The 123,236-nt window shown below is 56.4% G+C and overlaps 9 protein-coding genes across 24 annotated transcripts; 6 read left to right on the plus strand and 3 right to left on the minus strand.

Moving 5' to 3' along the window:
- Positions 1–1,412: 1,412 nt before the first annotated feature.
- Positions 1,413–10,465, minus strand: LOC128814489 (chloride intracellular channel protein 2-like). The gene is made up of 7 exons (XM_053990364.1): positions 10,136–10,465; positions 9,941–10,061; positions 5,387–5,496; positions 4,838–4,963; positions 3,706–3,812; positions 3,139–3,320; positions 1,413–2,996 (listed from the first exon to the last, which is right to left on the minus strand). Exons 2-7 carry the CDS (start codon positions 9,995–9,997, stop codon positions 2,835–2,837), a joined length of 744 nt encoding a protein of 247 aa, XP_053846339.1. The 5' UTR covers positions 9,998–10,061; positions 10,136–10,465; the 3' UTR covers positions 1,413–2,834.
- Positions 10,466–12,197: 1,732 nt separating this feature from the next.
- Positions 12,198–21,715, plus strand: LOC128814487 (protein eva-1 homolog C-like). Of its 4 annotated transcripts, none has more exons than XM_053990355.1 (8): positions 12,198–12,425; positions 15,390–15,589; positions 18,437–18,560; positions 18,741–18,893; positions 19,059–19,199; positions 19,362–19,433; positions 19,781–19,870; positions 20,566–21,715. In XM_053990355.1, exons 1-8 carry the CDS (start codon positions 12,344–12,346, stop codon positions 20,949–20,951), a joined length of 1,248 nt encoding a protein of 415 aa, XP_053846330.1. In that variant the 5' UTR covers positions 12,198–12,343; the 3' UTR covers positions 20,952–21,715. The 4 variants fall into 4 exon arrangements, with proteins under 4 accessions (XP_053846330.1, XP_053846329.1, XP_053846332.1 ...); XM_053990354.1 differs by having other exon boundaries at positions 12,201–12,425; positions 19,059–19,202; XM_053990357.1 differs by lacking the exon at positions 19,781–19,870 and having other exon boundaries at positions 12,202–12,425.
- Positions 21,716–21,806: 91 nt separating this feature from the next.
- Positions 21,807–31,883, plus strand: CCNB3 (cyclin B3). 4 transcript variants are annotated; one of them, XM_053990361.1, is made up of 13 exons: positions 22,016–23,966; positions 24,614–24,768; positions 25,491–25,609; positions 25,691–25,774; positions 25,937–26,055; positions 26,531–26,633; positions 26,942–27,043; positions 27,201–27,293; positions 27,551–27,688; positions 28,126–28,281; positions 28,568–28,717; positions 28,877–29,007; positions 31,799–31,883. In XM_053990361.1, the coding sequence occupies exons 1-13, from the start codon at positions 23,908–23,910 to the stop codon at positions 31,812–31,814; spliced, it is 1,425 nt and encodes a 474-aa protein (XP_053846336.1). In that variant the 5' UTR covers positions 22,016–23,907; the 3' UTR covers positions 31,815–31,883. The 4 variants fall into 4 exon arrangements, with proteins under 4 accessions (XP_053846337.1, XP_053846336.1, XP_053846335.1 ...); XM_053990360.1 differs by lacking the exon at positions 31,799–31,883 and adding an exon at positions 29,141–29,363 and having other exon boundaries at positions 26,945–27,043; XM_053990359.1 differs by lacking the exon at positions 31,799–31,883 and adding an exon at positions 29,141–29,363 and having other exon boundaries at positions 22,018–23,966.
- DGKK (diacylglycerol kinase kappa) lies at positions 29,543–50,394 on the minus strand. Of its 5 annotated transcripts, none has more exons than XM_053990351.1 (30): positions 50,244–50,394; positions 49,124–49,269; positions 40,120–40,230; positions 39,925–40,005; positions 39,593–39,697; positions 39,252–39,384; positions 38,959–39,065; positions 38,411–38,536; positions 38,165–38,267; positions 36,518–36,680; positions 36,313–36,421; positions 36,015–36,154; positions 35,798–35,879; positions 35,218–35,309; positions 34,871–34,970; positions 34,384–34,624; positions 34,055–34,153; positions 33,845–33,944; positions 33,308–33,415; positions 32,760–32,856; positions 32,574–32,681; positions 32,321–32,434; positions 32,055–32,189; positions 31,805–31,971; positions 31,584–31,701; positions 31,411–31,497; positions 31,203–31,319; positions 31,021–31,123; positions 30,375–30,505; positions 29,543–29,969 (listed from the first exon to the last, which is right to left on the minus strand). In XM_053990351.1, exons 2-30 carry the CDS (start codon positions 49,220–49,222, stop codon positions 29,895–29,897), a joined length of 3,351 nt encoding a protein of 1,116 aa, XP_053846326.1. In that variant the 5' UTR covers positions 49,223–49,269; positions 50,244–50,394; the 3' UTR covers positions 29,543–29,894. The 5 variants fall into 5 exon arrangements, with proteins under 5 accessions (XP_053846326.1, XP_053846325.1, XP_053846323.1 ...); XM_053990350.1 differs by having other exon boundaries at positions 30,375–30,502; positions 49,025–49,269; XM_053990348.1 differs by having other exon boundaries at positions 49,025–49,269.
- Positions 50,395–53,641: 3,247 nt separating this feature from the next.
- On the minus strand, positions 53,642–65,972 carry SHROOM4 (shroom family member 4). Of its 2 annotated transcripts, XM_053990346.1 has the most exons (10): positions 65,535–65,971; positions 62,046–62,197; positions 60,825–60,956; positions 58,359–60,303; positions 58,099–58,160; positions 57,100–57,699; positions 56,437–56,859; positions 56,168–56,354; positions 55,335–55,607; positions 53,642–55,253 (listed from the first exon to the last, which is right to left on the minus strand). In XM_053990346.1, the coding sequence occupies exons 1-10, from the start codon at positions 65,658–65,660 to the stop codon at positions 54,984–54,986; spliced, it is 4,170 nt and encodes a 1,389-aa protein (XP_053846321.1). In that variant the 5' UTR covers positions 65,661–65,971; the 3' UTR covers positions 53,642–54,983. The 2 variants fall into 2 exon arrangements, with proteins under 2 accessions (XP_053846321.1, XP_053846322.1); XM_053990347.1 differs by lacking the exon at positions 57,100–57,699 and having other exon boundaries at positions 65,535–65,972.
- Positions 65,973–68,472: 2,500 nt separating this feature from the next.
- BMP15 (bone morphogenetic protein 15) lies at positions 68,473–71,147 on the plus strand. The gene is made up of 2 exons (XM_053990316.1): positions 68,473–68,982; positions 69,434–71,147. Exons 1-2 carry the CDS (start codon positions 68,661–68,663, stop codon positions 70,207–70,209), a joined length of 1,098 nt encoding a protein of 365 aa, XP_053846291.1. The 5' UTR covers positions 68,473–68,660; the 3' UTR covers positions 70,210–71,147.
- Positions 71,148–74,158: 3,011 nt separating this feature from the next.
- Positions 74,159–95,348, plus strand: PHKA1 (phosphorylase kinase regulatory subunit alpha 1). Of its 4 annotated transcripts, XM_053990662.1 has the most exons (33): positions 74,160–74,674; positions 74,778–74,936; positions 75,411–75,458; positions 76,008–76,176; positions 76,541–76,623; positions 76,794–76,874; positions 77,270–77,368; positions 77,482–77,628; positions 77,950–78,003; positions 79,544–79,666; positions 79,777–79,872; positions 80,631–80,738; positions 80,932–81,010; positions 81,455–81,589; positions 82,632–82,741; positions 83,396–83,540; positions 84,478–84,556; positions 84,978–85,057; positions 86,862–87,038; positions 87,432–87,526; positions 87,692–87,831; positions 87,958–88,114; positions 88,275–88,354; positions 88,554–88,632; positions 88,719–88,848; positions 89,225–89,326; positions 89,723–89,838; positions 90,151–90,189; positions 90,982–91,026; positions 91,278–91,448; positions 91,957–92,010; positions 92,147–92,347; positions 92,598–95,348. In XM_053990662.1, the coding sequence occupies exons 1-33, from the start codon at positions 74,597–74,599 to the stop codon at positions 92,769–92,771; spliced, it is 3,633 nt and encodes a 1,210-aa protein (XP_053846637.1). In that variant the 5' UTR covers positions 74,160–74,596; the 3' UTR covers positions 92,772–95,348. The 4 variants fall into 4 exon arrangements, with proteins under 4 accessions (XP_053846639.1, XP_053846637.1, XP_053846638.1 ...); XM_053990664.1 differs by lacking the exon at positions 75,411–75,458 and having other exon boundaries at positions 74,159–74,674; XM_053990663.1 differs by lacking the exon at positions 90,151–90,189.
- A 691-nt stretch (positions 95,349–96,039) lies between these two features.
- On the plus strand, positions 96,040–112,546 carry HDAC8 (histone deacetylase 8). Of its 2 annotated transcripts, none has more exons than XM_053990666.1 (11): positions 96,040–96,189; positions 96,586–96,638; positions 97,992–98,122; positions 99,711–99,852; positions 102,649–102,761; positions 103,750–103,827; positions 104,218–104,326; positions 105,889–106,061; positions 107,684–107,778; positions 109,907–110,012; positions 112,024–112,546. In XM_053990666.1, exons 1-11 carry the CDS (start codon positions 96,106–96,108, stop codon positions 112,044–112,046), a joined length of 1,107 nt encoding a protein of 368 aa, XP_053846641.1. In that variant the 5' UTR covers positions 96,040–96,105; the 3' UTR covers positions 112,047–112,546. The 2 variants fall into 2 exon arrangements, with proteins under 2 accessions (XP_053846641.1, XP_053846642.1); XM_053990667.1 differs by having other exon boundaries at positions 96,148–96,230.
- Positions 112,547–116,275: 3,729 nt separating this feature from the next.
- On the plus strand, positions 116,276–120,388 carry RPS4X (ribosomal protein S4 X-linked). Its single transcript, XM_053990314.1, has 7 exons — positions 116,276–116,356; positions 116,570–116,647; positions 117,174–117,354; positions 117,788–117,885; positions 118,901–119,072; positions 119,467–119,624; positions 120,217–120,388. Exons 1-7 carry the CDS (start codon positions 116,354–116,356, stop codon positions 120,316–120,318), a joined length of 792 nt encoding a protein of 263 aa, XP_053846289.1. The 5' UTR covers positions 116,276–116,353; the 3' UTR covers positions 120,319–120,388.
- The last annotated feature ends 2,848 nt before the right edge of the window (positions 120,389–123,236 follow it).

A 123,236-nucleotide genomic window follows, 5' to 3' on the forward strand; every position in this document is an offset into this window, starting at 1 on the left:
TCCTCTCCTCCATGAATAAGACCTCAGGATTTTAAGCTCTTGAAAGTTTAAAATCTTCTTGTGCCTGTCAGTCACTTCCCCACCACCCTCAGGAAACCTCAGTGAGGTAGGGCATGAGCTGCAGTCACAAGAAGGACCTGGTTGAGGTCACCAGAGGGACCCATTCGAAGGACCTGGTTGAGGTCACCAGAGGGACCCATTCTAGCTGGATTTCTCTGAATTAAAGCCTTCCAGGGGAAGAGAAGTAATTAGAAGCATTTCTAGTTGGCTGATAGCATGGTAATTGGAAACTGAAGTCAGGGGGAAAAAACAAGATCTCCAATGGGAACTGGAAAAACCTCAACACAGAGAGCTGGGCCAGGTCCCAGCTGACACAGCCAGTGGCTGGGGGCTGCCTCTGTACCTGCAGCTTTGGGAAGAGTGTGCACCACCTCAGTGCTGTTCTCTCAGAAAAGCCATCTTTCATGACCCTGTCTCATGGATGGTGTTTTGGGACACTGGTGGACCGGTCTCCATCACTGCCTACCTTTTTTCCAGAGAGTGAGGAGGAGTATTTCCCTCTCCAAAACTCCCCAGACCCCAGCAGTTGCCCTCAATTGTGCTATTTTCCTGTTGCTGTGAAGCCCAGACTGATCTCTCCAGTCTGCAGGGGCATTCACCCCAGGAGTGTCCCCTGATGACCCCAGCCAAGGAGTCCAGGATTACATGAGCCACCTGCAGCTCACAGACACAGCCTCCAGAAGGAGGAACTGCATGGCCAGGTTCTGGGATGAAGGGGAGAGGCTCCTCCAAATGCCAGCAAGGTCAAATACTGCTCCAGCAAGGAAGCTCTCAGCAGCAGAGGATAAGCCTTGTCACTGGCTGAGTCCTGTCTCCAGGGACCAGAGCATGCACTGAGAATCAGCTTGGGATGCCTAGATGCCCAAAGGCTTTGTCACTGCCCTCTTGCTGCCATGAAATGTGAAAGGAGCAGAAGACACGTGGTAGCCCTCAGGTAGGAAGATCATGCAAAAAAAAAAGCATGGATCCACGTGTTTTGTCCAAATCTTGGCCTCATGTTTTCTTCTGATCAATTTCCAAACCCAACCGGATCCAGGGTTAACCTGCCCAGCCTTCCACAGCACTTCCCACTGGCACAGCACACCACAGTGAACAGCAGAGCTTCTGAAAAGCCAGACCTTGTGCTGGTCAGCAAGGAGAAGTGCCAAGTCCTGCCTCCAGGGAGGAACAGCCCCGGGCACCCAGGACACATTGGGCTGACTATGAGCCAGTGATCCAGGCCAGCAGAGACTGCAGCTACAGCTTCAATTCTGCTAAATCTCAGAGGAGTTTCCACTGCAGGAAAGCCCCCGCCACTCCACAGCACCCTCCATGCCAGCAGCCTTCGTGCCTGGCTGACAGCACAGCAGAAAGGCATATTAAAATATAGTTTATTGCTATTCTTAGTTTATAAAAAACAACAAACCAAAACCAATTAGTAACAAACCTAGTCCCCAACCCCAGCACTATCTGAGGCAGGCTTGCGAGGACACACCTTTAGTGCAAAGAGGAAAGTGGCAGTGAGGGCTGAGGGGGCTCTGCTCGCTTCAGGTCCCACAGAACCCACCATGCCCACTGTACAGTATTGATTTGCCCTGGCACTGGTTAGGGAGGGCTGGCCAAATTCTCAAGGTCTGGTGGGAGTCCTGGGGGAGCTGGAAGTGTCAGAGGGGGAACATGGGATGTCATGGCTGTGCAGAGCAGCTTTGACGCCTCATGTCAGCGACACAGGATGTGAAGGCATGCTGAGCCGAGGGGCACTGCCCACACCTTTCCACAGACACAGCACTTTGCCAAACAGCTGCTGTCTGTTCTCCTGGGCTTCCCAGTGTAGAAACTAAATGTGTGTCCTACCCTGTGGCTGCTCCCAGCCTCAGGTGCCAGAAGTGTTGGTGGGAACTAGGGGGTATGGAGCTAGAGCATGGCTGCACCCTCTGCAGGGCTCTGCAAGGCACAGAGGCTTCTGAGCTGGGAGGAGCCATGCGGGACCTTGCAGCCAGCAGCACGTGGCCCTGGGTGCTGGCAATCATGGGAGGGATGCCCTGATCCTCAGCCCTTCATCCTCAGGCCCTTTGCAGATCCCCCAACCCTTTGTTTCCTCCCATAGCTGCTCCTGGCACTCTTGCACCAGGCATCACCCCCAACACCCACCTTACCCCCATGTCCTTTGGGGAGTGAGACCCATGTCACAGCCCTCAACAGGGAGCACAGTTTTTCACTGTGATGAGCTGCCAAGGCAAAGCCTTTGCATATCTTCAGAGGGAGCTGATGTCTTGGAAGAGAGGGCTGCCCAAATGCCAGCCCCAGGTGCTGAGCAGGTTGGCAGCAGGCAAATACAAACAGCTCCAGCCGAGGGGAAGCACTGGGATCCCACGACAAGCACAGGATGGCTGGGACCACACAGGGCTGACAGATGGGGATGGGGAGGCTGGGCTGGCCTAGCCATTTGGGGATGTCATCTCTTGATGAGAAAGCGCTACTGCAGGAGGCTAGTGCTCAGCTTTTCCCATGACACACAGTCACAGGCTGTGAGAAACATTTTCGGGGAGTAGGGATGCGGCTACATCCAGATGGGAGCAGTGTATACATGTGGTCAGCACTCCTGGTGCCCAGGGGTTGCAGCCAGCAGTGCAGAAGGAGGAGGCAGTGGCAGGGGCTGTGAAGCAAGGTGCTGTTTCTGAAAGCGAATGTTGTAACCCTCTCCAGTCTCTCCATCGGCCGGTTTTGGTTGTGTCAGGACTGCAGAGTAGGAGGGCTCAGCCAGGGCAATGCTGCCAGCCCACCCCACCCTATGGTTAGGTCATCTTCCTGGCAACGCTGGCGTACGTGTGCTCGATCTCCTCGTCTGCAGGACAGGTGTGGTTGAATTCATCACAGGCGTAGGCGTTGTTGAGGTACCGCCAGACGCCCGTCATGTCCTCTGGGATCTCGAAGTCACGGTACTTTTTGGCTGCAATCTAGAGGAGAGTGAAGGAGGAGAGGCTGAAACTTCCAAGACCTGGAGGACACTCACTCTCTGGCTTTGGCAGGGGGACTCCCTGTCCACTCCCCTTGGAGCAGGTGCCCCCCTGCCCTGGCCCTGGGGGGCAGTGCCATTACCTTGATGATATGCAGCTTGGGCAGGAGGTTGCAATCAGCCAGAGTCAGATGGTCTCCATCCAGGAATTTCCTCTTGGAGATGGTGATGTGCTCCACACTGTCCTGGTCAATCTCCTCTGGGAGAGGAGTGTTCAGGTAAATATCCAGGCGCTGAAACTCCCGCAGCAGGGCCTTCTCAAAATCTGGGAGGATGGGAAAGCAAGAGTAGTGAGTGTGTACCCTGGACTCCCAGGCAAGCATTAGGCTGTGCTCGGCTGGCTGAGCCTCCCACAGGTTTTGCAGAGAGGGCAAAAGCCCTCAGGGCCACACCATAGGGACACAACATTGACCCTGGCCAGTCTCTGTTCCCAGGGGACTACAGCAGCACCACGCTATGCTCTGCTGTTATCCCTGTGGAGGGAGCAGAGAACTGCCTTTATCCTTCCCCTCTGCCCCTCTACTTCCCAAGGAGGCTTTGGTGAGGCAGGTAGCAGGAACCTTAACCCGATGGCAGGATTTGCCAGCAGACAAAAGCATTTGTCCTGCTGCAGCGTGGTTCACTAGAGTCCAGCAACCCGCAATCCTTACTGATATTTGCTTCTTTGCGCGGGTTCTTGATGTATGCCGAGAACTTGGCAAAGATGTCGCTGCCCACATCAAAGGACTCCTTGTACTTGGGGCTCAGGTGTGGATACCTTGAAAAAGACATTTATGTCAGTGCAGGCAGGGATGGAGCAGGGATGGAGCAGGGATGGAGCAGGGATACAGCGGTGTCAGTTCCCGGGCCATAGAGCCCAGGGCTGCTACTGGAGGATGCAGTGGATGTTCATCTGGCTGTGGGAGAGTCATGATGATGTAAATCACTGCAGCTGCCACCCTGTGAGCTGTGTCTTCTATCCTGGGTATTTGCCAGGAGACAATCTCAGGGCAGATACTCCACAGTTTGGGGACACTGGTGACAACAGAACCCCAGAGCAGAGCTCTTCCTTCAGGCAGTTCTGGCCCAGCCCAGAGAAAGCACATTGGCACAGAGGGGTGTCAGGAAGCCAGAAACTTCCATGACTTCCTCAGGAACTGTCTTCTGTTTGCTGACATGTTCCAGGGTGTGCTGCAAGGGCAGACACATTCAAGGAGGCAAGTGACAAATGCACTTGAGCTTCCTCTGCAGCAGTGGGGGGGGGGGAGGGGGGGGCGCTGCAGCCACACAGGGCATGGGAGAGGCTGGTTTGGGGAGCTCCCCAGTGAGCTCAGGGAAGACCACCCCCTAGCCACCCTATGGGCCACCTGCATTGCTACTGTCAAGCCAAGGGCATTTGCTTTCATTCAGCTGAGTGTACAGAATATAAACAAGCAATGGGGTCTCGCATTCCCCTCTACCTCAACACCAGCTGCCACAGCCAGTGGCAAACACACCAGTGCCAGAGTTCCTGCAGGGACCTCCCCATGGTCCCCCTCTGCCCCCAGAGTGGGGGTGCAAGGGCTGGTGCATTTCCTCCCACTCTTTTCCATTCCTGTTGTCCCCATGCCCTCCCCAGTGGACCCAGCCCCTCAGCATCAAAGGGCCTGCCCTGCAGAGCAGGCTCAGGGGCTGAGGGGGCATCCGCCTGCCTGGGCAGCCCTGGAGCACCTCCTGGCACCCTGCCTCGGTTCCCCAATCTGCCAAGCCCTGGACAACACTGTGACAGGCCCCAAAACAGGGAAGGAGTGAGTTTGCAGTTACGTGGGTGGACACAGGGTCTGCTCCAGGAACTCCTCAATCTTGATGAAGTCTGTTTTCAGCTCCTTGTTGAACAGCAAGAAGGGAGGGTTGGTGCCCGGTGCTAAATCTTTCAACTCTTCAGGTTTCCTGGAGCAGAGAGAACAAGCTGCCTCAGAGCCTGTAGCACATCTGCCTCCACCAGTCCCCGAGGAAAGTGGCCACAGCAGAGGTGGGGGCTAGGAGGGAGCACAGGACTAGGAACATTCCCAGCTCTGCTGACTTCAGGGAGCTGACAAGTGTTCCCCAGCCTCTGGATCTGCCCAGTGGTACCTTCAAGTCATCCACACATCCAGCAGGACAGGGAGTCCCTGGAACACGCACATTGGCAGGTGGCCCAAGTCCGTGCTAGCCCACACTTGCCCCCCAAGTGAGGAGGGCAGTTTGTGGGCAGCAATTGTTCCTGTGCAGTGACACACAGGCTACAGAGCAGGCAGGGGGAAGTGCTGATGGGGGAGCTGAGCAGGGCGTGTCTCACCCCATTGCTGGCCCAGGGCTTCAGTGCCACCTCACCTGGTCATGTCCACCGTGGTGACATTGAACTTGACCCCTTTGAGCCAGAGCACCATGAAGAGGCGCTGACAGAAGGGGCAGTTTCCAATGTTTTCTCCATCCAGACCAGCCTGCCAGGAAAGCAGAAAAATGAAGCTTTAACCCTTACACAGATCGGATGCCCGGAGCTGAAGAGCCACTGTGTACAGCACGCTGCAGGGAGCCCCTCCCAACTCCGGGGGGGCTCAGCTGTACGACCCACCCTGAGCCATGGCCCTGAGGGCCACCAAGAGCACACTCGGGATGCCAGGGGTCGGATCTTTCCCTGAAATGTGAGATAAAGCCAGGAAGAAGTGGAGAAGGAGGCAGGGAGAGAAAGTGATTGCTAATGGATGGGGAGGAAGGGAGGGTCCGCTTGGCCAGGAGGCCAGTCTGGAGACATGGGGGAAGGAAAATGAGCTCATGTTTGCCAGGAAAAGAGCAATTTGTTTTCCTGTGCTGGTCATGTCTGTCTCCGGTGCGTGTGTGTTTAACGACCCCAGGCACAATGTCCCCAGGCCAAGAACCACCCAGCAGCCTGCCCCAGGCTGGGCGCAGGAGGGCTGTGCCAAAGAGAATTTGTGCTGGCATCCCACATGGCACTGGGAGGAAACAGGGATGACTGTCAGCTGCTAAAGGAACCCCTTGCAGCCCCTCTGCATAAGCACAGCCACAGGCAGAGTGAAGCACATTTCCTTGCTATGTAGCAGCTGGAAATATCCTTTGCAAAAACCCTGAAACACCTTATGAGGAGTTTGGTAAGGGGATGTGGCAGGTTCTCCCGTTCACAAAAACTGGCTGCGATGCTGCTGAGAGACTGAGGTTGTGCTGTGGTAAGAGGTAAAATGGCTCACAGGAAACTCAGCCTCTTAAAGAGAATTACCAGGTTCCTAAGCTGCATGTGAACCGTGGTGCTTATGTGGCCACCCTGCCCTGGCAGGGAGGAGCAGCACAGCTCATGCCAGCCCCATCACAGAAGGATGCTGCTCCTCTGGAGCAGTGTGTGGTGGGACATAAGTCTTAGTGGGACAGCTCTATGCTAACCTTTGATATCTGACAGTGAGCTGAAATCCTGAGGCTAAGCAGAAGGTGATGAGATTTAAGAGGATCTGGCAGAGTCAAGTAGCAGCAACAACCTCCAGGGTGGGCAGTTGGACATGGCTCCAGAGCTCACACCTCTTTTGGGACCCAAAGACAGGATGGCTGAGGAGACAGAGACCTGTGCCTGGTTCTCCTGGGCTGGAGGTAGGTGCTACAATTCACCACAGACACCCAAAAAACTGTGGAATCTGGAGTGAAAAGCTTCTTTAGGAAGAGAAGACTGACATCAAACTCACCTTAAGGGGGACTGTAAAAGGATCAAAACAACCTTCCAATACTCGAGGTAGTAAGCTGGAGCAGGGGTTCTGTTTTTCCATCATGCTAAGAACATTTAGTCCTTCCAGAGGAACGAAAATTACTTTTAACAAGTATTTTTTATGCTCAACTGTCATGAAATTATGTCATGAAATCTGAGGAAGGAAATGGGAACTGAGAAATGTTGATTCCCTAGGACGTGCCCAACAGTAAAGCTGAATCTACACATGGGGCTGGTCAGTGTCTATTAATAACAAATACTCCCAGAGGGGCTACAGCTCAGGAACATCCTGTGTCATTAATAGCAAATAGGGCTTCTTTGGAAAGGGGTGAAACTGGGTCTCAGTCTTCCTTTGAAGGAGCTGGAGGGGAAAGTCAGAGAACAGTCTCGAGGCTGCCCATGGGCAAGAGCGCAGGGCATCTCTGCTCCCCCTCCCCAGCACCCCTGCCACCTATGACCCAAACTCTGGCCATGCTTTGGAGCATCTCCAGAATCAACAGCTCAGCAAATGCTTTTGTGGCTGCCTAGCAGGAGGACCAGTGCTTTCCTCCCTGCTCTCCCTGCCAGCTGCACCCTCGTCGACTTCCCTGGCCTGGCACAAGGCTGGGAATGAGAGGGTTTAATTTGTCCTGTTGTCCCCCAGGAGCTGCTGTGCTGAGCCATGGCAGCACAAAGCTCTGGTGGAGCCGCATCGGGACTGGGGTGGGGTGGGGGGTCAGGGGGTCGGTGAGGGGAGGAGTGCCTGTTGCTCGGGCTGCTCTGGGCACAGACTCTGATCACCTGCTTCAGGTGTTTCCATGCTTGTCTGGTAGCTCCAGTGCCTGAGCTGTTCAGGCTGGTCTTCCCCCTTATCTTTTAAATATAGAGAGGTGGGGAATTTTGGACTAGAGTGAAAAGAAAATCAAAATGGCTTCTGCAGGGAGAAAGAATCAAGCCCATACCAGGATGCTCAGAGCCAAAAGCTTTATCTGGAGGAATTAGAGGGGAGCTCCACCAGCACCCGGGCACTGCTGGGGGAGCATCAGGCTCTGTAAGGGCCTTGCTGGCAACCACTGGCCGTAGGGGGAGCCTCAGAAGAGACTTTCAGCCATCTGCCCTCCCTCCCTGGCAAACGTAGAGCAGCATGGAGTGGGGGGAGTCATTGCTCTTCACTTCCTTCCCCAAAGTGCCTCTGCTGCTCCTCCTGCTGCAGCAGGAACTGGGGTGGGGGCACAGACTGACATTCCTCAGTCTTTTGCCCTCAAATGATAGAGAAACCCAACGTGGACTTGCACAGAATCTTTAGGAGGGTTGCAGGCTTTTAGCCCCAACTTTCTGAGGCATCACTAGGCTGCACAGGGCATTGAAACCCCAAAGCTACTTTGCAGTTCCTGTGGTTTCCCCGTGGTGAAATAACCTTAAATGCAGTGGGAGGAGGGAACAGCTTTGCCTGCTTGGGACACTGCTAAATATTCAGCCCCCATGGGACCTGCCCCAACTCCTACAACCAACCTGAGAGCCAGGAAGCAGCTAAATGCCTGGTGGAGCTGCAGAGCAGAGCCTCCTTCCAGGCAGGGAGAGCCTCCCAGCCGACAAGACGATGCTCTTGCCAGGGACATGGCAGGGTGAGAAACTGCCAGCCCCTTGGGAACCACCCACCCCGACCTCAGGGTAAAGGGGGACTTGCTCTGCACCCTGTCCATCCTTACCATGGTAACTCCAGCATGTGCCAAAGTGAAAGGCAGGCAGCGTGCCCTGCCCTGCCCTGCCATGCCATGCCCTGCTGTACCAGTAGGTGCTTGTGGGACACCAGCTTTCCCCATGATTTTCTGCTGCCACTGGTCACAGCAGCAGCTGTGTCTGGGGCGTTCCCAGCCCAGGGAGGTGCTGAAGGCACAGGAAGGTGCCTGTCAGCAGCTAGAGCCACTGTGTCTTTGGTAAAGCTGGGTCCTGAGTGCTGGTACGGGCAGGCACAGCATCAACTTTTCTATGAACAGACAAGCCAGGACGGTTTTTTCACGCTAAATTACAGCACAGGGGAAGTCCTGATGCTGCTGCTGGTTTTCGGTTTCACTTCCCTCTGAAAACCCCCTAGAATGTGCTGCTGCCATTGCAGCCACCTCATGTACTGTTTTCCAGCCGTCCCAAGGAAAAATGTTAGGCAGAGAATTGAGGACAGATTACTTTTACCAAGAATACACTTGTCCAGATCCAGCTCAGCAAAGCTCAATGTCCATCAAGAAGTGCTGTGGCTACAATTTTGGCAAGGGAACGAGGGAGAACTCTCCTGTGAAGGCTCACATAATCCTTTCTAGCAAGTACGCCTAACTACTACCCAAGGAAGGCACCATTCAGTGCCTAGAACTGCTGGGTGCCTGTGCCAGGGAAGCCAGTGTCTCTGACCCAGTCCTTTTGGGCACCAAACTGCCCCAGGAGGAGAGCAATGAAGCCCATGGACCTGAGTGCCTATAGAGAAACCACCCTTAAAACCTCGATGAAGTGGCACAGAGAGGCATTGCCCCCTACTCATTGCCACTTGACAGTGTGTCCCGGGGCCCCCAGCATTGCTGTGGGCAGACACAGCTACCGGCCACAAGCTTTGGCTCCTCTCTTTGTGCACCGCCTGCAGCCGCTGCAGATATTTTGAACTTGAGTGTTAAAATATTCAAAGGAAAGGGTTCAGAAAATTGCCTAACAGGCTAAAAAACCAGAAACTGTTTCCAGCCAATACCCCTCGGTGATGCCGCCCCATCTCGCCCACATGTGGACTCCCACACCATTTCCCCAAGCCATCCATGCTTGTTTCGTAACTCTGCTCTCAGAAGAAGCTGAAGTGGCTGCTCCCAGCCCTCCTGCTTGCTGTCCCCAGGCTGGGGCTTGTCTTTTCTGGGTTTTGAGAGGCATGTGTGTTCCCACTCCTTCATCCTGCTGCTGCCAGCAGTGCCACTTCTCCGGGACACACAACCATCACAAGACCAGGGCATCTCTCAGACTGCTGAGTGTGACACCCCATAGTCCCCACACCACCGCGTGGTCCCCCCGTCTGCGCAACCGTTTAGCCAGCCCTTGTGGTGAGTGACACTGAAATTGGTACTCATCTCCAGTCTCACAGAACATGAAGACACCTGCACCCAGCTGGATCTTGGTGAGGGTGAGCCAAAGGGTCAGTGCCCCTCCCCCCCCCCCCCCCCGAGACCCACCTTCACGAACAGCTCGATCTCAGGCTCCTTGGTGGTGCTGTGCTGCCGACTGTCCATCCCAGCAGTGTGGGGAGGCACCACTGGCTGCACGCTGTTGTGGTGAGTCAGTCTCTGCAGAGCTCTGACAGGGGAAGGCTTTAAGAGGGCTGGTGCCTTGGGCCTCTTGGCTGGAGAGGCAAGGACTTACTTACTTACTCCGCAGAGGGCTGGAGCTCACACTTTCCTTCCCTTTGCAGAGAAGGGAGGAGCAATGGGGTGCGCCAGGACCCGTCAGCGATGGGAGGAAGCTACAGGGCCTCTCAGACGTGACTCAGCATGGCTCTATCTGGTCATATTCGGAGTCTATCGCACCCACCCAGGTGCTCCTCCAGTGCCTCCGAGCAGTAGGCTGGCATCCCCAGCACCTCTGGTGTCCACAGCACTGCTGCTATCTCTTCCCAGCTGGGAGCAGGGGTTTATAGAGGAAGTGTCTTGCCTGTTGCTCCTCCTGCTGCCCCAGTCTTGGCCCTTTGCCACTCTCCCATCCTCATGCTGGTGCCCTGTGCGCCAGGGCTTCTTTATCAATTTGGGGTGAACCTGGCTGACCTTTTCGCTGCCTCCTGCGGATGCATCATGACAGGCAGCCACCTGGAGGGAGGGTACAGCTCCTCTTCCAGCCCACCACCCTCGGGGGATCCCTGTGTGGGCTTGTCTGAGCACCCCTCACTGCAAGGAGCTGGGCTGCACACAGAGCAAGTGCTCAGGGAAGCTGAGTGGAGCAGTCTGGGCACATGTCCCTGACTTTCTGAAGCTGGAGCACAGCCCTTGGGTGGGAAGGATTGCAAAATCTTAAGCTAAGGCAGGAGACAGAAGATGCTGAAGCATGCCGGGGAGAAGCGGGGAACCCCAGAGTGCCCCTGGCAGCCGCCCAGCTATGTGGTGCTGGCAGGATGGTGGGATGGGATGTCTTCAGGGCTGACCTTCAGCAGGGCCCCATTCCTGGAACTGGGCTGTTTTGCAGGAAGGATGAACAGCTTGCTTTCCTCTCCAGGACGGGAGGGAACTTTTGCAGTCAGATCACCCTGGCTGCAGAGACAGCTTCCCAGCATACACGGGCTTAACTCTTAGGCAAGACCTGTCTCCCACCCCTAGACCACATAGCTGGTACCATTGCACAAAACAGGGATCCCCAATGCCTGACTCAGCTCGCCCCCCCCCAGCTTGGGTAAGCTCCACCTTTCCCCAGATAATCAAACCCTGATCAGACAGCAATCTCCCTCAAGGCAATTAGGATGGGAAATTATTTTGCAGACCCCTGGAGGAGACTCCCCAACAAAGATGTTTCCCCTGATCCTGCTACACAGCCCAGAGTGGTGCTAACAACTAGGGGTTGTGGGGGGGCGGGGCAATTTTTTTCTGCCCCATCAAAACTTCGGGAGAACTTGGAACACTACTTGATGGGACAGGACACTGACTAATACTCCCAAAATCAAGAGGTATGTATTGGTGGCACTGTGAGTGCCCCACAGGGCCGTGGCATTACCCTCATCACAAGCTCGATACCCAGCACGCAGCTCCCGCTGTGGACCCCAGGTGAGGTGTGCCAGTACTCACTGCTGCCACAGCCTCCCCAGCTACCCCTGCCTGGGCAATGCTGACCCCCTGGGAGCTGTGATGGCTCTTGGCACTGCCAGCTGCTGCTGTCTCTGCTGATCTCAGCCAGGTGCAGAGCCAGCAGCTGCAGTCCATGGCATTTCCCTCCAGCTGAAGCAGCAATCAGGCATTTAATCCTGCAGGTGGGAGGCACAGCATGGCACGGTGCCCTCACTCACAAAGTGCCAGTACCTGGCCCCACAGAGGCTGTGGGGCAGAAATGTGGCAGCAGAGAGGTCCTTTCCCACACTGTTGGGTGCAGGGTGTTTGTCTTTCCTGCAGGAACAGCCGCCTGGGAGGCAGTTCAGGGAGCCTTTCCCTTCCTCCTCACAGAGTGAATGGCCGGACATTTGCCGAGATTGAGATTACAGCACACATTTATCTGGATTTCTGTCTCACCGTGTCTGGGAGAAAGCTCGGGGCACTTTGGAAACCTTGTCAAGCCCTGTTCCTCTGCCCAGGGGGAACAGAGGTGGGAGGGAAGAGGCTGCCAGTTTCTCTGCCAGCTATGGGATGCCAAGGCACGGCTCACCTCTAACAGGGTGGCCTGGGGGAAGTGTTTCTGTGCTGAGAGTGACCCAGCTGTCCCGAGCAGCCTCTGGCCCTGGGCAGCAGGCTAAGAGTGAGGGCACATGTGCCCGCCGAGCCTCGGGACTTCGGCAGGGCAGAGAAGCGAGCCATTGTCCCGACGCAGGGTCAGCCCCGCGGGCACCACCCGCCGCCGAGGCCCCGGCTGGTGCCAGCTGCCGGGTGGGACACAGCGGCTGTGCCATGGCCAGGCTGCTCCGGCCGGCGGTAACCGTGGTGCTCCTCTGCTTTGCTGCGCGTCTGGAGGCCAGCCCGGAGCTGTCCGGTGAGTCAGGGTGAAGGCGGGGAGGAGGGGGATGCCGAGAACCGCGCTGGTATGATGGGAGGGCAAAGCGACAGCAGTTTGGTGGGGTAGGGACAATGAGGTATAAACCATGGCAGGCCAGAGTGAGTTTCCCCAGAATGCTGGGATTTCTTTATCTCCACATAGGGCTGCTCTCTGAAAACGCAGTGCACACATCCCACAGCCCTGGTGTGCATGAGAGTGGCTTCCCAGCTCTGCTGTGCTCTCTTGGATAGTTTGCAGGCAGAAATGCAAAGAAACAAATATCAAGCCAGCCCCTGAGCTTTGCTGAGCATCCCCTCAGCCACGATGCTCATGTCCTCGGTGCTGGGCAGTGTGTAGAGCTGAAGGAGCACCCAGGGCTGCCCTGCCAGCCTTCCCTGCTCTGAGAAGGGGAGGGGGAAGAGTTGGGTTGAAGCTGTACCTGGTCCCTAGACGGAGCTGGTGGCTGTGCCCCAGCTAGAGCCACTCGTGAGCCGGGGTGCTGCAGGGTCCCCTGCCACAAGATACAGCATGGGCCAGAAGCTCTCCCCAGGGCCATGCCGGTGATGCTTATAGATGTAGACAAGGCACAAATTTGGGATCCCTTCTGTCCCAGCTCTTTGAACAGTCAGGACAGGTGCAGGCGGGCTGGGCACCACGCATTCCCCAGGGATCATCTGGAAACAGCCAGGCACAGCTTCCATCTGCTCAGCCGAGCCCAGGTGGGTGACAGCCTGAGGCTGCAGGGTGCGCTGTAGTGAGGAGGATGTGGTTTCATCTGGGCAGAGCTAATGGCACAACCACCGCACCGGAGACTGAGTCAGCTGTACTGGCACGAATCACAGTCTGCCTACAGCCTCCTTGACATGGCTCCACCCAAAAAAACATCTTCACAACTGCTCACTGGCCAAAAAGAGTGTGATGGAGAAACCTCTGCACCCATGGCAATGTTTCAGCCTCAGTTTTAAAATACAAACCACTGGTGCCTACAGCCGGCATGACAGCAGAACAGGGTGGTTGCCTCAAGGCTGGATTTGGGGAAACCTATTTCTTCTCATATTTCTCCCCTGAGTTCCCTGCCATCCGTAGGATTTGTCTGAGCCCTCTGCATCCAAGGCTGCCCAGCAGCGGGGAGTTTAGGCAGCCCTACATCCAGCAGTGTTGGGTATAGGCAGGTGGGTTTGGAGTCAGTGCTAGGCAGAGGTCAAGGCCAGGGTGGCTCTGAAACCTTCAGGAGCATCTGACTGCTGCCAGGTGTGGGGTTGGCTGCACGTGTGGGACTGCTGCAGGGGATGCAGAGGAAGGGGATGGGGGCTGGCAGCCTGGACAGGGTCCTGTGCTGCTCACAGCCCCCAGAATCCAGTGATATGGGGCAACCAGAGGAGAGGTTTGTCCTGTCCCCTCTTCGTGAGCACTGCACTCCAAGGGTGTGATCCAGCTCTGTGCCATCCAAAGAGCATCTTTGCATCACACTGGAGCTTTGACCTGGCTAGAACACCTTGTCTACTACCATCTACCCTCCTGTACCTCTCCTTTTCTCTCTCCTCCAGCATGCAGAGAAGCAATCAAGGGCTTGCTTCTGGGATGCTGTGGCCACCCACTTGCTCATCCCAGCTTGTGAGCGATAATGCCAAGGGAGACATTAACTCCAGGCTGGAGGCAGCTCCCAGCTGCACCCGCTGACATCCCAGGGAGGGATGCTGACTGCAGATGCTGAGGGGTTAGTGGCAGCACTGAAGGTGAAAGGGGCCCTTTGTGTTGCTGAGCCTGGCACCAGTTTGCAGAGGGGGGTGGGGGAGCTAGTGCTCCCACCTTCTTGTCTTGATTTGGGGGAGTTTGACACACTGGGGTTTGGGGGAGAGGGTGCATGTCCTGCCCTGGGCCCCAGCACTGGCCTGGGGCTGAGGTGCAAGTTCCTCCATAGACCCCAGAGCTGGGGTCTGGGGTCTGTGATCTGCTCAGAAGCCCCACATTGCCCTGCTGCAATGTCCCAAGCCTCAAAATGATGCTTTCCCTTTGCTTTTGTTTTATTCAAAGATGTAAAGTGCTTCATTCAGGGCATTTTGTCAGCTTTTCTTGCTTCCTCAGCCTTCTCTAGCAGGTGGTACCTGCTCAGAGCACCTGGCAGCTTGAACAGCTCTTACTAAAACAGCTTCCATGCCCGCCCAGTACAGCCAATGCCAACTGGAGCCAATGCTGCATGTTAAGCCCTTAGAGAGACTGGACAGGACAGTCCCACTTTGTTGTCCCTTTTAGGGAAAACAACAGGGGCAGTAGTTTGGGACACGAACTAGGCAGGATTGAAAGAAAGAAGCATTCTGTGATGGGGATTCCAGGAGGGAAGGGCCAGTGCCCATTGAAAGGGTTGTGGGCCAGGAACAGTTTGCACCAACACACTGGGCTTCTTCAGCAGAGACCTGAGGCCAGCCGGGCTCAAGTGATGACTTTGTGGCTCACACTCATCCATACTGACCTAGCCAGCTGTGGGAGCTTGTAGCAGCCCCTGGACCCTTCTCTCATCCAACTCATGGCTCAACTTGTGACAGAGTGCATCCTCCTCACCCTGACTCCAGGGATCATCACCGGGGGACCATCTCTGGCTCACTCTTGTTCTCTTTTCACCATGACTCCATAACAAGCTTGATTTTTCCTAAACACTTGACAGCTTCTTACAGGATTTCCCCATCTTCTCTGGCTTGCTGTACTGCCTCCATCTTTCCTTTCCTGTTGCTAACCAGGTCAGGTATTCTGTGCTGCTTTCCAGGCTCCTGGCAGCAATGCTGTATGCAAGGTTTGCTACAGGCCCATCTTCTCTGCTGCTGTCCTGCTCTGATCTTGTTCACCCCATCAGTGCCTCATCTCAAGATATCCTCACTGCCACCAGCACTTGGGTGCCCAAGTGCCACCACTGCCGTGGCTCTGGTGTCTCCTCTGGACAATGCCACCCCTGCTTTCCCCTTCCAGGGTACCTGCGCAAGGTGCTGAGGAACCACACTGCCCACACCTGTGATGGAGAGCAGCTCCTCATCGTCTGCCCTCGCAAAACCACCATCAGCATCCTCGGGGCCTTCTATGGGCGTCGAGTGCCCAGCACCAACCTTTGCCCCAGCCCCGACAATGCCTCCCAGGAGAGCACCGAATGCACGTCTGCCACTGCCCACCTGGTAAGGGAGGGATCCCAGGGGCCAGGCTGCACAGCCCTCTGTCTCCACATCACTGAGCTGCCTGCTGGGGCTGGGGGGCTGCAGGCAATGAGGTTTCCATCAGCATAGGGATTACAGAATCATGGAATCAAAAAATCACAAACACTTCTTGAACTCTGTTAGGCTTGGTGTTGAGACCACTTCTCTGGGGAGCCTGTTCCAAACCACCCTCTGTGAGAGGAACCTTTTTCTAATAACCAGCCTAAACCTGCCCTGACACAACTTCAGCCCATTCCCTTGGGTCCTGTCACTGGTCACCACAGAGGAAAGATCAGTGCTTGCTCCTTTTCTTCCCTTCATGAGGAAATTGTAGACTGAAATGAGGACTCCCTCAGACTCCTCCAGGCTGAACAGGCCAAGTATCTTCAGCCAGTCCTCATAAGGCTTCCCCCCGAAGGCCCTTCACAGTATTTGTTGCCCTCCTTTGGACGCTAATAGTGTAATATCTTTCTTATATTACAGTGACCAAAACTACGCACAATATTCAAAGTGAGGCTGCCCCATGCAGAGCAGAGAGGTACAATCCCCTCCTTGACCTGGCTGAGCCTGATGCCCCCCCAGGACGAGGTTGGCTCTCCTGGCTGCCAGGGCACTGCTGACTAATATTCAGGTCGTTGTTGACGAGGACCCGCAGGTCCCTTGCTGCAGCACTGCTTTCAAACATCAAATTCCCCAGTTTGTCCATACACCCAGGGTTGCCCCTTCCCAGGTGCAGAATCCACCAGTTTCCCTTGCTGAATTTCCTATGGTTGGTGATTGCACAGTTCTCTAATTTCTTGAGGTCTCTCTGTGGGGCCTCTCTGCCTTCCACGGAGTCAACAATTCCTCACAGTTTTGTATCATCTGTGATTCACTGTGGGGCTCTTTTCCTAGACCGTTTTTGGAAGTTTTGGAAGGGTGGAAGAGATGTTCTGCCATGTGTTCCGGAGCAGAGCCTGGCAGGAGGCACTGCTGTGTCCTGAGATGGCTTTTGGAGCAATCCCACAGGAAGCAGCAGGCTCACAGAATGCCCTGGCATCTGGGGCTGGCTTCTGGGAGAGGGGCTCTGCCCAGGCTGTTGGGCCCATGAAGTGAGGCAGGACCCCCTGAGCTGCTGCACTCACCCCTGTGGCTGCATCCACTGGGGTTAGCACAGAGCTTGGCTCTTGCCCAGCCAGAAGCAGCAACCATCCGCGCTGGCAGCTCCCAGGGACTGGATCAGTGAAGTGGACCAGAGGGGCGCCTGTTTGATGGCAGCAGTTGGTGCAGGGGAAGGGTAGGAAAGCAGAGGCTGACATAAGAAAAGGGATGAAACCTCCTCAAAGCTGATGCCTAGGTCCCTCGATGGGAACATCGTTTCATATGCTGCTTTTCTAAGACCCTGTTCCAGCTCCTTGCTAGGGCCAGGGCAAACCTGCTGCAGAGCCAGTGGCTGCAACTGCCTACAAGAAAAGGGAATGAGCCAGTGCCCTGCTTAGGAGCTCACAGGGCTTTCCTGCCTGGTCCTGCTCCAACCATACATCCCCTTCTGGGATCCTGCATGTTCCAGGAGCTCTGCAAGCACCAAGCCAGACCATGCTGGCACAGCATGGTGGCTGGTCCCATGAGCCACCCTGCAAACGCAGGTCAGGGTCCCCCTCTCTGTAGGATGGAGAGTATGGCCTGGCACGGGTGCTTGGAAACTGAGGGGCAGGTCTGAGAGCAGGTCTGTATAACTCAGGTTCACACTAGGTAAACGGTGGGGTGGCCATGCTGGCACAGGGCTGGAATACCCGCTGCTGCTAAAGGAGCTGGGATTTCGGGAGGGCAGAGAGCGAAGCTGCTGCCAAGGCTCCACTCTAGGCAGCAACTGGGAGGAGAGATTGCTTGTGTTTCCTTAGTGAATTTCCCTTCTGGCAGCTAGTGAAGACCAAGTGGAGGCTCAGTCCTGAGCTGGGCGGGAGGGACAGGGACAGAGGAGGGGAAGAAGAGATAAGAAGGGGCTCCGTTTTGCGTGCTGGGATCCCCGGGCCTGGGTCACGAAGCGGTAACAAGGGAATAAACCTCTCCCTTCTGCCGGCAGCCTCTGCTCCGCTGCGGAGCTACTGCCGTGGGACTTGTGGGGGCAAAGAGGGGGACACAGGGGCAGGGAGTCCCACAGCCAGCCAAGGCCGGGCTACCCAGGGACTCCTGCCAGAGCCGAGGGCCCGGCGCGGCCACTCGCGGGCGGGCCGCGTGTGCAGGAGGGGAGAGGGGCCGCGGCCACTCGGCCACGGGCGGGGCCCGACCGGCCCGTGGGTGAGCCCTGCTCCCCACCTTGCGGCCGCGCGGGGACATTGCACGGACTGCGGGACGCGAGCTGGCGGCGTGTCAGTGGGATGGCACGGCATGGTACTGGGATGGGATGGGATGGGATGGTAGTGGGATGGCATGGTACTGGGATGGGATGGGATGGGATGGGATGGGATGGGATGGGATGGGATGGGATGGGATGGGATGGGATGGGATAGGATGGCATGGCATGGCATGGTACTGGGATGAGATGGGATGGGATGGCACGGCATGGTACTGGGATGGGATGGCACAGCATGGCATGGTACTGGGATGCCAGCACAGGTAGTAGCAGCTGTGTAGGGCACACAGCTCACTGTGGGTGCAGAGGGGAACTGGTTCAGGAACGGGCACTGGAATTGGGATGTCTGCATCAGGGGTGGCCAGGAGCAGCTATGGGACACTTGGGTGGGGTGAGAGGCCACTTCCCTGAGCATGGTGAAAGCACTGATGCACAGGAGGTGAGAACAGCCTCAGGACTTCTCACCCAACTCACACCTGTTGCACTCTCCCCTCCAGAAGCTGCTGGCTGAGTGCCAGGACCAGCAGTGGTGCCAGTTCTCAGTGCACAGCCAGGTCTTTGGGCCAGACCCATGCCCTGGGACACACAAGTATCTCATCGCTTCCTACAAGTGCCAGCCAGGTGAGGTGGAGCACGGTCTGGGCAATACTGCACGGGCTCTCCCTGACCTCAGCTGCTCAGAAAGGTGCAGGAAGGAGAGCATGGCTGCTCCTGCACCTCGCAGCCCTCTTTCAACCCTTCCCTTGGCCTAAGAGAGGTGATTCAGGATGCATTGGGGCACTCAGCAATGTCACTCCCTAGGGAACCATCGGGTCAAGACCGTGTGCGAGAATGACAAGCTCAGGCTGCAGTGTCGACCAAAGTCCATCCTGGCCATTTATTCTGCAAGTTATGGACGATTCCTGCGGGGCAAACCAGAATGTGATGCCTTGAACACTGGAGAACCCCATATAGGTATGCCAGAACGGTTTGAGACAGAAATGGGGCAGTAATCATGCACAGAGCATGGCACAAGTCTACCTCTGGGCTGTACCTGTGTCCCCTGGCCTCTGCTGGCTGATGCCCAGCAGGGAGGGGCAGGCAGCTCTGCCCATGGGTCCATGCCTCATGTCTCTGCAGAATGTGTGGCTCCAGACGCTCTGCGCAGGGTCTTCAAGAAGTGCCACCGCAAGGGGAACTGCACCGTGGCTGCTGACAAGGCCACCTTCGGGGACCCGTGCCTCCCCGGCATGAAGAAGCAGCTGCGAGTCTCTTACACCTGTGGTGAGAGCTCCCCACGGAGCCAGGGGCACAGGGGCCCCTGGTGGAGTGTCTGCTCTGCCTACCCCATGCCAGGCAGGCAGGGGCATGGGGCTCCCCAGGGAGGCAGGGGCTGCAGGGGAGGAGCAGGGGGGTGATGCTTGGTGTGTGCTCTCCTTGCAGTGCCCAAGCAGCTGCTGGAGGAGGTGGGCCCTGACACCTCGGACCCCTTCCTGCTCTCGGATTACATGCACGGTAATGTGGGGGGAGGAAGGTTACAGCACAAGCAGTGTGGCACCGTGTCTGTGCTCGGGTGAACCAGCCCTTCCATGGTTTGTCTGCATGCCTGGTACCAACTCCAGCCTAGCATCCCTGTCCCATGGTGGAAGCCATCCCTTGGTCAGTGCCCATTCTGAGGGGATGGAGATGGCATCTGCTGCGAGCAGGGGAGAGGAAGACACACAGGGTCATCCCTGTGGACAGCAGAGCACTTGTGCAGGAAGGATGGAGTGCAGTGTGGGGAAGGACAGGCAGGAGCAGGCAGCCGGGACACGGGGCAGAGAGCACCTCGTGCCTCAGCCTGCATCCCCTTGTCACTGCAGGTGGCTGGTACAAAGGGCCCAGGTTCTCCAGGCTCCGGGAAGACCGCATGATTTTTACTAGCTCTCTGGCAGCTTTTGCTCACCTTTGGGGTATGTGCCCTCCCTGGGTCTCATGCAGCACCTGGGGAAACAGGACAGGCTGGGGGGTGGCTGACATCCCGGATGGCCCCAGCTCAACCCAGGGCTCATCTCAGAGGCAGCCAGGCCCCAAACCTCTCCAGCAGGGCCAACAGGCACACAAAGGAGCAGGGCACCAAGCACCCATGCTGGGTTTGGGGTGGACAGGTAGGGCGGGAACTCAGAGGCGGAACGAGCCTCAAAGTCTCACAGCATCAAGAGTCACGGTGTGGCTACAGTCCTGCCTGTGGACCTTCCTTTTCCAACAGGCCAGATTATCCACTGAGGCTTTTCCTTCCTGCCCTATCTGCAGGCACTGATGGAGACCACCTCTCTGCAGGCAAAAATTTCCTTTGCCAGAGGAAATTACTCATTTAATTCCCCAAGGGATTATTCTTTCCCCTGCTCTGCCTACCCTGCATCCCAGTGGAGGTTTCCTTTGGGAAAAGGCCCATTTCAGGACTGGCGGGTGCTGATGAGGCTCTAAGTAATACTTCCATGATCACTGGGGCAGGATCTGTCCTGTCTCTGCAGCCTGAGTGGTGAGGGCATCCCTGCTCCCTTCCTCTTACTCCCATATGCCTGGCAGAGGGGCTTTGCAGGCACTGATACCCCACAGACTGCAGAGCAGTTTGTACCCTGGTGTCTTTCTTTCCTTCTCCCTTCAGGTGTCCCAGAGAAAGTTGCCCTCTACTTTCTTTGTGGAGTCTCAGGAGGCCTCATGCTGCTGCTGTGCATCATCAGCCCCAGAACAACCTTCCTCCAGGAGGTGGGGGAGGCTCTCAAAGACACAGAGCTGGGGAGCAGCTCAGAGCTGGGCAGGACCAAGCTGCGGGATGAGCAGGATGAAGATGTCCCTGATGACAGCTCCTCAGACTCCTCCTTCCGCCGCCTCACCCGCACCTACCGGGCCACTGACAGCATCTTCAGCCCTGAGCTGACGGCAGCTATGGAGGGAGCAATGGAGCACCAGGGCCACAGTGGGGAGGAGATCTGGATGCCCAAGGAGTCAAGCCCATATGCCATACACAAGATCAAATCGGCCACCAAATAAGAACTGGAAGAAAATGGCTGGAGGGCAGCAGAGGGGTGCAGGCTCAGTGGGATCCAACATCAGAGAGACGTAAGAGTTTGGGCTCCTTGGGGTGACTGGACATCCTGAGCAGCAGCAGGGTCTGGCAGCCCCAGTGTGTCCATCAGCCCACTGCTCCACCAGCATGGAAACCTCTAACCTGGGGGTGACATGCAGACCCTCGGTGTGATGAGGGGCTGTGTCATGGTTCTGTGGGCCATGGGCTCCTTTGCCACAGACGCCACTAACCCTAACCTAACCTCCCTGTTCTCAGCTTGCATTTTCTGGCTCTAGAGTTTAACCCTGATCAGCTGTGCCAAGCCCACCCTGAGCCCTTTGGGGCTGCTTGCTCCTATTCCTGCTTGGGTGCTAGCTTCCACTCCTGGTGCTGCAAACACACCCTGCACTCAGGCACTGTGTCAGCAGCAGAGAGGCAGGAATGGCCAGGACATAGGGAGAGGCAGGTGGAGTGGGTGTGCAAGCACAACAGGCATCACCAGCACAGCCCCACCATGGTGCATGCCATGCAGCCCTGCTGTGCCAAGGGAGCTACTCCCCAGGCTGGGGCCACTGGCAGTTCAGCACAACACAGGCTCTCACCTCCCTGCAAGCATTCAGGAGCTCTGTCACCCCGTGTTGCTCTATGCTTTCTTCTCTACTTTCCCCAGTGGCAGGAGAGCCCCAAGTTTTAACTTGCTGTGTTTTTTTTTTCCAGTCAATAAATGCAACAGCTCTTAGGCACAATATCTCTCCCTGACCCTGGTCATTAGTAATGAAAAGGGGGAAAAGGAAGAGGCAAAGCTCAGCCCTCCCTGTGCAGAGAAGTACCTTGCTTCTCACCAGCACTTCTGGCACTGGGCCATGGGAAGCAACAAGTTGGGCCTGTTTCACCACAGGAAAGAATAAGGGGAAGGGAAAGGGGAAAAACAGTCCATCTGGGTCCCAGGAATGATGCTTCCCTATCCTTGCTGCTCTTCTTCAGCCTGGGGCTTCCCATCTGGTAAGCAACCCTGGAGCAAAGGTTCCCAGATACCATGCAGAGGGGCTTCTCGGCAGTCCTGCGGTGCCAGGAAGCCAGGCTGGGGCTGGGGTCTGCTCCAACTCAAAAAGGCACTACAGGCTTTTTTAGTGCTGTGGGAAGAGGCTGGATGGAAACAGCAACCCAGCTCTCCTCGCAAAAGGGACATGCCAGGCACAAATGCTCTTGAGCCAGCACACAGCAGAGTCTAGTGGGAGGAGCCAAGGACCTGCATTCTACCTGATTTGGGGTGTTGCTGAGGGAATGTCAGAGCCCAAGGAGAGCTTGCAGAGGTCTCACCTCCAGCTGGCCCCCAGTATCCATAGATTGTGAGCAGGACTGAGACCACAGCCTTGCCTCGATGCTTGGACAGCTGCCACAGGTCCTGCTGCACACCCATGGCTTCACCTTGCAATTCTTGCTCTCCTCATTTTTTCTCCCACACGCCCCATGTCCAGGGGCAATTCCAGCTTGCGTGGTGGGAGTCACACCCCTGCAGCAGGGCTGGGATTCCCAAGAGCTTTGCCAGAAGCACCGGCATGGCAGTGCTTTGGAGACTGGAAAAGCCAGCTTCCCAGTGCCAAGCTTGGGCAGGATAGACAGACGTGAACCTATCCCAAAGCAGAGAGTTCCTCCCAGCCTCCACAGAGCTGTGGGCAGACTTGGATGGGAGTTTTGGCTGAGGATCTTATCCCACAGGATAACCACTGGCAGTGGGATGTGTTCTGGCTCTGCCTGGCTAGTATTCACCCAACTTGTACTTTTGGCCAGGCTATGCACTGCCTTAACATGCATAGGGAAAGGCAGGCACCTGGATCCCACAGGATCCCAAACCAACAGCAAGCAAGCCTCAGGAAGCCCCCAGGCCAAAGACAGAAGCAGTGACACTGAGGGAGTTGGGGCTGGAGAGGACAAGTGGCCAAGGAGGGAACAAGGTGGGCTGGAGCTGCAGCAACCCTGACCAGTTTTGGGGACTGAAGGGACCCAAGATCTGTGGGACCCAGGTTTAAACCTCCACTGAACCTGTGAGCAGAATTCTGCTCTTGGCTGTCCATGGTCCAGGTCTTTCTGCTGGAGATGTGGCAGAGTTGCCCGCATGTAGCAGGTGTGCAGCATGCATGCAAGCCATGTGCCTCATCCTGCCCACTAGCCCTTGGGCAGCAGGTTTAAATCTCAGATGCTGGCACTGCTGTGTTTCCCTAGTCAGGGTTCGTCAGCTCCACTCACAATAGCAGCACATGGGTGTGTGATTATCTGAAAGGATGTTCTTGGGTTAAACTTAGGAATTTGAAAGGTTTTTCTGGGCCAGGGGAAGCTCTCCTCTGCTGCAATGTTGAGCTCTGCTGAGTTTACCTCAGAGAGGGCTTCACTTATGCCAGAGATCAGCATAGTGCTAAAGCCCCCAAGAGCTGCTGAGGGCACAGGACCACTGCATGGTAGTGGCACAAGAGCAGAGAACTGTGCTGGAAACTCACAAAGGAGCAGAGTGATACAGCGAGCATCCAGTATACAAATATGGATCACGTGTTTCACACATGAAAAGTGGGTGGCTTTTCCAAGTCTAGTTTATCAAGGAACAAAGCAAGCTGTGGGTGTGAGGAGTCTCATGCATTCCTTTCCCGATACATGGAAATTGACTTCAAGCCAACTGACAGCCTGAGCGAGCCTTTTCCGAGCTCTCCCTGCCCAGCAGCCTGGCTGCATGGCAGGGGTCTCCCCAAGAACTGCAATGCCCTCAAGGCTGGTCCTTGATACACATGGAGTGCTCTTACCCTCAGCAGATGTTGGATAAGTGGCCGGTATCTCACACAACCCCATAGTACAGTGACTGTGACGTGTGCCTTGGTAGCTTTGACCCTGTCCTGGTCACTGTAGATGATGGGGCAGTCCCAGTGAGCCTCACCCTGAACTTGGTCACTCATGCCTGTAGGACACCACATGAACAGTGCTCCTGTGCTACCTCAGACAGTGAAAGTAAGGTTAGACTAGGTAAAAGAAAAATATCTTCGCCGTGAGGATGGGCAGGCCCTGGCATAGGTGCCCAGAGCAGCTGTGGCTGCCCCTGGCTCCCTGGCAGTGTCCAAGGCCAGGCTGGACACTGGGGCTGGGAGCAGCCTGGGACAGTGGAAGGTGTCTCCGCCCATGGCAGGGGGTGGAACGGCTTGAGCTTAAGGTCCCTCCCCACCCAAACCGTCCTGTGATTATCCAAACGATCCGAGCCCTCTGTTCCCGACACTGGGTCAGGGAAGGTGCACGGCCAGCACATCCCGTCCCCCAAACCAGAGTTCCCCAGCCCGGTGGGAAAGGACAGCCCCGAGGTCTGGGACGCACAGCCTCGGCTGCGGACGGAGGCAGTGGAGGCCGCTCCACCCGCCGCGAACGACAGCAAGGCCGCGGCCGCTCCCCCTGCGCCGCCACCCCGCGGCCCGGCCACCATGCCGGCCCCGCCGCCATGCCGGCCCCGCCGCCATGCCAGCCCCGCCGCGGCCGCAGAACAGATTTAAACGGCGCCCGCTCCCACCAATCACTGCCCGCCCGGCCCGGCGCTTGCCCCGCCCCCGCCGCATGCTCGCCTTTCCATTGGTCACTGGCGTTGAATTTTAAACCCTGCCGCCCTGCCCCTTAGCAACTGCATCCCTCTGCGCCCGCTGATTGGTCGCCGCCTGGCACCGCCTCGCTCTCTGATTGGGCGAGGCTCGGCCAGTGCTGGCCGGCCGCTACCGAACTGCTACTTTCAAAAGCGCCGGGGCCGCAGGTGCGGGCACAGCCGAGCGGGCATGGGTGAGTGAGTGGGGAGCGGGACACCCCGGGCATGGGTGAGTGGGGAGGAGACACTTTGGGACATGGGTAATTGGGGAGGGGACACCCGGGGCATGGGTGAGTGGGGAGAGCGCATCCCGGGCATGGGTGAGTGGGGAGGGGACACCTCGGGCATGACTGAGTGAGGGGGATTCCCCCCGGTTATGGGTGAGTGGGGCTTCCGAGGGCTGCGGGGGAGTGGGCAGCGCTGGGACTTGTAGTTGGTGGCAGGCGTGGGGACCCTGGAGGGTGCAAGGGAGTAAGGGCTTCCAAGATACCCAGCTCCCCTGGGAACTCCGGGGAATGCAGGAGAGAGGGGAATTTTGGGACTCCCGACTCCCCCAGGGGACCCTGAGGGTTGTGGGAGAGTGGGGATCTCCGAGGAAGTGCAAGCCCTTGCATCCTTCTCTGGGATGCAGGAATGTGGGAATTGCCTGTCCCCCCTACCACCTCACCCAGCAGAGTGCTTTTGGTGGTGGTCTTTGAGGTCTGTGTCCCTTCCTCCCTGGGAGCACCCAGCCAGATTTGTCCCTCACCTGGGCTTGTCTTGGGGCACCACCCACATGCCATGCTCAGGAAAGGCGTCAGTCCTGCTGTGCTAACCCGCAGGAGGGACAAACGTCCCGCTGTGCTGCCCCAAGCTGGGAGGCTGTCCCTGGAGGCAGGTGGGCAGCAGCCTCCATCACATCATGCTTTGCCCCCAGCTTGCTCACAGAGACCCAGGGAGAGGGTGCCCTTGCCACGCAATGCCAAGATGCTGACCACCAAGCAGCCCCGAGCAGGCAAGGTAGGCCCTGCTGCAGAGAATTTCGACCCTGAGAAGGTGAGCACCGAGCCAAGCAAGGGCTGTCGGGGGGCTCCTGTGGGGCAGCTGACCACCAGCTTCTAACAGCCTCTATTGCAGGAGGAGAGCTGTCATGCGAAGAGGTCTTCGTCCTCACCCCAGGGCGGGCCCAAGAAGAGATCAGCATTCGGAGACATCACCAATGTGAGTGCTTCTGTGAGGGTGGGGGCTCTGGTGTGCCCTGTAAGCTCCCCATGGTGGGGGGGGCATACCCCATGCCCATTAGGGAGAAGAGAGGTCTCCCTGCAGGGCATATCTTGCTTTCCACTGTGCAGCCCCTTTACACCCCTGTCCTGACCCAAACAGGCTCGCAAGAACCAGGTGGTGGCAGGGAAGAAGGAGGCTGTGAAGGTTGCCCCACCCAAGGTGCAGAAGGCACATAATGCCTTAGGGGTGGCCAAGAACAACGAAATCAACCTAAAAAAGTGAGTAGCTGGGGGCAGGGGTTTGCTGCAAACTTGTCCCATGAGGACAAGTAGTAGGGGCTTCCCTTGGGTGATGGAGGCTGAGCCAGATGCAGGAGGGAAATAGTATATCTACTATAAATGGCATCAGGTTGTGGCAGGGGAGAGTTAGGATGGGTATGAGGGGAAAAAAATCTTCCCCTGGCACAGGCTGCCCAGGACAGCTATAGAGTCACCTTCCATGGAAGGATTTAAAAGTCATGTGGATGTGGCCCTTGGGGACATGGTTTAGTGGTGGGCATAGCAGTGCTGGGGGAACTGTTGTCCTCAATATCTTTAAAGGTCTTTTCCAACCTAAATTGTTCTAGGAGTCTGTGGGGATATTTTAGGGGTGGTTTTGCCCCTTCCTGAAGCAGCAAGAGTGTCTGGAAGGCCCTTTTCAGCCAAGAAATTTGGTCTTCTTCCAGTAATGATTTTATGCTCTTGTCCTTCCCAGGTCAATGAAGAAAACTCCCCCAACAGCTCCTGTAGAGCCCAAAGTGGATCCTGTGCCAGAGAAGCCAGTGTCTGTACAGGAACTAAAGCCTCCTGAGCAGAAGGTAAGGACCCTGGGCTCGAGCATTGCCCCAGGCCCATCACAGCACCGGTCTGTGGCTGCCGCTGGTGGTACTTGGGCACCAGGCAGTGCTCTGGGCCTTGGAGAGACTTCAGCCAGGGTGATGGAAAGCTGGGGAGGGGGGCAAAGTGCACCACCATCTTCCTTCAAGAATCCTCCCCTGGGAAAGAGCGGGGCAGGGACTGCAGGGTGATGAGGGCAGGTAGGAAAAGGGAGGTGCAGAGGAGCCTTGCCCTGAGAAGGTGACTGGCACTCACAGCCTCCCCCTTACTGCTGCCTCTTCCATGCCAGCAGGTGCCAGCAGTGGAGGACATTGATAAGGAGCAGCTGGGTGACCCCTACGCCAATGCAGAGTATGCCAAGGAGATCTTTGAATACATGCGGGAGAGAGAGGTGGGTGATGCCTGTCCAGGCATGTGGAGTGACTGCAGGCAGGGCCACTGACTGCTCAGAGGCTCTGACCACCTGGAAGGGGACTGCACAGGGTGAGAAGGGGCTTCTTTGAGGATGGGGATGTTTGCCCTGTCCCTGACAGCCGGTTCTTTGTCAGGAAAAATTCCTGCTTCCTGACTACATGGAGAAGCAGACGGACATCAGTGGGGACATGCGTGCTATCCTTGTGGACTGGATGGTGGAGGTGCAGGTGAGAGGGCACAGCTTTCTGCAGAGCAGCCCCCATGCTGCCTTTGGCATGTGTGACCTCAGTGTGCTGGCAGAGGCTCCTGCAAACATTCCCAGTGCAGAGCTGATCCTCCCCCTGTGTGGGCTAGGGATGAGCCTACATCCTGCCCTCTGAGCCTGGCCCATAGGCACCCCTGGCCTCTGTGAGAGCTGGAAAGAGCTGGCCAGGCCTAACTTCTGTCTGACACTCTGTTCTCAGCCCCACTCTCATTCTTGCAGGAGAACTTTGAGCTGAACCATGAGACACTGTACCTGGCTGTGAAGCTAGTGGACCACTATCTGGTGGAGGTGGTGAGCATGAGGGAGAAGTTGCAGCTCATCGGCTCCACTGCCATCCTCATTGCCTCCAAATTTGAGGTGACTCTTTGTGTGCTCTCCTGGGGTGCAGGGGCAGAGGGGCTGTGCCTCTATGGTCCCTGGGGGGTTATAGAGAAGGCCAGGTTACTGCCCTGAGAGCTGCCAGGGTGGCATGTCTGTCATCTTCCTTCTTCCTGTCCCAAGGGCTGCAAACACAGTCATGATGGGCTGAAACCTGTGTCCTGCTGTCACTGGAGAGCCAGCTTCTCTCTGCTCTGCACAGACCAGCAGGATACCTTACTTTACTTAATGCAGGCATGGGGCTCAAGCCAAGGGCTGGGTGAGCATGGACATCACAAAAGTCCTACAGGGTGTTAAGAGTCCTTGCTGAGTCCAGCAGCACGTGAACACTTACAGGGCCTGCAGGATGGCCAGGATCTCCTGAGTGAGGCCAGGACGAGCCCCCAATGGGGTGCTGAGCGGTTGTGCCCCTACAGGAGCGGTGCCCTCCATGTGTGGATGACTTTCTCTATATCTGTGATGATGCCTACAAGCGGGAGGAGCTTATTGCTATGGAGATGAGCATCCTCAGCACCCTCAAGTTCGACATCAACATCCCCATCCCCTACCGCTTCCTGCGGCGCTTTGCCAAGGTGAGCGCTTTCGGAGGGTGGGCTGGGTGCCCCCAGGCACCCCTTCTGTTGGCTCCAGGGGACAGTGACTTGCATTGCTGGGGCTTCAGGCTTCCAGTTGGCAGCAAGGAAACTTCGTCCAGGTCCCCTCAAAAGGGTTCAGGGGTGTGAGGATGGTGGTCTGGGTTGGCTGAGTGTGTGGGATCTCTGTCCTGTGCCCCAGAGGCAGCATTCTAGATCCTAGAAAGGTTGGGAAGGGTAGCAGCATTGCTCAAAAGGCTGAGCCTTTCCCTGCCACCGGATGTAGTGTGCCCGTGCCACCATGGAGACACTGACGCTGGCCCGCTTCCTCTGCGAGATGACCCTGCAGGAGTACGACTATGCCTGCGAGAGCCCCTCGAAGCTGGCTGCCAGCTGCCTGCTGCTGGCCCTTACCATGAAGAACCTCGGGGGCTGGGTGAGTACTGTCCCTGCTGAGGCACCATGGGAGGCACTGCAGGGGGACCCAGTGGACTAGTGAGTGGGGTGATGTGATCAGATTTGGATGCTGGGCAGGGAAGATGATGGCTGTCCTGTCACTGAGGAGACACGGCTTAGCCCTGCTGTCCTCTTGCAGACTCCTACACTGGAGTACTACAGTGGGTACAGTGCCCAGGACCTGCACCCCCTGGTGAAGAGGCTGAATTTCCTGCTCACATACCAGCCCCGTGGCAAGCTGAACGCTGTGCGCAGCAAGTACTCACACAGGTGAGAGTCATGGGGCTCTGTCTCAGGGAGTGACACCACCAGCATGCACCCTGGGGCTCTGTAGGGATCTGGGAGCACTGGTGGATGGGTGTCAGGGCTGTGGTTGAGCTCTAAGCCAACGTGTTCCTTCCAGGGTCTTCTTTGAGGTTGCCAAAGTCACCCCCATGGACATGCTCAAGCTCGAGGAGACACTCACTAGCTCCTAGCCCTACTCTGTGAATAAGCTTGTAAATAATGGGGTACCCTCAAGCAGGGTGGTACCATGTACATAAGTAATAGTAATTTTAACTGAGGAAGGGGGGGGGGAGGGGGAAAAAAAAGTCATGTGTAACTGTTAATAAAATGTGTTTGTTGTACATGCTGGCACTGGAGACTGAGCTCCAGCACTCTACTCCCCTGTGTCGTGATGAGACAGAGGGTGAGAGCAGGGTGACTGGTGGGGAGCAGGGAGCTCAGGGGTGAAGGCTGGAAAGGTATTCTCAATTCCCTCCTCCCCACCTTCCCCTTAGTAATGACACTGTGCGAGCAGCAGCAATGAGCATCTTCTCTCCAAATATTTACACAGCATAAATACTCACATGGGGAAGGGGAAACTTTGCTTTGGCTCCAGCTTGAGCACACAGAGGGTGGCCCCAGCTCCTACAGTGACCCTGATGGGGTCAGACCACACACCTATCAGGGTAGACCTCTGCTTCAGTGTCTCCAGCCCCATAGGCTGGGGGAGAAGCAGTGGCTCCAGGGTCACTTGGGACAGAGTTAAAGCGAGGCAAGCAGGGTGAGCTCCATACATATGGGGCAGGGGCAGGGACCTGTTCCCCTACCCAACCCCTGTTCCCTGGGGCAGCACCCACCCAGCACCTGGGCTGGGCTGCTGCTCTGCTGTCAGCCTAGGGCGGGTTGCTGAGTTCCTTAATGGCCTGAAGGATCCTCTTCATATGGCCCACTTTGGTGATCCCCAGGTCCTGCAGGAAAGAGAAAGTGGAGGTGATGTATTTGCAGGGGTCCAGCTCTTGGCCCTTGCTGGTAGACAAGCCACAGGGTGGAGGATGAGGCACAGCCCAGCTCCCCACACTCTCCCTTGCTAGAGCAGAGCGCTTGCTTGAAGCCCGTTGTCCTCTTGAAAGCACATCCCCATGCCTGAATGGAGGTGAGGGTTGGATGCTGCTTTGCACAGGTGTATGGAGCCCTGCAAGCTGGAGGACCAAGGCCACCTTCCTCCCCTGATTCCCCGCCCCTGTGCACAAGCTTAACTCTGCAGACCCAGATGTAGGGCCAACCTGCCACCAGGAGGGATAGGGAGAGGAGGGGTGGAGGACACCATGCTCCCCAGGGCAGGGTGTCCCTCAGGAGGCACAAGGGGGCTGTACCTTAAGGTCTCTCCTCTCCAGCAGAATCAACTCTGAGCCCTGGATGTCATGCCGGACAAAAATGTCCCTGTATTCCCCTAAACCAAGCGCTTCCAGCCAAGCTGCCACCTCCTCGGAGCTCCACTTGTCTGCTAGCAGGGAGGAAAAGCACAGTGGTGGACTGCTGGGTCCCGTGGAGGCAGTGGGACGCAGCAGGGCAGACAGCAGTGATGGCAGCCTGTGCTCAGCAGACAGTATACCCCCTCCCACCCTTGACTCCAGCAGGGCCAGAGGCCATAGACTGCTCAGGCTGCAGAGGTCTCTCCTCTCCTTGGCTTACTTACAGAGTACCTGAGCTGCTCCACCTCAACTAGACCCCCAGCTGTGGACAAGGGACTTACCCAAAGGTCTGAGCTGTACCAGGGCCCCCTTCTCCCCCTAGCCAAGGCGTTATGGGGTTGGGGTGCTCTGCATGTCTGATATCAGAAAAAGCTGTCAGGGGCTCTTGGTGACAAGGGTGCCACCCCCAGCCAGCCCTGCTCCCCCTTCCTGAGGATTCTTCCCCAGCATCCCCAGGACAGGAGATTGAGGGATAGGTCAGCACAGAGGGGTCCTTTCTAGCAGGGACTGCACCACCTGTCTCTCCCTGGCACACTGCTCACTTTACCTGGGAGCGCACTGTTGGCCTTCTGCTTCTGCAGCTTGTCCTTCTCCTTCCTGGGCTTGGGGATGTTGAGGCGAAGCTTAAAGCTGCCCTTGCTGGCACCTTCCTGTGAGAAGCCAGGCTTGGTGAGATGCTACAGCTCCCTGAGGCTGGGCTGTGCCAGACCCCAGGCCCTGTGCACCCACCTCCTCAGCAGGGTGGGCAATAGGGCCCAGCCAGTGGATGTCCAGCAGCCGCTGCAACTCCTGGCCCAGCACAGTCAGGGGCCCCTGAAGTGCCTCCTCCTCCTGCGGCGAGTCCAGCTGTGGGGGACAGGGACCATGCCCAACCTGCTGCCACCCCCACAGGTAGCAGCCTTGCGGGGCTTTGGCTGCTCTCCAGCCCCTCACTCACCGCCTTCCCTTCCAGGAATGCCCTGGTCTCAGCCCACAGCTCCTTGATGCTCAGCACCATCTCCACAGCCATATTCCTGCTGAGAAACTGGGGCACAGAGGGGTACCCCCTTGAGTGGCAGGGCCCCACGGGGCCTGAGTAAAGGCTGCCTTACACTCCCAGTCCCTGCTCACCTCTGAGGTGCCAGCAGCTTTGTGGGAAAGGGCTTCACTCAGTGCCAGGGAGCTGGCATTGACTGCATGCGCCAGCTCCTGCTCCATGGCTTTGTGAGCCTTGGCTGCCTCATGGATCCTGTGGGTGACAGGGGCTGGAGCTGCCAGGACTCCCCTGGGCTGGGCAGGCACCTCTGCATGGCCTCCCTGTGCCCACTGTATTCCCTTTCCCACAGTCTGACCTGGCAATGAGGGTCTCGGCGACCTGTGAGACCTGCTGCAAGAGGCTGCTCTCCTCCTCGGTCAGGTACTCCATGGACTGCTGGGAGCTGAGCCGTGGCCGTGTGGCTGCTCGGTAGCTCTCCCCCTTCTGCTTGTCCTCCCAAGACTTGAGGGTGCTTTCAAATGCCTGCGGGGGACAGACATGGCCCCTCTGAGACGGTCATCCCTCCCCACGTCCCAGCATTGTCTTGCTGAGCACCTCAGTCTCACCCGGTCCCTTGTCAGCATCTGGGCTCTGTTCTTGTGCTGGATTTTGATGATGCCAGGTGGCTGGATCCAGGCCTCTCCATCCACCTGCACAGGGACGCCCTCGTCACCCCGGATGGTGATCTTCACCATGCGGCACTGTGGGGCAGACAGCCCAGGGTGGCATGAATAGCTGTTGAGCTGAGCAGAGCTGCACTGCCTCAGGCTTCCTTGCTGCCCCAAAAGCTTTCAGGCATTAGTCGTGGTCCTACAGGGTACCTTGCCACTACCTGTGCAATGCGATGGTGCTGCAGGTTGATGACCCGTGACACGGCCATCTGGATGCTGCCAAAGACTGCCACCACCTCCAGCTTCTTGTCATCGAAGGATGGAGCCCCAAAGTTCTGTAGAGGACCACTACACATGAAGACTTCCATTTTCCCCCATGTGTGCCCAAAGCAGGGACACCCCTGCCCTGGGGTATCTTAGGACTGGGGAAAGGACATCCCACCACCCAACTTGTCTCACGGTACTAGCACTCACATTGTCCTCCTTGGTGCCTCCCCAGAAGTTGATGCCCCCAGCATAGCTGGGGATGTTGAGGACAGCAATGCCCTGCAGGCTGGGCAGTGAGATAGGCACCCCGTCACACTGCAAGAGAGGGCTAAGCCTGGGGGGCTGCTGTAACGCTGCCCCTCCCACCCTTTCCCTGTTCTCCCAGCCCTATACCTCCAGCTGTACCCGCTGCTCCAGGTTCTTGTAGGTGCGCTGCAGGAGCTCCTTTGTGCCTAGCACCCCATACCACATCATGTTCTTGGTGCGGCTGCTGTGGGGCAAAGTGGAACAGATGAGGGGCTGTGGGCTCCCCACTGCCTGTCACAGGCTTCACACGCTTCCTGGGGCACCGTGCTGAACAGTCCCAGACTGCTGGCCCCACCTTAGTTTCCTCAGTTCCTGCTACCTCCCAGAAAAGCCAAAGGTGCAGCATGTTGCACCCAGATTTCAACCCTTCCATGCCAGCGTGGCAATGTCCCTCTCTCCAGGTGCAGAGCAAGTAAATCCTACCATGTCCTCATGTCTTCACCCTTTCTGGGGAGTTTGCAACCTGCCACCAAGGGGTGCTCATCCCAGCAATGGGTGCAGGTACAAAATCTGCTGCAGGAAGGATCCCCAACACAGTAGCACTGAGTCACCCCTATGGCTCCCAGCAGTTTGATGGCACTGGGAAGCCAGGGGTACCTGTTTTTCCTGGGGGAAATCTGGGGGTTCCAGCCAACCTGCACTTCTTGGGGTGCTCATCGCGTTTGTTGTTGAACTCCAGGGAGATCTTTGCATCCAGGCCTATGCCAAAGTAGTTATTCATGACGCATTTCTCTGAGAAGTGTCTGAAATCAGCAAAGAGGGAAAACAGGTTGAGCAGCAGCTGCACATCGGTGACTCTGGGTTGGCACCAGAGGATGCAGCGTAACACCCACTGGAGCAGAGCTGCTGCCACTGGGAAGCCTGACCAAAACTAGCAGGGATGGCCGCATTTCCCTCAGTCACTGTGGCAGGACACCCATGGCACATCCAGGACCTGCCTGCAGGCAGGAACACCAAGCTCCAAGCATCAGCCAGAGATCCCACACCATCCACAGGCAGGCTCCCCCAGCATGGGCACTGCTTGGTCAGGGAGGGCCTGCTGGCAGGGATGCCACACTGGTGGGCAGAGGCTGCTGCAGCAGCCTCCTCAAAGGGGCAGCATGGTACCAGCTCTGCTCCTGGGCAGCAAGAGTGGGCCAGGGTCCCCAGGGCAGGCAGAACACCTGACTCACAGGGTGCTGGGGTCTTCAGGGAACTGCAAGCTGCCAAAGGTATCTGGCCGGTCCAGGGTGATGGAGGAAGATGCAGAGGTCACCGTCACCCGCCGGGAGCCTGGCCAGGGTGACAGGGAGGTAGCTGTCGCATGGGTTCTCACCCTGAGCCCATCCCACAGCTCACCCCCATGCCCCCACAAAATGCTATGTGTCCTGCTGGCATCTTACTGAGCTTCTCCTCCTCCTTGTTGAACTCCTCCGAGATGTCCTTGCTGGGGCCCACACTGCCCTGGTAGGCTTGGGTCTGCTTGTTCTGCTCATCCACAGCTGGATACAAAGAGGGGCATGACAGGGAGTCTGTGCAGCGCTGTAGCCCCTCCTCGAGTCAGCCCTGTGGGCTCGGGCCAGGAAGGGCCCAGGGGGGGCCACTGCTGCCAACCCCAAGGATCCCAGGGGAGAACAAAGGCACGGGTCCAGCACCAACCCACTGTAGCTTCACAGCCCCTGCCAGGCTGCTGCAGCATCAGGGAAGCTGCCAGTTCCCACCACTCCCTCACCTTTCTCTGTTTGCTCAATGATTTGCCGCAGGGCTTTCTTCAGGCTGTTTGCCCGCAGCATGAGTTGCTCCTTGGATTTGAAGATGCGAGGCATAGGACTGGGGTTGAAGCTGCCAGCTTTCTCCTGGTCCTTGACATCAGCATGGGTGGCCTGTGCCATTTCTTCAGGGACCATGATGGCCTGAGCTTCCTCATTCAGCTCCCGCACCAGCGAGTCCAGCTTTTCATTCAGCATGGCGCACTGTGGGACACCTACCCCACTGAGCACCTGGCACAAGCTGCTGCCCTCCACCACTGCTGGGTGCTTCCCTGGGCACTAGGAGTGCCTGGATACCCCCAAGCACCTGCACACCCCGTGCCTGGGCACCCCAAGCATGGCACACCCCAATACATGTTCAACAAGGGCAGAGGCCTGCGGAGCAACCCCTCCCCTGCTCGGGAGCAGTGCCACAGCTTGACCCAACCCTCCAGCTCCCCTGCAACACACCTTCCGTGCCATCAGCTCAGCCTCTTGCTTGTTCTCTGTCGCCCTCTTGTAAGCCCGCCCAACTTCGGTCACAAAGTCATTGACAGTGCCACAGAGGAACCTGCCAAAGGAAGTGGCTGGAGGTCAAGAGGGGCACGGGGTGGCCAGCGAGGCACAGATGCCAGCCAGGGCACCTGCTGGGATAACACCCGCTGCTCCAGAGGGCCAGCGCCAGGATTATCTGTCAGGCACCAGCACAGCTGGCAGCTGCTTCTCAGCCTGGCCGAGGGGGGTGCAGTGGTCCTGAGGACAGGCCCCAGCCCAGCAAAAGGGGCTCCTGGCACCCCCATCAACAGCCCCCTCCTTACTTTGCAGAGGAGATCACCACTGAGTGCTTGTCTGACTCCAGGATCTTGGCCAGGTGGAAGGCAACGGAGTCCGCGTAATGCGAGATCTGGACCTGGGGGACACAGGTGGAGACAGCTGGACACCTGCCACCTCGCTATGTGCCCTGCTCAGGGATGGAGCTTAGCCCAGCCAGCCTTGAACTGGGGATGATCAGCCCTTATTCAGCTCACTCCCCAGCACTGAGGGTAGCCACGCCCATGCTGCTGGGCAGAGGGGAGGTCAGTCGCATCAGGAGGGAAACTGAGGCAAGGGGCTGAACAGGAGCACACAGAAGAGTCCAAAGCAGCTGGCCAGTGGCAGGCTAGCTCTACCTCAACTTCTGCTCCCAACTGCACATGCCAAGCTGAGACCTGCCAGGCTCATTTCATTGCATGCAGCCAACTCCAGCCCCCTCAGAGCCCCAATCCCCAGGGACCCCCAGAATAACCTCTTGCTGTGCCATCCTTCCCTGTGTGTCTCTGAATTGGGTTGAACAGGAACCTGCCCTCCAGCCTGCCCTCCCCATCTCAAGCCCCCAAATGCCAACATCCAGGTTCCCACCTGGACGTTGGAGTCCCCATTTTCCTCCTCCTTCAGGGCTGAGGGGGACTGCTTGGGGGCCTCATAGGTAAGCACACTCCACCTGCAAAACAGAAACCATGGCTGCTTGCCATTTCCTGGCCCCCTAGCACAGGGACAGGCAAGGAACTGGGACAGGCTGCCCAAGAAATGCCAAGGTAGAGGGGACAGAGAGGCATGTATTCCATGCTCTGCTCACCGGTCCAGCATCTTGGTGGTGGCCCTTTCCAGCTTCTCCAGGATCTGCAGCAGCTGAGTGTCATCGTCACACAGGCTGCCCCAACCCAGGACCCGTGCAAGGTCATTACCAGTCCCCAGTGGCAGGACACCCAGCTGACACTGCAGGAAAGAGACAGAGTGGGGGGGCTCAGAGCAGCCCCCAGGGGCACCTGTGACACCCCCAACTCTGCTGTGCCCCATTTCTGGGGCACACAGAGTGTGCCAGTGCTGGGGATGGTGCCAGCCTGCACTAGCAGTGCCAGGCACTCCCAACTCACCTGCTTGTGGAGGCCAAGGGCATCGATCTCAGAGAGCACCCAACCCACGCTGCCATCCCCACCACACACCAGGATTCTGAAGGTGGAGAACTTCTGGAAGAGACGCAGCCTGGGTGGGGGGCAAGGAGAGAGGGACTAGGTGCTGTGCCAGGTGCCTACTGGGATCCCACCAAGGCAATTCCACGGTGCTCAGGCTGGTGCTTACCCCAGGTGTGGGCCCCCATTCATGAGGTCAAAGACTTGGGCTGGGTTGAGGAACTGCTTGAACTTGCGCAGAAACTTGACACCCTGGTTGTCCCCACTCTTGGAGTTGACAAAGGCCAGGAGAGGGCTGGAGCAGGTCGAGGGGCAGGTGGCTTTCCAGAAACCTGCAGTAAGCCCAAACACATGAGCTCCGGCTCTCACTCCCCACACGCACTTCAGGAGAGCAGAGTAAGGACACTCCATCTGTGCCGAGCCCAACCTGTGGGGTGCTGGGGCAGGAGGGACAGTGATGGGGATGTCCGGGGGATGCTGAGGGGCAGAGGGAAGAGGAAGCACTGTGCTTTTAAAGAAATGAGATGGGGAAAGAAATGTGCCCAAGGCAGAGCAGGATGACAGCTGGCTCAGAGCCTGCACCTGCCTCAGGCACATCTTGGCCATCCCAGTTCCCTGGCTGGTGTCTGCAGGCTCCTTCCCTTGGTCTTCCCTTGGCAGACCAAGCAATGCTGCAGCAGGGACCATATCAGCCATCATGCCACTGGCACCAGCCCCACAGTCATTGCCCTTAGAGCCCCGTGGGCTGCAACCAGGAGCCCTAGCACCGCCACCACAGTAGGAGCATGGGGGCAACATCCCCACATCCCCCCCCTCCTTGCCTGGCCACTGCTCCATCTCCACTCCCAGCCCAGCTGAGCAGAGCAGATTGGTAACACAAAGCACTGAGAGCTGCTGAGTCAGAGCGTGGGCTGCAGCGGAAAAGCTCGCTGCCAGCAGTACCCATATGCTGCAGCAGGACAGCATGGCAGGACAAGGCGGGACTGAGGCCTTGCTAAGCTGTTCCCAGTCGGGTGGGCAACAGTCACAGCCACGGATGGCTGGGCTGCTGGAAAGCAACAGGGCAGAGATGCTGCCAGGGGTCAGCCACCAGCAGCCGAGGCTCTGGAGCTGAGAAACAGCCACGTGATGGTTACCCTGACAGCATCCCAATGAGTAACGAGGCAAATGAGCCACCGGCTGAGCTGAGTGGTGAAAAGCATTAAAGAATGAAGAAAGAAATATCCGGAGGAGAAGAACAGATTTTGCTCAGCGGAGCCCAGCTGGGCCCCTCAGGAGAAGGAGACAGCTGGGGGGCTCCCCCCACACTCCACATGGCTTCTTCCTGCAGTGTCCCGTGCCAGGGCAAAGCTGTGCTCTGCACTACCAAAAAACCAGCTGAGCTTCAGACACTGAGAAATAACCCAAGCAAGAGCTTTATCCTGCCTTGAGAGATGCTGAACCATTGAGGTGCAACAGAGGACAGCCCACCTCAGGGGTGTAGGGCTGGCACTGCTGATCCCAGCACAGAGGGACCATGTCCTGACCCACTGCAAGTGGTGGCCTGGCAGGAGCAGCTAAAGCCACATGCAGGCAAGAAAGGCCACCCCAAAGCCCACGGAATACCACCAAGCCCTGAAACAGGGTGCAAGGCAACAAGCAGCCTTCAACTAAGGGAGGGGTGTTGACTCTGGAGTCTACTGAAGGTGGTGTTCCTGCTGCCCCACAAAACAGGCACAGTGCCACAAGTCAGAACCTCCAGAGGACCTCAGAGAGCTCAGAGCCCTATCCCAAACAGCCTGTCCGCCCCACCAGACCAGTGCCCTCCACGACTCACCATCAGAATCGATGCTGTTCAAGGCAGTTGGTGGGATGATGGACACTTTGTACTGGCCCAGGGGGCACCTCTTGCCAAGGAGCTCCTTGCAGGCACTGTGAACCTGGGAACACAGGAACACCTGTATGAGCAAAGCTGGGGAACGCAGCACCAAAGTCTCCAGCATGAGCTTTCGCAGATGCACAGAGGAGGGGCAGTGCTGTCTGTGCTGGGAGAGGGGTGGGGACAGGGATGGTATTTCCTTACGATGGCCTTGCACCAGAGACACCGCCAGTCCTGCAGCCTCCGGACACTGCCACAGGTTCGGTCGCAGACAGCACAGCGTGCACTGACGGGCAAGTTCCCCTCCAGCCACTGATGGGGCATGGCCACCTGCAGAGAAGGGCAGCTACCAATAGCATCCTGCACGCTTGAGGGAAAGATCATAGGCCACCTCTTTCCCCAAGCACCATGGAGGTGGTGCCATGCAGCAGGGCAAGGCCGGTCTGGGACCCCTCCCATGTCCTCTCATCCCTGCCCACCTGGCTGCTTGAAGCCATCAGCATGTGAGGCAGGTCAGACATAGCCCCAGAAAATGTCTGGAGGTGGTCCCACTTGGACAGCTAAAAGGGATCCTGATACAGGGTTCCAGAAGAGGTGTCCCCAAGCTATGCCCCTGCAGAGCCAAGCCCAGAGGCCACACAGTGCAGGGGACAGCTACAGTTTCTTCCTGCTTCCTGATTTGGGCACAGCAAGGCTAGTTCTGCTGGAGGATCTGTCCTGCCAGGATCCCCGACAGGGACTCCCCTGCTTACCCCATCCTCATCCTCGATGATTTCAATGCCGATGGAGGCCAGAGTCGTCCACTTGCAGTTGTTTGTGGCTCTGACAGCACAGCGCTTGTGTGCCTTGAACTTGCAGACTGCGTGGGGGGGAGCAGTGAGGAGCAGGGAAGGTCCCCACAGCATGCACATCCCTGATCCCAAACCCCTCTGCATCTGGGCAGTGGGCATCACCCTGCACCACTCCTGCTCTGGCCCAGCCTTGAGAGGCTGCCCCGCCCTGATCCCAACCCCTGCCTACCTCCCAGCAGGACCCCAGCACTGACCTTCACAGGAGAGGCCATGGGAGGTGACCCCTGGAAGAGCTTCGCGGCACACATTGCAGAAGGTGGGGCGGGCGTGGGAGCAGGCGTACCAGTTGTGCATGCCCGAGAAGTGCTCCATGTTGAACTGTGTGGCCTGGAGGCACAGCCCTGCCCCATCAGTGCCGGGCACCCTCAGCTGGCACTCACTCCCTCCTGGCCCCTTGAGTCCCCCCAGCCCAACTCCTGTCCTCTTTGTGGGGCGATGCCAAGGACAACAGCTCTTGTCTGGCAATCAAAGGCACACAGAGGGAAACACACTCCACATAGAAATACAGATCCATACAGCACCCTGCCCACATTACCTCATGGATCTCCCACTTCTGAACGGATTTCAGGGCAGTGATCCAGTCCTCCATCTCCTTCCGGTTCTCCGCACATAAGATGAGCTTCCTGAATGGCGTGATCACCTGCAACAGCCACCATCCCCACGTTCTCCTGCAAGGCCACTGCCAGGCCAGCCAGAACCCAGCACAGACCCCAGCAATCTCTGGCACAGCAGTGCCACCTCGAGCAGCAGGAGGCCATGCTATGGAGTGCCCCATGGCTTTGGGGGGATGAGGGAGGTCTCTAGTGCCTCCCCACAAGGTGCCAAGGTCTCTACAGGGTGCAGTTGGTAGCCCCACACCTCCCTCACCGTGAAACTGTTGTTGATGTTCTTGGTGCTGGTCTCAGCCACACTGGCATCAGACAGGTCCACCTCATCAAAGATCAGGGACTGCGAGGGAGGAACCAGAGCCCCAGTCCACCAGGCAGGGATCTCTGTCCCCTCCTGGGCTGGCAGTCTCAGGTACCCCCCAACTGGGCATGTTGGAAGCACCCCCCAGCCTACCTTGGCATCCTTAGCATAATAAAGTGTCCTGCCTCGCAGCTTGAAGTATCGTCTCTTCCACCTCTGGAAGGAGCTCGTCTGCTTCAGCAACAGCCCCTCCTTTACGCTCTTCTGCAGAGACCACAATGTTCTGAGCTCCCGTAGCCCCTCAGGATCACCAAAGCCACCACTTTCCCTTGTGACACCAGTCCCTGGGTCCCCAGGAGCACAGATTGGACATTCTGGGGTTCACTCTCTGCTGCATGTAGCAGGGGAAATGATGTTCCCTGCCTACTATTGCCTGGGCACTGGGCACTCCCTGTGAGCTGGAAGGATGCTGCTGGGCATGGCAGGGCTGGAAGATGCAGGTCTCCAGCAGTGCAGAGGCTCCACTGTTGATGCTTCCTCTCCATCCCCAGGGTAGTGCCTGGAGATCCTCAATCCTCACCCTGCTGCAGCTCCCTAGAAGCCAAGGGCAGAACTGGAGCCAGGAGAGCTTCCTTTAAGAGGACACTAGTGCCCCAGAGATACCTGGACTGCATCTTTGAAGTGGCATTACCTGGGTACTGCGGCCCCAGCTGGTTTGGAGAGCAGACAGCCGGAATGCAGCCAGCTCTGCCTTGCCCCCACAGCCCCCGGAGAGAACAACCCGGGGCTGAGGGCAGCCCACAGCAGGCAGAGCATCCCTTGCAGCACAGTGCATCACTGCAACCTGGCTGCCCATCCTCTGCCCTTCCCGAAACCCAGCACCTGCCAATATTTACCCTTCTCGCAGTGGTGTTTACAAGACTCAATTAATTAGTGTTTGCAACATGGCTATGAGCCTGAAAGAGGCGGCAGAGATGCTCTGGCACTGCCTCATCTTTGATTGTATCTTCTTTAAACACCACCGGCAGCTCTGTTCGGCTGCTTCTCTGCAATTAGCTGCCACAGTGGTTGTATCCAATCCAGGCACATGATGACAAGCCACATTTAACGGCAAATTAGCATTGGGCACGAGGGCACAGCGGGAGAAGCATGGCCCTGGGGCTCTGCACTCCTGTGCCAACCCATGTGCTGCAAGAGGTGGCACCCAGGCACCCGTCAGCCTGCAAACACACCAGGCCCAGGTCTCAACCTTAATCTACTGCCCCACGGTGTGAACCAGATGGCAAAAGCACCAGGAATAGCAAAAGCCTTTAAAGAGCAGCTAAAACCCTGCCTGGGGTGCTCCCTGAGCCTCAACTCCCCAAATGCACAACCCTCCCAAACCTCCCTGGGACACCCACCACACTGTTCCCTGCTCTCTTCCAGCTTGGAGTTTGAAGAGGGATGTTTTAAGCCTTTATCACTCCCCAAGACTGGTGCAGAGTTTGGCTCTGGTCAATCACCATGATGCCTGGGAATATCGGTGCAGGTTCAAACAGCCCCGTTGTCCCCAGTGCCAGCACCCCGGGACACACTGCATCCCTTTCCTGGCCTCTCAGCTGCGAGAGTGCAGAGGGATCCTCCCAGTGGGGTCCAGCTGTGACCCCCAGATCCACACACAGACCATGCACCCTAGCAGCCCTTGCCCCACACCAGGAGGGGACAAGCTGGGGTCCTGCCATAGCCCGGTGGGATCCAGCCCCAAACACCACATCCACCACACCTGGCTGCACTCATCAGGCACAGGTGCCGTGTTTGCTGCAGTCATTGCTGGTGCTGCAAAGGACAGGCAGTGTGTGACAGCGAGGAGTGGTGTGAGGAGCTGTGACAGTGAAGGGCGGGGCGGGGGGGGGGGGGCAGCAGGAGAAAAGGATGACAAGGAGAAGGAAGAAGAGGAGGGTCCATGATGGCGCCTCAGGGCTATCACAGCAGGGGCTGGAGCCAGCTGGGCATGGGCACTCTGCCTGGCTCCAGGGCCACGTGGGTGGCAGGATACAGCAAGGACTGGCTGCAAGGGAGGGTGGCACCCACTCCTGCAGCTCCTGACAGCAGCAAAAAGTCATCACCGAGTCCCAAGATGTCAGAGTCCTGGCCCTCCCAGGGACAGGATGCAGCTGCCCTGAAAGGCAGACTCCCCCACCTCCACCACAACACCCATGAGAGCTTTACAACACTTGCAATACCATGGCTGGGGGGGACTGTGCCTCAGTTTCCCACCAGTGCAGACTAATCCCTAGCCATCCTAACATGGGGTGGCAAAATTGGTGTAGAGAAGCTCAGGGGCACCTCTCCCTATGCCCACCCTTGTGGGCTACTTTGGGCAATCAAAGCCCAAGCCCTCTGTGTCGCCATGTGCAGCATTTTGCTGCACAACTCCTCAGCTGCCCATCCAGGCCGCGTCATCCCTGGTGTGTGATGCCATGTGGTACAGGTTCCATTGGTGCCAGCATGGGGCCACATAAACCCTCCCTGGGGAAAATAAGGCAAGTCCCCTTTCCAAAATAAGCCCTGGAGTCCAGCTGTTCTATGCTGCCTGGGCAGGCACACAAGTCTGGGTTGCCAGAGGGCTATTTTGGGATCTCACTGTGGTAAGTCACCCACCCACCCACCTCATTTTTTTGATCATGGGTTTCAGCCAGGAGCACTGCTCCAGCTGCTGGGGCAGGGAGCAGCTCCCAAGAGGCTCCATGGTTTTGGACCCCTGCTTTTGGAATGAACAACAGGAGGACACCTGAGAGGTACCTGATGGCCAAGGCCAGCAGCAGGCCCAGCCACGTGGTGGGAAGCCACACTGCAGCAGCATTGCTGGGGGAGCCCAGGGCTTCCTCTTTGCAAACAGGAAAGGGGTGATGATGGCAAGGGCAGACAGACCATGCCAGGATGGCATCACCCCTGCTGTGCTGGCTCCCCAGAGCCCTGTCCAGAGCACCAGGGTCACCACAATTACATAGTAAGTGGCTATTAGGTACCCTAGAGCTCAAAAGAGCTGGAGCTGAGCACCTGCAGCACAGGGACTGCTTCTTCTTCCTGGAGAGTTTGGGGACACTGGCAGCTCCTGGCCACTGGGCTGGGAGCTCTGCACCAGTCACTGCACAGCTGTAAAGCACAGTGTGCCACCCACACCCCAAAACAAACCCAAGCCCCTCCACTCACCCCAACCACAGCTTTTCTGTCTGGAAAGCCCCAGGTAGCACTGCAGGGAGCCTCAGCAACGCCAGAGCTGGTCTCACCTCAGCAACCAAGGCGGCACACCCTGCCCAGCAATCAGCCAGAGGCCAGCTCCCCTGTAGGGCTCTGTCCCAGCACTCCACTGCCCCATCCCAAGGTCCCTCCCTGCTCTTTCCAGCCCTGAGGACTCAGCACCAGCACTAGGGGGATCCCAGAGGCACAGGGCAGGAAGGCAAAGGCAAGAATGAAACCATACAGCATCTGCAGACGTACTACCACCTCCAGATCAGATGCAGCTGAAGTGGCAGTGGCAGCAGAGCCTCAGAGGGGACACAGGTAAAAATGGCCCTGGGAGGCTGGCCAGCCACGTGCGTGCCAGGACTGGGCTGGTTTCCAGAGGCCATCATGCCACAGCCTGGTTGTGTGCTCAGCACAAGCAGGGGGCTTGAACTGCAGCCCAGGGAAGCTCAGCACCCTCCAGCAGGGATTCTTCCAGGTCAGGCTACATCCCAAAATGCCAGCCATTCAGCCCTAAAGCACAGCCCCAGGATGCTGCTTTGTTCTGTCACCCCACTCTCCCAGCTCTGCCACCACCACTCCTGGGAAAAGCCCATTATGCATCGAGGTCTGACCACAGCTGGGGCAGGAGGGTTTTCCTGCTGGGATCAGCTTGGACAGCGAAGGAGCACCTGGAGAAGAGCCAGGGAGGTTGTTACTCAGGAATGCCGTAACATATGGCTGGTGAGCACCACGCTATCTGCCCACACAGCTGGCCACCCTACACCTCTCCTGAAGGGATATACTTGTCCCTGTGACCACACGATGCCTCACCCGGTAGGAGGAGAAGGAAAAGAGGATAACTTGTCAACACACCAACCTGCATTGCACCAGCATCATTCCAGGCAGCCACCCTCCTGCTCCAAGTGCAGGAGCCCACTGGGTACAAGCCGGAGTCCAGTTGCATAAAAGCTCATCTCCCAGCTGAGCCAACAGGCACCAGGACAGCAGAGAAAAGCTGGCAGACCTCAAACAGCCCAGCTGCAGGGCTTCCATGAGCTGCTGGGCACCCCACGGGCTGCAGTCAGTTGGAAACCTTATCAGGCTTTGTGACACAGCAGAGCTCTTCCGGGACTGGGCAGTCAGGGGGCTCAGTGCCTGACAAGGTGCTATGGCCCCACAGGCTCAACTGCTCCCAGAGGATGGATCTTTCTGCCATTGCAGGACCAACCACAATATCCCTTCCCCGTGCTGGGTGGATGCTTAAAAGGAGATTCCAGCACCAGTCCTGACAAGCCACCACATCATGCCCACAAGGCCACTGAAAGATGACCAACAATTAACAGAAGGAGAGGAATAAGGAAAGGAGCCCCCAGAAGAAAGGCAACCCCCCTACAGCACATTATCCAGCAGCTGCTTTTTAGAAATGAGGCCGTGCTTCCCTATCTACAGCCACATCGGTCCCCAAGCATCCTGCTAGCAAGCATCCCACATCAGCCTGACCTGTGCTAGTTCACTTCTGCACCTTGTGCCCCAATGCTGATGGGCACAGCCCTCCCACTCTGCCCAGCAGGGGTGAGCAAGATCTGATGGACAAGAGCGACATTCACATAACAGAAAAAGTGAGCATGGAGAGGGCAGAGTGCTTGAGGAACCTCACAAACATCCGGCTGGTGACAGTGGGGCTATCTTCACACCCCAGGCACCAGCTTGGTGAGCCCTGATTAATGAGAGCAAGCCCAGCCTCCCTGGTCTCAGACAGTGTTTTCTTGTGTTGAGGTGCAACTCCTATTTTTTCATCTCTGTCCACTGGCGGGCACCACTGAGAAGAGCCTGGTTCCCCCTTTGCTGCACCCTCCATTTCAAAAACTGGAGACCCCTTGGTTACAGTCTCTCCTCCAGGCTGAACAGTCCCAGCTCTCCCAGGCTCTCTCTGCATGAGAGATGCTCCAGTGTCCCACCAGCGTCAAGTCTAGAAGATGCACTGCCCAGGAGCCACCCTCCTGCTGCAGAAGAAAGGTTTCCAGGCCTGGCCCCAGCCAGCTCTACCTTCTTTCTTCATCTTTTGGCCAGGATTTAGCGCTCAGTGGGCAGCCTTCCCCACAGCCTGGTTCTACAGCACTGCCTCACCAGGTTCCGTACAGCTGCCCAACACCCCAGTATGCACAGGTACAGCTTGCCCCATTCCTGGGCACCCTGAGCCTGCAGAATACTCAACACCTGCAGCAAGGACAAGGGTACCAATAAACCCACTGACCTCCCCGAGCCCCATGGGAGGATTCTGGTGGGTCCCTCAGCCCCACCAAACAGCTGTGAAGTATCTCAAGATCAGGAATTTGGCAACACAATTCCCCTTTCCAAACAGCAGACAAGCCATGGTTGCCCCTGCCCACCATGGCCATGCACATTGTGCCCATGCCATGGGCAACCCTGGATCCCTGGCATGCACCCTGCTGTCTCCCCCTTGATGCCTCTGCCTCCCAGCTCTGGTGCAATCACCCCAGCACCTGTTGCTTGCTGAACCAAACAGCACTGCTGGATCACTCTCTGCCTCTACTCTGTGAGGCAGCTGCTGGGAGGGCCTGTGCTGAGGCAGTGCCGGGGAATGAACGCCCCAGCCACATGGGCAGGGTGTGACCCACCACCCCATCAACTCAAATGCGTTGGTGCTCCCCAGAACCAGTGGCCCCTCTCTCCCCTTTGCCCAGCCCTAAGGGGACCAGTGTTGGGAAGCAGCATCACACCCCCCTCCCACTCTGCACTTGCACACCTAAAACCTGGTACAGGCAACTGGCAGCTCCCAGATGCATTGAGGAGGATGGGGGTGGATGGGGGTGGGAATGTCAGCAAGACTCCATCCATCCTGGAGCCTTTCAGGTCAGCAGGGACACCTGCATCTGGCAGTTGTTTTTGTCACTGAGCACAATGACCTCGCCGCCTCCACGGCAATGCTGGCACAAAGCACTCCACAGGGTGTCGGCAGTTCCAGCCTGGAGGTGTGGAGTGGGGGGGATGTGATTGATGTGGAGGCTTGAGGAAGGGATGTGGGGGCACGGGCATTCAGAGTGCAGAAGCACTGGGATTGGGGAGCAGCAATCAGAGGGATTCAACAGATCCCAAAATGATCCTCACCTATTCCTGTCCCAGGGGTTGGACAACAGCCTGGAGTGGGAGAAGCTGCCTGCTTCCATCACCAGAGACCAAGGTCTCCCCAGTCAGTGTGGATGGGGTGAGGGTCCTGACCTTTCTCAGCCCCCCAACATGGCAGGCTCCTACAGACCCTCTCAAGCACCCCACCCACTACATATGACCCAAAATAGGACAGTGGCCCCTGACCCCCTCACCACCTGTTGTCTCAAGAGCTGCCACCCTGGCACTGAACTCTCCCTTATAAACAGTGTTCTTTAGGTACCTGCCCCTGGGATGCAGGCAATGATTCCCTCCCCCAACCCCAGCCCCACCTGGGTGCCAAGGATGTCAAGACAGGGGTGTCACTCAGGAAGGTGCCTGCCATGGCACACACCCTGTGGCTGTGGCTGCAATGACAGGCAGTACATGTGCCATGTCTGGGCTGTGAGCCTGACCTGGGTGGCAGCAGCAATGTCATCCAAAAATCCTCATCTGCATAGGGAAGGAAGGAGTCCATCCAACCAGAGGCCAGGTTGGCAAGTGCGGTCCTGCCCATCTGGACTAGGGCAAAGGCATCCTCGGGAAAAATACTGAACCCCAACACTGAAAACACAGAGGTGGCAGGGGAAGCATACACACCTCACCCTCAGGCCCCTCCAGCTCCAGCCCTGGCAGCTCTCACTCTCTCCCCCAGCTCCATGGGCTGTTAACCCAGACATGTCATTTCCACCTGCCCATCCATCAAGCCACCTGCCTCCCCTGGCCCGCTGCACAGCCATGCTCCTGCATGGCTAATTGCTGCTGCCAGGCAGGATGTGGGCAGCAACCACAGCAGGCAGGGAGACAGCCTTTCCCCACGTGCAGCCTGCCAGTGCGAGGCCAGAACCTGCTGGTGCTATGGGGGGATTTGGCGATTGGGCTGGGGCTCAGAGCATGCTCATGTTCCTGTGCTGCTGCTGTAGCACATGGGCATAGCCCAGCCATCTGCCCCTTCCCCTCAGACTTCCTGGCATTGATGTCTCCCTGTGGTGTCCCTGTGCCCCACAGCACAGCAAGTGCTGCTTGGCAAACTCTAGTGGCCTCTGCTGCCTTTTGGGAGGGTGCTGAGGGCTCATACACAGAACTAAGCATTCCCATGATCCTGCCCACTGGCCTGGCTTCCCACCATGCCTCCTCCCCAACAGCCTGCACCCAGCATAGCTCTCTACACCCACCTGGCAGCCAACTTGGAGAGGGCAGAGTTGATGCCAGCCTGCTTCAAAGAAGGGGAAATTGAGGTATGTTCCTTAAGCAGCCAGAGGGACTCAGCCCTCTCAATGCCCCATGCCCCAGAAGTCTCTTCTGCCAGAGTGCTAGGTTGGGAACATGCAATTTCCATACCCTTGGGCAGGTATACTTTGCCCCACCACATGCCAGTGCACCAGGCTTGGCATAACAGCCAAGACAGGGCCAGCAGGAGGGGACCCTACCCCAGTCCCAAGCATCCCCACAGCTGCCATCAGACCCACACTGCCTCATTGCCCTTCTTTCATGCCCTCAGCACCCAACACTAGAGCCCAGTGATAGCCTCCTTCTCCACAACTACATTCCTATGCTGTGTTGTCAGAGCTCTCCCCTCTCCCTGCAGCAGCACAGCCACCAAATCCCCACTGAGGGGTGGCTGGCACTGGAAGCTGGCTGCAGGGGGATTTCTAGCAGCCCCCGTGTGCCACCCAACACTGCAGGCACTGCCTTGACTCATTCCACCACCTCCTTCCTGCAGCTGAAAGGTGGATGCAAAGGACCAGCATGTCATCCAGAGCATCCTCCCAGCACCGTGTCTGCATCCTCCCTCCCCAAAATGTCCCCCCGAAACCTCCTTCTCTCCCCACATCCCACCTGGCCATTCAGCCCAGGTTATTTCTCCCTGCATTGCATTTCACTGTCCTGACCTGGGACACCTCTGAGCATGCACTTCTCTTTGGCTAAAGGCACCACACCCCATATTTTGTAGGTACTATCAAAATAGCTTTTTCTGAGCCAACTGTGATACACACACAGACACACAGACACAGACACACACACACACACACCCCAGCTGCTGTCATGCCAGTGGCTGGGAAGTGTGAGTGTCACATCTGACCTCAAAGCTGCTCCCATCTGTCCAGCAAACCACCAGTGGGGACTAGATCTGTGGGAATGGGGAGCATGGGGAGCTGGCACAGCTAAATTGATCTGGGGCACTAGGAAAGATGCAGGTTCCATTTTGCCACCCACCAAGCATACTCAATGCGTGCAGCAGGGTGTGGGATCCGAGGAGCCTACAGAACTGTCATGACCCTAAATCTCAGCCCAAGAGCATCCACAGAGCAGAGCATCCCAAAAAGAGTCCTCTTCTTCCGGGGACAGGTAAGGGGAACCCAGGGGATACAAATGCAGCATGAAGGCAACGTGGTAGGGGCTGTGTGGGTATGGGAGAGACCCTGTTCCTGAATAGTGGGATAAAATCTGTGCTCCACAGCCCCATGGGACCAGTGCTGACACTACCACTGTGGGGTTTGCATGTTTCTATGTGCCCTCCCACAGGACACATGGGGCCAGAACCCTCCCAGCTCTGGCTGGATCAAGTCTGCCAGCAGCAAGAACCCGGTACTGATTTACACCCTGGTAAACTCCCCTGCCCCGCTCTCAGCAGTGACCCCCACACCCAGCCAGCCCCTCACCAGCAGCATCCCCCACCCCTGACCTTGCTTCTCATCTGCCCCGAGGTGGAAACCTTCCGGATGAGCTTGTGAGAACTGTCCTCCTGCTCGCCCTCGCTGTCAGACGACTCCTCACCACCCACCTCGGGTGAGATGGGTGCCAGCTTGTCCAAGTCCAGGGATGACACTGATTCCCGGGTCTTCCTCAAGAACAGCTCCCCAGGCACCAGCTTCTCAGCCATCTTCCAACCTGGCTTGGCTCAGAGCTCTGCAGCCCCTGATGACAGCCCTGAGAGGACAAGGACACATAGGAATGGAGGAAAAGCCCTGAAGAGGCATGCATGGCCCCTCATCCTGTAGGGCTCTGCCAGCTGGGAGGTGCAGTCCTGGAAATCAAGGGAGATGGCGCATCCTTGCCCAGAAATTACACTCCGGGTGGCATCCTTGCAGGCAAAGTTTTCCTTCCTTGCCTTTTTTCAATGTCCCAACTATTCCTCAGCCTACCTGGCACCCCAACGTTGTCCCTGACTTGGGCACAGGAGACTGTGGTTGCCCCATGCTCGGGCATTGGTACATTGGTGAATAGAGGGGTGGAAGCCATTCCTGCAGCCTGTGCTATTTCTCCTTGTTGCCCGCCCCCGAGGTGCTGGGCTGCCAAGTGTGGCCGGGGACAGCGCAGGGATCTCCATGAAAAGCAGCAGCTGGACCCCGCCATCCGTCTGGCTCCGGCAGCTGGGAAGGGATGGGTGAACCTCCCGTCCCCATGGGTCGCGAGCCCCGAGCAGGTGACTGCGGGTGGGCTGGGATGGAGGGGGGAGCGCGGGGTTCCCGCATGCGGGGGAAGCCATGTCCCCATGGCATCCCTGCCGGCCCCGAGGGCTGAGGAGGGACTGAGGGCGGGGGTGCACCTACCTCGACGAGCGAGCCTGGACGGCAGCAGGGCTGCCGTGGCTGGGCAGGGGATGGCGGGGGGCACCCCACGGCGCCGTGCCGGGCCCCACGCACCTACCACGGGCCAGCTCCGCCGCGCCCTCCCCCTTCCCCGCGGCTGCCGGCAACCGCGGTGCCGTCTCTCGGCGCAGCAACAAGCGTTGCGGGTAGAGGAGAGGGAGGGAGAGAGGCAGCGCTGCGGCCCGCCCCCCCCCTCCCACCCGGGTGCATTGCCTCCTCCAGCCCCAGGGCTGCCGGCTGCCGGATCCCCGCCGAGCATCCCGCAGCACGCCCAGGAGGGGGAAGGCGGGGCGCCCCCCGCCCCGCACACACCTTGCACGACCCGAGCCGCCGCCGCCGGTGCAAGGTTTCTCTCTCTTCGGCCCCGGCCTGCCGTCCGCAGGCCCCCCGGCCCCGCCAGGACGTGCCTCCGCAAGCGGCCCCGGCCCTGCCCCTGCCGCAAGCCCCGGCCTGCTCGGCACGGCGGGCGCTGCTGCGCGGCGCGGGCGGCCCACGCACGGCCCCGAGCATGCGGGCACAGCGGGCACCCGCGCGCCGCCGCGCGCATCCGCGAGCGGCACCCGCGCGGGCACGGGAGAGCACGTGCATGCGCCTGTGCACCGCCCGCCCACGCGGGCACGGCGGGCACACGGGTGTGGGTGCGCTCGGGCACACGTACGTGTGCAGGCACGGCTTCCACCGCGCACAAACGGATGCTCCCCTCACAGGGGTACGTGCACGGGCAGGGGAGAGCACGTGCACCACTGCAGTGCACCTGTGTGTGCACCACCAGCACATGCATAGGCATCGCAGCTGCATATGTGTGTATGCCGTCCACACAGGCACATGCACAAGCCGTCACAGACCACACATGCCTGCATGCCCCAGCCGTGGGAAAGCACATGCACCCTGTGCGTGCACATAGAGATGCGTGTGGGCTTGGGTGAGCACACGCGCTGCCACTGTGCACATATCTGTGCATTCCACACATGGACAAGGACAGGCACGTGCCTGGCACAGGTAAGCATTCACACCGTGGCCACACACATTTTTGTGCACATACCCACATGCACACCCCAAGCACAGGTGAGCATGTGCATCATTGCCATGCAACCATACGGGCATGTGGTGTCCCGTGGAGCCGAGCACATACACAGATGCTGCCACACACTTAGTTGTACACACGCTTCTGTGTGCACACAAATGTGCTGGCAGCCCAGAGAGCCACCCATGTCCTGAGTGCATCCCCAGCAGGGTGGGCAGCAGGATGAGGGAGGGAGCTTCTCCCCATCTGCTCTGCTGTGCTCTGGTGAGATGCCCAAGAGTGCTGGCTCCAGCTCTGGGGTCTCCAGCACAAGGAGGATGTGGTGCTGTTAGAGTGGGTCAAGAGGACACCACAGAGATGCTCTGAGGGCTGAAAACTATCTACTGTGGAAACAAGCTGTGAGATGTGAGGTTGTTCAGCTTGCAGAAGACAAGGCCCCAAGGAGACCTTAAAGTAGCATTTCAATATATCAAGGGGGTTCCCAAAGGAGAGTTTTTTACAAGGCATGTAGAGACAGGACAAGGGGCATCAGTTTTAAAGTGACTTATGGTGTGTTTGGGTTAGACAGAAAGAAGGAATCCTTTTTCATGGGGGTGGTGAGGCACTGGCACAGGTTGTCCAGAGAATCTGTGGCTGGCCCATCTCTGGAAGTGTTCAGTGCCAGGCTGGATAGGGCTTGGAGCAACCCAGCATCCCTGGAAGATGTCCCTGCCCTAACCCTAGCCCTAACCCTAACCCTGCCCATGGCAGGGAGGGTTGGACAGAATGTCCTTCAATGATCCCTTCCAACCCAAACCTTTCTGTGATTCTGTGGTGCGCGTGCATGCAGATACCCCCACAGAGGTGTGATTGCATAGAACATGCCCTGCAGCGTGTGTGTTGGAGCACACACACGTGCATGCACATGTGGGGTGTGCCGCCAAACAGCCCACATCTAGGGAGAGAGGGTCCGGCCTCACATTCCATCCCACAGTGTCCCATAGGCTCATCGTTCACCCACTGCTGCTCTGGGCTCTCCAATGCTGGCAGAGCCCCGTGTCCCTTCCTTCCTGCAGAGCCATGCTGTCCCAGTGCAGGGACAGGGAGGACTCTCTTGTCCCTTCCCAATGCATGGCTTTTCCTTTTTGGCTGTAATGGACTGTGGGAGTGAGGGGGGCCTACTGTGGGGTTTGGACTTTTATGCTCCAGGATTCCCCATCTCCCACATGTGGCAGGGGTCTCTCATTAAAGCATCACTACCTGCCATGTCCTCATCCTTCCCCAGCTCAGGTGTATGGGATATCATGGGACAGATCTGGGATCTGTAAAATGGAGAGATCATCATGATGGGGAGACAGACACCAGGGCCAAAAGCTACCTCACCTTTGTGGGTTCTGTTAGCAACTCTGGAAGACTCTGGGGTCTCACAAAAGGATCCCCGGGACACCCCATGCCATGGCCACATCCAGCACTGAGGGTCCCTGTACCCAGCAACTTGGCCATGCCACTATGCCTTGGGCCGATGATTCTTCCTGGCAGCAGCTGGAGCTGTGTGGAGGGGTAATGGGGTTTTGAATGGGTCATGGGGCACAGTTTCCCTGTGCCTGCAGTTATCCATATGCAAGGGCTTGCACAAGTAGCCCTATGAACTCACACTTTTACACATGTGCGTGCATTCACATGTGTGCATCAGACATAGGACAAGTCCCCCCGTGTGTGTGTTCACCTGCACGCGCAGTCACTCGCCACCAGCGCTTGTGAGCAGCAGCGTGGGGCTGTGCCCGGTACGCGTGCACTCACACGTACGGCGCGTGTTCAACTACGTGACCATGTGTGCTCCCAGGTGTGTGCGTGCGTCCAGCTGTGTGCGCTCACGTGCACGTGCACACACGTTCACTTGTTCACGTTCACTTGCGTGCACTAACGTGCACGCGCCTGTATCCCCCGCACAGCCATGTGCTCGCGCTCCACATGCTTCCGGCCGCTCGCCGACGCGCTCCCACGCGCGTGCACGCGCGTACCCCATCGTGCACCCGCCTACCCTCACACCGGCCCCGCGCACTGGCGCTCGCAGGCGCGGGCACCCGCACTGCAGCACCGCCGGCCCGTCCCGGCACGCGCGCGCGCGCACGCCGTCGCGCGCTCCCGCCCACCCCCGCGCGCGTGCCCGCGCGCACCTGCGCTCCCACACCTACCTGCACGCGCGTGCTCCGCCCAGGGACTGGCGCCGCCCAGCGGCCGTCGCCGCCTCTGCGCTGCCCCGGGCGAGCAGAGCAGTCCCCAGGCAAGGCACCGGGCACCGCCCTGCCGCACCGCCGTGGATCGAGGCATCCCGGAACAGCCTCAGCACGGCGACATCCCCCTGGGCACGGCCACCCCCTCCCCGGGGCTGCCCCAAAAGCTCTGGCAGCTATGCTTAGACAGATTGCCAGGGAAAACGCTGTATCCGCTACCCAAGTGCTGTGACCCCTACATGCATCCCGGGGGAAGGGTCCAGGCACTGACCCGTGTCCCAACTCAGCCTAGGAGCACTGGGAGCAGAAGACCCCCTGCCCACAGCTGCATTTCAGGTGCCCCCTGTGCCACGGGGGCATTCAGCTCGCAAGAGCTTGCTAAGCCTTGGTTCATCCCAGCTGGAGCAATTACCCCCTTCCTGCTCCAGTGCCACTTGTTGGGGCACAGGGACAAATCACGCAAGACACAGCTGGAACAGAAGCTCCTGCTGCCGCTTTACTGTTAGAGATACAATGGCATGCAGCAACATGCAGGTGCTGGCAGCTCCTCCAGCACAGGGCACTGTGCAGGGCTGCTGAACCCCACCATGAGAGCAGCATGGCCCCCGGGGGGGCAGTCTTTGGTCCTAGCAATGATCCTAGAGGTGGTTGAGATGGAGGGAATGTGGAGGAACCCACTCCTGCCAGCCACCATCCCACGGTACAGTCAGGCAGGTATGAAGTGTAGTGTTTAACAGGCTAGGGGTAGCCCAGAGCAGGGAGCTACAGGGAGGCTGCTGCTGGAGCTCACAGGCAGCCATGGATGCTGCCTGAACCCAGGGCTGGGTTGTCCTGCTATGGGGCCACGCCAAAGTACCACAGCCCACCCGCCTCCCCAAAACGCTTATCCCCCTGGGCCAAGCTCCTGCTGGTTGCATTAAACCTGTGCAAAATCAGTATGAAGGCACCTGCTCATGCCATGGAGACAGGTGGACAGTGACAGGGGTGACATCTAAGTGCTATTTGTGGCTGTTGCAGCAGAAAGGAGGGGACAGGTACCCCATTTTATCCTCAATGCGTTTTTTTGCTCTATGAATCGCTCCCAGTGTTGAGTAGAAGCTACAGGTGAGAGCTGGTTGAGGCTGGGTTGTCTCCATGCCCACAGCATTGGTGACAGGCAGTAGCAGTGTATTTGTCTCAGCATGCCATGCCCTGGCAGGGTACCATGCCAAGGCACAGGTACACAGCACCTACTGGCACTCACCTCAGCCCCCTATGGTCCCTCAGCCAGCAGGGAGTGGGTTAAGAACCCGCTGGCTGGGGCCATTGTTTCTGACACAATGAGGAGGAAGAGGATGCTGGAGCTGAAATTCCTTCAGCTCTCACCAGACAGATGGACAGAGCTGGACAAACAGACATGACAGAGGGTGAGCACGATTTAACCATTTCAGGTGCTGCATGAATAGTAGCTGGGGGATGTTTAAGGCATGTGGTGCAGCACCAGATACAAGATAGGCACTGGTGTCCAGGACAATCTGGAGGGACCTCAAGGGCACAGAAAGACCCATGAAAGTGCTGGTAGCATCCATCCATCTGGTCTTGCTGGGCCACAGGCTGCTGAGTGGCCAGAGCCCATGACAGCTCTGTGGCACAACAGCCCCGGTGTCAGCACCTGGACTGGCAACCTCCCTCCCCTGCTTGGTAAATCAGAAAAATAAATAAAAGGCAGGGGCTGGGCAGATGGACAGACACAGGGAGAATCCACAAGGGGCTGGATCCTCTTTGGCAGCAAGCTGGCATCACAGCCAGGATCCCGGAGGGAGACCGGGTAGGGGGCTAGCAGTCCTTGGAAGCCTGGCCAAGGCTCTCGCGCAGGCACCTGAGCTGCTCCTGGCCCAGCTTGATCTTCTCTTCCAGCTCCCGCTGCTCAGCAATGAGGGCTGACTTCATCTTGACAAAGTGCTGGTAGTCCTGGAGGTGCTCAGCGGGCAGGTACCGTGCCACCATGGCACCCACTGCCTCCTCCCGCCGCCCCACATGCTCCTTCAGCTCTTTGGCATCCTCCAGCTGTGCCACCAGCAGCCGCTGCTTCTCCCGCAGGGCCAGCTGTGGGCAAGACAGCTGGCGTTGGCAGGGCATCTCGCAGCCCAAAACCTCACGGGTGAGGGTCCCCTCCCCCATGCCCACCTTGTCCTCAGCAGGGGCGTGCGGCCCCAGGCTGCCCAGGGCAGTTTCCACCCGGGCCAGGCGACCCGAGAGGGAGAGCAGGAGGTTGACCACCTTGTCCAGGTCGCCCACAAAGAGGCGGTACTTGTCGAACTCCCCTGGGGTGCAGAGCGCTTGCAGGCGAGCAGCCACATCTTCACCCAGTGCCCCATTGGCACTAATGTCCTCCTGCAGCCCCCGTTGTGCCTCCTGCAGCACCACCAGCTTGCGGCTCAGACTCTCGATCAGCTGCAGCTGCCAGAGCAAAAGGGTCAGGGGTAACTGGGACCACTCTCTGTGGGATCAGGGGACTAGCACAGAGGCTGTGCTGGGGCCAACAGTACACAAGAACCTTGTGGTACTCCTGGTTCCCATGAGTTACTGGCAATTCCCAGTCCCCACAAGAATGTGTCAATGTCTCAGAGTCCATGTGCACCTAATGGATGGCCCCGGTCCCTGTGGGTATCTGGGAACATCCCAGCCCCTGCAAACATCAAGCACCTGGAGATCCCACTGGTCCCCAAGAGCATCTGGTGAGACACCCAGGTCCTGCAAGCACCTGACAATGCCCCTGGTCCTTGCATACATCTGACAATGCCCCAGCCCCATGTGAGTATACAGTAATGTTCCCGGTAGCCGCAAGCGTCCAGCAATTACCCCCATGCCCATGAGTGCCTGGTGATGTCCCCAGCTCCCAAGAGCAACCAATGATGCCTTAGTGCCTGTAAGCATCCAGAAATGCCCCCAGTCTCCATGAGCACCTGGCCATGGCAGTGGGGAACCACAAGGGAATTGTCCCCAGCAGTGTCTTGTACCTTCTTTTCCACCAGCTCACGGTCCACCTCCTCCTCCTCATCCTCCGAGCTCCCCTCCATTACCTCTGGCAGCGCCTTTACCTTGTTGAGTGGCTCAGTTTTGCCCACTGCAACACCATAGTGCACTGGGAAGGAACTGGAGCTGGCAGCACTCCTGGGAGGCAGTGAGATGGGCTCAAAACCTTGCCTGGGGAAAGAGAGATACAGCAATAAGCACTGGGGGTGTCAGCCTGCCCTTGGTATGGGGCCCAGTGCCATGACAGCCCTACCTGTCCTGTGCCAGGGCCTCCAGGTGCCAGTCCTGCTGGAGACACTTCCGCCAGGCCTGTCGCTCCCCTGCCACGAGCAGCTCACCCATCACCTCAGTGGCAGTGCCAGGGGAAGCCAAGGGGGCCAGGACACTGACCAGGGAATGGTCCCTGACAGCCACGTCCCACAGCCGTTCCTCGGAATCCATGCAGCGGGGCTGGGGCCAGCTGCCCTGGCAGCTCACCCCCTCCACTGCCCCAGAACTGGGCTTAAGTGCCTCTGGCAGGGCAGGGCCAGAGCCACAATGCAGGGACAGGGAGCACTCACCCATCCCATGGGGACTGGCACAGCCCTGCTCCTGGTTCTGGATGAGCCTTTGGGGCTGTTCCTCCATCTCCCAGGACTGCTTCATCTTTGTCCGCTTCTCCCTGGCTCCTGACGCCCTGCCAACATCCACCCAGGGCATGTCAGCTCCCCTGCCCACCCATGGGGGCAGGGACACTCAGGGCTATGGCCATGCCAGGGAAAGAGGTCAGGGACACCCCACAATGAAAAAAAACCCACAGGGTGCTCTAAGGATTAGGGTGCTCTGATACAGGGTACAAGGGCCCACAAAAGCCCCCTCATGTGTCCCGGCTGTGCCTGCTTTCTCACCCCCACCCCCATGCCACGGCACCACTTGCCTGCAAACTTCAGCCTTGGCAGCATCAGGCCCAGGAGTCCTACGGAGTGATCTGGGGGCCTCAGGTCGGGGCCAGGCACCTGACGGAGCAGGGGGGCAAGCAGTGTGCCCCCAGGACTGGCCTTTCTGCTCCCCGGTGAGGCTCTGTGACTGCTCCCTCACTGCCTCAGCAATGCTGCGGATTGGCATTGGGGCAGCAGAGAAGGCAGAGCCATGCCCAGCACCATCTGGTGGGTGCTGGGATGCCCGGCGCTGCCTGTACTTCTCCCAGTTGGGCGGAGGTGGGCGGGGTGGTGGGGGGCCCTTCTTTTTGGGGATGCTGGGAGGGTCCAGCTTGGCACGGAAAAGGTCCTTCTGGTCACAGCCCCAGGGGCTGGAAGGTTCCAGGTTGAGGTGGCTCTCAGAGAAGGCTCTGCCCCTTAGTGGGCGGTGCAGCGGATCCGGGGGGCTCTCAGGAGTGTGGGCCAGGCGGTCACTATCCCACAAGAGGTCATGCGTGGATGTGGTCCGGTAGCAGGGTGGCCACTGTGGCTCGGTGCTCTCAAGGCAGGTGTGGAATGGGCCAAGCCTTGGGAAACCCGGTGGGTAGCTGGAGAGCTCACTAGGAAGAGAAGGAGGCACCCGTCCTCCCATACACAGTCACCCATCTGGCAGTTCAGACCCATTTCATGCCCTGCCTCATTTACCCCAGCTAGTTATCCAGTCACACTGGTGGGAGAAGCCCAGGCTCATCTGCTGGGCACAGCACCCCAGAGATGGCCCCAGACCTCTGGGGAAGGGTAAGGAGGGACCACCTTTGCTTTGGACACCTCCTCACATACCCTTGCCCTGCGTGCCCCCTCCTGCCTCAAAGGGCACCACGCCAAGGATGGCCAAGGAAGTATGGGAGGCACTTTCTACATCCCCAGTCAAAATCATGGCAGTCCCCACATCCCCCTGGCAGAGGTCCCCACTGAGTGGCACACACATCCCGGCACCATGGCACTTGGCATGAGCTCACCTGATGGACTGGCTGACTTTCCTGGTTATTGCAGGTGGTTCCCACTCATCCTGAGGAAATTCCTGTGTGTGGGGGAAGGCAGTATGAAATCCATCCCCCAGCACCTCTGTCCCATTCCCATTCAGGTGCTGAAGGCTTGCAGGCAGTCTGCAGCGCCAATGGGGGAACAGCACCCCACACCCCAACCTAGGGTCATGGTCCAGGGGTGCAAGGGAGTGTCAGTGCTGCTCCCCAGCACAGTCCCACAGGGCATTACTCACCGGGATGAAAGCTCTCCGGGGGGGCCAGGCATCACTGTCCTCTTGCCCAGGATGGGTAGCCGGGTAGCAGCAGTCAGGGCAGCGCACCCAGGACACAAGGTGACAGCGGCATGTGTGGCCACGGGGCAGTGGTGGTGGGCACAGGTCCCCTCCACAACAACGGCAAGGCTCAGGGCGCAGGGGAACCCCACAGGGGTAGGAGAAGCCCCGCAGGTAATCCAGCTCCCCTGGCCTCCCCAGTGGCTTGTAACAGTGGGGCTGTTCCCGGCAGCACTCAGCATGGGGACCAGCAGAGCCAGGGCGGCTGGGTGAGGAGGGGCTGTAGGGCTGGTCCACAGAGAGGCGCCGGACATCCCGGTGCTCAGGGAGAGGAGGCTGGAAGGTGCTGGGATCACCTGCTGGCGGCTTGCTGTGCCGGGGTGGTGCCACTCGGCTGCTCTCCTCAAAGAACCGGCGGCGGTCAGCAAAGGGCAGCAGGACGGCTTCGTCGCTGCCTCGTGGTGGGGAGGTGCAGGCCGCCGGGCCCTGGCTGTAGCCCTCCAGTTCACTGGGGCTGGGCAAGTGTTGCAGCTGCAGCTTGTTTTCTGGGGACCAGCGCCAGCGGCCCCTGGCTGTTGGCACCACCCGCTCAGGGGACAGGGGCCCTTTAGGGGCTGGCACTGGGTCAGGGGTGGGGATACCCCGGTCTGCAGAGCGGCCAGAGTTCCTGCTCTCCTCACTCGGTGCGGGGCTGAGACGCTCAGGCAGGGCAGGGCGTCGCTCTGCCAGTACACTGCCCTCGGGGGGCTCCTCAGTTTCCTCCACTGGCTCCTCACCAGGTGCATGTGCACCAGGACCCCGGCTCTTCTGTAGCTGGGCCTTGCGCCGCTGGATCTCGTTGCGCAGGCTGGTGGCAAAACGGTCGCTGCGGCGGCGCATCTGAGCAGAGCGGTGGGGAGGACCCCCAGCCCGCCGGGCCCCTCCCTGGCTCTCCTCCACTGGCCCCTCAGTGCTGAGTACTGGGCTAGCCCCCTGGCCATCCTGCCCGCAGGCTTGCTGCAGCTCAGGGCAGCAGCGGCAGGGCGGTGGGCGGCAGCAAGGCTCTGGGCAGTGCGGGGGATCCTGGGCGGCCCCTGTGGTTCCCCCTCGGCTGCCCTCAGGATGCAGTGGGGACAAGGTCCAGCGCTGCCCACTGGGGGCTGGTGAGGCTCGCCCGCTGCTGGTGCCCAGCTGGAGGGAGCGGAACTGGGAGGCCAGCAGTTGCTCGGGAGCACTGTGACGGTGTGACATGTGGCCCTTGAGAGGGGACAGCAATGGGTTGTCACCTGCTGTCGTGGCATCAGGCACTCGGTGCATGCTGTCATCCAGGTACGGCTGGTTGTCAGACTCTATGCTCTCCCCCAGGAGTGACTCAGCTGGGCAACGGTCCGTCTGGGAGCTCAGCATGTAATACTGGTCAGCAGAGAGACAGTCCTTCGTGGGGTATGGCGCCAGTTTCCTCCTGCCCACAACTTCTGCCTCCCCATCCCGCTGGCAGAGGAAGGTGTCAGAGATCCAGCGGCCCTTGGCATGCAGCATGTCCACTGACACTGACGCCTGGCGCCTGTCCCCTCGGCCAGCTGGGGCTGCTCGCAGGCTGTCCCTCCTGACAGGGGGCAGGGGGGGCACAGGTGCCCGCCAGGCCTCAGGGTGCCAGCTGGCAGATGGCTCAGCCCCTGTGGTCAGGTAGCGCCTGTCAGAGGCTTTGCAGGGGCCTTGGAGGCTGGAATCGATGGACACGGCCTCTTCAGGACGGAGAGAGAGGGCGCAGTCAGAGGCGATGGAGCTGGCAGAGAAGGAGCTGTAGGCTGAGTCCCGCTTGCTGTGGTACATGCCCTGGTCAACGGGTGAGGGGTCTCCTTCATAGCAGGCCTGGCTGGGATGGTCCAGGCTCTCCATGCTCCCGATGGAGCTGCTCCGGTCAGTGCTGCAGTGCCAGGACAGTGGGTTCCACTGCAGGGACAGCTTGCTGCTGCCTGGCCCCACGTCAGTGTTACAGGCACCTGCTGCCCCTCATCCAGCTCCACAGAGATCCCAAGGAGCCCATCCCCCCACATATACCCTCCCTGGAACAATGGAGCACAGGGCAGCACTACCCCAACCTGCCCTTCACCCCTGGGTTGGGGCCACCACCAAGGTTGCCTGGCACTGGCAAGGGGAGCAGGCACAGGGAACACAGGGTGTATGTGACTCCAGCCACTCGGGGACCTCCCAGCTCTGGCAGCCGGGGCAGTGGGACTAAGCAGCTCCTGGCTGTCTCCAGCAGAGCCACCGCCCCTTCCTGCCGGGAGCCGGGAGTAAACAGCCAGGGGAAAGGGTAGTGCAGGATGAGGAGGAATGTCCGAAAGTAGCGTAGGAGCCCCTATGCCACCCCCACTGCCACAACCCAAGAGGGTGTCCCGTCTGCCCCCCTCTTGCACAGTCTCATAACTGCCCCCAGGGTCTCACCTGACATCACACCCCGAAGGCCAGGAGAGGCTGAAGGCATCAGCCGGGCAGTTCATGGTGGGGACGTCTGGGCGGCTTTCGGCAAGTTTGGCCACGTGCCAGGAATGGGGCCGGAAGACGGGCACGTTCCTCCTGCCAAGAGCAACAGCGGGAAAGGACAAGAATGGGGAGGAAGCCAGGCCAAGGAACTGGGGCTGAAGTCACTTCCTATGGGGTTTCCTGTCCCCCCCAGGCCAGCGCCCGCCCAAAGGGGATGGCAGTGAGGAGGGTCCAGCCCTGCAAGCACCCAGCACCAGGCAAGGGGACCCCACAGCTCACCCAGCTGGCCAGGGCTCTCCAGACTGCAGCATCCCTGCTGCCGCATCAACGGGAGACTCAGGATACGGTCTCTGCATAGCCCATAGGCAATGCCCTGAGCAGGACAAGCGTCTCTCCTGGGACTGGACTAGCTCCACCAAGGGACTCTGGGGCCACATCTGTCTCCACCGCAAGCCTGACCTTCCCCCTTGTTCTTTTGTCCCTCAGCATCTGCAGCAAGCACCAGCCACATCATGTCTCCGGGAAGGGTCCTGTGCTGGTTGGTCCCTGTCCCACCCCTCACAGCATCCATAGGAGTCTCCAGTCTCCCAAGCAAATGCCGCTACACAGACATGGTCAGAAGCCACCTCCTGTGCCTCCCAAATGCCAAGTGCTGCCACAACATCTACTGACTGGATGAGAGTGGCAAGCTGTGAGGTCAGCACAGGGACTTCCCAGAACCCCCAAACTCACCATGGATGATGCTGAGCCCCAGCACAGTCCCGTGGGACCCCTGCCCCTTGGGCAGTGCCCTTGCGCCGTCCCTGCCCCTGAGTGCTGCTGGAGCTGGAGTCAGTCAGGATGCAGCCAGGGAATGGATGCAGTTGGAGGGGTTGGGGGAGGAAGGGACTGCAAGGCCCAGCCCTGCCTCTCCTTCCTTTCCCAGGCAAGCAGGCAGGCAGGAGGCAGGCAGGCAGGAAGGGAGAGGAGCGGCCACGCTTGAGGATACCGCCCAGTGAGGGGGTGGTGAGCCCGATGCAATGCCCTGGCTCTGCTGGATGTGGAACCCCCACTTAGCGGGAGTGTTAACAGCAGCAAAGGGGCTGCTCCCCACCCTGTCCCAGCAAGAGGCACCTCCAGCTTCCTGCCAGTCAGGTAAAGCCCCACTGGCCCTCCCTGTGTCCCCTCCACAGCACTGCCAACCTGCGAACAACCATCTTCAGAGTGCGGTAGGAGCCCTTGATGAGGATGAGGGCTTCTTGGCGGGATCCGTACAGTGGCGTCCCGCTGATGTTCACCAGCTCATCACCTGGCTGCAGCCGGCGGGACAGTGCAGCCTTGCCCCCATCCTCCACCTGGGTGACAGAGAGGGGCATCAAGGTGGGCACAGCCCGCAGAATATCCCAGAGGATGTTCCATGGCCACCGCGTCTCAGGGGAGAAAGAGGCTTCAGAGAAGGTGCCTGAGCCCCAGGCACCACAGAGGGATCTGCGGGGCCAGGCCAGGCTCTCCCCCTTCTCTGGTCACATGAATTTCTGAGCAAGGGCATCAGGGAGGGAGGAGATAGAAAAATGTCCCACCCCAGCAGATTCCCTCGCAGGCAGCACAAGGGCCCTTTGTCCAGCATGGATGCCAGCCCCCTGCTGCTGCTTCCAACCCCCCATCGAGCCTGTCTGGGCACCTGTGGTGATTTCAATGCCCAAAGGATGCCATCCCACCCTATGTGCACATAGGAGACAACAGCAGGGGAAGTGCTGAGCCCTGGCACATGCCTACCCTCCCTGACACCCATGTCCAACATGAATGTGGCACCCTGTATTGATGTGCTTAGAGGAAGTATGGCCATTGTGCTGCCAGCACATGAGATCCTGGCCCATGCCCTCTGCCCTAGCTGGTAGATGCAGTCCTGGCAGCCCTGGGACAAGCGATGCCCAGCTGGGCTAAGCAGTGCCCATTGCTGGCACTGATCTCTGCCCATCCTGCCACTGCAATGGCCAGGGATCGCCAAGTCCAAACCACAGGGCTGGCAAGTGACTGGAGCTGCTGCTGCTGCGTGGTGGCAGTAGCACAGGGCATGCAGGTGCACGGGGCAGGTCCTGGGGTGCCCCATGCCTAGCATTGATGTGACAAGACCCTATAGCCACCAGCAGGGCAGAGCTAACCTGGCCCCATGCTGGGGCTCTTGCATCCACCCTACCCATGGGCTCTTCACCATACCCATTGCTGCCAGGCCTGGCCAAGGAACGAGCTCTGCTCACAGTGTCTGCAGGACCAGTCTGGGCAGCAGCCAGGCCCCAGTGCCAGGAAGCACCCATGGCTTCCTAGCAGGTCAGTCATTGTGCATGTGCCCCTGGGCACCACTTTCCAGCCTTAATGCTGGGTAGGGCTCAGGGGGCATTCCACTGCCCCTGGACAAAATGTCACCTTAGGATGGAGGAAGGCAGGGGCAGCCAAGCCTGCCCAATGCACCACTGCCCCATGGCTTTGCCTGGCACAGCTGTGCCCAAAACCGACATTTTTCCAGGGATCATAGCACCACGATGCCATATCCAGGCTGGGCACAGCCCAATGTGCCTGCCTGTGCAGGCAGGCTGCCCTCCTACCCAGATACCAGCCATGGGGCTGCCTTCCTGGCAGGGGACCCTGACTGCCTGTGAGGACTCCCAGTTCTACCACGCAGTCAGTGGAACACCTGGGTTTACCCCCTGCCATGCTGCTGCCCACCACCGGGCACCAGCAGAGCGTGCAAGGCAGGCTGCACCTTCACCTCAGTCCTTTGTCCAGACACGTGCCCACCAGTCCTGCCTGCCACTGCCATGGGGATGAGTCAGAGGTGAAAGGTGTCCCCCACTTGCTGCAGGACACCACCAGGTCTGCACCCATGTCTGGGCCATCACATGCACTAGGACGGACAGGCTCAGCCCTGGCACCACTCGCCAGGAGCTAAATTTGGCACAAACAGCCCCTTGTTCTGCCTTTGCCACCAGTGAACTCAGCACTGGCAGGCAAACACCACCGCCTGCTGCCCTGCCTGGCTGAGCCAGCCCAGGACACTTCCCGAACATCATCCCTGGAGTTCACTCTGGGCCCTAATGGTGGGCACCAGATAGCTTACGGGAATGTCTGCCTGTCTCAGGAGAAACTTGTCTTAGGAATCACAACCAGAACAGTGCCAGAGCTGTGCTCACCCTGCCCCACACCAACCTCCCTCCCTGCCCCTGACGTGCTCAGGGATGCCCGTACTGGAGGGCGTTTGCAGCCCCGTGGAAGGCTTAAGAGCGCGTGTGAGCACCGCCGTGGGACTCTGCCACAGAAAGAGATCCTGCCCGGAGTGGGCTCAGAAGCCAAACTCTCTTACCGAGTGCAGGGACGCCCTTCCTCTTTCCGGCCCGCGGCCCCCGCTCCACAGGCGAGGGCTGCCCCCTCTCCGCGCACACCTCGCCCGGCCGCAGCGGCGGAGCGGTGACCCCGGGGACCCTCCCCTGAATGCACAGAGCGCTGGAACAAGCCCCTTTTGTCTGCCGAGCACACGCGGTGGCGGCGTGTCCGTGGGAGCGCGGGGGCCGACACCTCGCGGCCCGCAAGCCAACCCCCTTCTCAAAAGTGGTGAGGAACATCCCCTCCTCCGGCAAACGGCGGAGCCACGGGCACCCCCCACCCCGAAGGCCAGCAGCGAGTCGGGACGCGGGCAGTTACTCCCTCGGCGCCCGGCTCCCCACCCGCCGGCGGTGCCACCTCAGGGCGCAGGGCTGGAACCGGAGCCACTTTTCCAGCTCCCCCAGCCAGACCGCGCTGCCCGCGTCCCGCCGAGGGCGTGGAACGGCCCGGGGGCGCAGTCGGCCCGGCTCGAGGCAGGGAGCAGCCCCGGGGCCGCCAGCCCGGCCCGCCGCACCCCGGCTCAGCAGGACGGTGACACCGGGTGGGCAGGCGGCCAAATCGTCCGGCGACAGGGCCCCGTCCGGGCTCCGTGGAGGGGTGGCTATTGGAGTTCCCCTGGCCGCTGCCCTGCTCCCCGCGGGTCTCCCCGCGGAGCGATGCGCTGGCGGGGGCCGCGGGAATCGGTGACCCTCTGTGTGGTGAGACGTCGGGGCCGCAGGGGTCACCCTCAACATTCGCTCCCGGCTGCGGCCGGGCTCCGCTCGGCATCGCACCCCGGCGCCAACCCCGTCCCGGGCACGGTCCTACCCCTGCGTTCCAGGGGTGCCGGGGCATGACGGGACGGACTCTCGTTCCCCCACCGTGGCCGTAAACGTCCCCGCAGAGTCCGGTGCCCGGGACGCCCATGGGCGCGGCACCGACGGATGGGCACACAGGGGGCTGACCTCCCCCGGCTACGGCCCGCGGGACGGGACCGGGAAAGACGTGAGAGGGAATGTGGGGGCCGCCCCCGACGCCAGCCCAACGGATGTGCCAGAGGAATTTCTTCCTGCCGCCGGGCCCGGGCTGTCCCTCCACCCCTCTCGCTCTCACTCTTCACCGCGGCTCTAAGCGGAGGGCCGCGGAGATCGTAGGTGCGAGTGGCCGCCCCCGTCCCGCCGCGCCAGGACACGAGACCCCGCGGCCGGGGCTCCCCGCACCCCGACACCGCCGCGCCCCGGGTGTCCTCCCATCTCCCGCGCCCCGCCACGGGCGGGAGGCCCCTCGCGGGGGGATGTCGCGGAGCCCACGCGGGACTGTGCCGACGATTCCTACCTTGGAGACGATGAGGGGCTCGCCGTGCTCTAGCCCGCCGCGCAGCGTGAAGCCCCAGGGCGCGCCCCCCTGCAGCTGCACATGCACGTACTGGGGGGCGCCGGGCCGGCCCTCGGCCCGCTCCATGGCGGCTACAGCTACAGCCCCATCCCGGCCCGGCCCCGAGCTGTGGAGGAAATGACACCCCCGCCCGCCCGGGCTGAGCGGCGCGGGGCGAGTGCGGGGCGGGGCCGCCCCGCACCGGGACTGCTCCACCGCCGCCAATGAGGCGCAGGGGGACGGCGGCGGCCGGTTCGGCACGGCACAGCACTGCTCATGGCATGGCTCTGCACACAATGGCACAGCACAGCGCCTTTCTACTCAGTTCCTTGGCATGGCATCCTTTAGCCCAGGGACCTGAAGTGAGCTGCTTGACTCATCTTAGTACAGCCCAGACGGCATATTTCAATTCAGTCTGGCTCAACCCAGCATGGCATGATATGGGAGGCTGGCAGACCTCAGTGCAGCACGATACAGCACAGCTCAGCATAGTATGGCAGGGGGGCCAGCATGGGTTAACTGGCCCAGCATGGCTCAGCCTGGCATGCTTCGCTGCAGTTCAGCTGGGTTGGCACATTCTGGCTTGTCTCAGCTCAGCTCAACATGACACAGCGCTGGCAAAGTTAAGTTTGGTACAGCACAGAACAACCAGGGGCCTCATCTGGCTTAGCTCCACTTGGCCTGGCCCAGTTTTATTCAGTGCAGTTCAGCTTGGTTGACTTGGATAAGCAGGGCTGGCACAGTTCAGCTCAGCAGAGCCTGGCCTGACTTGACTTAGCTTGACCATGCACAGGTTCAGCTCAAAATGACCCAGTTGGGTTCAGCACAATACGATGCCCCCAGGAACCCACACCAATAGAGCCTGCTCAGCACAGTTTAGCCTGGCACGGTGGCAGTTCAACAGCACTCAGGTGGGCACGAGGGGATGGCAGTAGGGTGATGCAGCCCCCCTGGCATCCCCACCATGTAGTCGCACTGGCGGCCCAAGCTCCAATGCCTGCAGGCCAGCACATGCTGCTGGCTCCTGTCTGACCTAGTCATGCCAGCCCCCACCCTGTCCATATCCTGCCGGGCACCTTAGGGTGTGCCTGGCAGTTTGGCCGTTCTTCACCTTTGTCTTTTCCCTGCCAGGCCCAGGAGAAGCAACTGTACTGCTTGGGGGAAATTGAGGCAAGGGGAAGAGCCGGCGATGGCAGCTGGGGATGGTGGGAGTGGATCGGCATGGATTCCCCGGTGAGCCCGAGAGTCCTGCTCCGCCCTTTCCCGCCTGGGGCCACGACTCTTACTCATCTGCTTCCCAGACAACACAGCCAGCCTGGAAAGCTCTGCTCTGCAAGCAGCACCTGCAGCCCCTGGTTGCCCGCCACGGCCTGGGAGGGTCGGCTTGCACTGACAGGCTGGTTCATTCCCAGTTCTGGAAGTATCTTAAGTTTTTCTTGGTAGTCCCGGTCCACAAGCACCTGCCTTGAGCTCTGCCTGCTCCCTGTACATGCTCCATGTACAGCCCAGCTGCAGCCAGACCAGTACAGCCAGAATGTCACAGGACACAGGGTGAAGTGGTACCTGGGCTATTTGTAGTGCTAGAGCCCACCCAGGAGAGATGCATGGCTCCCCCCCATACAGCCTTGACATGTTCACCACTGTCGTGTCCACCACCCTGACACAAATCTCCTGCTCTCCCCTATGGCATTACCACCTGCCTTGCAATTCCCCCAAATCATGACTGGCTGCTGCCATGCCCAGCTTTTCCCAACCTTCACTGGCTCATCTGCCCCTTGTGCGCTTTCCCGAATGAGTAACCAGGGCTGCCTGGCCAGGCAAGAGGGCTCCTGTGCCCTGGCTCATCATGTTTAGCACCACACACACCTCTACACAGCCCTCCCAGCCCTTAGCACTGTGCCCAGCTGGCACCAGGAAGGGTGGGCAGCAGACACCAGTACAATCCTCCCAGCTCTCTCCACGTCCCTATGCCTGCACCAGTGGTTCCCAACCAATGTGCTCACCCCCTGGCCACCTCCATCCCAGCAGTGTACTGTGGGTCTGGGCACAACACCAGGGGCTCTGGAGGTGGCACTGGCTGCAGCTGCCCACAGCACACTGTAATGTGCCCAGAGGGCCTTTCCCAGGCAAGCACCATGGAGTCACTATCCCCAGTACGGAAAGGGGCTCGAATGGCCCATGCCAGCGAGAGGGTGGGAATCATGCTCACCTCTCGGCTTTGAGCAGGTGCTGGCAGAAAGGCCTGGAAACTGGTCAAGGTGGGCAAAGTTGCGGGCATGCTGATGGTGGTGGCAGGATGATGCCTACAGCGGGGTACTGCTGACTTACCCAGAAATACTTAGCACTGCTGGGCTCGGAGTCACTCTGCTCACCCATGCGTCTTAGTGCCAGCTGGACAGAGCGAGGCACTGGGCAGCCTGGCTGTGCTGCGGGGCTGTTGGGGAGCAGAACCCCAGGCTCTGTGCCTGCTTGGGGCAGTGCAGACCAGCTTGTAGCAATGGGCACGAAGGTGATGAGCCACTGCTGGAGAGTCAGCACAGGGTGGAGGGAGCTGGAGGGACTCTCATTGCATGAAAGCACCCTCTCAGGCTCTGTCTGGTCCCATTCCCCTGGGACCCAGGGAGCTCCTGCCTCTTTAAAACCTGATTGAGTCCATGCCTTTAAAATGGGCCTGGGCAAGGATCTCCTACCCCATAGGAGGAGGCTGAGCCAGGAGCAGGTGGGCTGAATAAGCTGGTTTTCCCTCCCCACTTCACCCCATTCCCCTACCCCAGCACCTTTACAGCTCCCAAAGCCAGGCTCTACTGGGCTAGCTTTGCTCCTGGTCTGGATTTTAGTCTGGAATTTGTACCCCTTTTTGCTTACAGATTCCCCCCCACCTTTCTGTTCCTCTGTCAAGCTGAAGCAGCTGGTGTGGTTGTCCTGTTTTGATAGGAACTGGGAGCACCCTGGGATCCTTTTGCTGGTGCCCACAGTCAGCTCTGCCTCTCAAGTGAGGAGAAGCATGACTGCAGGCTCTTCCTAATTCTTCTGCTGGCCAGCCCCACCTTGTCCCTCTTACCTGCTCCCTCCCAACACTCACCTATCATGGCTATGCCCTACCCTTTCACCAGCCTCCTCCTCCTCCTCTTTGTTGTGCCCCTTTCCCAGGCTGCAAACCAGTCCCCACTACCCCTTGGCTCCCTGCCTGCTGTCCCCCCCCTGCCCCTGCTGCAGGCCCTGCAAACACGGGCTCCAGGCAGCCCAGGTTGGCAAGTGGGGCCAGCCAGTGAGCAGCCCCTGCGCTACATGCTGAATCTGTACCGGCGTGCTGCTGACCGTGAAGGCCGACCCCGCCACACCCGCAGCCTAGGCACCAACACCATCCGCCTCGTCCAGGCCACTTCCCACGGGGGTCAGCCCTGGGCAGGTAAGGAACTGGTGAGCACTAAGGATGGCATGGGCGCTTAGCAGAGCTAGCAGGGTGGGCTTCCTTCCCCTTCTCTACAGTGTCCTGGCTGGGGTTGCTATTGGCCATGGGGTTCCACTTGGCGGGAGTCCAAGGCTCTGCCTCAGGGGTGAGATGGGCAAATGCATAGCTGGCCCTTGTGTGCCCTTCTCTCCTTCCCAGTCTGTCTGATGCTCTGCCAGGCTAGAGGTGTTGGTGCAGAGGATGGGAAATGTTACAGACTCTTTGCCCTTCATGCCACCAGCAAGCCTTGGCTCATGGCTTCTGTTTGCTGCAGCTTCTGCCTTGTGCTGGGGCAGATGGCTGTCACAGGCTCTGCTGTGCTGTGTGGGGCTGTGGCAGCACCATGAGAGGAAGGTGTGCTGCACAGTGCCTCCTGCACTGTGCTAACAGGGGCACTATTTCCCTGCAGGTCGCTGGTACTTGCAGGCCCTCACCTACCAAATGGAAGGCCAGCCAGAGGTTGAGCACCTCCTCAGAGCTACTGTGGTCTACCTGCCCAGTCTGTCACTGCCCCACGGTCGCCTCCTCTGCGCTCTGGAGCTGGTGATGGCCAGCGAGGCACCCAGGGTGCTGCTCAGCCCTACTGCCCGTCCCCGCCATGGCTGGGCTGAAGTTGACGTCACCCCTTACCTGGTGCTGGGGAACAGCAGCGTGGGGAGCCTGGCACTGCGGCATGTCTGTGTGCGTGCTGGCCGAGCAGGAGGCCATGATGCCCCAGTGGCCCCTGGCCACCCTTTCCTCCTTCTCTACCTTAACGATACCCAGGCAGGGTTGACACCTCTGGCAGCAGAGCCCCACCGACACCGACGTGACACAGGGACATTGGCTCATGACCTGCCCAACTACCTGCGGGAGCACGGAGGGGAGAAGAGTGACTGTTCCCTCCACCCCTTCCCTGTCAGTTTTGCACAGCTGGGCTGGGACCACTGGATCATCGCTCCTCACCGCTACAACCCACGCTACTGCAAGGGCACCTGTCCCCACCTGCTCCGCTATGACTATCATGCACCCAATCATGCTGTGGTGCAGAATTTCATTCATCAGCTTGTGGATGCCAATGTGCCCCGGCCCTCCTGTGTGCCCTATCGTTACAGCCCCATCAGTGTCCTCATGATTGAGCGCAATGGAGGCATACTGTACAAGGAGTACGAGAATATGATTGCAGAGTCCTGCACTTGCCGGTAATTTCCACTGCCCCAGCACATCACCCCTGGGCTCTGCCTCTTCCTGCAGATCTGGACTTTAGGGTTTATCTTGCTCTGCCTCAGACTCACTTGGCTCATCTCCCCTCCCCATGCAGTGCTGCTCAGTGGGGAGGTTTTACAATGAGAGTTTTACGTAAGTTGTGGGTTTTTTAAAGGCAGGAACCTGTCCTGGGGTGGTTGCCCCATGGCATTTGTCCTTCCTGCAGCCCCCATGGCTGCTGCCTGGTTTTGGTGGGCAGGGGGGCTTGGCCTGATGTTCTCAGATATGAGCTGTGTCCTAAACTGGAGTACGAAGCTCTTGGGAGGTGGCTGGGAATCTCCTGGTGGAGCGAGGGCAGGGAGGGTAGCAAGTCCAGGTGTCTCTGTGTTTTGCATCTGACACATTGGTGTTGTCAGGATCTGATGTGACCCTGCCTGTGGCATCCCTTCCCAACTCACATGCACCCCATCCCTATCTAGTCTGCAGAGGCATCTCTGGATTTGGGCTGGAGGGAGGAAGCCTCTCTCCTCTCCTGAAGTTCTGCTCTGGAAGGGCTATGAAAAACTGGAGGGACCTGAGCTGCCATCTCTGCTTCCAGTGCTAGAGGCCAATGCAGCTGCCTGTGCTGGGCTCTGCCTGCTGTTTCCTCTGACACACTTGTTCTTCAGCTCCTTGGCTTGCCCTCTAACAAGGGCTCAGGTCTTTTTCCCAGAGCTCAGATTCCTGTTGCAGATGTCTCTCTACCTTCTTGCACTCTTGCTGTCACACAGGCTTTGGGCTCTGCTGGGCTCCTGGCATGTCCCTGTTCCCAGAAGGGTCAGTCCTGCTCTCAGCACCCCTGCTGCCTGATTTTTCTCTATTTATTTCTTGACTGTGAATAAATAAATTGATTGATTTTGCTAAAGACTATCTTGGCCTGTTCTTGCACTGTCCCCGGGGTGCAGCAGGTGCCCCCTGGGATAGGCTGCCATAGGTTGTATCCGTGTGCAACTGCCCTTGTGCTTTCACTGGAGGGTGTGGGGGTAAATCCCAGCTGGTTCAAGCAGGGCCTATGAGAAGTGCCTCCCCTGGAGCATTGACCTACCCTAGTGCAGAGGAGACCGGATGTGGCTGCAGGCAGCTGCCTCCATGGGACTGGGAATGAGAGATGCCTCGCATCCCTCTGTATGGGGCAAGTCCTAGGGGGCCATGGAGGGGCAATGAGCCAGGTCTCCTGGGACTGTCTGTCGCCATGGCCAAGGCATTTCTCTGCTGGGGCTATTGTGAGTAGGTATCTGCAAACAAACCTGACTGTTGCTGGATATGGTGCCCTGTCTGCAGTGCTGGAGCAAAATTTCCATTCTTTGAGCAGCAAAGCATAGGTGGCAGTCATCATCCTTGGCACCAGAGCTGGGGGCACTGTCATCTGGGTGCTGTTTCTCCACAGCTCATGCTCTTGCCAGGGTCTCCTCTTGCTTGGGGTCCAGCCCCATCTGTTATTGCTGGCCCAAGCTCCATGGGGATGTTTCAGCAATTTTATTTTTCCCATGAGTGTTTGCTGTTGGATGGGATGCTGTCAACTCCAATCCCTCCCTTTCCTGCCAGTCTCAGTTTCTTTCCCATCCTGGAAGAGTGAGAAACCAGAGAGCCCCAGGTTCTCTCTTGCCCCTTGTCCCCAGTTAGCCACATCTTGGTGATGAGTGGGGAATGTCTTCTGCTTTTTTGGAAGCTCACAGATCTGAGCCCTATCAGTCATTAAGTATCTGCTGTTGATTCATTCAGGTAAGTGATGATAAAAGACATGGAGAGGGGCATGCTCCCAGCCCTGGACACTCCTGGATGCCAGTGGCCCCCCAACCCTAACCTGCTGCCAGCACTCCTTGAACCAGCTGGGCACCTGCTGATGGATGAGCCCTGGAATCTGTCACCCCAGCCCTGTGTCCATTTATGCACTGTGCCAACAGGCTCTTGTGTCTTTTGGGATGGGCCCCTTCCTTGAGTACCCATGGGTGCCCATGGGTGCTCCAGCAGCAGAATCACCTCTGTGCTGGTGGTGGGACAAGCGCTACCACAGAGATGGAGGAGCAGTGATTCAGGGAAAGAGTCACTGTTCCTGGATGACCTCAGGACCGTGCCTGCATCATTGCTGGTACTGCCAGGCACAGGGTGCAGTAATCCTAGCCTGTTGCCTGGCTGCACCTTGTAGGGACAATCTTCCTGCAGATCCCGCAGCTATGTGAGCCCCTTGGGCACAGCCTGGCATTGCATTGGGGAGCACCAGGAGTCCTGGCTTTGGGGACATGCACCCAACCCATCCTCAGGTAGGGATCTTGCCTGTGGAGCTGCTGCCAGCACAGGGGGCTGCACTGGCCTCTTTCTCTCCTCCAGGCCAGCTAGTGCATCCCTGTTCCCTTCTGCATCCCTGTTCCCTTCTGCCTTGTTCCCAGCTCCTTTCTCTGCCCCAAACCCCACACTGAGGCTTTCCTTTGTTTCCACAGGGTGCCCATTCACTATCCCTCCTGCTGCCCCTCCTAAGTGAGCATGAACACCTCACATCCCACATCCTCCAGGCTGGCCCTGGGCAGAGAGGGGATGTGTCCCACATGCCTTTGTAGTGCTGGGGCAAATCTGGGTTGGGGAAAGTACAGGGGCACCAGGATGGAGATCAACCAGCTGTGGAGAGCAGCTGCTCTCCAGGCACCTTGCCAGGACTGTAGCTGGATGCAAATGGTGACGGCCAGGATCCAGATGCCTTATGGGTGCCCTGCAGAGGTGCTGGCAGCCCCCCAGCTGGGGTGGGGGGGTAACAAGGGGCTGTTTCTCTGCCCAGGGCCACTCAAATATTTGTGCAGAGCCATTACCTAGGAGGAGCAGTCCCTAGTGGAGGCACCTGACAGATGGAGTTTGCAACACCATGGAAGCCTCAGCACTCAGAATGGCTGACAGGGCCAGTGCAGTCCCCACTACCATCTCCAGGAATCACCATCAGCCTGGCACTACTCCTCTTGTTTCTCTACAGCTCCCTCCAGGTGGGTCTGGGCATGAGGGGTAGGTGCCAGGTGACTCAGGACATCGCTCCCTTCCCCATCTGCCCCTCTGGGTGTTCCAGGAGCCCCAGGTGGTGGGGGGCATGTGGCCCCCCAGATACCCCATGCAACACCCTGTTGCATCCCGGAGTTTGGGTTTAGATTAGGGTTTTTAATTTATGTTAAAATAAGTCAAGTTCTGTAATCCCGCGTTTCCCCCGTGTTGTTCCCCCCTGCGGTTTCTGGCCCCATGCTGCCTGTTGCCGGACCTTACCCCTGTGCCGCTCCTGTAACCACCCTGCCGTCCGGCCCCGGGAAACCCCGCAGGGGCGGGCACCGAGCCGCGGGCTGAGACACCCTTCTAGAGGATGGAGAGCAGCAGACCTCTGGGTGCCCACTGCTGGCACAGCATTGAGTGTATCATCAGGCCCTGCAGTGACTGGGGACCCCTGCTCATCCCCTGCATCACCCCCTGCCTAGCCTTGCCTGCATGCCTGGGACTTTTCATGTCTCTCATCCCTACAAGCCCCATGACCTGCTCCATGTACCCTGATGTCCCCAGCCATGGGGCCTCACAAGTACCCCAACCCCACCAGCTTTGGGAGTTCTCGACCCTGGGACCCCCACCCCTACACCATTCCCCACTGCCCACAGTCCAGGGACCTCCTGTGCCCACCATTGTGGTGTCCTCCAGTTCCAGTGACTCCAGCCTAGGCAGCACCCCAGCAGAGCCCAGCTTTGTGCACGTGCACCTATGGATGTGTCCATGCCTCTATCCACATGCGTGCCTTTGTGTCTGTCCTTGCACCTAGCATACGTGTGCGTGTCCATACAGACCCACACTGGTATGTGTACCTATCTGTGTGTCTGTACAGTCTCACACCAGTACGCGAACCCATCGGTGCGTCCCTCAGACCAGTCCGTGTATCTGTTCCACACCTCCATACCGGAGGTATCCGTGCCTCGGCGTGCCCGTCCTGTATGCGAGTATCCGTGTGTCTGTCCGTGTGCCCGTCCATGTATCCGTGTGTCTGTCCATGTGCCCGTCCGTGTATCCGTATGTCTGTCCTTGTAGCCGCGTATCCATACTCAGCGTTATTCGGCCTTCTCCCGGCAGGAGGCGCCGAACGCCACCGCCCCCCCGCGCTCGGGGCCGGCCTGTCCTCCAGGTCCTGCCCGCTCGGTAGTGAGCGCCCCGTGGAGCGAGGTCACCGCCGGCGAGGAGCGCAGGGCAGCGCGGGTGGGGCGGCCGTTCCGGGGCTGCAGCGGTACTCGGGCAGCGCCGTCGGCGGCAGCGAGCAGGCGGCGCCGCGGGGCGGAGCGGGGCGGGGCTTTGACAGGACCCGTGCAGTCCCGCCGGTGCCGGTCCTGCTGCCGCCGTCATGAGGAGCCGGAGCAACTCCGGTGTGCGTCTGGATGGCTACGGGCGCCTGGTGCAGCAGACCATCCTCCGCCACCAGGTGCGGACGCTGTCCAGGAATGAGGAGCAGACCCGGGGCCCCGGCGCGTCCCGCCGGCCGCTGGGCCAGGGAGTTCCCTGTGAACGGTGTGTCCCCTCCGCAGGACGCGGTGACAGGGCTGCTCCCCGCCAGCGCCGACCACCAGGACGCCTGGGTCCGGGACAACGTGTACAGCATCTTGGCGGTGTGGGGTCTTGGCCTAGCCTACCGCAAGAATGCCGACCGCGACGAGGACAAGGCCAAGGCCTACGAGCTGGAGCAGGTAGGAGTGAGCAGGATCCGGGGGCGGGACTGGTGTCACTCAGGGACCGCCGTCACCCCGGCCTGGTCAGCCACAGGTCACAGCTGGGTCAGGGGCCCAAAGGCCCCAGTGAGGGCGAGTACGCGGCTGTCCCCCAACACGGGAGGCAATGGGAATGGATGTCAGAGCCTGCTCTTCTCAGACCACACTGGAGGGTCTGGACCTCTGGCTCTGTGGTGATCTGGGGCCACAGACCTTTTCTCAAGGGCTGGGGAGCTGTGTCCTGCAGCCATGCCCTCTGTCCTCCTCACAGCCTGGCAACCTGGCCTTGCTGGCGGACCAAGAAATCTTCCCTCTGCTGTCACCCAGGGGCTGTGAAAATACGAGCAGGGGCTCTGATTACGGACACTGAGCCCCACAAAGGTCAGCGGCTAGCTGATCCTGAGTCAGGGCTTCTCCTGGAGATTAACAAACCTGTTTTCCTTGTTCCTGCAGAGTGTGGTGAAGCTGATGCAGGGGCTGCTCCAGTGCATGATGAGACAGGTAGGGGCTGGGGAGTACCTCTGAATGTTACGTGGTCTCCTTAAAGCCCAGCTATGCCACAGAGGCTACTGTCCTAGCTCTCCCAGCCCTCCTCAGCCTTCCCTGATGAGCAGAGGGAAAGCCCCCTTCCAGCAAGTCTTGAAATAAGTTCTGAGTGAGCATCTGTCATGGGTATGATTGAAAATTCCTGAGCTGTGGGCTGGCAGCCAGTGGAGCCTTTGCCAGCTGCTCCCTGTCTTGTGGCCTGGCAGGCGCTAGGATTCTACAGCTCCTCCTCCCTGAGGGCATTTGGGGTAACCCTTTTCTCTCTGCATGGTGCAGCTGTGGCAGTGGGCCCTCCACTGCTGCAGTCCTTTTGCTGCACCAGCATGTGAGCCTGCACTCACTGCCTTGGTGCACAGTGGGGCTCAGCCCAGGGGTTGTGGAATTTCTGCCCTGCCAGGCATGACTCCATGTGATCCATTCGTGGCATGGGGCAGCCCTTGGAGCAGTCAGATCTCTCTGGAGACAGGGTTCGATGAATGCCTGCATCTCTTTGCCCTTCTCAAGGTGGACAAGGTAGAGGCCTTCAAGTACAGTCAGAGCACCAGGGACTGCCTGCATGCCAAGTATAACACCCACACCTGTGCCACTGTGGTAGGAGACCATGAATGGGGTCACCTACAGATGGATGCTACCTCCCTCTACCTCCTCATGCTTGCACAAATGACGGCCTCAGGTAATGCTGGGGGCTCCCATTGCAGTTGAGTGTGCTACTCTTCAGGTTCACCAGAGTCTCAGTTTGGGTGCAGCTTCCTGGGTGCCAAGCTATTGCAATGGCTTCCGTGACCCCCACTGTTCTCTTATGCTCACAGTACCTGAGGTGGTTTGGGCCCCTTGATGTTGGTCTCTCCAGAAGTCCCTGTTTGTGTGAAGCCCCAGTGCTGCTGTAAGGAGGGGGAGTGGGGATGGAGTCAGCTAGGACATAGCTCCCGTTGGGCAGGCATGCAGTGGGGAGGAATCGTCCCTGGGTTACTGCAGCCCCATCCTGGGTATGCTTGTGGGCTTGGAGCAGCTATTGTGAATTCTTCCCTCTGCTTTAGGCCTCCACATAATTCACAGCTTGGATGAAGTCAACTTTATCCAGAACCTTGTGTTCTACATTGAAGCTGCCTACAAAACTGCGGTGGGTAACATGTGCTGGGGAAGAGGGGTCCGATGGTGGAGATACTGGACTGGTGTCTAGGAACAGCTGTGGGTTCCACCTGAGCCACACCAGCACCTTCTGGAAGCACCATGGATGGGTGGGATGCAAAGGCTTTCTGGGTGTGTTCTGAAACAGTGCCTGCTTCACAGGACTTTGGCATATGGGAGCGTGGGGACAAGACAAACCAAGGCATCACCGAGCTGAATGCCAGTTCTGTCGGCATGGCCAAGGTAAGCTGGGAAGCAGTGCTGGCTGGCGGGATGAGGAGCACCAGCGGCCCTGAGCTGCTTTTTGACAGGGCAGGCTGGGCATGTTGAACTGCTGAGGCTCAATGCAGTGATAGGTTCCTGGGGAACATATCTTCTTGTCCACTGGAATAAAACTGTGCCCTTCTAGCCTGCGTTTTGTCTGAACTGGGAGTGAAAAGTTAATTGGAGGTGTGTGGCAGAAATGTCCCAGGCCCTTTTGATGTCTGGAGATGTCACATTTTGACCAGATACATTCTGCAGCCACCGCAGGGTTCAAATTCTTTTACATTTGGGCAGTGCTTTACACACAGGGACTAGCATGGAATGAGAACTCTTACAGATGAGCAGCATGGTGAAGGGTCTCACCCTGCTTGCAGGCTGCCCTGGAGGCACTGGATGAGCTGGATCTCTTTGGAGCCAAGGGAGGCCCGCAGTCGGTGATACGGGTGCTGTCAGATGAGGTGCAGCACTGCCAGGTGAGGCCCACTCAGGTGTTACACTGTTGTAAGAGGAACTGTGATCTACTGGGTTTGCAAGTGAATGATGCCTGGCCTGACAGCCTAACCACCTTTCCTTCCCCTTTGCCCAGTCGATCCTCCACTCAATGCTGCCCAGGGCCTCCACATCCAAGGAGGTGGATGCCAGCGTGCTCTCTGTCATCTCCTACCCGGCATTTGCTGTGGAGGACAGCGAGCTGGTAGAAATCACCAAGCAGGAGATTATCACCAAGCTGCAGGTGAGCATCTCTGCCCTTGTCTCACTGTTCCCAGGAGACAGCTGCAGTCCAGACTGCTATAGCCCTTTATTTCCCAAAAACATGTTCCCTGGGGGGTTGCTGGGGCATGTCCTGTCCCAGTCTCCATGACCTGTGGCAGGGGTGTGCAAAGAAGCAGCTCTGTGTGCTGTGGCCCTAGACTGTGATTGTGGTACTGAGTGCTGGGTGAATGAGGGAGGGGGTGTTTGGCTGAAGGAAACACCCTGCTCCTGTTTCTGCATTGAAGGTACAAGATATCTCACACTGTGCCTCCTGCTCAGCAAATCTTTCCCTCCCTTCCAGGGGCGCTATGGCTGCTGCCGTTTCCTCCGGGATGGATACAGGACTCCCAAAGAGGTGAATGTCCTCAGCCCTGCTGCCTGGCATAACTTGACTGCCAAGCAGCAGCCCACGTGGATGTAGCACAAAGGCTGTGTTGGGGAGCACTGGGAAAACAAGAGCCCTGAGTAGCCCCAGGCAGTGTCATGGGTCTGGGCAAGGCTTCCCAAAATGCCAGAGCTCATTGGAGAGGTGGTACGTCCCACCCATGCCCGTAGCAGATGGCCAGAGGCTGGCTCTGCCTGTATCCTGGGACCCGGTGGTGTGTCTGGTAGAAGGTGGGACCAGCGCCCAGCATGGGAGCCCTGCTGAGGTGGGCTCTCCCAGGGCTGCACCAGCCCTGAGCAAGGGCTGGAGGCCTGGGGAGGTGACTGCAGAGCCGCTACCCAGCAGCCTTCTCTATGGTAGCTCTGGAGGTCACAAAGCTGCTTCTGTCTCTCCTAGACCAGCAGTCAGCTTGGGTACTGTCAGAATGGCCCTGGGAGCAAGTGGAGAATTTGCTGCTTTGGGGAGAGAAAACAGGAAAATTTTATAAGAAGCAGTCTCATTTGTTAACCAATGAACTAGGAAATGATACTCAAAGGCTCTTAAGTCATCACCAGCTGTTGGCCTGTAACTTTTGGTCATGAGTACTTCTGAATGCTTCTCCTTTGCTGCACCTCTGCAGACCTGCCCATAATAGGCAGTATGTGTGGCTGCCAGTCCTCCAGAGCCAGAGAGAAGCAGCAGCATCTCCAGTCCAGTGTTTCCAGTGCTTGTGAACTTTGGCAGCATGCAGAGTTGTGGATTACTTAATTCTGGGGAGCTCTGAGGCATGGAAAGGGCAGCAGTGCCTGCAGAAGCATGCAGCTACCTGTAGTCATATGGGATTTTGGAAGCTTATGGCTGGAGTCCAGGTAGAAGATATCTGCTGCTTCTGTACTCTCTGTCTGAATAGTCTGCTGTGGCCAACACTCTCCCTTCTCTGCAGCAGACAGAGCAGTTAGCAGGGAGGGTCAAAGAAAGGGCTCTACACCACACAGAGCTGTGGTGGGAGGACTCTGTGCAGGCAGCTCTTCATCCTGACAACTTCCCTTGCGTTGGGCTCACAGTGGCACCACGTGGCAGGAGGGCCGTGAAGGAACCTCTCTGGTCCTGTGTGACCAGCCCAAGCCCTCTCACCTGGCTGGGCCAGCTTGATGATGCTGGAGGAGACAGATGCTGAGAGGCTCAGGCAGAGCAGGCAAGGCAAAGAGGACCCAGCACGGCACAGGGGATGTTGTGCTGTTGTATAGCAACATGTTGGGTCTTGGGTGTTCTGGGGGCTCTGGGGTGTCTGCTGGGGACCAGGTAGACCCCAGGAAGGGTAAGTTTCTTCATTATCAGTGCAGGGGGCTCAGGAGGAGGTAGTCCAATGGAGAAAACAGAGGCTGGATGTGAAATTGCTTTCCAGCTCTTTCTTGGCCATCTGCAGAGAAGTGCTGGGAGGACATTTGAGGCGAGGGTCTCAGGGGGAGGAGAAGCCCTGTCAGTTTGAGGGGATCCTGTTATGTACCACCTGCCTTGATGTCTCTTAAAGGACCCCAGACGCCTCTACTATGAACCTGCTGAGCTGAAGCTGTTTGAGAACATTGAGTGTGAGTGGCCTCTCTTCTGGGCATACTTGATGATTGATGGGATTTTCAGTGGAAACATGGAGCAGGTAAGAGAGCTGAGACCTGCTGGGCTAGTGGAAAAAAGTCCCTGGCAGAAGAAGTGTGCGGAGGAAGGAAGCAGGGAGTCAGCAGCAGATTTCCTCTCCTCTCTTCTCAGGTGCAGGAGTACCGGGAAGCCCTTGAGGGGGTTCTTATCAAGGGGAAGAATGGGGTACGCTTGCTGCCAGAGCTGTACAGTGTCCCACTGGATAAGGTGAGTGATCCTGAGCTATGGTGGGAAGCAGGAGTGTCTTACAGAATCACAGGATATTCTGAATTAGAAGGGACCCACAAAGATCATGAAAGTCCAGTGCTGAAACTCCTGGTCTCATTACAGATAATTAAGTTTTAAGTGCTTATTAAGCCAAATTGTTAGTGAAAGGGCACATGTAGTGCATGGAAACCTCATGTATAAAAAGGATGACTTGGAGCTGTTATGAAACTGTGATAAAAATTGGGGTTTTTCTCCCAAAGCATTTCTTGCTCCCACACACGAGTTCTTTGCTGACAGTCTGCTTGCTCAGAGACTGAGTGCTCCAAGAGCTCAGGACAAGCAGACCTGGGCTGAGTAGGTGGTGCTGAGCTCTAGTTCAATGGTGAGGGAATCTGTATGGGCCTGGGCTAAGAGCAGTGGCCTCCTGATACTCAGGTCGTCCAGGAGAGATGTGCTCCTCACCAGTATCAGAAAGCATTTCTGGGTGCTCCTGTGGCATGTCAGTTCTAGTGGGATGGCCCAAGCTGAGAAACCAAACATGGTCTGAGCAGCTGTTCTGTTGTCTGACACGGATGCCTGGGGCAGTCATAAGAAGAGAGGAGGAATGTAACCTGGCTCTTCTGGACCCTCTGTGACAAATGCTGTTGTTGGGCCTTGTTTTAAGCCTTGAACTGCTGGACTTCAAGATGCAGTGAGGATGCTTCCTTCAGCATCCTGTGTCTATGGATCCCTTTCTGACCTCCTGGCTTGTCTTTCAGGTGGATGAAGAATACAGGAATCCTCACACTGTGGACAGGATACCCATGGGCAAGCTGCCACACATGTGGGGACAGTCCCTCTACATCCTGGGTTGTCTGATGGCCGAGGTAGGCTCACCCTGGGTGCTGGGGAGGGCTGTGGGACCAGGCTCTGAGCTGTGAAGGTGCAAACGCTGCCACCCACCATTGGGAAGTTGTCACCTCCATCCCCCAGGACCTCTTAAAGGTGGGTTGTCCGTAGGCATCACCCATTCTACCCAGCCCATAAAATGTTAATCTCTTTATACCTTTTTTCCCAAAGGGGTTTCTAGCTCCCGGTGAAATAGATCCCCTCAACCGCCGTTTTGCAACTGTCCCTAAACCTGATGTGGTGGTCCAAGGTGAGGGAAAGGAACCACTCCCAAACCCCTGAGCCTGGCAGGTGGGGAGGACTCTGGCTGTGCGGAATTCACAGAGGTGGCTCTGGGGTGGTTCTGCTTGATGGGTTGCTGCCAATACAGCCCAGTCTCAGCCCTGGCAAGGTGGGTGGCAGACGGGGTGCAAGTCCTTCCATTTCATCCTGTGTTGACCCACAAAACTATCATCTGCTGCAGCATCCTCTGCAGAGAGGTTGAAAACTGTCTTCCTGTCATTGTTGAGGAAGACTTGTGTGTATAGAGTGTTAGGAGGGGCAAAGCAGACTTCTGCAGTGGGAACTGGTTCCCAAGGGACCCCAGACAGCTTATTCTCTGTGGTGTGGTGCCTTGTATGTGTGCCCAAAGGCATGGGGCAGTGTTGTCACACCCTTGTGCCTCTGTTGCGCTGATACTGTCTTCCATCCACAGTGTGTATCCTGGCTGAAACAGAGGGGATCAAGGCAATCCTGCAGAAGGAGGGCATTAATGTGGAGACTGTGGCAGACGTCTACCCCATCAGAGTGCAGCCTGCTCGCATCCTCAGCCACATCTATGCCCGGCTAGGTGAGCTGGGCTCCCTGCTCCTGCAGCAAATGGGGTGCAGAAGGGTCTGTCTCACCCCTGGCACTCCTGCTCATAGACACTTGTGTCCTGCTCTCTGCTTCGCTAATGAGGATTCTGCTGCCCATTTCTAGGCCTGATAAAGCCACTGATGCCAAATGGGAACAAAGTGTCAGACAGTGCTGTTCAGTGTGATTCTGATAGGAACAGAGCTTTGGCTTGCAATTGAACAGTCACCCCAGGAAGAGACAAAAGACTCTGACAGATGTTGAACCTCATGTGGGCAGGAGTTGTCTTCTGTTCCTGTACTCAGATCTGGATGGGGGAGGCTAACCAGACCTGAGGAAGGGTCCTCTGGCTGTCCCTGGCAAAGAGAGCCCAGAGCTCAGGCAGTATGGCTGTTGCTAGTGGGTGGGCAGGGCTGAGTGTGAAGGGAGGATGTGCTCACGTCTGCATGTTTGCTCCTTGATGCTGCAAGCCCTCAGGCATGGGGTTTGTTTTGCAGGAGCCAGAGATTTAGCCTGGGCCAAAGGAGACACCTGATCTGTTGTGATTTAATTTGGCAGCTAATTTAGTCCACCAAAAGGCCAAGTGTGACATGGGCAGGAGGAGCAGCCTGGCAGCTGCCAGAGCTGACAAGCAAGGGGTAATGCTGTTGCTGCACCATCCTGGGCTTTGGGAGTAATCCAGGAGCAATTGGAATGCTGATAGATCTGTCAGCTTAGGGGGGCCAGCCCTATGCAGAGGGGCACCCCTAGTCCTGCTCCCCCTTCTGATGTGCCCAAAGACCAGAAGCTGTGACACTGCAGAAGTCAGGACAGGCTGTTTATCGCTATTTCAGCATGTCTCTACCCCTCTGGGCAGTCTGGGGATGGAGAATTACTGTCCCTTAGAACTGTACCAGCTTGACACAGGATTCTGGGATATCCCAACTTCAAACCAGCATTTCCCTGCTGGCCAGTAGCAAGATGCTTGGCACTACTTGCTGCTGCAGCCCCTTTCATGAGAAGGCTTGTACTAAAGACTCCTCTTCCTGCCCTCCCAGGCCGCAACAAGCAGATGTGCCTTACTGGACGGCCCTACCGGCATATGGGTGTCCTTGGGACCTCCAAGCTCTACAAAATCCGGAAAAGCATCTTTACCTTTACCCCACAGGTGAGTGACATTGCAGAGGCTTATTCCTAGCTATTCTGTGACATGAAACTGGGCAGGAAGTTTCTTCAGTGGCTGGGTACTCATTCTAAGGTACAAACTCTAAGGTGTGGCCCAACACTCTCTAAACAGCCTGGGAGTATGGAGAAGTCCAACTCTGTGGCATGAGGCAGCACAGTTGGTGGTCCTGGCTGTGTGGATGTTGGGACAGTTTGAGCCTTTTAATGATCAGTAATTGAATGAAAATCTCTGCTCACCGTGACGAGGATGCTGATGGCAGACCAGGGACATGTGTCCAAGGGACAAGCAGTGATCCAAGCTAGTGAAGCCTAGCACTATGGGGAGTGCATATTCACTTGGAACAGGCAAAACATGGACTCACTACGTGGGGCTGGATGCAGCTGCTGCTGAGCTGTGGTGTTAGTTCCATCCCCATAGTTGTTAGTGGCCAGTAGCTGCCCTGGGGGTTGAGGGTCCTGTGCTAGGCTGTACAACACCTGCTAAGTAAGGTGGGATGAGCCATCAGTGCAAAGGTGCGTGCTCTCTGGGTGCACAGCATGGCTAGCTTGACTGTGTGCCTGTGGAAACACATAGGTGGCAGCATAAGGACCTGGTGATCGCATGTAGGGCCAATCATGTCTCATGCTGTCCTCACAGTTCATAGACCAGCAGCAGTTCTACCTGGCTCTTGACAACAAGATGATTGTGGAGATGCTGAGGACAGACCTCTCCTACCTGTGCAGTCGGTGGAGGATGACTGGGCGACCAACCATCACCTTCCCCATCTCCCACACCATGCTCGGTATAGATGCTGAAGCCTTGCAAGGCATTTGGTTAGAGCAGCCCTGGGAAATAGCTCTGCAGGAGGAAGGAGGTGGGCAAATGTGTGACCATCTCAATAACAGGGACATGGTGAGGCTGGAGCAGCCAGTAGTGTCCTGTGAAGAGCTTACTGCTCAGTGGAGCCATGTTGAGTGGGCAGCTGGCCTGGCAGCTAACAGGGTTGTCTGTCAGGCACTAGTACCTGCAGCTCAAGGGCTGTTTGCTGGCACAGATGTATTCAGATTCCAGGCAAATAGGCTTGTGGGAAAGCGTTTTGGGAGCAAGACCAAAAACGCAATTTCTCTCTAGAAGTGTTCTTGGTGCTCTTTCTGTGTTTTGGCTCTTCCCTAAGACTGAGCACCTGCTAAAGGCTTTCCTAGTCAACACAGAGGGGAAAACAGTAAACCAGAAGGAGCAAAGGCACAGAGTAGAACTGGCTTGCCTGCAGCAGCTCACAGGTTCCCTTGTGAGCCTGGTGTAGGAAGGTGACGTTGTTCTGCTTTAAGGCCTTTCTGTCTCTCCTTGTGTACCTGAAATCCCCTTAATTTCTTGAGCGTGCCTTTTGCTGTGGTGCTCCCTGCCCTCGACAGCATCCCACTCCTCTGCTTCCTTATGTGAAAGGCAGAGACAGAGCAAGGGGCTGTTAGGTGCTGCTGTCTGGTACTGTCTGCTTCAGCCCAAGGTGAAATCCAAGGAGCCTGGAGTGCATCCTGGCATGGTTTTCCTTGAATCCAGCCTGGACAGTCCAGAATTTCCCTTTTTAGGTGGTGCTTTTGGTACCACAGCCTGACCACATACCCTAGAGTAAGGGTCTGCCCACGGTGCTTTGGGTGTCTGAATGCCCACCTGGTCCTGGGTTACTTTCTGGGAGCGAGTTTGAGCGCGAGAGCCTGACTGCCTGTGCATCTTCCACACAGATGAAACCAGCAGCAGTGTGCATCCCACAGTGCTGGCGATGCTGCGGAAGCTGCAGGATGGGTATTTCGGTGGTGCAAGGTGAGTGCAGCTTCCTGCAGTGCAGGAGGGAGAGGGCTCATGGCCTCCAAGAGCCTGGTTATGAGGATACCTGCTGGGCAGAGCATAGGCTGTGAGGGAGCAAGCGGGGAAGATACACTGTGGTGTGCTAGGCTATCAGTGTGCCTTAGGGCTACAATCCCAACAGAGGAGATGAAAGAGAGGACATGGCTCTTCATATCATCAAACCCGTGGCTGCAGGATTCCTCTAATAGCTTTTGGGCAGTCCTTCCATGCCCACCCATGGCTGAAAGAGTTGCAGGCAGCTAAAGTAGACATCAGTGTGTGTATCCTCCTGGTGAACGTCTCTCCCCATCAAAGGGCCTGCCCTGGAGCCAGGAGGTAAAGCCAAGGGTATCACCTCCCCTTTCCTCTCCATGTGACCTTCCTATCTCTTGCCCAGAATTCAGACTGGTAAATTGTCGGAGTTCCTGACAACATCATGCCGAACGCACCTCAGCTTTATGGACCCTGGGCCAGAGGGTAAGGTCTTTGCCAAGAGTTACAGGCTCAGCAGTGACAGCTTTGAGGATCTAGACACCTAGGAGTGGCTGCATGGCTTGCAGGTAGCAGAGGATAGTAAGGGAGAACAGGCCAGTCCCTGCTGTGGGGTGGCAAATGCCTAACTCACCCTTACAACCATAACACCTAACCTCCCTGCCAGCATACACTGCTGTGTTCTTCATGTGCTTGGGTTTTCACCATGTTCCCATCTGGCTCTCTGTCGACCTTGTGTGGAATGAGCAGCTCTGACCTTCATAAGCTGCTCTGTGGAGAAGGGATAAAGGGTTGGCAACCTGCCTTGGCTTGGGAGATGTGGCTGAGGGTCTTTGATGCATAAATGGCAATGTAGAAGGTGATAGCACAGTGACCAAGGCGGTGGGGAAGAGCCACCATGTCCCTAATTAGTCTCTGTTTTTTCCCAAAGCCCTTGCCCCTTCCCTGGGCAGAGCTGCTCCAGTGAGTGCCGAATTGAAGCCTTACTGCTGTATAGAGAGTACCTGAAAATGCTTTGGCCCATCACAGCATAAGGAACCCCTCCTTGTGCTGAGACCATTGCTGTTCCCCTTGCAAGCAGGCCTGGGGACATCTCCTGTGTGACCTAGCACTGGTCATCATCAACCTTGCCACTGTTTTACTGCTGCAGCTCCTGCAGCCAGTGAACGCACTGCTGGGACTCTAAATGCTCATTTTTCTTGCCCTTATCTCACTTCATCTGCCGCCTCCTTACAGGCTGCATCAGTTTTTTTCCAAGATATCTGCTTCACCTCCCAGCTCCAGTGAGAGGATCTGCCAGGCCTTTCAACAGCATCTCAAAGATGCTGAATTCTAAAATTTTCCTGTGGTCAGATGCTGCAGCCAGGTGAATGTTCTCAAGGGTGGTGCTTAGAGGATTTTTCCAGCCTAGCCTTCAGGCACTGTCACAAGGCATTCCGTTGAGGGGTGGAAAGGGGATGCCATGCTGCTTCAGGTGCAGTCAGCAGCTCATCTCCTGGGGCCAACACACCTCCGAGTTTTCCAGCTGGAGAGCAGAATAGCTTTGCCCTGGCCCACTGTTAGTGCATTGACATCTGTGTTTTATCTGGGGCAATTCCCCTCCAGGGGCATCCCCTCACTTTTTATCTCCTGACTGAGCAGAGACCTGGCCTCTGAGCACCCTCTTCCATGCTGCTGTTAGTGCATGGTGCCTCTGGTGATCCTGATGTGGTGTTGGGAGCTGCTTGAAGCTGGGCAAAGAGCAAGGCAGGAACCATAACTCTTCCTGTAACTCCAACTTACAAATAACTGTTGCAAAACCCACCTTGCCTTGCTCCCTTGCTGGAGTCCTGCTTGGAAGATGCCCTTGCTGTGCTGGGGTGCTTGTAAGTGGTCTCTGCTTGGACAAGCCTCTGGCTGTACCTCCCTACTTCTTCCCTGGAGAGAAGGAGTGTGAAGGTTTTCCCACTGGGTTTGAGTGGGACATTCCTGTCCTTGCACAGGCTTGGATCAGAGACATGTTGCAGCCCTTTTGCTTCCTTTGTCAACGTGGAACATGGAGGGAGCCCCAGTTTGGGGCAGGCAGTGTCCCGGGGCAGGCAGTGTCCCAGGGCAGGAGTCATGCAGGAGCAGGGGTGCTTTGTGTGCCTGGCTGCTGGCACTGTCCATTAGTCTACTTTGCTGCCAGCACTGGCCCTACATTGTCACCTTGTGCAGCCAGCAAAGCTTTGTCCCTGCTGAAGCACAGGTGGGAGTTCTCTGGGCCTTTGGGAGCCATGACTCAAAGTGGCTGAACTCCTGCTCTGTTCAGAGGACACCGACGATGAGGTTGCTCAGTATCTGGATCACCTGCTGCAGCACACGACTCCCCAGTCAAACCTGCCTCCGACCACCCAGCGGGGAGGGCTGAGCCGCTTCAGGGCTGCTGTCCACACCACCCGTGACCTCATGTCCCTGGCATCCAAGGCCAAGGACCTGCATGTCCAGAGTGAGTAACTCCAACACCCTCCACATCTTCCCTTGAGCCCAGGGGTGAGGTTGAAGTGCTTTGGGAGCTTTCACAGCTGTATGATGCTGGGGTTCCTGTGGATTGCAGACAAACTAAGCCTTTACTTGGGCAAAGGCACTTTATGTCCATCATGTTAATCCTGGCCATGGAATGTCTTGGAGTTGGTGCCTGTGCAGCCCCATGAAAACTCAATAAAGGATGGCAGCCCCCTGTGGTGTTCCTCTGAATGGGTGGAGAGGGGTTGCTTCTCCCATAGCCAACTTCTCTGCAAGGACTGCTGGGGGAGCAGTGTCAGTGTCTGAGGTAGTTTGGGGCACAGTAGTGGTGATTGGGGCTGGATGTGTCTCCACCAACCTGTGGGGTTTTTTTTAGATGTTGGGATGTATGTCCCCAGCAGGATCTTCCAGGCATCGCAGCAGTCGGTCAAGCTTCTGAGTACACTCCACCAGCCTGACTTGGATGGCAAGGTGAGTTCTGTCTCTCTCAGACTGAGCTATCCTTTCAGCTATAGCCAGAGTGTCCTTGCAGGATTGCAAGGGAAAGTCCTGTTGTTTGATGAGGGAGAATATGCATGGGTCCATTTGCAGGGTGCTGGTGATGCTAATCATCAGCACGGGTCTCCCTTCCCCCAGAGCCATGCACTCTATGCAGAGATGAACTTGCCACGTGATGAGGATGGCAACGTGGACTGCAAGGCACTGGTGGACCAGCTGCGCATCTGCCCCACGCTGCAGGAGCAAGCAGACATCCTTTACATGCTCCACATCCTCAAGTAGGATGATCTCTGTGTCTGAGGGCTCACTGTGCATAGAGGGTTTAGCACAGCCCAGGGGGCCTGCCAGGGAGCTGCGACAGACAAATTGCTGGATATAATGCAGCACCTCCTTCACCTTCACAGGGGACCCGAGTGGCACACGGGGCTTGATAGTGAGCCTGGCCCCACCATCAAGGAGCTCCTCACTGAGCTGTATGTGCGGGTGGGGGAGACACGCCAGTGGGCCCTGATCCGCTACATCTCTGGCATCCTCAAGAAGAAGGTTGAAGCTCTGGATGAGGTAACAGCTGTACAGCCAGCCTCTAACAGGCTGAGGTCTGTCAGGGAGGAGGCAGCAGAGTGAGGGGGAGAACCATGGCTGCATCAGCTCTGTCTCCCTCTGCTTTGTGCTGAGCCCCCAAACCCTCAGCTGTTGACAGTGGCTGCCTTTCTGTTCCCAGGCCTGTACTGACCTCCTGTCTCACCAGAAACACTTGACAGTGGGGCTGCCCCCAGAGCCACGTGAGAAGACAATCTCCACGTGAGTGTGGCACCTCTCTCTCCCCAAGCGTGCTGGGCTGGGTCTGGATGTGAACCTGCTGCTCTGGGGTCCATGGGCAGGAGTGGCCCTGGGTGGCTGCCCCCAGCCTATATCTCTCCTCTTGGGGCTGTACAGACTAGGGGTATGCAGGGTTTGCTCTGCTGCCTCTCACCTGCTCTGCTGTTTGTCCATGCCCCAGCCCAATCCCCTATGAGGAACTCGTTCGCCTTATTGATGAAGCCAGTGAGAAGAACCTCAGTGTGTCTATCCTCACCCAGGTGAGGTGCTGGGGTGTCAGGGGAGCCTACACCTGGGTGTCTGCCCTGGTGAGCAGCAGTGAGGTGATCTGCCTTTGCCCCTCTAGGAGATCATGGTGTACTTAGCCATGTACATACGCACACAGCCCGCACTGTTTGCCGAGATGTTCCGCATCCGCATTGGGCTCATCATCCAGGTGATGGCGACAGAGCTGGCACACTCCCTGCGTTGTTCAGGTACATGTGGCAGAGACAGCACCCTAGCTGGGGTAGGTGCTGTGATGCTTGGGGCTCTGTCAGCTAGAAAGGAGTACTGTTACAAGTGGGCAGCTCAGGCTAGGACAAGACCCTGCATGGAAGTGCCAGTGTCTGCAGCTGGATGTGTTCTTGAGCAGCACAAACAAGTGCTTGCACTGCAGTCTTCATCCCAGCATGAGTTGGGCTGGCCATGGGAAGAGTCCATGTTATAGGCAACACCTGGAGCTAGTGGATGTTCTTGCCAGATGGAACTCCTGTACCAGTGCTCCCCCTGCTCACAGAATGGCATGCAGGATAGAAATGTCCTAGGAGGACTATGAGGCAGGCTACAGAATCACAGTTCTCTTCTTTCCAGCTAGAGAAGCCACAGAGAACCTGATGAATCTCAGCCCATCAGACATGAAGAGTCTCCTCTACCACATCCTCTCTGGCAAGGAGTTTGGGGTGGAAAGGAGTGGTGAGTCCCAGCAGAGAGCATCTCAGGGCAAGGCTCAGTGCACAGCATGGCCAGATCTACATGTTCCTACCTTTGAGCAGTGTCCCTGTTCTTCCCCATGTTCAGCACAGATGCTTCAGTACTGGAGGGGTCCAGCAGGAAGCTCTGCTCTTTGTAAGGATGGTGTTCAGTGATTTCTGGGCTCAAGCCTGAATCTCATGGCTATTTGAGTTTTGCTTAGTTTGGCACTTGACCTGGTTGGGTCTGAATTGAAGCAGTTCTGTACTGCACTCATGGATCTGTGATGCTATTATGTTAGAGGGCAAGGTCACGCAGAGGTACCAGTGCCCAGGCAGCAATGAGGGATGGCCATGCCTTGAGCGAGGTTGCTCACTCTAGACCTCTCTTCCCCACCAGCACATTCAGTGGACTCGTCGCTCACCACTGCTGTCTCCATCTGTGACATGGGAGCTGTTGGGACCACCAGGCCTGAGCGCAGTGGCCTTGTCAGGCTGAAAAGTGAAATCAAGCAGGTGAGGGCAGGTGGTGCAGACCACTCACAACAGGTCTTGTGGGTGAAAACCAGCTACAAACCAGGCAGAAGTGATGGAAGAGTGGGAGACACAGATGCTTCCAGGAGCTAATTTTGTCTCCAGTCCTGCTGTGGGGGAAAAGTTGGGGTGAATCTGGTAGTGTCTAGGGGTTGCTCTTGCAATTCAGTGGGAGCTCAGGGGTGCTTGAGAAGATGCAGGGGTGGGGAGGACCATGTGGTGTCCCAGGTGTGGCTAGCATCTTGATGGGCATCTTCCAACAGCAGAACCTTTCATTTTATTCTTCTCTTGCAGCAATTGGATAAACGTAGGCAGTCTCTGCCTGGGAGTAAGGTGAAGCCTCCCTGGTCCTGCAGCCTCAGCTTTTGCCCCTCATGCCATGCACCAGGGCAGCTTCCCTGCATGCACAAGTCAATGAGCTTCCCTCAGCTGATGCAGCAATGAGTTGGCTTCCCCTCTAAGCAACTGCCATTATAGCCAGCTGGGAGCTGTGCGCAAATAAATTCCATTATACCCACAAAATCTGCTGAGCAGGATGGCATGATGCTGCCAATGTCATAACCAGTACTGACTCTGCTGGACCATTCACTGGATCCTGCCTGCAGCCTCCCCAGATATTTCTTCTCTGGGGAGGGAGGCCTCTGGTCAGCTACAAATGCCAAAGACCTCCTCTTGTGCTTGTGTCCAGGAGGAGTCCTGAGCTCTAGAACGTATCTTGTCCTCAGGGAGGCAGAGCTTGCTGGGGCCAGGCTGATGCAGCAGAGTTAGGGCCAACTTGCTGCAGTGTGAAACCTGACATCACAGAGGGTTATCTGTGGGCAGTGACCTTCCTACTGGTCCTTCTGTCTGCTTAAGACTAAATCCCTGCCCATACCAGCAAGCCAGCAGAGCAGTAGCAGTCCTATGCCTGTGTGCAGACCAGCACAAACCCACTGCTGCTGCAGCCCTGGCATGTGCAGCCCTCTGCAGCTCTCCTTTCAAAACTCTCTCTGTCTCCAGCCAGCCCTGGCCCTGGGATAACTGCCCTGTGACTTGACCCTGATTTGTGCTGCTGCTGCTCTGTTTGCTGTGACTGCTGCCCTGCTCTGGCATGGTCTCATTTCCATTTCTCTCTTTCTCCTTCAGCCCCTCAGTTTGCAGTCCGGGGACACTGACCTCAGATCCTCTCTGGTAACTTGTGTTTGTTGGCTGCACACATGGGGTCTGTCTTGTTTGTGGTTGCAGGAAGGAGCTGTGCTCTGGGGGGTGGTACAGGGAGCTGGGACTGTAAGGTGGGCTTTGCTGGGAGCAGGGGGTGGGGTAGCAGCTCTGTCTTGGGAATGAGGCTGGAGAACCACAAACTCTTGAGCAGCAGCAGGCTGCGTTCCTATGGGAAATTTAACTTTGCAGCAGTCTCTGTGGTTCTTGTTTTGTCTGCCCAGTCTACTGGGCACACAGAGCTGCTGTGCAAGGACTCCTTTTCAAGCATGCTAGAAGACCAGGGCGGTACGGATAGCCGGCAGGGCCAGTGGCAGCGGAGGCGCCGGCTGGATGGGGCCCTTAACCGTGTCCCTGTGGGCTTCTACCAGAATGTCTGGAAGGTCCTGCAGAAGGTGAGTTAGACATCAGCTGGTGCCTCTCCATGCATGTGAGCCTCTGGTCCCAGGCACCAGCCTTGCCAGGGGGACTTAGGCACTCAGGGCTGGTCCCTGATGTTGTTAGATATATGCTTCAATAGACAAGGCTTGCAGCTGACCATGGAAAGCTGTAGAAGATGTGCACTTGCCTTGCAGTCTTGTAGATCTCCCTTGCAGATGGGAGCTGCTCAGGTGCTTCATGCATCAAGCAGATAAGTGCATGGCTAGAGCCACATCTGAAGGTGCTCTGGGCACAGCTGTTCCTCAGCATGGTGAGCCAGGGAGCACAGCCCCCTTGCAGGGGGCTCTGGCTGATGCTGAACTGATGAGAAAGGAGTGATGCTATATGGAGTCAAGAGGTAGGGCTGGGGGTGTATGGGCAGCATGCACCAGTGCTCAAGTGCAAGTTTGTGGGCTGGACCTATGTATCTTAGCATGGTGCTTCTCCAAGCCACAACCATGATCTCTCCTTCTTGTTCTACAGTGCCATGGTCTCTCTGTGGAGGGCTTTGTTCTTCCCTCCTCAACAACCAGAGAGGTAGGAGGTTCATGTGAATGGGGAATGGGGCACATGGGTTGTGTGTGCTGGTTACCCTGGGTGATTGCCCAGCATAGCTCAGGAACTGAGCAGGTGGTACAGTGCTTTAGGTACACTTATTTCTGCTTCCTCACAGATGACCCCAGGGGAAATGAAGTTTGCTGTGCATGTGGAGTCTGTCCTCAACCGTGTGCCCCAGCCAGAGTACAGGCAGCTGCTGGTGGAAGCTATCTTAGTGCTCACCATGCTGGTGGACATGGAGGTGCACACCATTGGTGGCATCATAGCTGTGGAAAAGATCTTGCACATAGCCAGTGACCTCTTCTATGAGGAGCAGGTAGGGGCCAGGCCTCACCCAGGGCTGCTGGCTGCATTCCCCATACCTGTGCAGGGCTCACCCACTTGGAGAGCCCTGCCTGTTGTCCCTGTTGTGTTCATGGGGCACAGCAAAGCTGTAGAGTATTCCTCCCACTGCTCATCATCGGTGTGTCACACTGAGTGCAACAGAGAATGCTTGGGATGGAAGCTGATAATGGGATTGCCTTTTTTCCTAATGATGCCTTTCTGCTTCCCTGTCCAAAATCCAGAAAGCCCTGGGAGCTGATGAGCATATGCTGGAAAGGGATCCTTCGACAGGCATCTGCAGCCTGCTGTATGACAGTGCACCGAGCGGCCGGTTTGGCACCATGACCTACCTGTCCAAGTCGGTGGCCTTGTACGTGTATGACTTCCTGCCCACAGATGGCTGCTCCATGCAGTAGCTCTTGCAGTTCCTCAATGGGTTGTAGATGCTCTGGGATGGTTGTTTCATTCAGCTTGTAAAGATGAACACTAGGTTAGTTTGCAAGGCAGTCTGCATGGCCATCTCTCCTCCCAACCCTGGCCTCTTGGTGGGTGAGCAGCCCTCTGAGGAACTCCACAGGAGGCATGTGTCCTAAACTGACCTGTGCCTGTGTGGCCTGCGGAGCAAGGGAAAGGCTGAGTTTTGAAGTGTACTTGTGTTAGAAAGTTCTGTCTGCATGACCCTTCCTGATTCATCACCCCTGGAAAGACCTCTGTTTGAGGGAGTTGGAAAGGGTTCCCCTGACCAGACCTGTGTGCTCAGCATTACAATGCTCTCTGACCAGCTCACACTCTCCCTGCCTCCAGCAGGTTTACAGTTTTTAACCTCTTCTGTGCTGCTTTTTATTGCAAATCTGTAGGATTTATGCTAGTGCAGGCTGAGGCTCTTGCTCTTCCTGCTGCTGATGGGAAAATTTTGCTAGAGGAATAGGGGATGGTGCCTGAGCCTTTCTCCCAGCACATCCAAAATCAATATGGTCCAGCCCAGCCACAGCTGTGCTGCTTGAAAGCAGGCAGTCCATCAACCCCCCCTGGGTGTCCTGTGTGCAGAGCTGGGGAGGTTGTGGTAGCCAGGATCCCTTTTACCTCCAGGCTGCTAGTACAGGGCCTCTGGCTGGCTGGGACATGCCAGTGGCAGCCCCTCTGTGCCATCTACTCTATCCCTGGCAGTGGTGCTAGTGGCCAAGTCACAGGTTCCCAAGTTCTCATGCCCTGTGAAGCAGCTCTGAGCTGGCTATTTGGTGTTACCTGTGCAATCAAAACCATGCTTTTAATGCTTCATCTCCAACAGCCTGGCACAGAGAGGGGTGGGGACATAGTGGATCCCTGCTCTAATCTACCCTGCAGGTCACCCCCCACTCAGGATGGTGTGTTTGGACTGATGAGGATCAGGCACACATGCCACAAAGTGCTAGAGGAGGTGGGGTTCCCTTTTGGCTCTCTGGTTCACTTCCCTAAGACTTCAGGTGTGCTCCAGTATACTTAGCATGTTGAGCAACAGGCCAAGAACCCTCACTTGCACCCTCTGACCTTGCAATGTCCCACAGCTTGTCACAGGCCAGCACGATATCATCTATGTCCCCCTCCAAGACTGGTTTACAGCTGTCAGTGAACAAAGTTCTCAGCAAAGATCCTCCTTCCCTTTGGGAAAGGTTGATCACATCTAATAGCAGCATGCCTTGTTAAAGTATTAAAAAACCTGAAATTGTGGCAGTGACATCAGCCACCAAGCCACATATCCAGCAGACTGAGTCCATCTCTTTCAATGTCACTGCTCACAACTGGAAGGACAGAGGAAAGAAACTGTGTTCCAGAATCCCTTACCAACAATCCCCAGGCCCTGAAGTCTCCTTTGAATGCCCTTGGACTGTGTTGCAGTTTCATTGCACCCACATGGAAGAGCAGCAGTGGATAACAGTCTGAAGCTGAACCTGGCTGGGAAGTTTCCTAGTGCTGTGCTTAACCTGGGCCCCAGGGAGGCAGCAGACTTCCCTAAGAGGACTGTCTGTGTGGTGTATTGGACCCTCAGAAAGGAGTCGCCTACAACTGTAACCCATGTCTCTTGTAGAGGTGGGCATGGTCTGGGGGTGTCACAGCCATGGCAACACCTCTGGTGTAGATGGGCCAACATCCACATCATCCATTGCCTGGCCTTCCATGTGAGAGCTTCATACCTGCTGTAAGAGGCATGTGGGGATGCAAGGTGGGCAAGGAGGGGGTTTGCCTCCACCCACTTCTTTCCTTTAAGTTACTGCCTTCACCTAGCAAGGGAAGATACAGGATCCCCTTGAACCTGTGTATTTTGGGGTGGCTGTTCCTGTCAGGCAGGGCAGAGCCTGGTTCTACCAGTCTTTCTCAGACTCCCTTATGCCCCTTAACCTTTCTACATCCTCTCATAGCTGAGCCCCGAGGGCAGGCAGATCTTGGCCACACTGAACACAGTTGTTCTTACCACTGCCATCCTTCCCAGTGAAAGGCTCTGGCAGTCAGAGGCCTGGATGGCTGTGTGTTTTCATGGGAGCTCTGTCTTGAGGGGCCACGTCCACTCTGGGAAGAGTGTCACAGAAGGTGACAGGTGGATGTCACAGCCTGAGCTCCTTCTGAGAGGGCAATGGACAGCAGCTGAACTTGTCTCTTGAGCTGGCAGAGTGACAGTGCCCATGCCATGTGCCAGCACCATGCTCTGCCCATGCAGCCTGTGGTGCATCCTGTGCTGGCTGTGTGTGAGTGCAGAGATGACTGCTAGGCAAAAAATGAGCCACTCCACTGTGGATGCCACTGGCTCCAAAGCCAAATGTTTTCCTCTGTGTGTGTGCCTGTGTTTTTTAATGTCCAGGTTGGTTTGGCCTCAAAGCCAGGTGGTCTCTTGGGGCACCAGCTCTTCTGTACCTGTGGCTGTATGGAAGATAATGCTATGAAAAGTCAGTGTCCATAAAGGAGACAGAGGAGTCCTGCAACTTTATTCAAATAAAGGGAGAGAGTCCACTGGGACATCAGCCTGTGGGATATTCTCTCTCTAGGTTTCAGAAAGTGCGGTCTCCTTTTATCCTAAACTCCCGGCCACATGTTGCCCTCTTCCTTACCCCATTGGAAGGTACAGCCTTCCCGAACGGCCTACCATATAGTCTCCCCATGAGCTTGTAATTTTCCCCCAAAGTTCAGAAACTCAGGCTTGTGTGGACTCATTTGTCTGTTTCAGGAGTCAAACTGTCTGGGTTCTGTAACAAACCTGTGGCTTGAAGTGTGTAGAAACATTAAGACCCGTTTCTAAGACGTTAACACCCATACCCTCGCCCGTGGAATTGTTTGTAAAGACATTAGCACACGTCTTTTCTATCATGGCTAATCCCTCCCTTTGTGACCCCTGCTCGCGTCAGGGGAGCCTTAAAGCGCCCGAGCCCCTGCTTGGTGCCTCCCTCTGACCCGAGGGACCTGGGGGAGCTGCCGGGGGTGGGGGAGGCCCGGGCTCCCCCTGAGGTGCGGCTCCTTGAGCAGGGGGGGATGCTGCGTGCAAGCCACGGGCCTTTTAAAATTGCATTCTTAGAGAATAAACACCACTCCGAGCTGCGTGCGAGCCCCAATAAAAATGCTTCTAACACCAGTTGGCTGCCTGTTCTTACGCGGCCGGGCGAGGGGAAGGATAATGGCGGGGCGGGCCTGCAGCTCCCGGCACGCCGCGGGGCCGGAACTGCCGGTCCTGCCGTGCCCTGACCAGCGGCGTTGCGGGTGCTGGTCCCGGCTGTGCCGGCCCCCATGGCAGCGGTGCCGCCGCCGGTCTACGTATACAGCCCGGAGTACGTGACCCTCTGCGACTCCCTCTGCAAAGTGCCCAAGCGGGTCAGCGCGCTGCGGGGCGAGGGGGCGCGGGGAGCACAGCGGTGAGGCCCGGGCGCGGCTGTAGGAAAGGAGGAAGCGGGGGAAACAGGCGGCCCCGGCGGGAGGAGTGTGGCGTTAGACCGGGCATGGCTCGTCTGTGCGTTCACATCGCCCCTGGCAGCGCGGGCTCGGACACTGAAGCGGCGCTTCCCTTTCCCGGGAAGGCGTGCGCGGCTGTGCTTCTGCCCGGGACACCGGAGGGCCCTTTCACACGGCATGGGCGCGGGCCTGAGAAGGGACCCGGGCAGGGAAAGTCGCTGCTGAGAGGAGTCTGAGTCACTCCTCGTCTGCGAGTCCTTGGGCCCCTGGTTGCTGGCTTTGTATCTCCTGCTCTCACAGTCTTATTCTTTTCTTTAGGCCAGCATGGTGCATTCACTGATTGAAGCGTATTGCTTGCTTGACCAGATGAAGTAAGTGCTCCCGTTTTCTGTGAAGGGATGTTTTATTCTCCACTAAGATTTGGAAGTGCTGAGTTTCAGGTTTCACACTGTCCCTGCTGGTGGCGTGATTATAGGAGCCCCCACAGTGTGTATTTCTAGGATTAAAGGAAAATGCTTGTTTTGCTACATGGACATGATTACAGCAATTGTGGCAGGTGTAATTCATGGTTACCCTTGTGGTCTGGTGGAGCACTTATAGCCTTGTGCCTTCTCTACAGAGTGTGTATCACCCTCATGCTTGAGACTCTGAGCAGGGTGACAGCCTTGGTGCTGCTCCAGATCCACTGATCAGTCAGTACTGATGCAGAGAGGGACCATATTGTTTTGGTGCACTGTCATTTATCTGGGAGACTTTTTGTGAGGTCTGCATGCTGTTCAGGAGAGAAGACCGGATGAGATCTGGGTCAGAAAAGTGAGGTACCTCCCGCCTTATTTGGCTCTTGACACTGGGGCATATGAAGGGAAAAAATAAGAAAGGCATAGCTTAGCCCCTCTTGTGAAGCATCTCATAAAATCTTAGAAAAAATGTGCTCCAGTTCAGCAAAGCCAGAAGGTTTTTTTGAGACTTCTTTTTTAAACAATTTTTTTTTCTGGCAGAGTGTGCTTGGGAAATGACTGCAGGTATCATTATGGAGCAGACCTGAAGGACTGTTTACCCTCGCATGGGGTGGGAAGCATCGAGGCCAGCCTGGAGCTGGGAACTTCCTGTGTTCTTCCTGTAGTAACGGAGCTGTGCTGCACTGCCTGTGCATGCTCCCACTGTCCAAGTTTTGGGGAGGGTTCAGTGTGTTGCAGGATTTGTTTAGGTACACTGCAGAGCACCCAGACCCAGGAAGGTGCTGTGCAAGTTGCTTGGAACAGTGACAGTCTCTGCTTTGGTGCAGGTCACACCATGCGAGAGGCATTGCACAACTCCTGATCCAGGCTGAAGTCCTGCCACAGCGCTGTGCTGGGCCTGGGCATTTCCCTCTGTTAGTTCCTCTGTGTGTAACCTGAATGTTGGATATGTGGGGAATGCACAAACTGAGAGAACATGCAGAACAGGGAAGAAAACTTGAAGCAAAGAGGGAAGGTTAATGCAGGCAGCACCTGCAGGTGTTCTTCACTGGGGTGGGCAGTGGGCAAACCAGGGGCAAGGCCTGCTCCAGCTCAGCTGGATGGCTTTCTCACTTGAGTGACAGTCCAGTGCAAGAGGAAGTTTTGTTTGCTTTTACAACAGTAACAGCCAAAAGAAGGCTCATAGGGTAAAGGCTAAAGCTGGACATTCCAGCTGAACCCTGGATCCTCTTGCCCTGATATGCTCCCTTCTTCCTCTCTGCCTAGGATAGTCAAGCCAAAAGTGGCCTCCATGGAGGAAATGGCAAGTTTCCATACAGATGCATACCTGCAGCACCTGCAGAAGGTCAGCGAGGAGGGGGATGATGACCACCCGGAGTCTGTGGAGTATGGACTGGGTAAGGATGCACATCTTCAGCAAGAGATCAGTTGCGTGCCAGGGCTGGGATGCTTTTTGCAGGAGCTGCAGTTAGAGAGGTGAGCTCAGGGGGATACTGGGCTTAGTTTTGGAAGGAAACACTCTTTGACGGGGTGTTGCTGAACCCCAGCAGTCATCTGACAGGCTGGCACTTTCCCTGGTGCCAGCTGAGGGTAGAGTAGCCTCCTTTTGCTGCTCTGTGCAGCTTGGCCTGTCTCTTGCCAGCTGGGGCTGGTGCCCTTTGCTGCTGCTCTGAGGCTCTGGAATGGGATGGAAGACACTTGCCCTCGGGCTGGATTGGGAGTGGCTGCTGCAAGCCTGCTGTGGGGAGGACATGTGTGAGCAGCGGCCTGGAGCTGTAGTGACCAGAGCAGCTGCAGAGCAGTCTGGTGTCTTATATCTGGAGCAGAGGGCTCTTGCCCTCCTGGACCTAAGATATCTTGAGCAATGCAGCAGGTAAAGCAGGTGAGATGGCTATGGGCACTGTCTGGGTATCAGGAATGGCGGGAGTGACCCAGAACTGAGGCAGAGGTGCAGATTCTGTGCCGATCTCATGAGTGTGCCTTAGACTTTACATTCCTGAAGCTGCTCTGTCTACAGGAAGACAAGCAGCCCTGGTATCATACTTGGTGGACAACTGCTGCAGAGAGGCTGCTGTAGGACCAAGTGAATATTGTGTTACAGACAGAGACCTACAGCTTATCTAGGCTTGACTAGTTTGTGGATGTCCATTTCTAGGGAAGAGGTATGTCATGACCATGTCAGGGCTTTTCTGGTCAGGTAGTCAGAGACTTGAAAGTAGTTTTTTTGTAAGATTGGTGTGAGGAACCAGTAGGTTCAGCAACCCAGACACACAACTCAGAAGTTGGTTCAGGACACATTTTTAAATGGACTGAGTGCAAGAAAACATTTGGATTGTTGCTTTTTGTGGTGGGTTGATTTTTGTGGTGTGGATGGGGTTTTTTTGCCAGGTGCCCACCAAGATATAGTCTCTCTCCCCCTCAATAGAGTGGGGAGAAAATACAGCAGAAAAGATCATGTTGAGATAATAACAGGGAGATGACTCTCCAGTTACTGTCACCAGCAAAAGAGACTCTACATGGGGAAATTAATTCAATTTATTGCCAATTAATAATGGAGTAGGATAGTGAGAATTCAAAATAAAACTGAAATCACCATCCCCCTCATCTGCCTTTCTTCGCAGACTCAGCTTCACTCACAGCTCTTCTAGTTTCTCCCTCAAGCAGTGTAAGGGGACAAGGAATGGGGGTTGTGGTCATTTCACACCTCTCTGCTCCTCCTTCCTCCTCACTCTTGCCCCATGTGTGTGTGGGGTCCCTCCCACAGGACACTCTCTTCCATGAACTTTTGCAGTGCAGGTCTTTCCTATGGGTAGCAGTTTTTCAAGAACTTCTCCAGTATGGGTCCTCCATGGGATCAGTTCTTCAGGAACAGGCTGCTCCAGCCCGGGTCAGTGTTGAAGACTCAAACTAAAGGAATGTGCTTCCCCTGGAGGAAAAGGCCTGTTGTGTCTGATGTGCAACTCTTACATGGACTCTTACCTGCAGGTTACGACTGTCCAGCCACTGAAGGGATCTTTGAATATGCAGCAGCTGTGGGAGGAGCCACCATCACTGCAGCCCAGTGCCTGCTGGATGGCAAGTGCAAAATAGCAATTAACTGGCCTGGAGGGTGGCATCATGCAAAGAAGTAAGAAAACAATCTCCTCCCTTGTGTTTTCTCATCTGGTGTCTGAACTCTGTTTCTTAGCTCCCAGCTTCCCTGAGAACCCTCAGGGTGCAATGATCCAGCTGGAAGAGAAAGCAAGGTGTGAGGGAAGGCGAGAGAGAGAGGAAAGAAACAAAGGGCAGGGCAGAGGCCTGAGAGGAGGCAGGTCACTGCCCAGTGCTGGTGCTGTCACTATCATGTGCTGCAGAGCAGGTCTGGGGCAGGTGTACTCACACATGTCCTGTGATTCCTTGATACATCATTCTCTCAAGAAGCTCAAGTGCGAATCTATTTTGTGGGGTCCATAAAGAAGCACAGTGGAGAGACAAACAATTGATGTCACTGACAGTTTGGAATATAGTGGGAATATCCATATTGTTTCGTGTGGCTTTTTGGGTTTTCTAATAAGAGGTTTGAAACAGTGCAGGAGTGACTTTGGGTTTCCCTGTGCTCCATGCAGGCTGTTTCCTGTGAGCTCTAACATCAGTAATGATCTTTCAGCACAACAGGAGAGGAAGTAAAAATTCTGTCCCTGAATCCTGTGGTTCTGTAGTGGTAAAATAATTTGTTTCCGTCCCATTTTCCATGGAAGTATGCTTTATTTAACTTATCCTCCCCATCTCCCAAAACACGAGGCCTCTTTGCAGTGTAGACAAAACACCACCCTTCCTTGTCCACAGACAAGGTGTTTGCAGTGCTATTCTGTGTCCTTGGGGAGCCTCAGGAGTTATCATGGGCCCTGTGTCTTATCCTGGCAGTTTGTACACACATGTGCAGATGTCTTGCTCCAGTGATTTTTCTGACCTGGCAGAGGAAGTCTGGAGGTCTAACAGTGGTGTGCAAGTGCCAGCAATACCCCTGTCTCAGCCCGTTTCCTGGTGGGCACTTGGCTGAAAATGGCTTCAGCTGCAGCTTGCTGTGAAAGGAGACTTGCACTTGGCAGAGCCGAGCTCTTGTTCTGTGCAGAACTGATGGCTTTTGGAAAATCTTCTGTTATATTCTGTCTGGATTGCATGGCTTAAAAAATGCCTGTAATGAAAAAATGTCTTAGCAGTGTTGCTGTTGCTGAGCTATTAGCACTGTTCTGGGAAGCAAAGAGTCTGTTTAAAAAATAGGCATTTAATACTCACTGATCCCAAAGGAGTCTTCCCAGTTGCCCCAGTAAGCTGGTGTGTGATGCTTCAGGGTAGATGCCAGCCCAATGTGAAGGTCCAGACAGACTGCAGGTGCTTGGTTCTAGGACCTGTGTCCTAGCAAAATACATTCCTTTTGTCAAAAAAACACCTGTCTGGTGGTGTAGTTGCTTTCCAGGGTCCTAAAGGTAGGAATGACCTGGGGCTTTGGAAGCTCTTGGTTCAGAGGATGCCTTTGGGGTTGAGGGTAAGATGCTGAGTAAATGCCTTTTCTCAAGCTAGCCTCACCCTCCTTCTTGGCAGTGAAACTGAGAGCTTTGCTGGGTGGATTTAGGGCAGCACAGGGGGAATCCCAAGTGCTGGTACGGAGCTGCAGCTCCAACACTGCTCTGCTTTTGACTGAACTGGTGTCCTGCTCTGCTTGGCCTTGAGTTTCAGAGATGTGTATTACAGCATGGAAAGAGTGCCCAAGACATGCTTCCTTGTGGGCTGTGAGGGAGGGGAGAAGTACATAATCACACTTGAGTCAGATTTTCAGGATACCTGTTAACACCTCCATTTTCAGCATTACTGTACATGAACAGTCACTGGGAAACACCTGTGCTCCATGGCACTTGCAGAGTGAAAGCAAGTGTGGTTCTGCCACTCCCGGCTTGCTCCTCACCATTCCCAGCTGTCGCTGAGCAGGAAACGTCAGGGAGAATGAGCTGAGTGCTGTGACTGGAAGTCAAGAGGAATTTCCCAAAGGTGCATCTTGTATCCTGATATAATTTTTGGAAAAGGGATTTGGGTACTCCTCTTGCCAAGTATAAAGCTTCTCTTTAAAATAGCTATCCAGGGCAGATTTAAGAATGCCTATGGATTGGTGTTAAGTGGTGATGGGGACTTGACTTTGGAGTGAGGCTGGAGTAGGGGTCAAGAAACTTTCTTGTTCCTTTGATGTCAGCAAGTAAGCTGTCCCTGACGAATGTCAGCAATAAATCTTTACATGGTACACCTGACCTCTTTAGCTGCTGGGACTCTCTCCTAGCTGAGCCCAGGAGCTGTATCATGGGGGACTGCATGTGGGACATCCCATTTGCATTTTCCTGGGAAGAGAAAGGAAAGGTTGGCAAGAGGCTTAACCTTCAACCTGAGACTTTAAAACAGCAGGAGGATCCTGTGACTGGCTTGGGCTTGCCTTTCACTGCCAGGACCTTCCCAGGAGTTGTGATCCAGACAGCAGGGATGGAGTGGCTGCCTGTCTATGCCTGTCCAGCACCCACAGGAAAATGGCCAAAGGGACTGTCCTCTTGCCTCGGAGATTTGAGTCAAGTGGCTCTGAACTTCTTTAAAATGTCTCAGGTGCAGAAAGCTAACATTTTATTTGTTCAACAGTGCAATGGTCAGAGGTACCCTCCTCTGCAGCAGAGCCGACTGATGCTTACCCAGCTGCCAGAAAGCCCAGAGCTGAGAAGCAGTTGGCACAAGCAGTCCTGTTCTCTGTGCTTCCCAGCCATGCTTTGAACTGTTCCTGACCCGTCTCTTGGTCACTGCTGGGTTGAGTTTTCATACTCCTCTGTGCCCCTATGAGACAGACACTTGCAAAGTCAAAGTGAGAATGCTGAGATTGCATTGGCAATATTTTGTCACATTGTTTTCATAGGGATGAAGCTTCTGGTTTCTGTTACCTGAATGATGCTGTCTTGGGGATCCTGCGACTGCGCCAGAAATTTGACCGTGTCCTTTATATCGATTTGGATTTGCATCATGGGGATGGTAAGGCCCAGCAAGGGCTGCAAATGGCACAGCTGCACAGTCTCAGGGAGGAATGGGAGAAGGCAAGGCCTGTCTGCACAGCAGGGGTTTACTTGCTGCAACAGCCATGGCTTCGGCTCCTTTCGGTGCAGTTGAGTTCTCTCAATCCATTTATGCCTTGTCCTGCTTTACAGACTTACCCTGTGCTGCTCCTCAGACCTCTCTTACGGGTCTGGGCAGAAGTCTTGTACCTAAAAAAACAGATAATGCGTCCGAGTCTCCCATCCTGGCAGAGCAGTTGCTGATAGGGTTTAATTGTTTAAGGGTCCATTGCAAGAGGGAAGCAGCCAGTAGTAAATGGTGCTTTTAAAAGAAGGCTTGATGCTATAGATCTAGAGCCAGAGCTGGCCTTGCCGAAACGGCTCCCTCCTTTAGGGACATTATTTCTACACCATTTAACATTTCCTGCTCTTCTAAATTTTATTATGTGTTTCATTTTGTTCCGTTTTCTCCCTGCATTTGGTTTCTGTTAAGTTTCCTATTATTTCTTTTTCCCTTCTTCATGCCCACTATCTTAATAGTGTCATTAAGGAAAAAGCATGTTGAACCACAGCAGCATTGAGAAAAAGCAAGAGAGCCCAGTAGCACTGGTTCTAATCAGAACCACGCTCTGGCCAAGGCAGCCCTGCTCGGATCCCTCTCCCAGCTTTGCAGGCCTAGCAGTGCAGGCAAGTGCTGCCATGGGTAGTGACATGAGATACTGAGATCCATTCAGTACTGATTAGCATGAGACCTGCCAGATTCATAGCAGTTGTGATCTTTGCTGCAGTTGAGCTCCAGTTTCTGTGGATTGAGAGTGTATTTATTGTATTTATACATCTGCATTTCTGCTTTGCTCATGCTGCTCCTTCTCTGCTTGCTGCCCTGTGTGTATCAAGCAAGTCTCTGTGTTCAGACTCTGTCATTTATATAAATGATGCATGAAAGTTTTTTTTCACTTTCCTAATAGGAGTTGAGGATGCCTTTAGTTTCACCTCGAAAGTCATGACTGTTTCTCTGCACAAATTTTCACCAGGATTTTTCCCAGGCAAGTTGAACTTGTGAGGTTTGTACTCATTTGGTTCACATGTCACTGGTGAGGCCTCCGTAAAGGCAAGTCCCACCCGTGCTGCCCAGCCGATGTATCTTGCTGCCTCTTCTCTTGGCCCAGGAGAAGGAAAGAGGGGCAGCAACATGTTTGGCATTTCCCCTTTCTGGTTGTAGCTGAGCTCTAGGCAGAGCCCCTTTGATGCTGCGTGGCAGAATTGAGTGAAGGACAGAACTGGGTCACTCCACCCCACCTTTCTTGGTGGTGGCAAGTGGACTTCTCCATAAGCATGCCGAAGGTCCTGGCTCTCATCTTGCCTTTTGAGATGCCCCACATGTCTCTTGCTGCTGCTCTGGTTTTCCTTCTAATTGGGGTGTTTCTGTTGTGCAGGCACTGGTGATGTGACAGATGTTGGCCTGGGAAAAGGTCGCTATTACAGCGTGAATGTGCCCATTCAAGATGGTATTCAGGATGAAAAATATTACCAGATCTGTGAATCGTAAGCCCTCTTGCTCTGATACAGCTGACTTAAATGGGATTTTAGAGATTAAGATACTACACAGCTTAGTATTTTTAATTACAGTCCTTTCTTAAGGCTTGTCCCTTCCCCTATTACAGCCTTTGATTACAATGAACATGGACTGTAAGTTCTGAGAAGTCTTGTCTGAATCCTTAGGCAAACTGAATATACAGAGACATTGTGGGTGGATGGAGGGGTCTCTGCTGCAGGTGAGCCTATCTCCTTAGATACACCTCCACAGGTGTCTGTCTAAGGAGAGATTGAGAAGCGACAAGTATTTTTTAGCTGTGGACTTAAGGCTAGATCGTTTTTCCTCAAGTAAGTGCTCTGAATTCTGACTGTGGGACATATGCTTGGGGCTTAGCTAAAAGCATTTTCCTAGCACCTTCTGTCTATGCTGGAAGAATGAAAGGCTGAATATCTGACAGTGACAGAGCTGCCTCCTGGCAGTCCTCTCTGACCCTCAGCTGATGGTGGACCTCACAAGCTGTTGCCTATGTCAAAACTGGGCTGTGGGGCTTGTTCTTTTCCAGGGGAGAGGAGTCTCAGTGCAGGGCTGCAGGATGTGGTAGCACATCCACCTCTAACACTTGAGGGCTAAAACCTCTCTAAACTTGTAGGCCAACAGGGCAGTCATGCGGGGGCCATGCCTCCTGCTGGCTTATTGGTGCTTGCCATTGCTGGGGCAGAGCAGCCCTCTTTGGGGTGCTGGAGGACATGCTTTCGAAAGGCAGCTCTGGGGGCTGAGACAGGTCAGGAACCCACTCAGGAGGAGCCTGCTGCTTGCATTCAAAGCTGAAGGACATCATAACCTACCACAGATTTCAAGCTGTGTATAGCTAAAGCTTCTGTAAAGAGACTTAGAGATCTCTTTGAGTTCTGTCCAGGCTGGGAGGCAGTCACGGGCATGACTGTAAATGTCTCATCCAGCTGTTGTTTGAGGGTAATTGCCTGTACTTCCCAAAACCATGGGCTTGAAGCATGAAGCCCTGTCCAATGCTGGTTTTTGCAGGCTGTCTACACACTGCATAGAGCTTTTCCTCATAGTTTTGCCTCAAGAGCCATATAGGAGAGAGGAGAGTAAGACCCTAGCCAGAGTCTTCCTCTTTTTCTCCTGTCCTCTGCTGGCCTGTCCTGGTGAGAGGTGTTTGAGAGTTCAGGATTGTTGTTTCACCAGACCCTGATTTCCACCGTGACTTTCAGAGGGCAGAAAAGCACATGGATTGTCCTGCAGCCAAAAGGCAGACAGTTTGATGGAGTTTGATGCCACCACTAAACTGGTGAGGACTAGATCTCCCTCTGCCATGTTATCAGTGGTGCTTTTGTGTTCATCAGCCTTTTGTTAAGTGCTCTGAGAGCTAAAATTGCTGTGGAGGTAGAAGGCTAACTGGAAACAGAGGTAGTGTAACTAGTGTGAGTTGGGTGGAAGCAGAGAATGCAGAAACCCTGAGAGGCATTGGTGGATCTGAGTGACCAGGGCCATGCCACCAGCATTCCTCTGAGCTGTGCTGGCAGTAATTGGACTGCTCCTCTTCTCCCAGAGTGCTGAAGGAGGTGTATGCTGCCTTCAACCCTGATGCAGTTGTGCTGCAACTGGGGGCGGACACCATTGCTGGAGACCCCATGTGCTCTTTCAACATGACACCCGAGGGAGTGGGGAAGTGCCTCAAGTATGTCCTGCAGTGGCAGCTAGCAACTCTTGTCCTGGGAGGAGGTGAGTGCATCCTGCTGTTCTCAGAGAAACATGTTTGTCCTCCTGTGACCCTGCCTCGAGTGCCTGCCTGCCCTTGGGCTCAGGAGTGGCGAGGGTTTAGCAGGATGACTGCTGGGCAGTGTCAGGAGGACACAGGGTGGCACAGTACTGTTTTCTCACACCTGAAATCCTTGATACTGACAGGTGCAAGTCTCAATACTGACTCTTGAGTTAAAAGCTTCATGGCTCCTCTGGAGAAGAGGAGAGGCCAACAAACTGACCTTGACTTCTCAGTGACACCTCTGATTCCCATCTCTGCTGATCAGCCCTTCGGTGCTTCTCTTTAAAAGTGAGCACTATGTTCCCAAACCTACCTTGGGCACCTGGTGATGAATGGTTTCATTAAGATTCAGGCAGGGGCTTGGGACAAGGCCTGGCTGCCTGCAAGGTACAGCAGGGCTCTGATACCCAGTGAAAGCTAAGCTGGACTGACTTCTCTTGTGCTGCCTAACCAGCTGCTTGTCCAATGGGGAGAGCACAGGACAGGTGTTATATTAACAGGGCATTTCAGAACAACAAAAGCCACTGTGTGCCAGGGAAAGCCCCTGAGATCCATGACTGGAGCCGGATCAGCTCTAGGTGTTGTCCTTTTTTAGATGGGGAAAATAATGTATAGCATATTAAGGCTAAAATTTGATGTGCCTGATGCCCTTTGTTTTGGAAAGGTTATGAGTGTTCAGTCCTGCTGTGGCTTGTTTGTGAATGTGCTGGAGATATCACCTTTCAAACAAAACCCAAAGCTTCTGTTAAAAAATGAGGATCAACTATGTGGCACTTGTGAAAATAGCAAAGGAGTTTCCCACCACTGCAGCATGTGGAAGCATTTGAAGTGGAAATTGGGGGAGAAGTGAAAAAAAGCAGGGAAAAAGCCCCACTGCAAACAGAAGGGAATATTGGAAAATATGGTCTGTCTTGTCGAAGTGTTTTTCTCCCTTTACTTTTCTAGTCATCTGTTCTGGAAAAAAACTTACCTGAGTCTCTTGCAGGATTGCTTTCAGCTAAGGTTTCTCCTTGTGGGCTCATATTCCTTTACCATGTAGGTAACCGTTTCCTACTCCCTGTGAAATCTCATTTCCATGTAAAGCAGTTGCAAGTTGTAGTGATGAGTTTCACATTTGTCCTCTCAAACATGACAGTGCTGAAGAGCTCAGCAGGGTATGGCTGGGCATGTGTATTTTGCTTTATAGGTCAAAAGCTGGTATTAAAAAGCAGGAAGCCCCCATTTCTGCTGCAGCCTGCTACTTGAGAATGGCTCTCCTTGTTGCAAGGAGAGAGTTCAGTGCATGGGGCTGGGAGCTCATCCTGGGTCTGAGATGGTGGCTGGAGGACTGGCCTCTGCCACACTGGATGTAATTGGGGCTCAGTTTGAGCAGTCTGCTCCTGCATAGACTCTCATTCAGACTTGGCCTTGTGTAGCAGGTGCAAAAGGCAGATTTTGGGCATGGCTTCAGTGGATGAAATAAGCTGAACTCATGTAACATGCACACAGTGGTTTCATTATTTGTTCCTTCCACCTAAATATCTTTTTCTCTTTTCCCTTTCCCCACTCTTCCTCCTCAAATCCCAATTCTTGCTGGAAACAGGAGGTTACAACCTTGCCAACACTGCTCGCTGCTGGACATACTTGACTGGGGTCATCCTTGGGAGAACACTGTCCTCTGAGATCCCTGATCATGAGGTAATGCTTTGAAAAACCCTCCCTCCTCCTTGCAGAAGAGCCAGTTGTTCTGCCTAATCCACACAGCATCCTTGCTGCTCAGTTCCTCTTTTGTGAAGACACTTAATGTAACAATGCTGCCCTAACCTAGCAGTGTGGTGGGTGCTCGTGCCCAAAAACAGAGGCTGTCTGCAGCTTTCTGTGAGAGGTTTCATGTGCCAATTAACTCCAGTCTCAGATAGCTACAGAGAGGATGGGGAAAAGGATTCTTTGGTTTGCTCAAAGAGCTCTTTAGGATGTGCCTTTTGCCTTCTCAAGGCTTTAATTTTTTTTTTCAGCTGAAGTTTGAGTGACCACAGTGCCTGTTGCTCTGCTTTCCTCCTCCTCCCCTGAGGGTACTGTCTGGTGACCAGCAGCATCCGGTAAAGAGTAGCCAGGGCCCAGCACACTCCAATAAGTTGCTCCTCTCTGGAGCTGACACAGAACTCACCTACAGGGTCCTGTAGTTGTACAGGAATGAACGTCCAAAACCATTGGAGCAGAGAATTTCCCCAGAAACTGGCCCATTTTCTCCCACATTCTATGCCACTCATGACTAACCACCCTTGGGGCAGATCTCTGAATGACCTTCCTAGAAATCTCTGCCCTGACTCTAAACAAGGTGTGGACTCCACTGACTCTAAACATGTTATCAGCTGTACTGAGGAGACACACATAAGAGACATAACAACAAGAACATGCTTTCTGTAACATCCAAAGGGAATTCAGAATTCTCGAAAGCTGTTGTAACAGGCCTGAAGGAGGAAGAGGGGGTTACAAGCTGGGGAAAATCATCCTCTCTTGTTTTCCCCTCAGGCTGAATACTATTATTAATGGACTACCAAAGGTAGTGCCTGAGGTAAGGGTAGGAGAGGAACACTGAATACACATCCCAAATGACCCTCATTGCCCTTGTTATCATTTCATAAACTGATATCACACACTACAGCAACAAAGCAATCCTGGTCCGTCTCCCTGCTCTGAAAAATGTCATCACAAGGAACACACATATGCTCACACATATGTACCACACCCACATGAACAGACCAAGCAGCGTTGTGACCAGTGGTTCTGTACCTAATATGAACAAATGCTTAGAATCAAATTTGTTTCCTACCCACTCTGGGCAGATCTGTTGTTATCTCAACCCTTTGTGCCCCATACTGGGCACCAATTAAGGTTGTCTTAGGAATGGTATTTTCCAATTTAGTGCTCCTGCTAAGTGCATGCATTGTTCCCCCTACCCTCTCTGGAGGCACAAAGGGTAAAGATGACAGTTGAAATAAGAACAATTTACTGAACAGTAACAGCAACAATAGTAATGACAGAGGGAACAAGAAAACAAAAAACAATTCACACAGAAACACCCCTGCCCCCCTCACAATAGACAAAACTGCATAGCTGCCTCTGCCACATTTCAGCTGGAAGGAATCCCTTCTGTCTAGAAGAGTGTCCCTTTCCCCTTCCTTCAGCAATGATGAGAGGTGGTGTAGAATAACCTCTGTGTCCTGGCCATGCCTCCTCCTCCCAGCTACTGCAAAAACTGACCCTGTATTGGCCAGAATCATGACACAATGGCTGTCAGTAACCTGTGTTCTGCATTAGCACGCCAACCCCATGTGCTGCAGATCTCCTGCACGCTCTCTGAGCACTTAGCCAGGAGAGACACAGTATCCTTGCAGCACACTGATTTTTCCTTTCCCAGGTGTTTCACAGTCATATTAATGCAGTGTTCAGCAAGACAGGAGGTGAACGGTAGGATATGTGATTACAGCACTTGAAATTTAAAAATAAAAAATCCCATTTGCAGGTAACCATGTGTAAAATGAGTGTCAACAGCTTTCCCAAATAAAGCATTGGGATAGACATTTTACTGCTTTTTGTTTGCCTCACTGGGCTCTGCTTCCCATCCCTTGAACTGGGAAGGGGTTGAAAACTCCAGGTGGACACAGACACTGCTGAAGTACCACCTTTATGTAGTGAAGCTACATGTGGCCCTTAGGTAGAGAAATGGTTTTTTGCCTTTTTACGAACAGGTACCCATGGGAAGCCCTCCCTCTAGCCTCAGCCTTCAGAGACCTCTCTGTTGACTTTCCTCTCCTCCCTGCAGTTCTTCACAGAGTACGGTCCTGATTACGTGCTGGAGATCACACCAAGCTGCAGACCAGACCGCAATGAGCCACAGAGAATTCAAGAAATTCTGAACTCTATCAAAGGTGCGTTGTCCAAGCCAACACTCCTGCTTCAGGCTTACAGGTTTTTTTAGAGAGGGCTTCAGAAGAGCTCATTGGAGTCTTTTTCACTGACTGGAAAGATGAAGCACATTCACTTGGCTGTTCATTAGTGCACAGTGTCATTTGCCTCCCACGTCCCTTGGGATTTTCAGGGTTGGTGGTACAGAACTATGGGCTCCTGTAGCAAAAGTTGCCATTGCCTTTGCTCTGGCTGGGCAGGGGAGCATGGGGCCTTGTCCTTATTGGAATCATAGAACAGCCCAGGTTCTAAGGGATTTCAAAGATCATCTGGTCCAAACTTTCATGGGAAAGGGAGCATAGACAAGATTATTTAGCAACCTGTCCAGTCACTTCCTGAAAACTTCTGACAGGGAGGCTGCTACCACATCCCTGGGGAGTTTCCTCCAGTGATTGATTGCTCTCACTGTAAAAAAAACATACTTAAGGTGAAACCTCTCCTGGTGCAACTCATACCTGTTGTCCCTGTTGTCCCTTGACCTCTCCATGTGGCTCCTTGTGAAGAGAGAGCCTCTGTCCTTTGAAGCCTACAGAGCAGGCTTCAAGTACTAGATTACTGTAATGAGGTCCCTCCTAAGCCTTCTCTTCTGCAGGGAGAGTCTTTCCTAATTGGGCAGGTTCTCCAGCATCTGATCACCTTTGTGGTCCTCCTTTGGACCCTCTCTGCTCTGTCCATGTCTTTTGTGATTTGTGGGGATCATAACTGGACACAGTACTCACTGTTTGTCAGATGCACCAGAATGAGATGATCCAGCTTCTCTTAGTAATGCTCCTACACATGCTGCACAGGATAGAGTTTGCTTCACTGCTGGATCCCGTTCAGCTTGCTGCCTATCAGAACCCCCACGTCCATTTCCACAAAGCTACTTCCCAGTCACACAGATCCCAGCCTGAACTGGCTAACTTCTATCTCAAGTGCAGGACCTTGCTTTTGTCTGTGTTAAACTTAAAACTGTTCTTTTTAGCCCAGTCTTCCATCCTGTCCAGCTCTCTAAGATGGCTCTCCCTTCTGATGTGTTCACCTCAGCACCCAGTTTGGTGCTGTGGTTGTTTTCAATCTCATTATCAAGGTGATATATGATGTTGAGCAATATGTATCAGTATCAGTCCCTGGGGGACCCCACTTGTGACAGGTTGCAAGACCATGTAAAAAACATTGATCCATAAAAACCACTGTGAGCTCCCTGTGAGCCAGCTCCCTCCCTATCCCCTTTGTAGACCACCCATCCAGTCTGTGTCTTTCCAGTTGTCTAGGAGGAGGCTGTGGGAAATAGCTCTCTGGAACTGGGACAAGTCTCCAGCAGGCAGGACTTGAAGCTCTTCGAGTCCAGGACAGGCAGCTGGGTGAGCTCTGCCAGCTTCAGGCAAACTCATTCAATGCCCTTACCCATCTGTCTTGTCCCTCTCTGCCAGAGGGGCTGGGAACAGCACGATGGGGCTTGGCAGCCCTTTTCTGTCTGTGTGTGTTGCAGTGTGCTGGTGTTAGAAGTAGGGTAGGAAGTGCAATGGCCATGGATGCCTTTGAGTGTCCATTCCCAAGCACAGGCCAATCCTAGGGAGAGGACATCCCCTCCCTGGGGACATGTCCAAGAGGGTAGAAGGATCAGCATTATTCCAGAGCTGGAAGGAAGGGCTGTGCACTCCTGTCTGTGAATCCAGCCTGAAAGAAGGACGAGGCAGCAGGGAGTGAGCATGCGCCTCTCGGATGCTGGTCCACAAATCCCAAAACAGCATTCAGCATAGTGAAAGCAGTGACAGGGTCCCCCTGTGGTAATTTCCAAAGCCTTGCTCCAACGAGGGCAGCAGCCTCTGCAGAGGGAGCGAGGGGTCAGCAGGAACTGAGATCTGTGCTGAAGCTGGAATTCCCATTTCATGGTCTAGTCCATCAGGCATGGGAGTGGCACCCCTTGCCAGGTCACTCCATCCGGCTAAAATATCAGTGGAAATACCCTTTTTTGCTTCCTTTTATTTGCAGGGAATCTGAAGCACGTTGCTTAGCAGAAAAGGAAGGTTCAGGCAAGAGCATTTCCTGTGAGGAAGACAGCATATTTATGTGAACAACTGGTGGAATTTGTGGCTGCAGGGAAACTTTCGAAGAAAGTACTGTTGGTTCATTTTTTTTCTCTTTAAAGAAGAAAAGCTGCTGCATGCACAAGCACTGTGGCTCTCCCTAGGCAGGAGTGTGGGGACCTTCAGCCACAGCCTTCCAGTGCTGGCAGAGCCTCCCTTGCTCCTTTCCCCTTCCTTTTTTAACACCACAGTTTGTTCTTACAACTGCTTTTAAATGTATTTTAAGAGAGAGGCTGCTCAGAGCTGTGAGCCCTCCCCAGCTGGAGCCCAGTGCTGTGTTACCTGCCTGGCAGGGCCACAGCCTCAGAGCTGCCCACTCGGGAAGTAGAGCCTGAGGGCTACCCTGGTTGTGCCTCTTACCCACAGAAAGGCACAGCCTTTGTGTTTTTAACTGGGAATTTTTTAAAAATAAAATACTTGAAATACTCCTCCAGCCCTTTCCTGTCTTTTTCCACCCACCCTGCCTTGCCAGTGCTCTTTTCCACAGCACACCCCTCCCCACTCCAGAGCCATTTGTGAGCTCCCGAAATCCTGCACAGAGGGACCAGACCCTGGAGAGCCTCTCAAGAATGTCAGTGGCGATGCAGGGCATTGTGGCAGCTCCTGTCCTGGGAAATCTTGGATGAACTTCCAGATGCTCTGGTGCCCCATGAGAGCTGCCACAAGGTGTCTCAGCAAGGGAACAGGTATACAGGTATCTGAAGCAGATCTCTCCCAGTGCCAGGAGCCATGGAGCCTGGCCTCTGCCACCCTTGTCCCCTCATTCTCCTGGCCCATGGTCTTTTTATTGTGCCGGGTTTTTTAAAGATGTCCAGTCACTGTAGGAAAGCATATTTCCTGTGGCTTTAATTAGATTATGCTGGTGGAAACAGCAAGACAAAGGGGTTCCCAGCCTGGCCTTGGCTTTGTTTTTTGCTCAGTTGTTTTTCACTGCTGATTGAAACAACAGGAAATCTGGTGTGGAGATAGGTCAGCAGGATGTGCTCCCATGACTCCTGACCCCTTGCCTGCTTCCATGTACCCCTGGCACTTGGTGTGGTGTGCTGTGGTGGGACCAGTCTTGTGTGGTGACCACTGGCAGAAGGCTGGTGCTGCCATTGCCCTAGCAAAGGATCCCAGTGACTTGGGGAGATGTCAGGCTTCAGGACTGCCCATCCAGGGAAAAAGGTGAGGAATGAGAGAAGCTGGCCAGCTGCTGTCTCTGACCCACCTCAGGGCCTCATGTGCTCTGTCCCCACAGCAGGTAGCCTGCCCTTGTGAGGCTGTGGGAGCTGTTTCAGGAACACAATTGGGAAAATAAGAAGAAAACCGACAGGTGTCAAGGCTTTTAGGTGAGGTGCCTCTTGGGTGGCATCCAGAGTGGAATGCCCGTGTGACGCCCACGCAAGGGGCGGGGGTAAGCCGGGGCGCCGTTCGTTCCCTCCCTGTCCGGGGACGTCGCTGGACCCCACCCGCCCGGGGCAGCCCGCGCCCCTCTGAGCGCTGCAGTGTCCTCGCAGACGGCGGAGATGAGCTGTTTACAGTCCCCTCCCCGGGGCACGAAGGACCTCTCGTGGGGGCAATCCTGCGCTGCTACCCTTTCGGGGCCGAGGCGATGCCGGCCGTGGGGACTCCGCCTGCTCCCAGCCCCTGTGGCCCGCCAAGGCCGCTCCCAACCTCCTTGTGCCTGCAGAAGTTCCACGTCCAGAGCCACGGCCCGAGGAGACCCTGGAGCCCCACGGAGCCCGGCTCCTCGCTCGCCTGGGGCTTGGGGACGCAGCCGCTGGGCGCGGGGAGCCGCCCTCTCCAGGCCGCTGGTCCCGGCCTCATCGACTCGGAGCCGGTGGACACGGTACTCCGGTCGCTGGTGGTGAAGCTTGGCCTCAGCAGGGCCGACGAGCTGCCGGAGCTCTTGCTCGGTCACCACGAGCTCGACTCCCCGTCGGACCTGCCGGCCGGCTCCTGAGGCTGGAGCGCGGCTGGGGCGGGGGGCTTCCGCCTCACGCCGCCAGTGAGCAGCGTCCCGGCTGCCGCGGCACCGCCGCTGCCGGCCAGGGAGGGCTCGGAGCCCGGCCGAGCGCGGGGACGGGCGGGAGGAGGAGCCGGGGCCGCGCTGCTGCCCCATAACGCGTGGGCAGCGCGGTGGGCCCGGCGGGCGAGGGTCGCAGTCTGCCGTGTAATAAAATCCGGAAGGATCCTTGTTCCGACGGCTGTGCCCCTTGTGCATTTCGGCGAAGGACATTGTGTGAAGCAGCCCTTGATGGAAGGAGGGTGGGTGCTCCGCAGCTCCAGTGCATCTTCTCGGCTAATGATGTTCCCATACTGTTGTTGAAAATTATACAGCTTTCCTAGTAACTTCTCTAGTTTAAATTTCTAATTAATTGTTTTAATCAGTCACGAACGGTGTAATTTTCCACCGTAGCCAAGCACTTAGCAAGGTTTGGCATAAACTGCTATGCCTGTTCCCTGGGAACACAGGTCGGGAAAATTACTAAAACTTTTAAGTTTTGCTAATTTAACCTTGATAACACTTCATTGGACTAAGCATGGGAGAGACATAGTGCTGAAACTGGACCCATGCAATGCAGAATTTATAGACTGCAAGAATATTTTGCATTATAATTTATAGAATGCAGAATTTATAGACTGCAAGAACATTTATAGACTGCAAGAACCCAGAGATAAAAAGAAACAAACAAACACAATTCAGCAATTGTCTTATCTAGGAAAAAGATAATATGATAATGTTATAGATATATATTATAATATTGGCTTTTTGCAAATATGAAAATGGATTTATATGTGTAATGTTAAAGTAACTTTGTTATCAAGACATTGCTTTTATTTCTGTTGTTAATTAAGCTTAGACATAGTAGTGAAATAGCTATGCTTGTGCTTTGGGATGGGATAACATCCAATGAACATAGGATGGGGACACCTGTACAGATCTGCCAACCATCAGCACTCACTGTCTGAAGGCAGTGTGGACTAAGGCTCAAAAATTGGAGATGACAAGAGTGGACTAAAACCACAACCAAGGAATGTGCATGCTCTATAAAGGAGGAGCCATGCTAAACAATTCTTGGAACAGGTAAACCAGTTTGGGAAAAAGTTTACTATGCATAAGGATCTATGAATATGCAACAGGCTGATGTAAGGGAAAAGGTATTTAAGGGGTATCCCCGAAGATAACAGGGTGCTCTTGGCTGAGTGCCGAGACGCACCTGGCCATAATAACCTTTGCTCTATGGTCCTGGTCTCCTATTGTCCTTTATTAAACTTTTAAAATTTTCTCAGGAGAGTGAACACATTTTTCACAGATAATAACAAGACTGAAAATGTAGGCTAATGAGCATGAGAAGCAAGAAATCTATAACCAGTAGAAGATAAAATACTAATTAGTGAAGAGAACTATGTATTTTATAGCAAATGAACGTTAATTGCTTTGCTAAAGTGTATAAATAGTGAAAAGTTTTGAAAGCGTGCATGTATCATAGGTGGAGCTCCCCCTGTGCACCCAACACTGTGAATAAAGTAATGCTGCTCTCTAATCTAAACACAGAGTTTCATTTATCCCGACGTTTTCAGTGACAGCGTCACCCTGGGCAATGGGACCTCTGTCCCAGCCACACCCTGCTACGGGAGCGCTGCTGTGGAGACGTGCTAGGTGTGGGGCTGTTGCACTCACTGGGCTGCCTGGCAGGATGCGGGAGCCTGGTACTGTCCCGGGGACTCCGGAGCGCTGTGGGGACACGTCTGCCGCCTTGGAGAGGGCAGCTAGGACCACTTGACCCCCGAACTGCCTTCAGGAGTGGGCGCTAAGGCCCGGCGTCAGGTCTGGGGGCTGCGTGGGGTCCCAGCTCTACCCCGGGAGGGGCCGTGGCAGGGGGAAGGCAGAGGTGTGGGAGGGCAGGTGTGGGCAGGGAGAGGTCCCGGCACAGGTGTTATCCCTGGCTCGGCTCTCCTAAACCGCAGGGCCAGAACGTGGCGGGCTGTCCCATTCCATCAGCAATGACCGGCGATGACCATGGACACAGTGCCCGGCTAGGAGCAGGGAGTCCCGGAGCGCGGTGCCCCGGAGCGGGGTGTCCCCCGTGGGGGTCGGCGGGAAGGGACGAGCCCTCCAGAGCTACCAGTCACCTCGCGGGCGGCCCCGGGCCTCCGAGCCGCCAGGGGGCGACGCACGTCGCTGCCGCCATGCTTTGTACTTCCGCGGCGGGCCGGAAGCACCGGCCCTTTCTCGGCGGAGCGCAGCCATGGTGAGAGCGCGGTGGTGCGGCTCCCCGCCGCCATCCGCCGCCATCCTCCGCTCACTGCGGGCTGTGGCCACCCCCCCTGGGCGACAAGCGCGGGAGGGAGCCCGGCGCTAGGGTCCTGGGGATGGGAATCGGAGGGGGCCGGGGAGGGATGGCTGGAGGGGCTGGGCCTGGCGGCGGCCCGTAACGCACCCCTTAACACGTTCCGTCCTGTAGGCCCGCGGCCCCAAGAAGCATCTGAAGCGCGTGGCTGCACCCAAGCACTGGATGCTGGACAAGCTGACGGGCGTCTTTGTGAGTGCGGGCCTGGTTTGGGGTTAAAGCTGGGGTCGGGACTGGGTTTGAGGTTGAGACTGGGGTCGGAGGTGGAGCCCGGAGTCGTGGCAGCCGCAGTCACATCAGAGGAGGTTCTCAGGTGCTGCGCGGGGGCGAGCAGTGAACAGGGGCAGCTGGACACGGCAGGAGGTGTTTGTTTAACCTTAAGGTCTTTGTGAATAGCGTTCTTGTTCTCCCGTTTGCAGAGGATGTGATGGGGTCGTTGGATGTTCTCTTTTAATCTGCCTATTGTGCTTTTCCACATCTGGGTTGAGATGGATGGTTGTGCTCTGTGGGGGGCTGTGCTCTGTTTGTGAGACTGGCAGGACATGGAAACTACTGTCAATACCAAGAACAGAGAGCTTCAGCCGGTCGCTGCCTGTGTGGCAGCTGCCATTTGTGCTGCTGCCCTGCCGTGCTCTTGTGGAAGCTGTTGGTGCCATGGTTTCCTTCTCTGGGGTGGTTGATGCTGCTTGAGCCTCCAGCAGAAACCTTGTGTCTGCAGGCTCCCCGTCCATCAACAGGGCCACACAAACTGAGGGAGTGCCTTCCCCTCATTATCTTCCTGCGCAACCGGCTGAAGTATGCTCTGACCGGAGATGAGGTCAAGAAGATCTGCATGCAGAGGTTCATCAAAATAGATGGCAAAGTCCGCACCGACATCACCTATCCTGCGGGCTTCATGGGTGAGTAGGGTTGGGGCGATTCCTTAGGCAGCTCTTCTGCATTGGCAGGGGAATGTTTTGCGGGGCTCATTATTTGAGGGGCAAGGTTTCCCTGCTGGATTTGAAGAAAAGATATGTATAAGGAGTTGTTGCTAAGTTTGGAACTGTGCACTGCAGTGAATACCATAGTCAGATACTTGTAGCCTGTAAGTGCCTGCTTGACCTGGGTACTTTGCTGTTCAGATTCCAGCCTTCAGCAGTTTTTGCTAATTTGCAATCTGTCACTGCAAAAGATGTGAGCCTGTGTTCAAGGGTAGGTCCCAACCTCATCAGTCACACCCTAAGTGTTGTTCAGCAGTTTCTGTTTCTTTTTAAACCTGAGCTTGATCCCAAGTTAGGGTGGTGGGTAATGAGCTGATAACAGCTGCTGTTGTATTTCCCTGTCTGCAATCAGATGTCATCAGCATTGAGAAGACAGGTGAGCATTTCCGCCTGGTGTATGATACCAAGGGCCGGTTTGCTGTTCACCGCATCACACTTGAGGAGGCCAAGGTGAGGAGCTTTGATGTGGTGTAAGGGTGTGGGCCCAGTTGGGTTTGTTTGGGGCAGTGCTTCCTCTTTGCTATCTCCTGAATGAGAGCTGATGTTTCTCTTCCCTGACAGTTCAGGCCATGCTGCACTTGAGACTGGGGCGCTCAGGGTTGTGGTGAAGCCTGTGTCGGGTTGGGGGGAGATCTCTTTGTTACATAGAAGTAGTTCACACATGGGTGTAAGGGCATTGTCTGGTGCTGGAGATGATGCTGTTGGCATGGGCTGGTTCAGAGAGTTTTGGGGTGGAGGAGAGTCTTGGCTTTGCCAGCTAACAGTGACTAGAAACATGGAACTGTCTGTGGTGTAAAAGCCTTGAACTTCTTTCCAGAACAACAAAACTGCATACTAACCCTGGATGCTGGGGGGCAACTTCCTCATGCATTCCCTTAACCCAGGCATGGCGTGCCTCAGCTGCAAGGCCGCACTCTGGTTTGCATCTCCTTCTTTAAGGCAGGCTGTGCTGGAGCCAACTGTGGTGTGGTTCTCCTTGTGATGTGCTTCACTGATGACTACTCTGTGTTGATCTGTGAGGTCCAGAGAGGCTATGAGGGAGTTAGGGTGGTAGGCAGGAGGGAAATCAGTGCCCTGGAGGGCACAGATCTCTCTTCGGTCCTGGAGAAATGCAGCCTCTGTCTTTGTTGTGTGCCATGGGCTTCAGGGAAACATAAGGGCATTGTCCTGGTAAAGACTTTCCTGTGAAAGTGCAGCCAGTGTTTGTGGGGAGGCTGAAGCTCAAGGTGGGCTGCTGCTCCCAACAGCAAAGGTGTTTTTGGGTGGGGCTGTAGCAGAGCTGCATGGCAGCTGTTCAGAAGTAGTTACTGAGGCAGGGAGCTGGATAAGTCACTCCGTGGGCTCATGTTGTAAGCCCTGAGTGTCTGGGTGTTCTGGTGGCTGGTGGCTCTTTGGAGTACAAGTGTTCCCTAGTCCATGGTATTGCTCGCTGCCTCAGCTTAGAGGTGTTGGGTTTTGTTTGCAGTACAAGCTGTGCAAGGTGAGGAAGATCTTTGTGGGCACCAAAGGAATCCCTCACTTGGTCACTCATGATGCCCGCACTATCCGCTATCCAGACCCCCTCATCAAGGTGAATGACACGGTCCAGATTGACCTGGAGACAGGCAAGATCACAGACTTCATCAAGTTTGACACAGGTAGGTCTTGCATCCCATTAAAGCACTATACCCTTCCCCACCGTGGAGAGCAGTCTGGAAGTTTAGTGCTAGGCATATTTGCACTGAAATAGAGAGGCAGTGGTGTCAGCCTTGCAAAGGGGTTTGTTTCCCAGTAGCAGGGGATTCTTCCTGTGTCCTTGCAGTGGGAAGCATTTGGCAGGGACTTGGCATTTCTGAGGCACCAGGTAGAAGCAGCGAGCTGGTGGGGAGGTGCTTCAGCTTGTCTCTTGGTGGGGAGAGACAGTTTCAGTCACAGAGATGTGAGCAGTGCTAGCATGGTGGGATGGGAATGTTTGGTATGGGCAAAGAGCCCTGTGAAGGACTTCACAGCATGTGGTGCCAGCTCTTGTCACACCTGTATTCCCTTACTCAGGTAACCTGTGCATGGTGACTGGCGGTGCCAACTTGGGTCGTATTGGGGTGATCACCAACCGGGAGAGGCACCCCGGGTCATTTGACGTGGTTCATGTGAAGGACGCCAACGGCAACAGCTTTGCCACCAGGCTGTCCAACATCTTCGTTATTGGCAAAGTAAGGCTGTGGGGGCACCAGGTGGGGGGTTCTCCCCTCTTGTGAGGGGCTTGGTGACTGAGGCAAAGAGCCTTGGTGTTTCCTTGGGCAGCTGTCTTCCCACACAGTGGAGCTTCAGTGCTGGTCTCAATTCTCACTTGGCTCCCTGTATTTTTTCCTGCTCTGAAGGGGAAGAAGCATTTGCAAGTTTAGGAATGACTATGTTTTCAAGAAGCATCCCTGAAACCTGAGAGCTGGGGGCTGAGTGGTGCTCAGGCTTGGTGTGATCTGAGCAACTGCTGTGACTCCGAGTGCCCCCCACAAAGCGTCTGCTGTTTTGCCATCCCTGACAGGCTCTTTGTCCGGGTTATGGAGGGGCGGGTGGTGTTTTGGTTTTGGCTGAGCGCATTCTTCACGGATGTGACTGAAAGGCAGCTGTAGACCTGTGCATCCTTGGCACCTTCCTTAGGGTCCTCTGCTGTGCCAGTGCCATCACCATGTGTACCTGACCCGGCATGAGCAGGGTGGGCTTCTGCTGCTTTCCCCCTTAGAGGGAGGGCTGTGTTGCTTGCTGTCTGGGTTTCCTGATGTGGTCTCTTCTCTCTTGCTGCAGGGCAACAAGCCATGGATCTCCTTGCCCCGTGGAAAGGGCATCCGCCTGACCATTGCTGAAGAGAGAGACAAGAGACTGGCGGCCAAGCAGAGCAGCGGATAAAGTCCAGCTCAGGCTGGATTTTATGGCTGGCTCTGGTGCTGTCAGTGTGTTAATTAAACTGTTTACTACACGGCTCTGACTGCTGGGGAGCGTTCTGGGGCTAGGGTGGGGAGCCATGCTGCCAGTGCCAGGCCCTGCCCCTCAGAAGGTCCTGCTTCTCTGGGGAGACTCCCATCAATCTGAGCAACTACCACAACCTTATTCCAGAAAGGCAAGTAGGAAGGGTGGGAGAGCCTTCAGACTGCTCTGTCTGTCCCTGGACGGTGTTTGCACAAATGCTCCTGGATGTGCAGGGATATGGGGAGAGCTAGCTGGGCTCTCCTTTAGCCAGTGGTTCCAGGTCTGTTTGAGGGGCTACCCCAGCTATGTTGGCTTCAAGGGTGTTGGCACTAAGTGTCCAAGCGTGGCTGGTGGCCATGCACTGGGGAGATCCCTCAGGGTCTGCTATTCCATGTCTTTTCTGTGGAGGTGGAGGGTGCAAGTGATCACACTGACAGCCTGGACTAAGCGGGAGGGGAATGGGCTGCTGGGGACACTTAGCACCAGCCTGGCCTGCAGGAGCCAGGGAGCTGAGGACTGGTGGCTTTGGGAATGGCTGTGGAGGGCGAGGTGGGCTGGTGTGAGCAGTCTTCCCAGTCAGGAAGGGCAGCTGCACAACTGGGCTGTGCCAGCAAGGGTGCAGGAGGCACCGTAGGGAAGGGGAGGCTGGGCATGGTGTGCAGACTGGGGCCACCAGGTCCAGGTAGGTATGGGCACTGTGGAGCAATGCCAGTGGAGGAGCTGGGAGTGACGGAGGTGTAGAAGGGGCTGAGGGCACAACCTGTGCTCTGCTCACCCTGGGGAAGAGGAGTCCTGGAGCCTCTCCCACTCTGCCTGCCTGCATCGGCCTTGTGTGGCCTGTCTTCCAGGATGGATGGGGCACAGATGTGCACGATTGCAAAATAGGCTTCATCAGGTGTCCATGGTGAAATGTAATTGAGCCTCATGAAGTGTCTGCAACCAGCTGTATTCTGAGGTTATATTCTCAGGAAAGCTGAATACTTGTGGTAGTGCCCATGCTCTCATCCCTGGAGTGTTGCTGTGCTGCTCCCTCTGGATGCTGTGCAGGCTCAGAGCAGCAGCATCTCCAGGGACTTTCATGGTGCTGGCAATGAGCACTGGTGCTTGGGCTGTCCTGTGATGCACAGATGTGGGCCGCCAGAAATGTGGGGAACATCCCCACATTTTCATGCACATAGCCAAAAGCAAAAACCACTTAGTTTTTATGTTGTGAAAAAGCTTTAGAAAATTGCCAAATTGACTGTTTGGGAAAGTAAAACCCAATTGTTACACTAGCAAAAACTCCAAAACGGTAATGAAACCAACAATTGGGAAAATTTGGGGTGAAATGTTTGCAGTTTGGGGGTGGGCATTGCAATGGATTATCCAGTGTGGGTCAGCCAGATTAGGTTGTCTGCTGAGCATTATCGCGGGTGGATCGGGTGTGTGTCATCTCGGTGTGTTTGTCGTGCATTTATCTCCCCGCCTCCCAGTGTGTCCTTCCCGCTCCCCGGCCGTGACTCCCGCGCTCTGTCCCCCCGGGCGGCCCCGCCGAGCCGCGCTGCCGGGCGCCACCGTCCGGTCACTAGCTGCTCCTGCAGCCGAGAAAGCCGCGAATGAGCATTGACTGAAAAAGGGGGTCTCTCCCTGCTGCCACCCCCTGGCCAAACTGCCGAACTGCAAGTCAACGGCTGAACCCGCGTGTGCGGGGCCGCGGCGGGAGCCGCCTCCCGGTAAGGGCGCTCCGCTGCGGGAGCCGCCTCCCGGTAAGGGCGCTCCGCTGCGGGAGCCGCCTCCCGGTAAGGGCGCTCCGCTGCGGGAGCCGCCTCCCGGTAAGGGTGCTCCGCTGCGGGAGCCGCCTCCCGGTAAGGATGCTCCGCTGCCGTCCCGCGGGCACGATGTCGGCGGCGCTCGGAGTGCAAAGCGCGGAACTGCGGCGCCGGTACCGTCGGAGCGCTGCTGCCGCCCAACGTGAGTGCCCCTCGGGGCCGCCGCTGGGGCTCGTGCCCGCGCGGGTGCTCGGGAGCGGCGTGGCGGAGCACTCGGCGTGGGGCCCGGCGGTGGCAGCGGCAGATGAGGGATGAGGTCGCGGCAGCGGTGAGATGACAGAAAGCCTCAGCGATTGCGGAAGAGCCGCCTCGGGGCCGCCCGGGATGGCAGGGAAGAAGCTGCAGCCCACCCGCCGCGGCTCCCGGCCCGGGCAGAGGCGGCCGCATCCCCAGACAGGAGCTGAGCGTCTCTCCGTGTCGCCAGAGCTCCCCTGAGCCTCTCGACCGACCCTGTTCGCCCTGTGCCGCTGCCCCAGCTCTAGCATCGCCCCTGAAGCTTGCCGTGTGTCCACTGGCCGTCCCCAGCGGCAGGGTGGCCGTCGAGGTGCCCCTGCAGAAGGAGGGATTTGTGCAAGATATTTACAGTGGTAACAGTCGCTGCTGCTTCTTTCCCTCTTCCAGAGGCCACAACTGAGCGTCTAAGTGTCCATTCTTCCTCAAAGCATCCCCAGGCGATGCCAGTGACTGCAACCGCCCGGGGCTTGCATGTCTCGTTGGTGTTATAGACACATATTATAATATTGGCTTTTCGCAAATATTTAAATGGATTCTATACGTGTGATGTTAAAGTAAGTATAAAGATATAGTTATAATTTCTGTTGTTAATTAAGCTTAGTGAAATAGCTGATATAAGTATGCTTGTGTTAAAATGCCTGCTTGGATGGGATAACATCCAGTGAACACAGGATGAGGACACCTGTACAGATCTGCCAGCTGTTAAAAACGGGACCACACTCTCGGTACTGAAAGTGATTTCAGCATTTATTATAATAGGGCTTAAAGCAAGGGGGCCCGCGGGCTGAGCAGGAGCGCTCCCGCCGAGGATGCTGC

The sequence above is a fragment of the Vidua macroura genome, chromosome 14 (assembly GCF_024509145.1).
Source record: "Vidua macroura isolate BioBank_ID:100142 chromosome 14, ASM2450914v1, whole genome shotgun sequence".
In the NCBI taxonomy this organism is placed as follows: Eukaryota; Metazoa; Chordata; class Aves; order Passeriformes; family Viduidae; genus Vidua; species Vidua macroura.

What these genes read in the sequence shown, in the direction of transcription:
- PHKA1 (XM_053990662.1), top strand. Translation starts at nt 74,597, where the DNA reads ATGAGGAGCCGGAGCAACTCCGGTGTGCGTCTGGATGGCTACGGGCGC. An exon ending in CATCTCCCACACCATGCTCG is followed by an intron (nt 83,541 to 84,477) that starts GTATAGATGCTG and finishes TCTTCCACACAG; the next exon opens with ATGAAACCAGCAGCAGTGTG. An exon ending in TCTGGAAGGTCCTGCAGAAG is followed by an intron (nt 91,449 to 91,956) that starts GTGAGTTAGACA and finishes CTTGTTCTACAG; the next exon opens with TGCCATGGTCTCTCTGTGGA.
- DGKK (XM_053990348.1), bottom strand. Translation starts at nt 49,222, where the DNA reads ATGGCTGAGAAGCTGGTGCCTGGGGAGCTGTTCTTGAGGAAGACCCGG. An exon ending in CTGAGCTGATGGCACGGAAG is followed by an intron (nt 34,625 to 34,870) that starts GTGTGTTGCAGG and finishes GGTGTCCCACAG; the next exon opens with TGCGCCATGCTGAATGAAAA. An exon ending in AGCAGCGGGTACAGCTGGAG is followed by an intron (nt 32,682 to 32,759) that starts GTATAGGGCTGG and finishes CCTCTCTTGCAG; the next exon opens with TGTGACGGGGTGCCTATCTC.
- RPS4X (XM_053990314.1), top strand. An exon ending in CTTCATCAAGTTTGACACAG is followed by an intron (nt 119,073 to 119,466) that starts GTAGGTCTTGCA and finishes TCCCTTACTCAG; the next exon opens with GTAACCTGTGCATGGTGACT. An exon ending in ACATCTTCGTTATTGGCAAA is followed by an intron (nt 119,625 to 120,216) that starts GTAAGGCTGTGG and finishes CTCTTGCTGCAG; the next exon opens with GGCAACAAGCCATGGATCTC.
- LOC128814487 (XM_053990354.1), top strand. Translation starts at nt 12,344, where the DNA reads ATGGCCAGGCTGCTCCGGCCGGCGGTAACCGTGGTGCTCCTCTGCTTT. An exon ending in GGCCAGCCCGGAGCTGTCCG is followed by an intron (nt 12,426 to 15,389) that starts GTGAGTCAGGGT and finishes TTCCCCTTCCAG; the next exon opens with GGTACCTGCGCAAGGTGCTG. An exon ending in AGCTTTTGCTCACCTTTGGG is followed by an intron (nt 19,871 to 20,565) that starts GTATGTGCCCTC and finishes TTCTCCCTTCAG; the next exon opens with GTGTCCCAGAGAAAGTTGCC.
- CCNB3 (XM_053990359.1), top strand. Translation starts at nt 23,908, where the DNA reads ATGCCTGTAGGACACCACATGAACAGTGCTCCTGTGCTACCTCAGACA. An exon ending in TAAAGCCTCCTGAGCAGAAG is followed by an intron (nt 26,634 to 26,941) that starts GTAAGGACCCTG and finishes CTTCCATGCCAG; the next exon opens with CAGGTGCCAGCAGTGGAGGA. An exon ending in TCCTGCGGCGCTTTGCCAAG is followed by an intron (nt 28,282 to 28,567) that starts GTGAGCGCTTTC and finishes CACCGGATGTAG; the next exon opens with TGTGCCCGTGCCACCATGGA.
- HDAC8 (XM_053990666.1), top strand. Translation starts at nt 96,106, where the DNA reads ATGGCAGCGGTGCCGCCGCCGGTCTACGTATACAGCCCGGAGTACGTG. An exon ending in TCTGCAAAGTGCCCAAGCGG is followed by an intron (nt 96,190 to 96,585) that starts GTCAGCGCGCTG and finishes TCTTTTCTTTAG; the next exon opens with GCCAGCATGGTGCATTCACT. An exon ending in AATTCTGAACTCTATCAAAG is followed by an intron (nt 110,013 to 112,023) that starts GTGCGTTGTCCA and finishes TTTTATTTGCAG; the next exon opens with GGAATCTGAAGCACGTTGCT.
- SHROOM4 (XM_053990346.1), bottom strand. Translation starts at nt 65,660, where the DNA reads ATGGAGCGGGCCGAGGGCCGGCCCGGCGCCCCCCAGTACGTGCATGTG. An exon ending in AAAGTCAGCCAGTCCATCAG is followed by an intron (nt 57,700 to 58,098) that starts GTGAGCTCATGC and finishes TTCTCTTCCTAG; the next exon opens with TGAGCTCTCCAGCTACCCAC. An exon ending in GAGGCCCTGGCACAGGACAG is followed by an intron (nt 56,355 to 56,436) that starts GTAGGGCTGTCA and finishes CTCTTTCCCCAG; the next exon opens with GCAAGGTTTTGAGCCCATCT.
- BMP15 (XM_053990316.1), top strand. Translation starts at nt 68,661, where the DNA reads ATGGCTATGCCCTACCCTTTCACCAGCCTCCTCCTCCTCCTCTTTGTT. An exon ending in CGGGGGTCAGCCCTGGGCAG is followed by an intron (nt 68,983 to 69,433) that starts GTAAGGAACTGG and finishes ATTTCCCTGCAG; the next exon opens with GTCGCTGGTACTTGCAGGCC.
- LOC128814489 (XM_053990364.1), bottom strand. Translation starts at nt 9,997, where the DNA reads ATGGACAGTCGGCAGCACAGCACCACCAAGGAGCCTGAGATCGAGCTG. An exon ending in AGATCGAGCTGTTCGTGAAG is followed by an intron (nt 5,497 to 9,940) that starts GTGGGTCTCGGG and finishes CTTTCCTGGCAG; the next exon opens with GCTGGTCTGGATGGAGAAAA. An exon ending in ACCACGGTGGACATGACCAG is followed by an intron (nt 4,964 to 5,386) that starts GTGAGGTGGCAC and finishes TCTCTGCTCCAG; the next exon opens with GAAACCTGAAGAGTTGAAAG.